This window comes from Hemibagrus wyckioides, linkage group LG18, assembly GCF_019097595.1.
Source record: "Hemibagrus wyckioides isolate EC202008001 linkage group LG18, SWU_Hwy_1.0, whole genome shotgun sequence".
Classification (NCBI taxonomy): Eukaryota; Metazoa; Chordata; class Actinopteri; order Siluriformes; family Bagridae; genus Hemibagrus; species Hemibagrus wyckioides.
The window spans coordinates 8,860,029-8,990,713 of record NC_080727.1 but is presented as its reverse complement, the minus strand read 5'-3'; the positions used below and the strand labels follow the sequence as shown (position 1 = coordinate 8,990,713).

At 40.3% G+C, this 130,685-nt stretch overlaps 6 protein-coding genes across 20 annotated transcripts in view; 2 read left to right on the top strand and 4 right to left on the bottom strand.

Annotated features, from left to right (window-relative positions):
• The window catches only part of camsap1a (calmodulin regulated spectrin-associated protein 1a), a 25,810-nt gene extending 24,441 nt beyond the window's left edge, over positions 1 to 1,369 (top strand). For all 3 annotated transcript variants that reach the window (XM_058416475.1, XM_058416474.1, XM_058416476.1), the window contains 2 exons: positions 270 to 388; positions 1,079 to 1,369. In XM_058416475.1, the coding sequence (XP_058272458.1) occupies positions 270 to 388; positions 1,079 to 1,369 (410 nt within the window). The remainder of the gene's footprint in view (positions 1 to 269; positions 389 to 1,078) is intronic.
• Positions 1,370 to 5,273: 3,904 nt separating this feature from the next.
• cdk5rap2 (CDK5 regulatory subunit associated protein 2) lies at positions 5,274 to 49,539 on the top strand. Of its 8 annotated transcripts, none has more exons than XM_058414963.1 (50): positions 5,274 to 5,468; positions 11,628 to 11,689; positions 11,776 to 11,840; positions 13,364 to 13,474; positions 13,630 to 13,706; positions 13,864 to 13,981; positions 14,128 to 14,309; positions 15,809 to 15,947; positions 16,112 to 16,165; positions 20,180 to 20,314; positions 20,659 to 20,778; positions 20,860 to 20,952; positions 21,148 to 21,366; positions 21,651 to 21,821; positions 22,604 to 22,714; positions 22,843 to 22,980; positions 23,208 to 23,387; positions 23,555 to 23,749; positions 23,954 to 24,100; positions 24,440 to 24,572; positions 24,809 to 24,951; positions 25,063 to 25,179; positions 25,339 to 25,482; positions 25,592 to 25,704; positions 26,233 to 26,372; positions 28,641 to 28,772; positions 29,686 to 29,795; positions 30,009 to 30,140; positions 30,592 to 30,660; positions 31,329 to 31,501; positions 31,682 to 32,126; positions 32,245 to 33,910; positions 34,319 to 34,432; positions 35,050 to 35,413; positions 35,645 to 35,865; positions 36,171 to 36,222; positions 38,336 to 38,526; positions 39,919 to 40,269; positions 40,396 to 40,521; positions 40,653 to 40,769; positions 40,975 to 41,101; positions 41,376 to 41,497; positions 41,616 to 41,810; positions 42,617 to 42,682; positions 42,814 to 42,998; positions 43,616 to 43,744; positions 44,359 to 44,497; positions 44,590 to 44,636; positions 48,804 to 48,849; positions 49,137 to 49,539. In XM_058414963.1, the coding sequence occupies exons 1-50, from the start codon at positions 5,416 to 5,418 to the stop codon at positions 49,187 to 49,189; spliced, it is 8,532 nt and encodes a 2,843-aa protein (XP_058270946.1). In that variant the 5' UTR covers positions 5,274 to 5,415; the 3' UTR covers positions 49,190 to 49,539. The 8 variants fall into 8 exon arrangements, with proteins under 8 accessions (XP_058270946.1, XP_058270948.1, XP_058270945.1 ...); XM_058414965.1 differs by having other exon boundaries at positions 25,589 to 25,704; positions 40,656 to 40,769; XM_058414962.1 differs by having other exon boundaries at positions 25,589 to 25,704.
• Positions 49,540 to 52,273: 2,734 nt separating this feature from the next.
• gcnt4b.2 (glucosaminyl (N-acetyl) transferase 4b, tandem duplicate 2) lies at positions 52,274 to 55,677 on the bottom strand. Of its 2 annotated transcripts, XM_058414971.1 has the most exons (3): positions 55,437 to 55,677; positions 54,710 to 54,881; positions 52,274 to 54,485 (listed from the first exon to the last, which is right to left on the bottom strand). In XM_058414971.1, exons 2-3 carry the CDS (start codon positions 54,715 to 54,717, stop codon positions 53,198 to 53,200), a joined length of 1,296 nt encoding a protein of 431 aa, XP_058270954.1. In that variant the 5' UTR covers positions 54,718 to 54,881; positions 55,437 to 55,677; the 3' UTR covers positions 52,274 to 53,197. The 2 variants fall into 2 exon arrangements, with proteins under 2 accessions (XP_058270954.1, XP_058270955.1); XM_058414972.1 differs by lacking the exon at positions 54,710 to 54,881 and having other exon boundaries at positions 55,437 to 55,676.
• Positions 55,678 to 59,811: 4,134 nt separating this feature from the next.
• On the bottom strand, positions 59,812 to 61,735 carry gnrh2 (gonadotropin-releasing hormone 2). Its single transcript, XM_058415908.1, has 3 exons — positions 61,598 to 61,735; positions 60,345 to 60,428; positions 59,812 to 59,932 (listed from the first exon to the last, which is right to left on the bottom strand). Exons 1-3 carry the CDS (start codon positions 61,733 to 61,735, stop codon positions 59,894 to 59,896), a joined length of 261 nt encoding a protein of 86 aa, XP_058271891.1. The 3' UTR covers positions 59,812 to 59,893.
• A 6,045-nt stretch (positions 61,736 to 67,780) lies between these two features.
• On the bottom strand, positions 67,781 to 115,332 carry ptpra (protein tyrosine phosphatase receptor type A). 4 transcript variants are annotated; one of them, XM_058415175.1, is made up of 24 exons: positions 114,976 to 115,332; positions 93,144 to 93,190; positions 90,208 to 90,303; positions 89,516 to 89,594; positions 87,770 to 88,225; positions 87,587 to 87,601; positions 85,784 to 85,865; positions 85,402 to 85,475; positions 83,697 to 83,833; positions 82,977 to 83,067; positions 81,410 to 81,486; positions 81,291 to 81,327; positions 81,042 to 81,139; positions 80,309 to 80,428; positions 79,020 to 79,186; positions 78,072 to 78,207; positions 76,817 to 76,966; positions 75,729 to 75,822; positions 75,463 to 75,539; positions 74,604 to 74,738; positions 74,240 to 74,365; positions 73,068 to 73,219; positions 72,394 to 72,529; positions 67,781 to 69,809 (listed from the first exon to the last, which is right to left on the bottom strand). In XM_058415175.1, exons 4-24 carry the CDS (start codon positions 89,586 to 89,588, stop codon positions 69,735 to 69,737), a joined length of 2,508 nt encoding a protein of 835 aa, XP_058271158.1. In that variant the 5' UTR covers positions 89,589 to 89,594; positions 90,208 to 90,303; positions 93,144 to 93,190; positions 114,976 to 115,332; the 3' UTR covers positions 67,781 to 69,734. The 4 variants fall into 4 exon arrangements, with proteins under 4 accessions (XP_058271158.1, XP_058271155.1, XP_058271157.1 ...); XM_058415172.1 differs by lacking the exon at positions 90,208 to 90,303; XM_058415174.1 differs by lacking the exons at positions 87,587 to 87,601; positions 90,208 to 90,303.
• A 1,014-nt stretch (positions 115,333 to 116,346) lies between these two features.
• On the bottom strand, positions 116,347 to 128,779 carry idh3b (isocitrate dehydrogenase (NAD(+)) 3 non-catalytic subunit beta). 2 transcript variants are annotated; one of them, XM_058415836.1, is made up of 11 exons: positions 128,623 to 128,779; positions 127,303 to 127,476; positions 126,803 to 126,923; positions 126,494 to 126,554; positions 125,852 to 125,984; positions 125,437 to 125,570; positions 124,591 to 124,693; positions 124,313 to 124,459; positions 124,091 to 124,185; positions 122,816 to 122,876; positions 116,347 to 117,013 (listed from the first exon to the last, which is right to left on the bottom strand). In XM_058415836.1, the coding sequence occupies exons 1-11, from the start codon at positions 128,665 to 128,667 to the stop codon at positions 116,936 to 116,938; spliced, it is 1,152 nt and encodes a 383-aa protein (XP_058271819.1). In that variant the 5' UTR covers positions 128,668 to 128,779; the 3' UTR covers positions 116,347 to 116,935. The 2 variants fall into 2 exon arrangements, with proteins under 2 accessions (XP_058271819.1, XP_058271818.1); XM_058415835.1 differs by lacking the exon at positions 116,347 to 117,013 and adding an exon at positions 118,324 to 119,231.
• Positions 128,780 to 130,685: the final 1,906 nt, after the last annotated feature.

Below are 130,685 nucleotides of genomic sequence, written 5' to 3'. Positions count from 1 at the left end.
CACACAGACATACACACATGCATAGGGATAATTAATGGTATGCTATTTAATTATTTGCTAATTAATTAATTTATTTATTTATTTATCAATACCGACATTTACCCTGAATAACCAAAAGGAACCATGTAGGATTTTTTTAAAAGTATTTTAAATAAAAGCTGCAGTTTTCCTTGTTAGGATCAGCCAAATATCCCCCTGTCATATATATTCCAATTCCTCTTGTGAAGAGTGGACACTTTTTTAATATGCTTGCTGTGTGCTTGTTTCAGGCCTGAGGTTGTTTAAGGAGCCCAGCGCTAAGTCCAATAAGCTGATCATCCAGAATGCCATTGCTCACTGCTGTCTGGCTGGCAAGGTCAATGAAGCCCAGAAGAATGCTGTGTTAGAGGTAATGCATCTAAGTTTAACTGGAGTAGCACACACACAAAGACACACACACACATTGCATAAATATCCCAACTGTCTGTCTAAAGCTATAAAGAAAGCAGAACATGGGGCTCGGCCAATTGGCACAACAGAAAAATGTTCCCCCAATCCAAATCCCCATGATGCCACATCATGACTGAGAGACCAAAAGAGCTAAATTAAACTGTGCTTTCATGGAGGGAGGAATAAAATACTACCCTGTGATGCTGTATGCGCAGCAGTTGGCTTCAGATGTCTCAGAGGAAGCATGATATAGTTTTCACCCTCCCAATTTGGTAGCTTTTGTATGCTAGGGTATGGTGGGTGGGAATTAGCCAGGACTAAAATAGATAGAAAATCAGTATTAATAGTGATGTAAGAGGATGTTGTACTGATAGCTTCTCAACTATTAGACAAGCTGAATGGTGGGAAAGTGAAATGAATGACTACATGGGAATGTTTACAATAAAAAGGTCTGATTTTAAATTACAGTAACAATTTCAGCAGTACATTTAAAATGAGGCAGGGACCAATTTAGTGTTTTGACTAAAGAATCACAGGAAAACATCACAGTTCTTACCCATGGTGATTACATACATGCAAAAGATTAGGGATGAGTTTGAAATAACACAAAAAATATGCCTTTGACGAGTTTGTGTGTTGTTTACTTTAGGAAATCGAGCGCTGTGAGGCCAATCACCTGATGATCCTGTTCCGTGATGGCGGCTGTCAGTTCCGGGCACTTTACTCGTTCATGCCTGACACCGAGGAGCTGACGAAGCTGTCGGGGAATGGCCCACGTGCCATAACTCGCAAAATGATCGACACGCTGTTCAAATACAGCTCGGACCGCAAGCAGTTTACCATCATCCCGGCCAAGACGGTCTCAGCCAGTGTGGATGCCATCACCATTCACAACCACCTGTGGCAGCTGAAAAGACACAGCTCATCCAAGAGGAAATGAAAAAACCTTTCTTTTTTCTTGCAATCCTATTGGCTTCTGAATTAAGCTTCCTTATCTCCTATAAGCTCCAGGGTCAGTGTAGCTCCACTCTTAATGGCCCACCAGCTGCATCATCATCATCCATAACAACGTATTGCAGCTCAGGAGGTCCAGCAACTCCAAGAGGAAGTGACCACGCTCGCTTCTTGCGCACCTGTTAACTCCGGAATTGTGCTTCCTTATTGGCTGTGTCCTATTAGCTACTGCTCCACTCTTTGCTTACATTCTGACCGCAGGTGATAAACTAGGTGTGCATGAAGGGCGTGTCTGTGCAGGTGAGCATCACCGTCAAGCCAAGATTTATTAAATAGAGCTGCGGAACCATGATATCACCGCGCTGCCTTGATTTGCATAGGGAACCCTTAACGTCGCCCTCACTGCTCACATGACCCTCAAAATATGAGCACACCTGGCACTGAAGGGGTGGGGCATGTGTTTGACAGAGAGTGTTACAACATACTATGATGGATGTGTTTTATTTTGTTCGATGTTTTTTTTTTTTACAGCAGGTATTTCTGCATGTGGCACTTTTTCAGTTCGGAAAGAGATGGGTTCATTTCTACTGTAGTATTATTTCACTTTGAACACACACACACACTCACTCACACACATTCTCTTGAGTTAACACACGGAAAAGTGTGTGTTTGTGTGTGTTGGGTTTCGTTACCTCTATGCTGCTGATTTTTTTTTGTTCACTAATAATGCTCACTATAGCAATGCACTATGACCAGCGCTATGTGCAAAACTGCAAACTGCAAAAGCACATGAAAAAGTGTGTGTGTGTGTGTGTGTGTGTGCGTTTTAGAGTAGTTAGTGCGACTGGATGCCGAAGTGAAGTCTGTACTGGCCTTTATGGATTACTTTAATCACAGTATAAAGCTTTTATCATGGGACAGGAATGTATTTGTGTTTGCGGTCTGATTCGTCCTCCACTTCACTCCCTCCTCTATTCAGTGTTTTCTGGTCTTTTTCCGTGGCCACTGACAGTATTGATGTACTTCTGCAGTTCTTCACTGAGCAACATGATTGTCATGGAAACACTCTGGTTCTGTTGAGTGTGTGTGTGTGTGTGTGTGTGTGCGGGTGTGTGCAGTTATTCGTTAATGTAAATGTATAGACTGTAAAGACCTTTGCTTTACTTTGTTCTTTTATTATTTTTTTCAAATATTTATTTAAAGAGGAGCCGGGAAAATTAATAAATTATTCAAGCAAAGAGAGTTTTGGATAAATACTGTTCTATCTATCTATCTATCTATCTATCTATCTATCTATCTATCTATCTATCTATCTATCTATCTATCTATCTATCTATCTATCTATCTATCTATCTATCTATCTATCTATCTATCTATCTATCTATCTATCTATCTATCTATAATCCATTGTAGCCTTGTAAACAAATGGGTTTCTTATTGGATTTTCATACCAGCTTGTACCTGTAGATGGCGCCATTAGGAGCACCAGCGTTGTTCCTCTCTCAGCTGTTCTCATTATGGTGGGATCACATGATCTGATCCGCCTATTTGATTGGGTACACTTTTTACAACAGCTGCTCTTCTTGATGCAACCCTCCCAGGTTTGGGACCGGCACTGAGAGTGTACTGGTTAGTGTAGCCCCCAGTGGATGGGCTGGTTCCTGCCCAGGAATTAAACTGGCCACATTGGTGAGAGCATGGAGTCATTTACCACGAGACTACCCTGGGACACCCATTCAATGCGTACTAATACAAATATCAGTATATACTAATGTCACATATATGTTGCTCATTCCTAAAACATCTGGAATATATATATACACACATATATGTAATGTCTTGTAGAAATATTCAGTATGGAAACATTTATTTGTAGGATTTGTGGGCAATTATTTTTCCAAAAGGGCCACAACTTAGCACATGCTTCACGATCTCCCTTTGAAAAGTCTTTGAATTGAATGTTCATCTCTTTACACACTCTTGCCTCCTATGATTTCTTCCACACTTCATCTCGAACAGTCCGCATCGCAAACTGGATGATCACAGGTCTTGGTAACTTGTTAGTTGTGGCGTCATTTCTCTTTCTTTTACGATGCACTGTATCCACCGACTGTATCTGGCATGCTCCAAACACTGCTGTCTCAGTGAGATGTTTTCTTTTCTCAGGTCAGCTATTTCCTTTTTCAGTTCGCTGACGTCTTCTTAACTATAGCAGTAACAGCCCTCGACACAGAATTATAAAAACTGCAGCAATAAAACTACTGCAATGGGCAGAAACAGAAGTGCATACATGCAACAATATGCAAAAAACCCTGTATTTTACAAATCAAACAAGTACATCATCTGGTATCAACAAGAACAGTACTGTAATGGCAGCCCTGAACATTCATCCATCCATCGTCTGTACGCGCTTATTCCTAATTAGGGTCACGGGGGTCTGCTGGAGCCTGTCCCAGTGCACATAGGGCAAAAGGCAGGGGTACACCCTGGACAGGTTGCCAGTCCATTGCAGGGCCACATATAGACAGACAACCACACACGCAATTTAGAATTACCAATCAACCTGATGTACATGTTTTTAGACTGTGAGTCTGGAAACCGGAGTACCCAGAGTAAACCCATGCAGGCACAGGAAAAACATGCAAACTGCACACAGAAAGGCCCCTGCCTGTTCGAACCCGGGACTCAAACCCAGGACGTTCTTGCTGTGAGGCAACAATGCTAACCACTAAGCCACCATGCTGCCCCCCTGAACAGTCAGACTAAAACTATTCTCTTTCCTGGTTTCAGGAAGCAGTGTTCATTCCTCTTTTTCCACAGGCAGTCTGCCTCCTGAAAATATCGGGGAAAGAGTTAAAAATGTCATAAAAAGTGATGCAGCAGACTTTCATATACTCATATAAAACTGCAGATCTATCTTTTATTAAGGGTCATCTTTAAAGCATTGCACAGGGAATCTATGCTTCATTATACCACCAGCATGTCCTGATCAGTGAGTGCATGCGTTCGTCTCTGATCCTGCTGACCCTGACCCTGTATCTGACTGACCTGAGCCTGTGGACTCAGTGATACAGGACTCTGATTAAGAGTCTGGGTTAATACAGAGATAAGAAACCACCTTGAAATATTCTGTCTATTAAACACAAACTGAATTACATTACTTTAAAGGTATGATGCTAATTATGGTATAATGATACACTTGACCAGTTCATTAAAATACTCTTTAGCATAATAACAAGAGGTTATTAGGACATAATACAATAGCCAAACATTTAAGAAGCTTTAAGCACATTACTTAAAACTTCTCACTTGCAGGTTCACACACTAACGACAGTGACGTCACTTTACTGATTGGCTAGAGATGGACAGTAGGTTGAGAAGCAGTGGACCAATGGGGACTTTTATCCCGCCCCCTAATCTGCATAAAACTCTACTTGTGATTTGTGGAAGAACAAACTAGCATCCTGGAAAGAAGACAGAAAAGTGAACCGTGAATAAAGAGAAAATTAAATAAACGAGCAAAAAAAGCAGAAAGCACAAGTATCCGAGTAAATTAAGCACGGAAAAATAAAAGTATGTTTTTAATTCCTAGTATTTCGAGATCTTTTTTTTTTCTTTGCTTGTTTTATTTTTTTAATTCTTGTATTTAATTCTATGATTTGCATGACACCATACAAACTTGATGTGATCATATACGATGGAAATGCGTGTTTAGAATGTTGATATTTACTGAACTAGTCTCAACACACTTCTTTGAGACTCTGTAAATGATTGACAGACTCCACAGACTAGAAGAACTAGAGTGTAGAATTCGTTTGGTCCAATCACGGAAGAGCAATGTTCCGCGTGGCCCCGCCCCCTGAGGTCCTTGCTGTGGCTGGCGGGCAGTGACGTCACTGGTTCTAAAATGGCGGTACCGACCCTGCTTTGAATATTTTCCTTGCTGCTCGTTTTTTATAATAAACAAAAACACATAATGTTCATTTTTTTACTCTGGATTTGCGGATAAATAGGAGTATTAATTAAGAAAAAATGGATTCGGTGGTAGGGGAGGATCAGACGCTGCCTTTTGACATCAATGGGAGGTAGGTTAGCTCAGCTCATTTGAAAATTAACGACTTGCATGACAGAGCGGTCAGTCCGGTCAGTATTGTTTTGTATGTGTTGTGAGTAACGAGGTTAAGCATACAATACTGCAAATTATTTTTGTCGCACTTTTATTGCAAACTCGCACAGACCCTAACAAAACCTGCAAAATGCCAATGATGTCATTCAGTTGCTTTTTTATCCTCTCTGGCACAGGATCACCCTTTACTGGCTCTGACTCAAAACTAACTTCACTAAAGCACCCAGCTAACTGAGCTGTTTTATTTATTAACACAATTTCAAGCACATAGGCAAGGAAGCACATTAACAGATAAATATAAAACAATAACCGGCGTCGTAAAATCAACACTTTTTTATTCTGCTGGCAAAAGACAGAAATGATTCGGAGTCGACTCCACAAAGCGAAATGACTCGTTTGCACGTGCGTTAGATATGTTAGATAATCTGATATATTATATAATATATTTTTTCAGATAAATTTGTGGCCCTCCATTTGGCTTTTCTATCTCCGGTATTTGTTTTCGTATTGAACGAATTATTCTGTGAATTCGACTCCTTGATTCTATCCAATCGATTCCCAACAGCTGAATTCTGACTCAGAGTCGACTCCAAACTATGTGGAATCGAAGCACCTCTCTGTAGTTCTGTACATAACGACGTGGCTGTTCATATAGTTGCTCACTGATCCTGAGCATCACTATCATTAGCGTGAAGTCTGATTTAGATTCTCAGATTTATAAAAAAAATCCTTCTGTGTGAGTTTATAAAGACATCTCGAGCAAGTTTAGTAATCGAAACAGATTCGCATGCTGTTGCCTTCGATGTCTGACTTTAGTCAATGAATAAAGCCCGTTATCCTTGTATGATCATATCAGTCCATGTCTACACGTTAGATGAAGATACGCGTCATATCCGTGTTGACTTCCGCTTGCATATTACTGCGCAGTGACAGTTATTTTAGTTCCCGCGCGTGCAATCGCGTCTCGCGCTGTCATAACAAATAGCACGCACTTAGCAAGGTAGCATTGCTAGCTAGGGGTTCCCCGAAAAGAGGAAATTCGTCTTAGGTGGAGTCGAAAAGCTATCATTTTGGGTCATGTAACGGTCCCTTTCTCTTTTTATCACTATGTAAATCATCTACTAAGTAGGTAAGTTTCATATTGTAATATTAAAATTAGTAGTATTTGGTTAATATATTTAAATATATATATATATATATATATATATTGGCTGCGTCCCAAACCGCGTAGTAGCTAGGTATGTAGTATTTATATATAGTACATCATGACCTGGCTTGTTCTAATGGGTTGTCATGGCTACCTGTGGTCAATAGTTTGTAAAAGTACTACGACACTAATGTTATTTAGGCTTGCAGTTTACATTAGCACGGTAGTATGGTTTAATCTGCCTTGTCCTACTTATTAGTATGCTAGTATGCTACTTCAAACTTCAGAGAGTGGAAAATGAGCAATGAGTGAGAATGGCTTGTTTTGCGGAAGATGAGAGATCATGGATTTTTTTGGTGTAAATGACTTAAAAGAACTTGATGATATAGTAAGATGAGAGTGATCTTGGCCTCCACTGTCCTTATGGCGCTGATGAATAAGTAAATAGCGGAGTTGTGACCGTTGTTGTTATTATTATTATGAAGGCGCACGCGCAGGTGACTAACCGCCGTGTGGAAATGACCGTGCTGAAACTGTTTCTATTTCCACCTTAAACTCCGCTTTACGTTAAATGTTTACTTTAATTATTTCATGTGGATTGTTTTTGATCATTCGGTGCCGTTATGTGATGTGATGGGATACGAGGTCTTGTATTTCTTCAGAGAAGAGGAAGTAGGGTGTTAAAGTCGCTTCAAGGAAGAGACCAGAAAAGGATTCTTCTCTCTCTCCCTCTTTCACTCTTTCGCTCTCTCTGTCTCTCTCTGTCTCTCTCTCTCTCTCTCTCTCTGTCTCTCTGTCTCTCTCTCTCTTTCTCTGTCTCTCTCTCTCTGTATCACTCACTCGCGCACACACACACACACTCAAACATTATTGTGACTCTCGATCTCTCTCTCTCTCTCTCTCTCTCTCTCTCTGTCTCTCTCTCTCTTTCTCTGTCTTTCTGTCTCACTCGTGCACTCACTCGCGCACACACACACACACAAACATTATTGTGACTCTCTATCTCTCTCGATCTCTCTCTCTCTCTCTCTCTATCTCTCTCTCTCTCTCTCTCTGTATCACTCACTCACTCATGCGTGCACACACACACACACACTCACACACAAGCATTATTGTGGCCACTGTGATCTCTCTCGCTCTCTCTCTCTCTCTCTCTCTCTCTCTCTCTCTCTTTCTTTATCTCTCTCACTCTCACGCTCTCTCTCTCTCTCTCTCTCTCTCTCTCTCTCTCTCTCTGTATCACTCACTCACTCATGCGTGCACACACACACACACACTCACACACAAGCATTATTGTGGCCACTGTGATCTCTCTCTCGCTCTCTCTCTCTCTCTCTCTCTCTCTCTCTTTCTTTATCTCTCTCACGCTCTCTCTCTCTCTCTCTCTCTCTCTCTCTCTCTCTCTCTCTCTCTGTATCACTCACTCACTCATGCGCACACACACACACACACAAGCATTATTGTGGCCACTGTGATCTCTCTCTCTCTCTCTCTCTCTTTCTTTATCTCTCTCACTCTCACGCTCTCTCTATCTCTCTCTCTCTCTCTCTCTCTGTATCACTCACTCACTCATGCGCGCGCACACACACACACAAGCATTATTGTGGCCACTGTGATCTCTCTCTCTCTCTCTCTCTCTCTCTCTCTCTCTTTCTTTATCTCTCTCACTCTCATGCTCTCTCTCTCTCTCTCTGTCTTTCTGTCTTTCTTTCTCTCTCTGTATCACTCACTCACACACACTGCTCTCTCTCCTTCTGTCTGTCTCTCTCTCTGTCTCTCTCTCTCACTCTCTCTCTCGCTCTATCTCTGTCTCTTTTTCTCTGTCTCTCTCTCATGCAGTATAATGTAATTGTGTACACTGGCACCAAACTATTACTGAACTAAATGAATGAATTGAAATGCCAGCGAGAAGTGGAGAAAGAGAAGTCACTGTACAAAACTCTAATAATAAAAACACAAGTTAGGTCGTGTTCCCAGGTGTGAATCCCAAAGATTAAAATAACTCCTCAAATAGATTGCACATTCAATCAATACTGATATCTTCTTAGTAACCAGTGTCTTCTTGTTTAACCTGGGATATCCCACTTCCACTCTTTATCCACAAATGAAAGATTACAAGTCAGCATCAACTCACAACTTGGGCAATATCATGAAGTCAACACAAGAGTGCAGTGTAAAGTATTTCTTACTTTAGAGTACTTATGGGCGTATAGGAGTGTGTTCATGGGAATCTTTGACCATTCCTCTAGAAGCGCATTTGTGATGCTGGACGAGAAGACCTGGCTCACAGTCTCCACTCTAATTCATCCCAAAGGTGTTCTATTTGGTTGAAGTCAGGACTCTGTGCAGGACAGTCAAGTTCCTCCACATCAAACTCGCTCATCCATGTCTTTATGGACCTTGCTTTGTGCACTGGTGTGCAGTCATGTTGGAACAGGAAGGGGTCATCCCCAAACTGTTCCCACAAAGTTGGGAGCATGAAATTGTCCAAAATGTCTTGGTATGAAGCTGAAGCATTAAGAGTTCCTTTCACTGGAACTAAGGGGCCAAGCCCAACCCCTGAAAAACAACACCTGAATTCAATGATTTGGAAGGGTGTCCCAAAACTTTTGGCAATATTGTGTATGGTATATTCATTATCTAAACATTTTCTCGAGTGTAAGCCTTAATTCCTGCTGGTCAACAGTTTGGATATGTAACATGTCTTTGGCTAAGCAAAATGCCACCACCTCTGTCAGTTCATTCTCCTTACACAGCTTCTGGCTTTGCTCAGTGTTTTTGCTTAATGTGGTGTATGAAATTGGATGTGTTTTGGGGCTTGCCATTAATGATTGTCCGTTTGTCTGAGACGTGAATTTTTTTGCACAGGCAAGTGAAAATATTTTACTTGCTCGACCGGATAATAACTACCTAGGGTTGCATTCTTTTATAACCAAGTTCACATTCTTTTACTGGTGAAAATGATCTAGTGTATGTAGGCTACCACATGCAGAAGAAACCAGGAAAGTACAAGTTTAAACAAGCAGCTGTTTAGAAACAAGCTTGAGCACTCAGAATTCAATTCAACTTTACCTCAGGCAACAGCAGCAAACCATGTCGGTTTCTTTTTCTGAAGTGTAATGTTTCTCAAACCTCCACAATCTGTCCAAGCACCTGGTAAATCATCAAACTCAAAAAAGGGGACGCAGGTTATGAAAATAAAAGGGAGAGAACCTTTATCCATATTTATTTCAAATAAGGATTTGAGCGAGTTTGACAAAGGGCCAAATTGTGACGGCTAGACGACTGGATCAGAGCATCTCCAAAACTGCGGCTCTTGTGGGGTGTTCCCGGTCTGCAGTGGTCAGTATCTATCAAAGGTGTTCCAAGGAGGGAACAGTGGTGAACCGGCGACAGGGTCATGGACAGCCATGGCTCATTGATGCACGTGGGGAGAGAAGGCTGGCCCGTGTGATCTAACAGACGAGCTACTGTTGCTCAAATTGCTGAAGAAGTTAATGCTGGTTCTGATAGAAAGGTGTCAGAATACACAGTGCATCACAGTTTGTTGAGTACGGGGCTACAGAGCATTTAGGGTACCTATGCTGACCTCTGTGCACTGCCGAAAGACCCAACAATGGGCACCTGAGCATCAGAACTGGACCATGGAGCAATAGAAGAAGGTGTCCTGGTCTGATGAATCACATTTTCCTTTACATCATGTGGATGACCGGGAGCGTGTTACCTGGGAACACATGGCATCCGAATGCACTATGGGAAGAAGGCAAGCTGGTGGAGGCAGTGTCATGCTTTGGGCAATGTTCTGCTGGGAAACCTTGGGTTCTGCCATCCATGTGGATGTTACTTTGACAAGTACCACCTTCCATAGCATTGTTGAAGACCATGTACACCGTTTTTATGGAAACTGTATTCCCTTATGGCTGTGGCCTTTTTCAGCAGAATAATGCACCGTGCCACAAAGCAAAAATGGTTTGATGAGCACAACAACGAGTTTGAGGTGTTGACTTGTCCTAAAAAAATTTGACTTAAAAAAATGTATTAAATGTATTTGCTTTGTTCAATGACCACAATGCTCCTGTTGCCAGCAACCACGTCACTGATGTGATGCTGTTTAAAGTTGAATGGCTCAGATAAGATGTTATGAGCTGGTAGAACTCAATAGAAATCTCAATAGATTTGGTCATTTTTACTGGAATCAGCCTGATTTCTGGGTATCGAATCAGTGACAACTCACCTTCTCCATTCTCTTTATTCTTCCCCTGATGTTTTGTTAGCCTGCTAAATGCTTTCAATCTGCATGAATTATTTCATGTAAATTAGGCATGTAACCAGTATATGAGGGGTTAATTGACATGTAAATTAGAGACTAGTGGGCAAGAGCTTGTTTTTACGTGTCTGAACTAGATTTATCATTTAGATTTAAATCACTGCATCTGTTTCTATGCAATCTCTGTGTTGCAAATCTCATCATCCATAAACCTGTTTGTGGAAAGATAGGAGTCTGGCCATGTTATTCTTATAATGTGCAGTAATAGCTTCTTTTGGAACAATAGAAAAGACATTAGAGATGAATCTTTTAGGCACTGGAAATATATTTAAAAAAAAAAAAAACAAAGTGGTGAATGTAGGGTTTGTGGAATTGTATTAGCTTGTATTGCCTTAGGATCACTCCGTAAATAACATCCATCATTGAATAGTACCGTGTGTGTGTGCACTAACATATATGGAGCAGTCATTAAAAGCACCATGAAAGAGCCCCTCTACATTTAGAAGGATGTGTGTGTGTGTGTGTGTGTGTCCTGTGGTCTCTATAGATTCTAAAAGGCTCATGGAACTGCAATTGAATGGTTCATTGTGTATTTGATTTGATAAGTGAGTCTTTGTTTTTTGTTTTTTTCAGAGCTTGTGTGTGTGTGGGTATTTATGCGTGTGTTTTAAACCCCTCCTGATGTTGTGCGCTTTTTTCTGCAGCTGCAGTATATCCAGACTGCCGGACTCTCTCGGCGCAGATATCAGCATGGACAACATGACAGGTAACACACCAGAACACACACACTGTTATTTCCATGTGATCCAGCTCTTTCATTATCCTGTACTCTCTGTGTTCTCTGTTCTTCAGCTCCCTTGTTCCCTGGGCAGAAGATGTCACCAACCAAAGCCATGACAATGAAGGACTACGAGAATGTGAGCAGTACTTACACCACAAATTGTAATGCTAGTGTATCTAACATAAATAAAGACACGATTTTTTTCCTTTAATCAGAGATTGAATTATTATTTTTTTGTACTTTTTGTGAGCTACATGTTCCTACCTCGTCCATCAGTCTTTTTCAAACTTGACCCTGCCTTATTGTCCACTCACCTTATTCAACCCATCAGCTAATTAGCAATCCTCATCTAGGTTCATTTAGGACAGTTACAGGAAGGAAAACAACCAAATATCAGGGTGACGGTAATTCCTTGGCACAAAGAACTACTTTTTCTCGCATAGTTTTTTTTTTTTTTTTTATGAATGAACTTTTATCATGCTTTAGAACTGTGTATCTTTCAGAGTGATTAAAAATTAATGAATCTACTTGCTAAGTCAGTGTTTTTCTATTGAGAGAGAGATTTTGTATTTGACTTCAATAAGCCTGTTGGAATAAATGTAAGCAAATATGTAGCCTGCCGGCTGATGAAAATGGCTTTATAATGACTGCTACAGGTTTGACTAAAGCTTGTAAATTGCTGTCCTTTAACTAGAAACAAACTGTTCAACTGTACGATTCAGTATACATGTCCAGTTTAACTCAGCAACCAAGACAAACTGCTGTATAAGGAGCTCTGGGTATACAGGCATGGAAGATGCAGGGCAAAAATACTCCACTGTTTGCAATAAGCTATATAGCCATAGCATTCTGATCTTGAAGAGTTTGTCGTTAAGTACTAAAGTATGTTAACAGTGCTAGTATTTGCTCTCTTTTAGCGTATTTTCTCTAAAACCCATGAAAGCTAGAGGTTTCTAGAATGTTACTTTATTTCTCTGGATTAATAACAGAACGGAGCCTAGTTTCTTGTAAAGAGTATAAGGGACTGTGCTTGTTCATTTAAGGTACTGTCAAAAGAGAACTGGGGTGGAAAGAGGGGAAAGGGGTGTTTTTTTTTTTAACTGTGAAGTCTGATGTGATTAGATCAGAGCTGTCTTTCCATTATATTTGTAAAAGTCTAGTTTACAAAGCTTGATAATTATTAAAAGTATGAATATGTCATTGAACAGTTTTTATACAATTTTTATTTTTGTTTAGAACATTTTCCTTGTACCACCTTTATCTTTATTTTTTTTTATTAATCTCTGTTTTATGTGTATTATTTTGTTTCTGATCCTCTCTTCTTCTTCTTTTTTTATTTTTATTGTTTCTCCACCCCCCCCCTTTGACCCAGATGTTGGCATAAAGTTGTGCAGACTACTACCCCCATCCACTCCACACATACGCACACACAGGGGCTGGTAGACTGTCAAATCATCCCTTTTTTCTGTGTCGTCTAATTATACCCTCATTAGTCATGTTACTTCTTGTGTGGTTAGTCCTGGAAAAGATCAAATACACGAACCAAGAAAAAGAATTGATGTTAATAAGGAATAATATGAAATACATTAAGCAAAATAAATGAAAATAAATTATTGTGCCTGTATGACAGAACATGTTTGTTTTTTTTTTGCCTCATAGCAAATTACAGCTCTGAAAAAAGAGAACTTTAACCTGAAGCTGAGGATCTACTTCCTGGAGGAGCGTGTGCAGCAAAAATGTGACGATTCTACCGAAGAAATTTACAAAACGGTGACTAGCACACACTGGCGCGCACATGCACAAGAAACAATAGTCATTGTTCTGTCTACCAGACCGCAACCAAGTAAATAATTAATGCTTTAATAATCCTTGTGTGTCTGTGTTTGACTGTGTGTGTGCGCCTTGGTTTTTGTGTTTGTGTGTAGAACATTGAGTTAAAGGTGGAGGTGGAATCTATGAAGAGAGACCTTGCTGAGAAACAGGAGCTGCTTGTGTCTGCATCGTAAGTCCCGCTCCCTAGAACCTGTCAATCAAAGCAGCTGTCCATTAAGGAAATGAATAACAATGCTATATTACATCAATGTCATTTACAGCTGTTGAATTGGGGTGGGATGTACATGCACATCTGTTTTAAATAATCGGTGTGTGTCGGTGTGCAGGAAAGCGCTAGAGAGTTTAGCAAACAGAGATTCAGGGGAAGGCCTGAGAGAGCGCTCTCAGAGAGAGATGGATGCACTCAGAGAAGCATTCAATGCCAGAATCAGAGATCTGGAGGAGGTATACACACACATGGAGAAATATTAATACTTTCCTGTCTTTCTTCATAATACAATATAATAAAGAAATGCATGGCAACAGTGTTTAAAGTTTACTACTTTGTTGTAAACCAATAAAAGACGACTACGCTCTTTCGTTCTTTCTAGTCTCTACGCTGTGCTGAGGAGGAAGTGGAGAAGATGGCTTCCATTGCTGAGCAAGAGAAGCTGAGGAGTCTAGGTTTGGAGAAAGAACTTGAAGCTGTCTGTCAGCCAGGACAATTGCACGATGCTGGCTCTGCCCGTGGGCCGGACCACAAACTCCAGCAGGCTCTGCAGGAGAAAGAACGGTGAGCAAAATCACAAACCCATGTCTTCGGGGTTTTACACATAGTGACTTAATTAACACAAATGGCATAAGGGTAGGTAGGCTGTATGTTTTCAAAACTAATGATCTAGTTAAAGATCATTGTGATTAGGTATAGAGAACATTCTCAGAGAAAAGTAGAGCGAGTTAATTTTATACACTGACCAGGCATAACATTATGACCACCTGCCTAATATTGTGTCAGTCCCTTTTTTGTTGCCAAAACAGCCCTGACCCGTCATACACTGTGTATTCTGACACCTTTCTATCAGAACCAGCATTAACTTCTTCAGCAATTTGAGCAACAGTAGCTCGTCTGTTGGATCGGATCACACGGGTCAGCCCTCTCTCCCCACGTGAATCAGTGAGCCTTGGCTGCCCATGACCCTGTGCCCGGTTCACCACTGTTCCTTCCTTGGACCACTTTTGATAGATACTGACCACTGCAGACCGGGAACACCCCACAAGAGCTGCAGTTTTGGAGATGCTCTGATCCAGTCGTCTAGCCATCACAATCTGGCCCTCGCTTAAATCCTTACTCATGCCCATTTTTCCTGCTTCTAACACATCAACTTTGAGGACAAAATGTTCACTTGCTGCCTAATATATCCCACCCACTAACAGGTGCCATGATGAGGAGATCATCAGTCTTATTCACTTCACCTCTCACTGCTCATAATGTTATGCCTGATCGGTGTATAGTACAGTTTCAGTAGGTAGATTATAATAAGAAAATGATTGTTTATTGGTTAGGGTTTCTGCAGGGTGTGTAGAAGTGGGAGAAATAAAAAATTAGTACACTTGTGAGTTTAGATTATTCCCTTGCACTTTACCACTTTTGTTAAAAAAGAAATAGAAATATTGGGGAAACAAAGCTTTCCTCATAGCTTCTCTCTCTACAAGTGAAATTTCAACATTCTAGTTTGTTACTACACTTATAGATGAACATACATTCATATTCACATTCAAATACTAGCAGGTCAGTGTATATATAACAAAAAAGCACACTTTTTATGCGATATTAATGGTGCTAAATAGTGGTTGTTTAACAATTATCCGAGAGCAGCTAAAACACATTGTGGATATGGTTGAGATGGTTTCTATTGGTTGCTGCTCTGTGCATTTTGCTGTGTCTTGTGAAAAATAAGTGGGAGACCAGCGTCTTGCAAACAGCATCATTACCGCTTTAAACTGCTTTCAGCTCTACTAATGTTGCTAACAGAGTTTATGCAAAACATCTGTGTTTTGCAGGGTTCTATTACAAGCTCTAAAATGAAGCTTTTTTCATATTACCAAATGTCTCAAGATAAAGTTTCTTTTTTTGTCCTCTGATTTTATATGTATATGCAGCTACAAATCTTTTAAGAAGCAATATTAAATTAAATTAAATGGGGTTGGTTGAATGCATTGTTCTTGATTTGGTGTTAAATTTTTTTTGTTGCAACAATCTGTTTAATACCATACTATTTCCATTTTCTGTAGAGTGATTGAGCACCTTCAGGAATCCATCAAAAAACAGGATGCTCTGATTGGAGAACTTTGGGAGAAGGACAAGGAGCCAATCGCAGAGCAGATAGTCCAGCTCAAGACCCTTATTGGCCAAAAGGATGCAGAAGTACAGGTCAGTTATTTGTCACTGATGGCTTTAAATTTATTTAATATGCATTCATTTTATATACAGTGCTGGGGTATAAAAAAGAAGGTAGTCTCATACGCTTGTGCACACACACACACACACACGTACACATAAACACTGTGGTAATGTTTTGCTCTTTTCTCCTGCAGGGTCTGAAAGAAGACTTGGAGCGGGAGAGAGATAAAGCAGCAAAGGAAAACAAGGTGGGAGAAATGTTGTGTGTGCAGTCACTTTAAATTGGAAATGAGTTTATTATGAGGATGCTATAAAAAATACAACCCTCTAAGCTACATTTGAGTAAAGTAAAGTTTACACTCCTGTTAAAATGGGAGGTTTTCATGATAAACCATGATTAATCATACCAGAACTTTTCTACACTCACTATAAAAATATAAAAGTATATAAATTAAATGAAGAATCAGAAATATTTTAGGGAAGAGGGCAAAATTAAAAAAAAAAAAACTTACCATAACTTAGTTTCATAAGTTTGCACACCCCTAAAGAAATATTTTGTTTTGAAGCACTTTTTGATTTTATTTAATTAGTCAGTGTTTTTGAGTAAATCTACTAGTGTTGCACGTGTTGACTTGGCAGTATTTGTTTTCCAGTCACATTCTTGATCCATCATGTTGTAAGGGTATCTCCTGTGCACAGCCTGCTTCAGGTCACCCCACAGATTTTTAGTATTAGGTGAGGTCTTGGCTCTTGCTAGGTCTTTCAGAAATCATCTGGATCATCTCTAGGTTAAGCTGTTTCTTTGTTAATTTGGATCTATGCTTTGGATCATTGTCATGTTGAAACCATGTCGACTTCCCTTAAATCTTCATCAAGTTTTTCGCTAAAATCGACTAGTACTTGTAGCTACTGATGATGCCTTCCATAAGGCTTGATGTTGCCACAATTGGTATCGTTCTTTCAGCTGCTCCTTGTTTGGGGTCGCATATCCGCACATTTCGATTTGGCTTTAGATTAGGTTTTATGCCGGATGCCCTTCCTGACGCAACCCTCCCATTTAACCTGGGCTTGGTACCAGCACTGAGAGTTAACTCCTCAGTGGCTGGGTTAGCGCCCTGCCTGGGAATCGAACCCGGGCCGCGGTGATGAGAGTGTGGGATTGTGCCACCGGACCACCAGCAGGCCCTGGAATTATGGAATCATTGTACTTTTTGTTATTGCTCTCATCAGACCATAGCAGATTTCACCACATGGTGAATTAATTGAGCTTGGATTGAGCATACGAGATTAGATTTTACATAAGAGTAAAGTCATACATATACGAGTCACATGCAGAATGTTGCTTTAATGTTGCTGTAGGTTTCTTGGCTTGGTTTTTGTCTTATTCTTTTAGAAAGTTTTGGATGGACGTCCTGTTCTCGATGAGGTCACTGTGGTGCTCCATTTTCTCTGTTTGTTCTTGATGGCCTTTATAGTGTTCCATGTTTTTGAAATTCGTTTATAAACCTTTCCTAAGACCTTTTCAGCAAGAATCAAGGGGAAGGTGTACAAGGCAGTGGTGAGACAGGCCATGCTGTATGGTTTAGAGGCAGTGTCACTGAGGAAGAGACAGGAGTCAGAGCTGGAGGCATCAGAGCTGAAGAGGTTCTCTTTGGGAGTGACAAGGTTGGACAGGATTAGGAACGAGTACATCAGAGGGACGGCTCATGTTGGACGTTTGGGGGACAAAGTTAGGGAGGCCAGATTAAGATGGTTTGGACATGTTCAGAGGAGGGAGAGTGAGTATATCGGTAGGAGAATGTTGGACATGGAGTTGCCAGAAAGGAGGCAAAGAGGAAGGCCAAAGAGGAGGTATATGGATGTAATAAATGAGGATATGAAGATAGTGGGTGCGAGTGTTGAGGATGCAGAAGATAGGGATAGGTGGAGAGAGATGATTCGCTGTGGTGACCCCTGAAGGGAAAAGCTGAAGAAGAAGTTTATAAACCTTTCCCCATTGATAAATTTTAAGAAGTGATATGCTATGCATGCATTGTAGACCATGGCTTCAGCATCTGGGTAAAACCTAGAAGAAGGTTTATTTAATATTTTAGGATGTCCATTTAATATTTTCTTTCAGTATGTAGCTATTATAAATGTCTGTTTTGTGCTTGGGCAGACATGGTTTACAGGGTGTGTATGCACATGTGTGTGGTTGTCAATAAGTTAGTGTGGACACTTAATCTCCCACTGCAATCAGATTTGCGGCTGGTTGAAAGTAAAAAAAAGAATTACACAGAGACTCAACAGTTTTTTTCTGTTTAAAAGATATATGGCTGCACAAAATCCATATACAGTGGGGTCCAACAATCTGTAGCATTTTATTTCTTGTTTATTACAATTTCTTTCAGTACATATAATATTATCATCAGCTATTTGAGCGTAAAGTAGAATACTAATGAATGTTGGTATGAACATTGTGATAAAGCTTAAGGCTTAGTTAAACTTGGTTAATGGATGCTCTGATGCTCTAAGCTTTTATTCAGATTTGTTTAACAGAACAGATTTCTCGCTTGTGCTTTAAGAAAGCTAAGTTTTCACTATTTATTTTTGTAAATCAGAATATTGCCCCATGGATTGTGTGTGTTTGCTCCTCTCCCCTGGACACTTGGGTTAGATGGCAGAGACTGGATTTGTGTGTGTCTGTGTGTGTGCTCACTCATGAGTGTGTTATTAGCTGTGCCCTGATTGGATTTTGTGTGTGTGTGTGTGTGTGTTTGGATTAGAGGATTTATTCCACTGTGCAGTGGCAGCTTTAGCATGCTTCATTTAGCTCAGAACTGAACAGATAGCAGAGGTTAAACCGTGAAAGAGCGAAACGGCAAGAGAAATTAAACACGAATGATCCTATTATATCTTCTGCAATCCGTATTTGAGCTGCGTGAAGTAGTTTAGACTACACCATCTGGTTTGCTTTGTTGCAGTGATTTGTCTGTGTTGTCATGTGGGAACCGTGTCGTGTATGCGGTGGTGGTGTGCTCGGTGCACAGAGCGGGAGGTTATTTGCTAAATGTGGACAATTACGACCTGCCGTCGTTCTGGCCCATGTTTTGGGGTGCAGTCTTCATCGAGGCGGGAGCAGTGAACTCCTTTGTGGCAAGTGCATGCTCCTGCTGGAGTGTGTGGGGCGGTGCGACATCGCCATTGAAGAGCTTCAGAAAACACACACTGCACAGTTGCAACTGCTGCAGCGTGAGAGATCTAGACTGAGTGTGCTCATAACGCAAAAATACTGGCGAAATAACTCGCAGGAACTAGATTGGTGTGAAAAGCATAAAACAACAAACCAGGAGTTTCAGCACCTGTCAGCACGTGGCCATGGCGTTGTACAGCTACAAAAGGAAAGGCATAAGAAAAGTGTGTTGAAACAGCGGCAAAATGAAGTTAAGCACCTTGAGAAGCCAAAACACCAGCAGAATAAATTGGAGCGATGCTTCACTGGAGGGACTACAGGGACTACACATCCTAGATCAAAAATCACCATTTCAAAGGAATACGGAGGTCAACATCAGCGAGCGAATCAGATCCTGCTGAGGCGCAGTGTATCACTGGGTCTTGGGCGGAGCCGTTTAGCTGAGAATTCTAGGTTTTCTATGTTTAAAGCTGACAGAATCGTGGGAGCTGGTGTTCCTAATCCAAGCCATGAGTATTCGGATCTCATCCACAGGAAGTCTGCTTTAACATCATACACCGTTTCTGTCAGCCATACTCAGGCCATTGCTACACGTCCACGTCTCAGGCAGGCACAGACGGTCAGAGGCTCGTTATTGTCTTTGGGTGATGTATTGAAGTTGCTGCGGAGCATTAGGCCCCGCCCACTGCAATGGACTGTGGGCACTAGGATTCCCATCAAATTGCAACCAAATGGTGTGTTTGAACATGACAACATGGGTAAAGCTAGACTGGTGAGGGCAGAGCAAACTGTGAGGGAGCTGGAGGAGGCGTTTAATGATGAATACCTAGCTCTTACACCACAGGTTAACATTTTGTGTGTGTTTTATGTTACGTATGTATCAGTGGCTTCCCATTTATATTGTTGCTGTCTGTTCTGTATCATACAGCTGACCTAGATATAGACAGCCTTAGTGACTTTTGTTCATGGATTTAACAAATAAATGTGATGTGGTGCATAGAGTATTCAATGTGTTTAATTCTGTAAAAATGGTTATAGTAGTCCATGGGAGACGCATAACATTGTGATCATTTGTTTGTGTGTGTTGTAGGTGTCTGTGGTGAAGCAGGATGAGCTGAACATGCTACAGCAGAGAACCAGACAGCTGACTGAAGAGCTTAACTCCACCAAGGGCAGCAGTCAAACACTAAAACAGAGACTGGAGGAGATGGACAGAGAGAACAAGGTACACATATACACATACTCAACCTTAGCCTCATCAGTCCAAAGGATATTGCTTTTGGTTTGTTCAGATGTAATTTTGCACATCTAATTCAAGCTGACTTTTTTTTTTTTTTTTTTAGAAAAAAGGGGCTTTTCTTTGCCACTCTTTCATGAAAGTCTTGCATACAATATAATAAGTTAACAAAATAAGCTGACCTCCACTGTGAATGTGAATGGCAGAGTATCCCAGCTGTTGAACCCCTAACTTTGGGAAATTTGTTGAAGTTGCTTTTAAAATCTGAGAAGTTCTTAATGGTTGTAAACTATTTCTGTCTCATACTATTTTCCTTCCTTTTTATCCCTCAGACCCTTTCTGGACAGCTAGAGGAGAGAGAGGGTGCTCTGGCTGCAGAAAAGAAAAACGCCCTGAAACGAGACAAGACCATTCAGGGCCTGAGCATCCTACTTAAAGAGAAAGAACGACAGGTCACAATTCCCATCCTGCAAGAGCAGTGAAAAGTATTAAAACCATCTGTGACATTATTTCTAATATGTTTTATCTTACAGGTGGATGAGTTGTATGGGAATCTAGAGGAGAAAGAACAAGCCTTAACCAAGGCCAGGGAAGCTCTTCACAAAGCTCAGCTACAGAAATACCAGGTCATTACCTCTGTGGTCTCTTTTCCTTCTAAAACAGTTGAAGGTTTTTTTTTTTTTAATTTCAGATACCTTGCTTAATTTTCCAATAACCACATGTCCTGAAGTGTTTTCTTTCTCATGTAACACAGCAGTTTGTCAGTGCTAACAATTTATTATTAACCAGAAACTGCATGTGTTTGTGTTTATATGTTTTAGGGTGGTGAGGAACAACAGGCCCTGTTACAGTCGCAGCATGCCGAGCTGTCTCGTCTACAGGCGGAGTGCCATTCATCACTGCTGGAGCTTCAGAGGCTACAGCGTGCACTCAGCAGCAAAGATGCACAGCTGGAACTACTGCAACAAGACAAACTGCAGCTGGAGAATGAACTGGAGCTGCTACAGCAGCATAAAAGAAAAGGAGACAAGACCATTAATGTTAGTGCACATTTCCACACACTCTTAGAAATAGAATATATGCCTGGTCAGTGATATGATATGATATGATATATGATATGATATATGATATGATATGATATGATATATGATATGATATGATATTGTAATTATACTGAATAAGTCTAAAGAAAAATATATACTATAATTTAGATGGGATGATGAATGATGTTAAATCTACTGTCTTAAATCTACTTAGTTACTTTAAGCCATGTTCTGAATGAAGCCGTGTGTGTGTGTGCACGCGTGTGTTTGCTGTGAACTAGGACCTGCAGAACCAGCTGAAAAAGCTGAGTGGAGAGCTGGCAGAGCGGGAGAACCTTCTAGAGCAGCAAAGTCAAGTGCAGCAAGAGCAAACCCGCACAATAGAACATAAAATGCAGAGCACCATACAACATTTAACAACTAGCCTTACAAAGAAAGAACAACAACTACAGGTAAGTGGGTGTGTTTGTGTGTATTACTAATGAAATGCACAAGATTAGTTAATCATGAGGAAGTGTGAGTACCTCTATAAATATCCTTTCATGGATGGGTGGGTGGGGAAAACGCCATTCTCTCTAAAAAGCATTTGACAGCTTAACCTAGGTTTGCATATTTGCACTTGAACAAACAACAATAGTTTTGGAACAATATACACTATATTGGCAAAAGTTTTGGGACGGCCGCCTTTACATGCACATGAATGTAATATGGAGTTGACCCGCCCTTTGCAGCTATAACAGCTTCAGTTCTTCTGTGAAGGCTGTCCACAAGGTTTAGGAGTGTGTCTATGAGAATTTTTCACCATTACTCTAGAAGCGCATTTGTGAGATCAGGCACTGATGTTGGATGAGAAGGCCTGGCTCACAGTCTCCGCTCTAATTCATCCCAAAGGTGTTATGTCAGGTTGAGGTCAAGTTCCTCTACACTAAACTCACTCATCCATGTCTTTATGGACCTTGCTTTGTGCACTGGTGTGCAATGTTGGAACAGATAGGGGCTATCCCCAAATGTCTTGGTATGCTGAAGCATTAAGAGTGGAACTAAGGGGCCAAGCCCAACCCTCAAAAAACAACACCTGAATTCAGTGATTTGGAGGGGTGTCCCAAAACTTTTGGCACTATAGTGTACTTCAGACTCGTAAGGCCAAGGTGAAGATGTTTGGACGTCATGTCAGGTTTTTTCATATGTGAGAATAAATGAGCATGCAGTATTTCTCTCTCTCTCTCTCTCTCAGGACTATGTCAGCATGGTGCAGGATCTGGAGCAGGATCGAGCTTCAACAGGAAGTGATGTAATGCTGGCCAAGCTCAGAGAGAAGCTAAGGGAAAGGGAGAAGGCTCTGGAGGTGCTACTATTGTTTCCTCCATTTCATCCTTAAAAATAAACACTGGTGTATAATGATGATATATCATTAATAGCCTCTAAGCTTACATTAATTACTTACACAGTTTTTGTGTTTATGCATGTGAGCAGAAAGCACTAGATGAAAAGTTTGTGGCCGTAGAGGAGAAAGAGAATGAAATTCATCTGCTGCAGCTGAGCATGAGAGAAAAGGAAAGAGATTTGGAGCGCCTCAATAACCTGCTTACACACAATGAGGAGACTGTTAATGTAAGTGCTCAACATTATAAAATTACAAAAATTGAAATTTTATTAATGAAGTTATTGTAGCAGCACACATCAAAACAAAAGCATTAGACACAATGAACAAAACAGGAAGAACAGAAACTAAAATATTTCTCTGTGTATGTTGCCCTAAATAAATTTCACCTGAATTACAACTAAGTAGTCCTTGTGTGTGTGTGTGTGTGTGTGTGTGTGTGTGTGTGTGTGTTCAGAGCTTCGATGCATTATTGAAGGAGAAAGACATGGAATTGCAGCAGCTGTTGAACTCGTTGAAAAACCTGCAGCGCTCCAAACAAGAGAGTGAAGAGAACCTGCAAAGAGCTCTGAGAGAGAAGGATTCAATCATCCAGCAGCTACAACACACACTGCAGCTCAAAACTAAAGACATGGAGGTAACAACACATACAAATAATGTTAATTATGTACCGTATATAGTGACACTACACTAAATATGATCATAATCTTATTTGATTTACTGCATCATTATAGCTCCCTGATTAAAATGTGTTCTGCCCTCACTCTTTTCTAATTTCTTCCACTTCCTTTCTTTCTCCTTTAGGACATGGCTAGTACCGTTCTTACTCATTCAGAGTCTCATGGACGTGATCTTGCAGAGCAGATGAGTCAGAGGTTAAAGGTCACAGAGGCTATGTTGGCTGAGGCAGTTAAGCACAGAGAAAGGCTGGTGTGTGAAAACCAGACAGCTGTTGAAAACCTTCTTGCCACAATCAGTAGCAAAGACCAGCTACTCAAGGTATACTGTTAGAATTACTTTGCACACAAATAAAGTCTTTCTATACTTTGTTACCAGAGCGGTTACTATGTGCTTAATTATTGCTGCATGCACCAAGGTGTTTTATTAAACTTATACTTCAGCAGTTTAAAAAAAAAAATACAATTTGACATTTATTTCTGCATCATTGTGTGTGTGTGTGTGTGTGTGTGTGTGTGTGTGTAGGAGAGCGCGGAACGACATACACAGACTCTCTCTGAACGGGCAGCAGAGTTGCAGGATCTGCGCAGACAGCTCGCAGACACCCAGCTGCAACTTAGCAATGCTCAGAACCTCAGTGCTGCACTGAACGATAAGGATATGCTCATCAATGTGAGCTTGCTTTTAATTTGCCATTTGTGCTTAAAATACAGGGATTGGAATTAGGACTTGCCAAAGACCGTTAACTTTTCCAATGACATGGTGTAGCTTCAGAGAACCAACAAGAGCTATTAGATTTACCTATTAGGTTTCCTAATGCATGCTAGCAGAATAATAACCGTGGAGAAACCCCTGTTAAACCCCTGTTTGTTTCTGTTAACATCATTTTAACATCATGTCTGTTAATCAAAATTGCATTCATAAGCACTGAAAAGTGCAGCAAAGTGACCATCATGAGATCTTCTGTGGTGCATTTCCACCTTAACAAATGATATGTTTCTGTGCGTACAGAAGCTGTTGGACCGTGCTCAGGAGAGAGATCACGGTCAGAGTGAGACAAAGGCAGGAGAGGCTCCGCCCCCTCAGGTGGTAGAGCTCAGACATACCATTAATGTGCTGCAACAGAGATTGGAGGAGAAGGAGGGTAAGGATGTGTGTGTGTTTATTATAATGTGCATATTTCATTGTTTTTGTAGCATTATTTGTGTTAACCAGTGCTTGCCATAAAGCAGCACTTTTTAGTGACTTGGCAATTTACAGTGATAAGACGTAGACCTCCTGTAGTAGTGTTTTCAATGTATCAGTTAAATATATAACCAGAAGTATACATGGTAATGTAAAGATCCTGTTGGGAATTCTAATTGGAGTTTGTCTTTGTAGTTGAACTGTCTCAGCGGTACAGTGAGGAGAACATGGAGAAATCTCATACAGTCAATAAGAAACCTGCTATAATACTGAAGAAAGAGCTTGCCCAGAAAACAGATGCACTCAACAGTGCTCTGAAGAGAGAAAATCAGCTCAAGGTGTGTGTGTGTCTGTGAGAGAGAGAGAGAAAAGTATTAAGTATATAGTATAGATTATAACCCCATTGTTACAAAATGTATTAATTATTTATATGTTTGTGCGGGCTGTAGATGTCTCTTGCTGAGCTTCAGTCCACTGTGTCAGAGCTGGAAGGCCGAATTGAGGGTCAAACAGCCAATATCGAGTCTCTCAAATCCACTATCGGTACTAAAGATGAAATTATTACTGTGAGTATGAGGCGTATTTTACATGTTTTGTGTATGCAAAAATGCTCACATTTACACCAAATGCTCTTATGCTCATTAAAGATGAGTTTACACCTGTCAAAATAGGCATCTAGTTTTTTGTGAGTTATTGTTTCATTAACAATATTCAATCCTCTATAGGCGCTGCAGCACCGTTTGGCTCAGATGGGGGTGAGGCAGTCAGCTACTACCCATGATCACCACTCGCATTATGCAGAAGAGCTCAGTTTCCGTTCTCTTCCACAAAGAGAGAGAACCATCATCGGGGGAGATAGACAGCAGCAGGTGCTTACACAAACATGGAGCAAAAAAAATGTAGCATCATAATCACCTGCATAGAACTTATGTATTTTCTGTGAATAAGCTATAAATCTTTGGCCTTTAATTGCAGCAGGAGATGTCTTCTCTAGGTGACCTGTGCTCAGAGCAGGCAGAGCTAAACCACATCCTCAGGGAAGAGCAGCAGCTCTACACCAAGCTTGTTCATGCAGTCAAAGAGCAAGACAGGTGAATCAACCCCGCTGATACAGAGCACACAGTGCATACTTCTATTAACCTTCTCTCTCTCTCCTTTGTATTTCTTTATGCTGAAAATCAACACATTTTTCGATTCTCTATCATACCTTGAGACAATTTAGTGTAGCCAATATGACTGCAGACATGTTTTTTAGAGTTGGGGAAAAAATTGGGGAACCCAGAGGAAAAACACAGACACTGGGAGAACATGCGCAACTCCACATAGACACTAATTAAAGCTCATGCTCAAGTGAGGATTCACATTAGGAGGTACTGCTGCACCACTGTACCTCCTAATGACTAATCCCCTCATTAGTAAACACAGTTATGCTTTCTTCTCTCTCTGTTGCTGTAATTAATCAAAATTTTATTTATTTTGTTTTTTGTTTAAGTGACTTCTAGACCTGACTGTTTTCAAAATTAGAAAAATTACATGTTCCTATCCAAGTGTCATATTGTTTACATGCTCTCAGGAACCTCACGTAACCCTGTGCATGGCTGTGTGTGCTTTTTCTCCAGTGCTAAGCGTCTGCAGGCACTACAACTGGAGCTGACTGCCGTGACACTCCTCAGGCAGCAGTTGGAAGATGGCGTGCGCAACAACAACGAGCTCCGAGAGCAGCTGTGCCGAGAGATCCAGAGAGTTAATCAGAGAGAAGGTGCAGTACAGAAAGTCCAAAGACAGCCGATTACAGAGTGCATCTTGAGACTAGACACCTCTGAGGACCATTCAGAATGTTAGGACAGTCCAAGGGAGAGTGCCACTGGTGCATTTAAGTTACAGTGATTTGTGCAGTTCCTGTATACAGAAAATATGTTTTTTTTTTGGAAGAATAAGAAAAGTCCATGAACCAGAACTGGTTTTGTTCCTTTAGTTTTCAGCTATTCAAATTGTGATTTTACATAATCTGTATTTAGGAGTATAGTCATTGAGTTAATGTTTGTGCCAGAAAAGTAGGATTGAGCACTTCTGAAACCACTGATCTGAAATTTTCACACACAGCAGAGAGAATGGTGTGAAAAAACAAAAATATCCATTGAGCACTAGTTCTGCATTCAGACATGTCTTGTTAAAGAGAGAGGTCAGTGGGGAATGACCAGATTTGAGCTAACAAGAACACTATGGTGTACTCTCTCTATGTAACCACTCTTTGCAACCATGGTGAGCAGAAATGCATGCACTCGGAATGCACAGCACATCGGACCTTAAGGTGGATGGGGTTCAGCAGCAAATGACCACAATTTGTTCCACTCATGTCAGGCAAAAAAAGGAAGCTGAGGCTAAAGTTGTCACAGGCTTATCAAAAGCCAGTTAAAATTTAGAGAAACATTGCCTAGGGTTTCCCCCCCCCCAGATCTCAGTTGTGTGATATTGTGTATTGCACTCCAGTCACATGGTTGGCTGACCAGTTGATTGCATGAAAGGGTGGGGTAAAGGTGTTCCTATTAAAGTGGTTTGTGAATGTAGACAAGATTTATTTTTCTAAATTAGTTATATTATATTTATCTAGTTTAGTTATATTTATAAGTTAAAGGTTAAATTGAAGTTAAATGTTCTAGTGGTCTGATGCAATATGGTCTTGATAGAGGACATAGTTGGATCGATACAGCTGTGTCTAACTGTTGTACCACTAATTTGCCTATAATTAGACAATATGTATCTACAATGTATAAACCGTGATGTTTATTACATTCAGTGTTTTAGAAAGTAGGAGAAACTATAAAGTATGTTGGTTATATTACGTGTGTTCAAGCTATTCATCGGTACTGATTAGGGCTTTTTTCTGCTATGCAATTAAAACTTTTTAATATCTCTCTTGCTTCCTCCACATCCTGGGTTTGTGTTCAGTGTTTGCATTTCATCCTCTTCCATTTGACTTTAATCCTTTTTTTGCTCATTTGCTCTTTCTTTTCTGTGTCAGTATTTCTGTCTCTCATTGTGCTTTTGCTCTGTATGCATAACACATTTTATTAACCGGCCTTTGTTTGGGTCGCTATATAGTTGACTTTATACCTGTCTGTATTTATCCATCCAATCTGTTTAACCACCTTTTCCATCTGTTCATCTTTTCATTTCTTCTCTGAAGATAAATCAGCCATTAAATAAAATGGGCTTTTTGTGTCTGCCATGTTAACACCCAGCATGCTCACCCATACTCACAGTCCAGATAATAAAGTACAGGCTGTGTGCTGTCTCATACAAACAGTTTCTATCTGCTTTCCTTGACCAGTAACTCTTGCATTTACATATTCAGAGAGTGATCCGTTTTAAATTGCTATCATAATGTTCTATGCAGCTCATTTAGATTTCAACATGAGTTGTAAATATGACACTTTATAGATATAAATGAGTTGTAAAAATAAGGCTTTTACAGATATAAAATGTATAACGGCAAGATCCGATTTCAGTGACCTAAGTTCAGTTTGCATCATGTTTTAGACAGAAAGAAGGAGTATTTAAGGAAGGAAAAGGGTGAAGAAAGAAGAAAGCCTGAATAGAGAAGTCCTGATACCTTAAATAAAAAAATGATAAATAATCCAGCCATTTAATCATAGATTCTCCGTTGATACATGTGTCATTTTGTGCGACCCCCTGTCCCTTTTAAAATGCTTAGCAAACATACGAAATGTTTGCTAAGCCCACCTGCAAGGCAAACTACAAATGCAGAGAAAACCTGAACGACCCTTTCCTTTCCCCAAGCTAACCTGGTGAAACTGGGGGTGGAGCTAATTTAATTTCTAAGGTGTGTTTTTAGAAACACTGCAAATATTTATAAAATGCGCCATTAATCCTGACTCAAAAGCATGTGTATACAGAGTTATAACATTTCTGACTCATACCAGGTACATAGCTACCTTAACTTTTTTCAGCTTACCTTTTTTTTTTATGAGTGTGTGTGTACTAAAATGTGTGTGTATATGATTAGGTGTGGACCCTGCAGAGCTGGCGAATATGCGAGATGCTCTAGAAGAAGCTCAGCGCTGGAACACGTCTCTCCAAGCCCGACTTGGTCAGATCCAGAGCAGAGGAGGAGGAGTAGGACAGGCTAATGACATGGGTATGTATATAAACACACCCAGTAGTATGTAGGCTGCACTTTTATGTGTCCTGTATTAGTCAGTGCTCATCAGTGAGAAAGCTGTTGAGTGGAATGAACCAGTGTAGGATAAGCGAGAAAAGCACGTGTTATATGACTGAGAACGTGCAAAGCCCCGCCATCCTGAAGAATGTAAAGAAGCTTTATCTGACTGTTCCAAGGCACTGACACTTATGACGACTTCCAAAGATGCTAAATAGATTTCTTCTCACATATCAAAAATGACATGTTTTATGTTGAGTGTCTCAGATAGAAGTCTCTGCGAACGATGTTAATTTAGAAACAATAATGTATTAAAACAGCTGCATTATTACCAATCTTACAGCTGCTGTCATATTGAAAAAATTCAATACCTTATGACCCAGAGTATAGAATTCATTGCCACAAAGGTGAAAGCACACAATTGTATATCTTTTGGAACTGTAGCTTTACAATTTCCTCTCACTGGAACTAATGGAACTAACAGGTTCCAGCATAACAGTGCCCCTGCATCCATAGCAAGGTCCATTAAAAGATGGTTTGCCGAGGTTGGAGCAGGAGAACTTGAATGGCTTCCACCAGAACCCTCAAACCCACTGAACACCTTTGTAATGGACTGGAACATTGCCTGCAAAACCAGGCTCTCACACCCTGTGGCTGAATGAACACAAATCCCCACAGCCATGCTCCAAGATCTAGTAAAAAGCCTTCCTAAAATAGTGCAGTTTATTATAACAGTCAAGGACAACTCTGGCATGGGATGTTCAGATGCTTGCAAAATTTTGTCATAAAGGTTATATAGCAAGAGGGAATCATGATTAGTAATGGCTTCATTTGGCATAGCATTAAATTACTGCACGTCTAGAGGATGATGTTAATCTGTTGGTCATTTCAGATGACACACTGAGTCTGATTGGCGAGCAGACATCCTATATGAGTATATGTATAGGGGAGGGGCAAGATGAGGAGCTACAGCAGCTTTCTGTGGAACAACTCAGGTTGAAGGTGAGCTTCATATTAATTAAATATCTCAATAAGCATAATATATGGTTGCACTATTCACTATGCTCCCTTCTGAATTTTTTCTGAATTACCATGCTGTCATTCTCAGTTGTAATTATATTTTCTGTTTTGTTCTCTGACCCTCTTTCTATATTTGTCTCTATATTTCTATCTGAATTTTTTTTTTTTATCCCTACATATCTTTTTCTCATCAAGGTGTCAGAGCTACAAGCAAAAAATGCAGAGCTGCAGAAAAGGTTGGCAATAGCAGAGAGAGACGTTATGGGTAACACTCCGAGAGAGTCACAGGAACAACTCAACCTTATTGGATTTTCACCCACTACCATGGTAATTTGCAATAGAAGTTCACCTTTAAAATTTGCATTCTATTTGTCAAGAAATTCTGTGTTTTTTCTAGTATTCTATATATATATATCAGAAGAGAATTTTTCACAATCATTGAGTTCATAAACCTGACACCCTGTTTGTAACATCTGTAGATTTCCTAACACTTGTCCACTTTTTAATCCTCTAACTTCTATCCTTGATGTTAGTTTGTGAATAGTTTATAAATGCATGCATTTCTCTTTATATGTGTGGGGTAGGCTTTCTGTCTAACTCTCTGTCCTTCCCTAACCCATGTTCTCTCCTTTCTCTATCTCTCTGTGGCCTGTTTTCTTGCCCATAACCACCTGCAGCCTCTCCATCCAACTGTTACTGTATGCTTTCTTTACATTATTTTCCTTCATGCCGTTTTTTGTTCTCAAGTCATGTGTTACCACCCATCCCATTACTATAGCAGCCACAGGGACTGGCCAGACCACTAGCTGTTAATGCTAACGAGGGACCATCTATCGCCAGTGTTAAGGTAAGGGGCTGCTGTCACTCTTTCCTACTTATAAATAGGACTTTTATAGCACTGATTTAGTATTTGGTCAGGAAAGAAAGTTTAAAAATAAAAGAGGCTGACTATTCTTGCAAGCTATAAAGGAAAAACTATTTCAGACATTTGGACTGATAACTTGATAATTGCATATTATAATGTAGTCCTACTAATATTCTGCCACTCATTCCTGAGATATTGCACTGGCAAGAACTGGATGCACAGACATATGACCCGTAAGCATTATGCCTCTGCCACCTAGTGACAGAAGCAAAAAATAATAATTTCCTGCACTCATTAGCTTGCCTAATCTCTGTGGAGTTGGCCCTTCTCACGTGTCATTTTCAGCCATCAGCTTATTGGTATTTCACAAATAAATGACATTAAAGAATGGTGTGCCAACCTCATAGACATCTATAGCATGCATCAGATCTTACTGTTTGCACTTTGCTTTCAGAGACTGTATTTTTTCCAAAAAATATACATTTGTAACTGGACTATTAATGAATAGCTATGTGAAAGCACTTCAGGTATTGTATTAGTTATTTCAGTGTAGTTATTTTATTAGGTATCTCTACAATGTAGGTGCACTTTATATAAAACTCCTGATTGTATCCTATTGCTTAACACATGTTTTTTTATTTATTTTCTAGGAGAGTGCTGATATTCTTGAAGCCCAAAGAAGGATGGCAAGTTCTCCTTTATCATTGTCAATAAAAGATAATGAAACCCCCCCATTTGCCCTTGGACACCAGAGTGAGATTGAGCGGGCAGAACTTGCATGCTTGCTTCGAGACTGTGGAGCAGAATCTGTTTCTCAACTCAGGTAGGCATACAGTGGTCTGAGCTATGAAATGTAATGTAAATGTAATCTTCATCAAAACTCTCTCAAGGATGAAGCTATTTGTGTCCCATAACACTTAACAGATGTCACACTGTGTCTTGATATAAAGGAGATTTTTAATAGCCGGCGTCCACGTTTTTGTTTTCACCCTTTCTCTTACAGGGAGCAGGTAAATAAGCTACGTTCAGAAATGTCAAAGCTTGCTGTGCTCCTGAAGGAAGAAAACTCAGCTGAGTCCAAGGAGAGCGCAGAAAGTTCAGGAGAGAACGACAGCCATACAAACCTACATCGGACTGTGCAGACCCTCCGCTCAGAGGCCCGGAGTCACCGAAAAGTTGTTCGCCTACTGAAGGAACAGTTACAGCGCAATGCAAAAGCAAAAGCAGATGGTGGGTCAGGAACTGATCCACAACTGATCGACAGCATGGCTCGCAAGATGGAGCGTCTGAGGGAGGAGCATGAGGCCACTCTGAGACATGCTGCTAGCCTGGAGGACAGGCTAATAGAGATTCAAAGCAGGGAAAGAAACGAGGGCCGAGAACAAGAAGCAGAGAAAGAAAGAAAAAAGAAAGGCAGACAAGACCAAAGCAAGAAGTTGAAGCATGCAGTAAGTTAATGCTTTGTGTATGCCTTATGTTTTTACTGTAGTGCAATAAACAAATACTTTTTTGTATCTAAACACACTTCAAGGTACAACATACCTAACCTAATGTTTTGCTTTACAGGCACACACAAAATCACGGTTGCCAGTAGCAGTGAGACCTTCAAAGCAAAGGGACAGGCAGGGACGGACTTATCACGACACAGAGGAAAGTACTGAGCAACTTAGTACAACAGATTCTGAGCAGCACAGCCAAAGGAACAGAGGCCTCAGTGGGGCCGCTAATCAAAGTTCTCCAGGTAGCAGTTTCGAGGCTCTTTGGGATTCTGAGTCCAGGCGAAACACATACCCTGAGAGTAAACACAATGGTGAAGCCAGGCAAAATTCAAAGAATATATCTGACTTTCCACAGCCAGAACTCTTATCCCAACTGGAGTTACTGAACCAAGAATGCCAGGAAAAGGAAGAGCTCATCTCCAAGCTTCAGTTTCAGATGCAGAATTGGGAAGAGCTCCAGGCTGAGCTTCAAGAGAAGGAGCAATTGAATGGTCAATACCTGGAAGCCTTGCATGCTGCCGAGTCCACAATTGCATACCTTACAGCTTGTAACCTGGATTCTGAAAGTGGCCTGGGCCAGCCCAGTTTGGGATCTGATTCAACACTGCAACAGCAGTGCACTGAGCTTCAACGAGTTGTGCAGGAAAAAGATCGACTCAACATTCAGCTGCTAGAGTGCTTAAACACAGCCGAGGCTGCCATTGCATCTCTGACCTCATCTGATCAGCCTGAAAGCTCTTTCTCTGGTCAGAATGACCCACAAGCCTTGTGTGAGAGGCTTGAGTTCCTGCTCAACCAGATCAAGGCCTTGCAGGAGCAGAAAAATGCTTCCACAGGCACTCCTAAGGAGTCCATCTGCCCAGATGGAGGTTCAACGTCGGACCTGCAACGCCAAGCCGAAACCCTTCAGGAATCACTGTTGCAGCAGTGCAGGCTGAATGCAGAGTTGCAGGAAAAGCTCAGGACTGCAGAAGAAACTATTACAAAACTGTATGCTCAACAAAACAGCACTGCCAATGGCCAGGATTTGACTTGCAGCCACAAGTGCACAAGTCCACATGAGGATATGATAAATGAATATGAAGAGGGGCAACATAGACTGGCTGCGTGTCTTTCTGAGTGTTTATTTGCAGCAGAACAAGCAGTAGGGTCTCTTGCAGATTATAATTCAAAGACTGATCAGCTTTTGCATGGTCCTGAAATCTTGACCAACACAGAGCTTGAACAGAACTTGGACAGGCTTCAGAAGGCACTCCTGGAAAGAGATAGGTTTGTGAGCTCTGGCTGTACAGATATAAGCCACAGCACTATTGTGGGTCCATTTCAGCACAAACCAGTACAGCACACCTTACAGATTTCAGGTGCTGCACAGCAAAAGACAAGCACCCCAATTTCACAAGGACAGCAGAAACAGGATCAACAGAAAATATCAGAAACCTGGGATCCTGATCAATCAGGAAGTCCACACCTGAACCTCCACAAAAATCTAACAATGATTGTCCAGATCTTTAAACAGCATGCTCTGAAGATTTGGGAGCTTGAGGAGGCACTTAAAGTTAAAGGAGACAGTGGCTTAAAGCATGATGATGTTGTCCAGTTGGAGAGCTTGCAGAAGGCCTTAAAGGAGAAGCAGAAAATGTGTCAGAAGCTGGAGGAGAAACTGGCTTCTGCTCAGTCCATCATTGCTCTGCAGAACTCGTCCAAGAAGGATAAACAATCTGAGCGACGCAAAAGTAAGCAAAGCCTCACTATTTGATATTCATGCACTTTATATGAAAGGTCAACCGAACATAGCAAACATTGTGTCAATAGTCATGAAACAAATAACGTCTAAATGACAACTGTTACTTGTCATGCATTGTTAAGCGCATTAGTCCGGTGAGTTCTACAAGTGTAAGAGAGGGGTTAGCAGCTCCTGATAAAAGTGACTAAAGTTACCTTTAAAAGCTGAAGTGTGCCAAGTTGCTGTATCCTGTAGGTGTGTTAAGCATGCACTCATGATAATGACACTAAAGGATTATAACTGTTGTTTACAACACTGTGTAAACATGTAAAATGTGTTGTTGGCACAAAGCATGTTATATACAATAACATGGAAGCTGGATCACTCACAAGCCATTGCTCATGCTCATGCATCCTAGCACCTCGTAGTGAACAGGATGATAAGGGTATTCAGGTGGATACACAGGACCTTGGCTACGAGACAAGTGGAAGGAGTGAGACGGAGGTGGAAAGAGAAGAGGGCAGTAGCACAGGTAGAAAAGAAAGAATTAGCAACACTAACTCTCTCTTTCTATTGCACTCTTTGTGTGGGGAATCTACCAAATCTAGCATTTCTTACCTGCTTACTGGACTTGTCATGCATTTTCTGTCGCTTAATTTTATTCCAGCCAATCCTAGGTATCTGTGCATGCTAAACAAAAGAGAGCAGTTAAGAAATGTGCACTGGCTTTATGTGTCCCAGAAGATGCATGCGCTATCTTTCACATTCCCAGACTGGTAGCTGTTAAGTGACCGTGGAACAGCTAGATAATGGGAAAGGAACTGGTACTGACTAAATGCTGCATGTTCTTGCCACTCTATGGTGCACATCAGAAATGTGATGAAATAATGGAAAGATTCCTGATACTAACTATTGTTTCAGCATGCTTAACATGGTCTCTTGGAGGTGAATCATACTTGGTGATGTCAAACTTTTTCAAGGACCCCATTTCCTCATTGTTGCATGGTCATGCTGTCTTCCTGTAGCACCAAGTTCAGACTAATTGGTTCCTTCGCTTCTCCCAAATTCTACATACTTGAATTTCAACTTTAATATATTAATGCATTTGTGTTGTGTGTATATGTTTGTTTTGTTCATTGTGTGTCTCAGATGTAGATGGTGTTGCGTGTTTGGACCCTGCTCTGTCCGAATTCACCTCAGCCGACAATTTAGATACGACAGCATCCAGCCCGTCTTATCCAAGCTCACCTGATCTCAGCTCTCCCCGTCAACATGACCCCAAATCTGACCCCACCCATGAGCTCTTGCAACTCAGGTCACAGGTCAAAAGTCAGCAAAAGGTTATTGCCCAACTTCAGCGACTGCTGCCCAAGAAGTGCCTGACTGCCAAGGTTCTCACCTGTGAGGAAGAGGAGGAAAGTGCAGCAATGAAGGCACAGATTTCCCAGCTTACCATTGAACTGGAGAGAGAGCGTACAATCAACAGGAGTAATGAGTCTGCTTCTCCATCCCGGTTAGTTTAACAAAACCCACCTCCAAATGCAATATGGTGAACATTTATGACTGCATCTTTACATTCTGGGAACTTTTACTTCACTGTGACCGCTATGATAAAACTATTGCTATTGTAATGTGTTTACTTATTGATTGTTTACTTGTTTGTCAGGTGTCTTGCATTATAGCTTTTAGGTTCTTGATAGATTTTAAGTGACATGTTTAAGCTATTGAATATTTTTTTCTGCAGGATGGAGTCTCTGGTGCAGTCTCAGGCACGAGAGTTGTGTGAATTACGTGAGCAAATAAGAGTTTCACGAACGCTTGGTGCTGAACAGCGCAAGCAGCTGCTGGAGCTTCGGGGGGCACTAGAGGAACTGATGCAACCTAACGATGGGCAGAGTGCCCTAAATACAACACTTCAAAAACACCTGGACCGGAGTCTCAGCCTGCTGGACAAACTGGAGCAAGGTGAGTAAAGCAGTTCTTGACTTGAATCGCTTTTGAGTTGCATAACTTGTCACAGACTTAAAATTGACTGAATTAATATTTCATAAAGCTTAGTTTTAAATGTGATATGACTTGTTCTTGGAAAGCTAAAAGTGTATTTGTCTTGGTTAAAAATATATTATTTATATTTATATATATTATTTAATTAGAAATATTTATGTAAAATTTTGTATTAGTGTTTGGCTTTGGCTTCTTATTATGTGCATACCCTCACATATGTCTCAGCATAGTACTATTTACCTAATCACATCATTTTTATTACTCAGCAGATCCTCATGTGGAAAACGTTGAGTTGCCGGGACTAGAGCCGTTTCAGAGGTGGGTCTCTATGCATATGCACACATACGTCATACATGAGGAAAAACGTGATATCATAATAGTGTTCTAACACATGTAGGACTAACCACTTGGCATGCACTTTGTAAATTCTAGGAAAATAATGTTATATAACTCACAAACAAAGGAATAATCAGTTTAGTTCTGGCCTGTCACCCCGCAGTGCACTTTTATGCAGGCATTTTAAAAATGCCTTTTATTCACATGCCTGCAAAATGTATGTCCCAAATTTGACTGCTACTTTTTGTAGTGGAAAGATACACTGATCAGCCATAACTTTAGAACGTTGAAAGGTGAAAATAGCGTTAATTATCTCATAACAATGGTATCTGTTAAGGGGTGGGATATATTAGGCAGCAAGTAAACAGTCAGAAACAGGGAAAATCAGCAAGGGTAAGGATCTGAGAGACTTGTGGGCCAGATTGGGATGGCTGGGTCAGAACATCTCCAGAACAGCAAAAATGACCCAAGTAAGGACAACCGGTGAACTGGCGACATGTTCATGGGTGCCCAAGGCTCAGTGATGCATGAAGCCCAGGAAGAGCTACTGTTGCACAAATTGCTGAAACAGTTAATGTTATGATAGAGAGATATTAGAACAGACAGTGAATCACAGCTTGCTGCATATAGAAATTGTATCTGCAGACCAGTCAGAGTGCCCATGCTGACTCCTTTTTACTACTGAAAGTGTCTACAGGGGGCATATGAGCATCAGAACAGATCCAGGTGCTTTGGTCTGATGAATCATGTTTTCTTTTACATCATGTGGAGGGCTGGATGCGTGTGCATCACTTACCAGGGAAAGATATGGCTCCAGGATGCTCTTTGGGAAGAAGGCAAGATGACGGAGGCAATGTGATGCTCTGAGCGATGTCCTGCTGGAAAACTTATGGTCCTGATATTCATTTGCCCCCTTGACACATTCAACCCACCTAAACATTTTGCAGACCAAGACCAGCCATGGTATTCCCTAATGGCAGTGGCTGCTTTTAGCAAAATAAAGTGCCCTGCCACACTGCAAAAATTATTCAGTAATAGTTGACAAAGATGTTTGCTTACCTCATCTTTGTGCCAGATACCACACAACACCTTCAGAGTTCTATGTGGAGTCCATGCCTCAATGAGAAGTTTCTGTTTCATAAGGAGGACCTACACAATATTAGGCAGCTGGTTTAATGTTGTGGCTGATAGGTGTATAATTCATCACTAGAAGCCTTTCACTTCACAGCAGTAACGGTACAGCTGCTAATTTAAGCATGTCAATACTTGTGCTATGCACCATTGCTGTATCAGGAAGCTTGTGTGGCTGCTGGAGGAACTGCAGTGGCTGCGCAGTCGGCTAGAACGTGACAGAGAGCAGCACCGGTTGCAGATTGCCTATTTGTGTAGGCAGAACCAGAACCTTGCTTTGGCAACGAAACAGCATGTACACCTGTGAGTGGGGCTACCTGGACCCTGAGTGCAGTGTGTGTGTGTGTGTGTGCTAGGAGCTCACTTTGAGTCTTCTTCTCTTTTTCTTTTTAACATATCTGAAATTAATCTTTAATTGCATTGTCTTTAATGACCTTGAGTGTGAAGAATGAACTTCTGATTTTGTTACAGTATCTCTCCAGATTTTCTTTAGTGCATGTATTTGTTTGAGCTGAGCTTATTACACTGTGTGAATTATTGATAAGGTTTACCTTGGTTGGCTATGCCTGTTGCCTCTGTCTTTTTGCTCAGCAATGCTTTTCTTCTTTTTCTCAGTAGTTAAGATTACTTTTTTAAAGTGATATGCTCTAGTTTGAGCATCTTTCTTAAACAGCACCATATTATTCCTTCACATTTAATTGTTTCTTGCAGATTTGGCTTTATTCTTCTGAGTGAACTTCATTATTTAAGAAATAAAACATAACAGGATGTGCTGTTATTAAAAGAATAAGCAATGACAGGGTGGTGTGATGTGTCAACGCTGCTCTTATACAAACATTTTAATAAACCTTTGTCCAGTCAGAATCGAGAATAAGTTGGGTTCATTAATGTGTGTTTGTACCCAGCTACATGTAGCTGGTAGCTGCTCAGATGCCTGTTAATCAGCCGTTTGTGTCTGTGTCAGATTTACAGCCGAGCTCCAGGAGAAGGAGAAGCTCATTCAGCAGCTGAAGGCTCAGCTGCTTGGCAAAGTTCCTGGTATTCACCAGGAGTTAGAGTCTGAGATGAGTGACAGAGTCTCTAACGACAGTACTGTTTCTGTACACGACAGTCTGCACGACCTTCACACACTCACCGACAGGGGAGCAACTGAAGGTATCACTCACCACCACACACAGCCATAACTGACCTGAAAGAGAAATCCCATTCCACGTCTTTTTTTAATCCCACTATTATTGTCATGGATTCCCTTTTGAATGGTCTGGTTTCTCTCAAGGTTTCTTCTTTATATCGTCTCAGGGAGTTTATCCTTACCACCATTGCCCCAGGCTTGTTCATTAGGGATAAATATAAATCTAAATTTAAAATTTTGTCACTTTTATTCTGTAATTACTTAAAATTTTTTATGAAAAGTATATTTTACTAATTTCTAATTTCTGTAACGCTGCTTTCAGACAGTGTATATTGTTAATAATGCTATACAAATAAAATTGAATCAAAATGAATTGAAAATAGTGTAGCACAGAGGTCTCTAAAGGTTGTTTGGTTTCACATAGTCATATATTAGATATTTTTTAATGCTCTATTCTGGTCAGTCACTTTTATACAAGTGTATTGTTCTGAAAGTCAGAAAGTTACACATTTTTTGTTTAAATAATAATCACTGCACAATAATAATCACAATAATCAGTGCACTTATGGTGAATTATTCAGGTTATGAAGTTATATTTTTCTACAGTTAATTAAAAATATATATCCCAGTTTTGTCCAAGTTAAGCTCTAAATCAGTGCACCAGTTTGTGTAATTGCACTTGTTTTCCTATCAATTCACAGTCTTAAAATTGTGGTATAGTCGACCGAATGATGTGAACAGTGTCCAGTTGCAGTCCTTGAAAATATATTATTTACCAGGCCTATCAGGTTTAACCTCTTATTCCAGAGGGCTTTTGTGTGTGAGTGTGAGAGGATCTAAACACCCTTCCTAAGCGTACATTCTTGCTGAAACCTTGGCTGTGTCAGGTAAATGATGAGAATTTTTGTACTTCAAGAGCTGTGTACTGCTGAGGCTTTCGTTCTCTGAGGAGCTAACTTGCTTATCTTAATACTTTGTCAGGTAGACGTTAGTTATAGCTACTCTTAGCAAGTTCAGGTTTCTCAGAGCTCCAAAGATTACATATAGAGTCAGTTATCAGAACGGTACATGAGTGGTTCTAACTTGTGGATATACTCAGGCACAACAGGATAAGGCTAGCTTCCAGCTATTTCAGTCTTTTAGGAAGATGCTATTTAACTGACATCACACATGACTGACTAAAGTCTGATAGGTTCTGCATGGAAGGATAAGCAATTGTAAAATGAATTTTAACAATCCACCAGGACCCATGATGTGGCTGAGAGGAAATTAGAGTCAGGATGCTGTGAATATTTTTTAATTTATGGATTGTCTTCGGCAAGTTCTCTTTCCGTGTGTGTGTGTGATTATATGTAGGTATATTTATAGGTGTCAAACAGTCAAGACTATATGTGCTGTTTGGTTTTGGTCAACAGGTATGAAGTCGAGCGGTGGCAAGAGTGTTCCTGACTCTGAGCTTCATCCTTCATCAGTTTGTGTGGCTGGTGAATTGAATAGATCTCCGGGTGAAGAGGGACGTGTTTATACTCTACAGAAGGATAACAGCCGTCTGCAAGAACAGCTGAGAAAGAGTGAAGAGCTTAATGCCACACTGAGGAGCGAACTCGACCTCACTCACTCCATCCTTACACACACACACAATCAGGACATCACACTGACCACACACACTCAAAGCAGCTCATCAGTCACGCACACACACTCCCAGAGCCAAACCACAGACACCCAGCAGACTCAGAATGAGTCAGTGCACACAAGTATCAGCTCAGGTAGAGATTCTGTAGTTTCTTTTTTTTTTTTTTTTAATCTTTTCTAATACTGTCCCATATTGTTTTATTTTTTAACGTCACCCCCACCCCCTCTTTATGTCTCTCTCTGTCTTTATTTCTGTCTAGATTTGTTAATGGAGCACCTGCAGGAGGTCCGAGCTCTACGTCAGCGCTTGGAGGAAACAATCCGCACCAATGAGAGACTACGAGAGCAGCTGGAGAGAAAACTTAAGCAGGCTGAGAGAGACCCAGGTACACCCACACGCATACCCTCACACAAATACACAGTGGTCCTCTAGATGCATAAACTTTCGAGGAGTGTGCTGCTGCAAGATTTACAGGATTGTGAAAAAGATATGCAAGGTATTTTATTTATATTACAGCAGATACTCGCATCTTTATTGCTGGCTCAGAAGATCCAAGTATGCTTAACAGTGATATCCATTACCTTTGGGCTCAGAACCACACACTTAAAGAACAACTTAACCTGGCAGCAAGAGGTATACACACAGACACATATTTAACTTCAAATTCAATGAATAATATAATAATAATTAAATGAAAAATAATATTAATATTATATTAATAATTAATATAATAATATTATTTTAATAAGTAATTAATATATATAATATTAATATGAAAAGTCGAAAGTGATTTGAATATCTTTTTTATTTTTACTGAACAAATTTTGTGTCTATACAGATAAACAGAAGGAGAATGACTGTCTGAGAGAGACTTTGTCCAGACGCACGGCCAAACTTGAGCTTAGCAGAAAAGAGTGTGAAATGCTGCGTGAGGAACGCACACAATTGCAGAACAGCCTGTACAGGTAACACACACACACCACAAACAGGATAACAATAAAAATATAGATAACAGCCATAACACAAGTATTCACAATACAGCTAGTAGATCTACTCACATGCTAATAAAAATGAAGTGAAGTATGAATTTTTTTCTGGAAATACATCTGAAGGTCCTGTGTTCCTGAAAAGGGACATGTATGTTTAGGCTGCAGTCTGGAACTAAACTACTAAGACAGGAATTTCTGTTAAATATTGTCTGTGTGTATGGGTGTGTAAAGTAATTGTGTGTGTTTGTAGGCTGCAGTGTGATCAAAATCTCCAAAAGCAGCAGTTGGCAGACACTCAGCAACTTCTACAATCAGTGCAGGTTGAACTCCAGGTTCATGAACAGATCAGGAACTCAGTAAACACCCACTCAGGTACAATCTGTACATATGTACATACATACATACATACATACATACATACATATATATACACACACACAGAAAAAAAAATGGTTTGCAGTAGTTATATGTATTGTGTTCGTGTGTGTAGAAGAGGAGCGTGGTGGTTCTGAGTCTTCTGAAGTGGATCTGAAGGAGTTGTTGAATGAAGTACGGCGTCTCCGTTTACAGCTTGAGAGAAGTATCCAGACCAACACCGCACTGAGACAAAAACTGGAACAACAGCTACTGACCCAAACTGATCCTCCATCTACCATCAACATCAACTATCTCCTCCCACAAGCAGGTATACAAACACAAATACATATCTGCTATTAGATTTAAAATTCACATTAAAATAAGTTTAGGTAAATGGAGTCGATATGTAAGCCAGTTAAATTTAACTCTGGGAACAACTGAGAGTTATTTGGTATTAATAACCCCAATATTAGTATTAGTGACATTAGTTATCCCAATGATTTTAGATTAAAAAAATACTGACCACAATACTGTCCTTCAATCTGTTAGCAGCAACATTTCTGTTTCAGTCCACTAGATGGCAGTTTTACTCATCAGAAGTAGTATTACAACTCATAGTACATAATACGTGCAACAGAGTTATTTTAGAATTTCTCATCATTATAGACAGAAATAAAGGCGAGGATCCTATAATGCAACCCCTTGTAATTATATTAGATCATATTGAGACTCACCTAAGCTCTTTCTGGTTTATGTGAGAGATATAAATTCTGCTGTCATACATCTATCTCTTTCTACTTCTTGCCTCATACCACATATACACCTTATTCAGCTATTCAGTTAGCAGCTTGATACTATGGTTGGAGCTGCAATAGCTTTTAGTTGCTTTTCACTACATCTTGATCTGGCAAATTTTTCCACTTTGAGTTACCTCTGGAGTATTCCACATCTCCCACCATGTCCCAGCTGGGGCTACAAAATTGACACCAGCTATCACCTCCTAACCAATTATATGCCTGACTGTAAATTGTTTACTGTTTGGTAACATTTGTTCTGTATCATGGTAACATTTTTTGTCATATATTAGCAGCAATATACAGTTATATTCTCTCTCTCTCTCTCTGTCTGTTTCAGATGAAGGAGGTAAATCAGAGATGCTACACCAGCACTCACACACTGACCCCTCCAGCGCTGCATACGGTACATTGTTCTGTTTTGCGGATTTGCATGTTCGATTGCATAAACATCTGGTTCCTGTGAAGATGTGAATAACCTGCATACAAAAAGATTTCACCGTGCGTGCGTGTGTGTGTGTGTGTGTGTGTGTGCAGACAGCTCTAGCTCTGTGCGAGATGGTTCTCCGGCTTTGTCCCGACTGGTTCCAGGTCACAGGCTGTGGGCAGATCGATATGGGCGTCATGTTCTGGGCCTCATAGAGGATTACAGCGCTCTAAGCAAACAGATCAGAGAGGCCAAAAGAATCACTGCAGCCATGGATAAACAACTACAGGACAGGGTCAGAAGACGCACACAAACACGTGAACACACTAACTTCAACCATGTACACACAACAACTAGATTACACTTCAGGATTAAAGTAGACACACACTCATATTGCAGGATAAAATATTTTTTGTTATAAGATGTGCTGGGAAAATTCATTAAAAATAAATACATGTCTGGCATGGACTCTCAGACAACATGCATCATACATGAGTCTGTTTGGCTCAAAGAAGGACCTGAACGTCTAAGCCATGTAGCTAGCTATTCTGAAACACTGTAATAAAATTTTCCTCTAAATAAGCTGTCGTTTAACTTTTTTTTTTTATGATGACAGAGAATTAGCTTTATCTGTCAAGTTGAATGCTAGATAAAATGACTCAGGTTTTAATCTAAAAACAGGACTAGGATGAAGACCATCCTAAATTACATGGTTTGATGACTAAATCCATGGATGAATGTTAATTTCAACTTTCCTGACATCATTATTCACCTATTTATTTATTAATTTACATATTTCCCTACATCATCTCACACACACACACACACTAATTACAGTCAAGCACATACTACTACCGTGCATAGTATTTGTATTATTTCCTATTAATTATTATTTGTGTGTGTATGTGTCAGTTCGTGGAGTCTGCCGGTTTTTCGAGCAGTGTGAGCACCATGCAGCAGGTCCTAGAGGAAGCTGGGCGACTGCTAAAGCTGCTCTGGAGAGTAACGCTGCCCGCAGGAGACCTCACACACACTCAGCAGGTAATACACCTGTATCCACACAAAAACACACACACACCTCCCTACAGGGTAGCACAATGATTCAACACCTTTCTTTTTGTTGGTGCAGATAATGGTTTACCATAAAGCTGTTAAAGCTCTAAAGAAAATATTGCAGGTAATAGTTGAAAATAGTTTATTTGCAAATAAAATATGCCATTTGAGAAACTAACAACAACTAGCTTTGCCATTACTGATCAAACAAATGCAAAGATGGTTTATCTTTTGTTTTATTCATTCATATTCAGTAATACGGTTCATTTTGTGGGGTTAGTGGGATCATTATGTTGGTTTAGTACACACCATATTTAGGAGACATACCTTCACACTGTTCAATCCTCAGTTTGGTGTTTCAGCTCTGTGAGCCATTCCTGGAGTTTTTGTGGACATGATTAAAAAAGTAAATCCTCTGTGCCACAGATGAGTGCTGAATTTGAGAGAGATGAATTTAATGGTTATTGGCATTTATCGATATGTGCATTTGAATAATAGAACAGTTTTAGTTCTGTTTGTCCTACAAGTACATTTTTACACACAGTTTTACTAAAAGATTGTGTTTAGCTTAACCCCTTTTTACATTTTATCTACTGGTACAGAGTGAAGTGCTGAGGAGTGAGATCACTCAGCTGAAAAGCAGACTGTCTCAGCAGGAGCGAATGCTGACCAGCACTGTCAAACGCCTGAGATCTACCAATCAGCTCAAAGAAGGCATGGAGCGGATCATCATCGAGCAGTGTAAGACATACACACATCACAAAACAGACTTAGGTGTAACTCCTGTACAGTACTTAACTTTTATCTTTAACTACTACTGTTTATCTTTCTAGTGTCACTGACACACAGAGTGTTAAAGAAAGCACGAGGAAACCTTGAGGTGAGTTAGCACAGTCGTCCTCATTTATTTTTTCACTGCTAATTCAGGAAGACTGAAATGGTCACAGTGACTAACGAAAAAAACCGCAACACAATAACTCTCCACTAAACAGTAACACCACTGATGTTTGGTTAAGTAGATTATATCTTATAAATAAATAACTAATTGATAATTATAATAACACAAAGACAAAATGTATGGCATTAAAAAAATTTCATTTCAAGCGGATAACGAAAATGTAATGAATCAAAAACAAATGTTGCTTTTAAAGGTACTGACATCATCAAATAATATGTGTATTCAATAAATAATTACATAAAAATTCTTTGTGTGTCTAGTATAGAACGTACTATGATACCATATTTACACCGATCAGGCATAACATTATGAGCACTGAGAGGTGAAGTGAACAACACTGATGATCTCCTCATCATGGCACCTGTTAGTGGGTGGGATATATTTGGCAGCAAGTGAACATTTTGTCCTCAAAGTTGATGTTAGAAGCAGGAAAAATGGACAAGCATAAGGATTGAGCAAGTTTGACAAGGGACAAATTGTGATGGCTAGACCACTGGATCAGAGCATCTCCAAAACTGCAGCTCTTGTGGGGTGTTCCCGGTCTGCAGTGGTCAGTATCTATCAAAAGTGGTCCAAGGAAGGAACAGTGGTGAACCGGCGACAGGGTCATGGGTGGTCAAGGCTCATTGATGCACGTTGGGAGTGAAGGCTGGCCCGTGTGATCCGATCCAACAGACGAGCTACTGTTGCTGAAATTGCTGAAGAAGTTAATGCTGGTTCTGATAGAAAGGTTCAAAATTCAAGATTCAAGAAGCTTTATTGTCATTTCAACCACATATAGCTGACGCAGTACATAGTGAAATGAAACAATGTTTCTCCAGGACCTGGTGCTACATAAACATACAACAACAAAGTTCAACAAAAAAAACACCACCACAGAGCTAGGACAGAAGTTTGTCTTAGCCACGTAAAGTGCACAGTGTGCAGCTGGGTGCAAACTGAGCATAGACAAGACAGTGCAAAGAAAAAAAAAAAAAAATACAAGAAAGACAACACAAAAAACACAGGACACTTAGCGCCGAAAAAGAAAGAAAAGACCAAGTGTAATGGAATGTAAGTGAAATAAAATAAGATAAAATGAAATGATGTAAAAAAATATTGTGCAAAAATACAAAAGCAGCGGTTGAGGTAGTGCAGATAGAAATAAATATAAATATAACTATAGCAGCAGATGACAGGTTGAGGTAGTGCAATAAGTAATGAACAATATAAATTGTGTGTGTGTGTGTGTGTGTGTGTGCGCGTCCACGCAGGCGAGAGAGAGAGTTTGTGTGTGTGTATATGTGTGAGAGAGACAGAGAGTTGTATACAGTTCAGTCCTGAGTGTGTGTGTGTGTGTGTGTGTGTGTGTGTGAGAGAGAGAGAGTGTTCAGTCCAGGGTGTTGAGGAGCCTGATGGCTTGAGGAAAGAAACTGTTACACAGTCTGGTTGTGAGGGCCCGAATGCTGCGGTACCTCTTTCCAGATGGCAGGAGGGTGAAGAGTGTGTGTGAGGGGTGTGTGGGGTCAGCCACAATGCTGTTGGCTTTGCGGATGCAGCGTCCGGTGTGAATGTCCATGATAGAGGGAAGAGAGACTCCGATGATCTTCTCAGCTGTCCTCACTATCCGCTGAAGGGTCTTGCGATCTGAGATGATGCAGTTCCCAAACCAGGCAGTGATGCAGCTGCTCAGGATGCTCTTGATGGTCCCTCTGTAGAACACAGTCAGGATGGGGGAAGTGAGATGGGCTTTCCTCAGCCTCCTCAGGAAGTAGAGGCGCTGAAGTAGGAAGTAGATCCACCGAGGATCCGTCGATGAACAGCAGAGAATCTGAGAGAATCTGCAGAGAAAGCAGAGACTCTGTGCTCTCCTGAAGTCAACAACTATCTCTTTAGTCTTGTCGACATTCAGGGAGAGGTTGTTGGCTCTGCACCAGGCTGTTAGATGTTGCACCTCCTCTCTGTATGCTGACTCGTCGTTCTTGCTGATGAGACCCACCACGGTCGTGTCATCGGCAAACTTGACGATGTGGTTGGAGCTGTGCATTGCTGCACAGTCATGAGTCAGCAGAGTGAACAGCAATGGACTGAGCACACACCAATGGAGGAGCTCCAGTGCTCAGTGTGGTGGTGCTGGAGATACTGCTCCCGATCTGGACTGACTGAGGTCTCCCAGTCAGGAAATCCAGGATCCAGTTGCAGAGAGAGGTGTTCAGGCCCAGCAGGCTCAGCTTCTCAATCAGCTGCTGAGGGATGATTGTGTTGAATGCTGAACTGAAATCTATGAACAGCATTCGACGTAGGAGTCCTTACAGTCCAGGTGTGTGAGGGCCAGATGGAGGGTTGTGGTGATGGCATCGTCCATGGAGCACTTAGGACGATACGCAAACTGCAAGGGGTCCAGTGAGGGTAGTAGCTGTGACTTGATGTGCCTCATGACGAGCCTCTCGAAGCATTTCATCGCGATTGGTGTGAGTGCGACGGGACTATAATCATTGAGGCAGGAAACCGTAGATTCAGCAGAGGGACGATGGTCGTTGTCTTGAGGCTGGATGATGGAGCTGCTCAGCGAGATGTTGAACATATCAGTAAAGACATCTGCTAACTGTTCTGCACTCCCTGAGCACTCTGCCAGGAATGTTGTCTGGTCCAGCAGACTTCGCTGGGTTAACTCTGCATAGAGTTCTCTTCATTTACATTTACATTTCTGGCATTTGGCAGACGCTCTTATCCAGAGCGGAATACAAAAGTGCTTTAAGTCACTATCATTGAAAACATTAACACTGGTTCAATAGGTTACAGACTTAGGATACCATTCGCCTAAAATTGGATTTTTTTTTTTTTTTTTTTTTTTTTTTTTTTTTTTTTAAATAAACCAAGTTGGTGATTGCTTGGATGCCCTGCCACATGCGCCAGGAGTCTCTGCTGTCCTGGAAGTGTCCGTGGATTCTCTGGGCGTGGGCGTGCGCGTGCTTCGTGCCTCTGATGGCTCGGGACAGTTAGGTCCTTGCTGTTTTTAAGGCCGCCCTGTCCCCTGCTCTGAAGGCGGAGTCTCTCGACTTCAGGAGAGCACGCACTTTCGCAGTCATCCATGGCTTCTGGTTGGAGCGTGTGGTGATGGTCTTGGAGACAGTCACGCCATCGATACATTTCCCGATGTACCCGGTCACTGATTGCTGTGTATTCCTCCAAGTCAACAGAGTCGCCGATGGTTGCAGCCTCCCTAAACATGTCCCAGTCAGTGCACTCAGAACAGTCCTGAAGAGCAGAGATGGCTCCTGCTGGCCAGGTTTTAACCTGTTTCAGAACCGGTTTGGTTCGTCTAACGAGTGGTCTGTATGCTGGAGTCAACATAACAGAGATGTGGTCTGATTAGCCGAAGTGGGGTCGGGGCCCCGCACGATACGCGCCGGGAATGTTGGTGTAAACAAGGTCCAGTGTGTTCGCCCCTCTCGTAGTGAAGTCCACATGCTGTGTTAGAATACACAGTGCATGATGGGTCAGGGCTGTTTTAGCAGCAAAAAGGGGACTAACACAATATTAGGCAGGTGGTCATAATGTTAACCAGTAAGCAAAAAACACCCATGATTACCTTTTTTTTGCCACTGCTGTGCAATAGAGCAAGGCCCTTAACCCTTAATTGCTCAGTTGTATAAAATGAGATAAAATGCAAGTCGCTCTGGATAAGGGTGTCTGCCAAAATGCAACAGAAAAAAAAATCATAGAGCTGAAACTTTGACTTCAGGTTTAATCTTTAAATATTATGTAGTGTATTAATAATTTAAAATGTTGTCATAGGTGTATTTATATTCTTTATATAGTCTAAATGGTAACAAGATGTCTCAGCACAGGTGTAACAGCACAGGTAGTTTCCACCTGTAACCTAATCAACAGGTTGATTTTAATGCACCTATTCTAATACGTTATAGTTTCTGTAGTAACAGCTCACACACAGACTTTTACACAGACACTATAATAACTAGATAAAACGTGTAGGCTCCTACTGCACCTTTTATAAAATGACTCGGTTATGGAGAGTATCTAGCACACTGGTACTAATCTCTCTCTGTCTCTCTTTTCTCACCCTGTTCTGTAACCTCTCTGTTACAGTCTAAGTATTTCAATGTTTTGGGGATAAAAGACCCAGAGATGGAAGGTTAGTTTTAGTGATGATGTATATGTTGAGAGGATTTTGTATGTTTGCATTAAACTTTCACAATTTGCATGTTGTGCAGAAATAAAAATCTAGCATGTCTCCAGACTCTTGTTTTCTTGGCAGTGTTCTGAATTGTGTGTGTGTGTGTGTGTGTGTGTGTGCATGAAATTGCCATCCATACTGCTCATTTAGGCCAAACTTTCTTCCTTGTTTTATTACATGACTTAAAGTTTCAAATTTAGTGATTATACTCTGGCATTTAATGACTAATTTTGCTTTTGTTTCAGGAAGTCCCACTGAATGCCCAGTGACCAGTCAGCAGACAGACATCCCTCCCTAACCCTACTCCGTCAATCATGTCTGATGTCTGAAGCACAAATTAGACGCCTTTACAGGGATTTCTTCCTTAAGAGTATATTAATGTGTTTGTATTTAGATTTGGCGACACCAAATGTAATGCACATTATACAGAGACTTATCTCTAGTAAATACTGAATGTCTTTTAGTTTTGTATTTAATGCATTTTTAAAGTGCTACTTTCATAGATCCTGCTCTTTGTCTACTGCCTGTTTGATGTAATGTCAGATTTTATACTGTATTCATTGGATAAGCACAGTTATAGCTCACCTAAGAGGTTGTGGTACAGATGCATTAAAACTCCTCAGCACTGATTCAGTGTCAAGTCTTTCTTTTGAATAAATGGATTTTCTGTACTGGATGGCTGAAATGTTAACGGTGTAGATTTAAGAGTTACTGATGATGACCAATGATGTTTAGGTTAAGTTTGAAATATAATTATTCTCAACCTAAAAATTAAAGGATAGTTTAAAAAGAGAATGCCAAACATTTTACTCTATATTCTCATTTGAAGTCCGGTTGTATTGTTCTGTGAGCTGTTTGTTTCAGAGGTACAGGGTTTATTTTGTATCCATTGTCCATGTAGGCTTTCTCTGGGATTTCCTGTAATTAGAATAACAGGAAATCCCAGAGAAGGCCTACATGGACGATGGAAGGTATGAACCAGGTCATGGTATAATCATGGTATAATTGGGTCAAGATTAAGTACATAAAGTGGACTGGAATACAATTCTGTAAGGAAGATCAGATGTTGATTACATTAGCTTGACAGATCGTAAGCAAGGAAGATTTTATTATTATTATGAATTATTCTAAGCACAATCATTGCGTTTGGTGCATTTAATGTGCTCAGATCATATCAATATCAACGCCCTGAAATATTTGATAATGTTTTAGTGAATTTTTTTTTTTTTTTTTTAAAGAAAAGAAACAGTGACAAATGTGACTTTTTAGCAGACATTACTGACTGTACTACACTCATTATTGATCTCAAACTCACTTCTTAGCTGCTGGTCAACACATCAATTTCCTACCAATGTGTAAAGCCTGTGGTATGCTTGCCTAGCCTGACTATCATTCATTGTCACACCCACACATTTTTTTGTTGTTTGTTTTAAACTCCTTTCGGCTATATTTTTAAGTAATAAAACTTGGTATTCCAAGTCTTCTGGAACATGCATCAGCAACTTATCCTGGCAACACTGTGGGAGAGGGAAGGAGATTGTTTACATGTGTACATCATTTTACGCATGCACTGTGGAGAGCATCCTGATTGGCTGCATCACCACCATGGGAAAAGCATCGCCCTTGACCAAGAGAGAGTGGTATGGACAGCCCAGAACGTGGGTGAAGGTGAGCAGCTTTCCCTCCAGGACATCTCCACCAGGGGGTGTGTGAGCAAAGCACACACCTTGTGTTCTTCCACTTGTCCTGGCACCCTGGATTATCTAGAGACTCCAGCCACCCACGCCATGGACTGCTCTCGCCGCTATCATCAGACAGAAGGTATCAAGGCATCAGATATCACACCTCTTTGTCTTAAAGGCCTTCAGACTGCTGAACTCTAACCTGATAAAACACACTATCTACCATGCACTGCACTTTATCATGATTCTGATTGGGAAACAACGCAGTGTGAATAAGATAAAGGTGATGTGGTCATATCTTCTAGTTCTAGTAAGAAAAAAAAACTTTTCTGCATGGATTTCTTATGTTAACAATATTTCAGAGATGGAAGAAGGCTATGCTAATAATATCTACATGAGCTTCAAATGAGAGACTAGAGTCAAAAAATTACACCAGTGTCTTTTGCTGCTGCACATGATGAAGCAGAAAAGCCATCCAGCTATACTATGACATCTTATTTCTAGCTGAATGTGGCCTTTTATATATTTATATATATATATTGCCCACAGTAGTAAGAAGCAGTTTGACACTTCAGTCTTGTGTCACTTTTGTCTTCATACAATCTTCCTTACTCATGTAATGCATTTTGATGTACAAACTGTACTTCATACTGAACAAGAGTCTCATCCTCAGCACAAAAAATGTTATGACAGTCTGTAGTGGAAGTAAGAAAAAGGTCACGATACACACTGATTCAGCAACTCTTATTCAGTATGAACACATGCTGCTGATTTCCTTCCTCCTTCGCTTAATTCCTAAGATCCTAAAGTAGCATGATAAGCTGCAACAAAAAAAAAGACTATTACTGCCAAGTCTAAAACTGTTGCTCAATACAAAAAGTCTAAAACTGTTGCTCAATACAAATACCGTTTCTCCTGTATTGAGGGTACACTCGTAAATGTGGACAATAGCAGGAAAAACTTTAATCACAACAGACACCCTGCTGTGATCCTCATCTGCCTGATCATCAGCAGAAAAGGGGATCATCTGACCAGACAAGTTTTTCCAGACCTCCAGCGTTTCAGTTTCAGGTTGCATGTGTAGGCAAAATAAAGAGGAAGTATTGCTTATATCACACACAAATCTAGCAGAGAGAAATTTCAAACATTAAAGGTGTGACATTATTGTTTAACGGAGTTAAGAGACCATACATACACTACAGTTATATAATATTTGGATGTGTTAACCTCCCAGCTATGTCCTGGTCAATTATCTGACATATGGAAGAAAGAATTGCAATTTGTTAACTCTTGTGTTCCATGGGAGCAAAAAAGTAAGGGGCAAACAAGGGTTAACAAATTGCAATTCTTCTTTATGTACGATAATCACTGACATGACATCACACTGGGAAAAAAGTGGCACTGCCCAGTACTGAATAACGTCCAACTATGACCAAGTGTTTCTACAGACCTACGAAGAGGGCCTCCTGAAAAATTTAATGTGAAGCCCAGAAACCAATGCCAGATACGTCAGCATCCACTAAACGGTTTATGAACAGAAATGCTAGCCAGAAAAAGAAAGGCTACATCCAAGACCACAGCATTGAAAATGAGCTCTGCAAAATCCCTACTGCTATATAAAACAGCTCATACATAAATCACAAAATTCATACAGTCATATAAACAAGTATAATCATACCGAAAAGTTTAAGATCAGCCAAGAAGAGCTTATATTCTTCAAGCACGGTTCTTTTATTTAGCACTAATTGAAGTCAAACACAGTGTTCTGAGAAAAGGACTAGAAGCTGAAAATGAATCAAATAAAATCAATATTCAGATTTATACATTTGCTAAAAGAAAGTGTAATCACCCTAATAATAATTTAGTCATAAATATTATAAGCTGACTTTAGGCATTTGGACCTTCAGGGAGCCTTTTTGGATAAATGTCATCTCTGGGTTACTTATTAAGTATAGATTCTAAATAAAGTTGTTAGGATGGATACTATAGCAGCTGGACATAAACTGTGGTGGAAAAACTATTTCTTCACTTTCAGTGAGGATTTCACTCAAACCTTTGGAGCATACTGTATGAGCCAGCTCTACAGAGTAATGGGTAATTCATTTTAAATGAACACTGATGGAGCTAACTATACAAAACCAATATTAAAAAAAAAACAAATTGGCAAAAATTCAGAATCATGTTAGCGTTTTCCAGCTCTGGGTGGACGCTATAAATCTTTATACTCTGACTTGTCATGGACAAAATGACCACAAGGCTCCCACCTTCATGCATCATAGTTTTGATGCTTAACCCACACCCTTAAATGTGGCACCATCCGAGAGGTTTAATACTTAAACTGTGTATAATATGTATAAAAATAAACAACTGCCAGAAAACAGTCCAAACAACTGCAGTGTGCATTACAATAAAATCATATCAAAATCAGATCATAAAAATACATAAAAATCATTGCAGTTTCATAAAAAAATATTAGACGCTAATATAAGTTAATTAGATAAACCTCCAAACAAACATCCACCTTAAAGCCAATCAGAAATATTAGCACATTCAAAGGATGTTCAATTTTTTTCCAGCAGAATCAGTTAGCACAGGAGCCACTACAAAGTCACAGTAAAAATTAGTCAGTTACTGTGTTGTAACTCTCTCTGTCTCTCCATCAAGTTCCATTCAAGACATTCAATGACCACTGGGTCTACCTTCAGATCAAACTTATTGGCAAACCAGTGTCCATCATTGAGGAGCCACTGGAGCTCGGCAGCACCATAAATACACACGCTGTGTACATGTTCCCCCGTGCATGCTGGGTAAAGCTTCCCCTCCAGGTACTGCCATTTCACCAGACGTGTTCTGCTCATCAAGTCTGAAATGTCTGGGTCCGACCTTTTGATCTCACCAGGTACTCCAGGGATGCGAATCAAGGTGGCCCAGAAATGTTCATCAGGTGAATACGTGTCATCAGACCAAGCTAGAAAGTCTTTTACCTGAGGACTCCAGTGCACAAAGTTCACAAACTCTCGGGAGAGAACGAAGTAAGCACTGCCCACAAAGATCTCTATGTCATGAGGTGGAGGCTGTTTCTTCTCAGACGTTTTGACTGGAAAAGCAAGATACTGTGATTGCGCATCTTTGAGCTTAAAGCGGTTCGTGAAGCGCTGCTGTTTGTATGCGCTGGGACGGATTGTCTCGAGCATGCTCATACCTTTTAGGGCCTTGAGCTCTGACACAAGTTCAGCATTGGAACGGAGAGGAAAATCCTGGCCACATAGGTTGATGGCATATCTCCAGCGGATGTTGGAGTTTATGAGATCAGAGAGGCAGTTGAGGTCAGCACGGAGGCGTGAGATGCCCCCATACTGCACCGCCTCTAACTGTGAAGCCACAAAAACATTGGGAAGGCAGCGTGCCAGACCACGCATCGCTTCTGTGAAAGCGGATGATGATTTCAGGTCATAGTGGATGCAGTAGACGTTGTGTGGTGCATAAATGGCACGCAGGAGCCTCTCCACCATGTGTGCATCTTTGTGCACCACCAGAGAGAAAGCGAGTGGAAAAGCGAGTTCCTGTTCTGATATCTGGACTTTACTGTACCCCCTTGATGCCAAGAATTGTCCACAGTTCAATGTTACATTCACAACGCTCTGGTCACTTGGAGTGGGTGGGACTTTCCTTCTGAGTTCCAAAGACTTGCCCAAGGCAACAGGGTCCATTTCATAAATATCCAAACAGTTGATTCCATGTTGTTCAGTGACACGCCACCGAGTATCTGCTGGGCTTCTGGCTTGGTTATATTTGATGGCGGTATTATCACTGGTAATTTTTGCATATCTGATTAGACCGCAAAATACCAATATTGACAATACGAGGAAAAGCAACTGCCTTCCCTGGATGCGGTGTTTGATGCAGATCATTCTGAAGGATAAAAATACAAAAACAAAGCATGATCATGATCAACAGTTTTCTTTCCCAATCTCTTTCATTCCAGACTAAACAGGATACGTATCTTAACAGAGCACAAGTTTTTAGTTGAACTCAAATAAAGCAAAACACATACCACAGACACCAGTTATTCATCATGCGAAACATTCAAAAGTGCAAAAGACTTCAAGAGCTCAGATGGTTGAAATTATACTTACCTCACCATGTCCCTTTTCTTCTACAATCTTGACCTTAGACCAAAGACCTTAAAGGTTCTGCTAAATCCTGTATAGCCTCAAAATATTTTCATGGCGTCATTACACTTAGGAATATACATTTCCCTCCGAACGGATTGGAACAGCCGGCCATGTTCTTTTTAGACATTTAGGTCTGGGATTAAAAGATGAATATGACACGATAGATCAGAATTTCCTTATATTTACATGTTTTATACCCACCCATTTTTTTCCAAGTGATCAAAATATTTGAATATGTGATTAAAGATAAATTTACTTGGCAAAAAAAAAAAAAAGTTTTAAACCTAAGGAAGCTATATTTAAAAAATGTTTTTACAGCAAAGTGTGAAAAGTACAGAGTTGTAAAGAGGGTAATACTGAGGGTGTGCCCTCTGATTAGTAACAGTGTTTGTGTATCTTAACAGATAACAGAGTATAATAATTAAATGTTTGAAATACCCCCGTGAACTCTGGGTCTGTTCAGAAATGAGCAGAATGCATTTAATCCAATTAGATGTGGATTCTGTGTGATTCAATCCAATCAGTCAGAGAAGTCTGGACAATTCATTAAGAGTGAAAACTATTCAGTAATTATAGGACAACTGATATAGTCAGAAAGGATATGCTGCAACATGTAAATCTTAAAAGTCGTTTGCAGGAAGTTTGCTTGTAACCTTTAGGACAGAAAGGCAAACAGAAATGGACTTACAGTTACTGAGTAAACCGCAGCGGCTCTAAACTCGCGCCGAAAAAGTCAGCAAACTTCAGCTTTTTCTTCTGGAGCTTAAAAACCGGACCGAAAACCAACACCGTGTCCGAAAATTTGATAATAATACAAGTAGAATTTGCTGACCGCTGCTTCATGTTTCCCTGTTACTTTATAGTGAGTGGCGCATGTGGTCGCGCACTTTCTCTCTCTCTCTCTCTCTTTCCTCTGCTTCTCTCTCTCTCTCTCTCTCTCTCTCTCTCTCTCTCTCTCTCTCTCCTCAGCTTGTCTCGGGTTTCTTTCTAGCTCATCTGGGCTGAGTTTTCAGCTGGCACCGACACCAAACTAGGAGCTACTAATAAAAGCAAAACCGAATAAAGACGTCAAAAACTTTCACTCTACTGGAAAGCAGACCTGCTGAAAACGAAACTCCTGAAACTGCAGTATAACCTTGTGTGTAGTTTTATTCTCATTTTTGTATGTGTTTTGTATAATTTAGTTTTACATTGTGTAAACCACGCTATTGACACAACTAACCTGAAATAATGAGCTTAATAAGTAGGTTAAGTGACAATACTGAAATGAAGCCTGTGGTGTTCAAGTGATGATCGCTAGGAATTAATTAATTAACTTTTCCCACATCATTACACCACGTTCACCAGACTGGACTGTTAACACAAGACAGGTTGTGTCCAGGGATTCATGCAGCGGTTTGGAGATGACCCTTTCCTGTTCCAACATGACCGCACACCAGTGCACAAAGCAAGGTCCATAAAGACATGGATGAGCGAGTTTGGTGTGGAGGAACTTGACTGTCCTGCACAGAGTCCTGACCTCAACCAAATAGAACACCTTTGGGATGAATTAGAGCCAAGACTGTGAGCCAGACCTTCATGTCCAACATCAGTGCCTGACCTCACAAATGTGCTTCTAGAGGAGTGGTCAAAAATTCCCATGAACACACTCCTAAACCTTGTGGAAAGCCTTCCTAGAAGAGTTGAAGCTGTTATAGCTGCAAAGGGCGGGTCAACTCCATATTACATTCATGTGAATGTAAAGGCAGACTTTCCAGTTTTGGCCTCGCTCACAGTCTCCGATCTAATTCATCCCAAAGGTGTTTTATCAGGTTGAGGTCAGAACTCCATGAAGTTCCTCCACACCAACCTCACTCATCCATGTCTTTATGGACCTTGCTTTGTGCACTGGGTTTAAATTTTAAAAAGAATAATCTAAAATATTAAAGTATATGTTACATTGGGTTTATGGGCTACATGTGCTGTGATGACAGCAACTAGTCAGAGTGATCAAAAAATGCGGCAGGTTGTAAGAAGATGAAGGCAATTTGTTTAAAAAAAACAACACTATATTTGAAAGAATGTAAGTCTATACCTGTTTTTGTCTTTTGTGTTAATGGAACATAATACATGAAAGTAGAAAGACCAGATTGGTTCAAGCTAACAGGAAGGCTATGTCAACTCAACTAACTGCTCTTTACAAAGGTGGTGAGAAGGAAAGCGTCTCAGAATGCACAACATACCAAATTTTGGGATCAGGTTCCACTCCAGTTAGACAAGAACAAGAATCTGAGGCTACAATGAGCACAGGGTCGCCGAGTTCAAGATTGGATGTTTTTTCCAGTCATCAAATGTCAGTGAATGTATATCCATAACAATGTGGGGAGGATGAGAGGTGAGTCCCAGGACTGGGCAAGAGCAAGTTCAAGGAGCTAACACACTAACAGCATGGGGAGTCATTTCTAATAATGCTAGCAAAAGTAATCTCAAGCACTGCATCCTCCATGAATGTTCATTTTATTACATCATTTTTGCTTATGTTCAGAAAGTGTTCTTTAAAAAAAAAAAAGACTAAAGTATACTATACTATAAGATTAAATATTTGAACACACTGTCACACCGGCTTATTACTTCTAACTGGCTGCATATTGTTGTTTTGCTAACTAAAGGATTATGAGGGATTCTAACCAATAATAATAGAATAATAACTGTACAATTAGTGTCTAATTTATTAGGAACAACTATACACCTACACATTCATGCAGAGATCTAAATCATTCGCTCATTAGGCCGCAGAACAGTGCATAAAATCATGCAGAGCTTCAGAATAAAGATAAAGTTTGATCTCGGCGAGTGTGATTGTGGCTGAAGGACTGGTTTGAGTAAGTCTTAATAACTTCAATTCAGAGGTCAAAACTATCAGATATTTTTATCATCGGGTCACAGACATGCGCATACATGCACACACACACACACACACACACACACACACATAAATGTTTGCCAATTTTCCACTGGTTTTGGTTAGCGACCCTTTTATGCCTCAAACACAAAGGAGTTTCACTCTAGTCATGACACGCTGTTTTTCCCAGCTGCAAAATTGTCTTTCCCACACACACACCCTGAATCACTGTACATATCGACAGAAGAACTACAACCCTGAGTGACCCTGTGCTGTCGGGAATAGTTACTGGTCAGAGAACTAACGTTTTAGTCAGAAGTATTGTTTTTGTTCAGCTGTGGCGGCCGGTGTTAACTTTACACATACTGAGCACACTCGTACTGGATATGGGGGAAAAAAAACAAGTAAACAATTAGGATGTGTGGAGTGTGTGTGCTATTACAGGAGATGAGTCATGTGTGTATGTTTAGATAGGTGGGTGAGTGTGTGCGAGTGGCAGAAGGGGCAATAGATATGGGGAAAATAGCTTTGATTTTCCTCTGAGATCGTTCTATGAACGCTTCACATGACTGAGCTGGTTAAACGAAATGTTATGAGCATGTTTGTGTTCACATTAGCATTTGCATTGTGAGGTAGTTTTTTTTACTGTGGTCAATGTGATTTTGCAATTCAGCTCTCTTTTTTGTTTACATATAAACTTTTCAAAGAGTCCAGTTTCTGCTGGTTACTCTTTCTGTTCCTGTAACACTGACAACAATAAAATCTTATACTTAGATGAATCATTTTTACTATCATCTTAATATATATATCTTTTTAAATATTTCTTTTTGTAACCTGTTTTTTTTTTTGTATTCTTGTTCTTGTGCAATTATTAGAATGTTGTCACTGGGACATATCCTGTGCAAAAATAACCTTAACCCTATTTAATTATAGTCTTTTACTGTAACTCTTTGGGGAATTTCGTCCTCCAGAAAGTGGAATTGAAACATGTGCCACAGAAGAAAAAGAGATGGAACCACTCTGTTTCTCCTGCTAGATGGGAAGTGTGTGTAAGAGCTACCGGTCAGTCAGGAGTGTGCTCCTCGTCATCTCTGAACTGCCATTGCCTTAGTCAGCTTTCAGCAGGAAGGAATTAGTGCCATGAACTCAGAAACTACACTGAGCTATTAGTCCCTCAAAAGCATAATTCTTCAACTTATCAACATTTACATCATTTACTGTCTAGTGTCACCCAAAGGACAAGGTTCACTTCTGAGTCTGGTTCCTCTCAAGATTTCTCTTAGGGGGTTTTTCCTTACCACCATTTCCTCAGGCTTGCTCATTAGGGGTAAATGTAAGGTAACTTTAAACTCACAAAAGGAAATTCTGCACAAAGAGAAGAAAACCTAACCTCTTTGAGTGAACATTATGTGTGGACCAGGAATTGTTGCCAGCTGTTTAACTGCAAGAAGATTGATTACAATTATCTGTACACTTAAACATATGTGTTATCTCTGTGGCTCCAAACCACCCTGCATCCTGTAACAGAGGAACCCACTATCTGAACACACTTCCTGGAATGGTCTGACATTTACGACAGAACTTGTTTTTTTTTTCTTCTCACAGAAGCAAGGACACAATCTAGAGATATCATAACACTGTCCAATACTGAAATTGTGTGCATCATTATTTATCCCTCAGTTGTACCTGTGAACTACTGAATGCAAGTGTAGCTGATTTACATGATGTACAATTTTGTTTCAGGACAAGCTACGCAAGTACACTAAAAGTATTTGGACATCTGACCACTGAACACCTTACTGAAAACCATGGGCATGAATATGGAGTCGGTCTCCCTTATAGTTATAATAACCTCCACTCTTCTAAGAAGGTTTTTTTGGAGCAAGAAAGTGGAGATCTGCCAATTCAGCCACAGATGCATTACTAAGGAGACATTGCTAAATAAGTTATAAGTTAATAATGAAATAAGTTCATTCAAGCCTTTGACACACACAATTAAAATGTATTCTGCAAATTAAGAAATTCACCATATACTTCGTTAGAAAGAGACAGAATACCAAAATAAAATTTTTTATTGAATGATCACATGATGCATTTCACAGAGCTGCTTCATACGCAGATGACAGAAAGCTTGATGCTAAAACCAAATAAACGTAACACACACACACACACATGCTCACCCCACAGATTAGCAGAGGCATTTGTCCAGATCAGTGGGATGAGCTAAGAAAGAGGCTATGATGCTGTGGTATGATTTGGCAAGGTCACTTCCTCTTTTGAAATTCCCTTGCAAGGGCGTCGATCTATATTGTTAGTTGTAAAAGGAAATAAGAAAGGTACATTCAGGTGTAAAGAAAGTGACTCGACAGTGAGACTTGACTAAAAACGAACTGGTTTTAAATCCAGCTTAAGGCCAGAACATGATGCATAAACATATGACAAATACTAGTTAACACTTTACAAGCTTATACCTCTGAAATAATATTCAATTCTTCTTTATTAATATATATATATAAAAATACAACTGAAAGCTGTGAAGATGAACTGAATGTGTATGTGTATCATTTAGCAATGAAGCAAGTAGCACTGTTTTGCAGTTTGGAAACATATATATATTATAGCAGTAATGGAATATTCAGGTATATTTTAAGTTCACAGTTAGACCTGTTCTTAACAGATAAATAAAAAGTAAAAGGATGCAGACTGAGTTCTCACCAGGATGCTCTTCAGGATGTTGGTTCTCAGTGGCTTCAGATAGCTGCATTCTCCTGCTTCACACAGTTTAATCTCTCCAGATATCTGTCCAAGCAGTGTGAAACAGCAGGACAGGAAGATGTCAAACACTGAGAGGGAATGTGCATATTATTACCCTGATCCTTCACTCCACTGCTTTACTTTACTGAAATATTTTGCTGCATTTTATTTGTAACACACTTAATTTGACTTTATTTGTCACAAATAAATTACATTACAGCACAGTAAAATTCTTTCTTCGCATATCCCATCCTTGGAGGTTGGGGTCAGAGAGAAGGGTCAGCCATGATACAGCACCCCTGGAGCAGGGTGGGATAAGGGCATTGCTCAATGGTCCCAGCAGTGGCAGCTTGGCAGTGCTGGGGCTTGAACCCCCGATCAACAACCCAGAACCTTTATCACTTGAGCCACCACTGCCAAATCAATTCGATTTGAATTGTGTAGCACTTTTAACAACAGACATTTGTCAAAAAGCAGCTTTACAGAAATATATAAAATTCAGGATAGAAATCTGAAATCTATAAAGAGGCAACAGCAGCAGGAAAAACTACCTGGGACGATATTAAGAAGGAATTTTGAGAGAGTGAAAAGGGAACTTATTCTCATCTGTGTGAAACCTGAGAGTGTGATTATAAATAATATTCTTTCTATAACTGTGTACTATATGATCAAAAAGTGCAATTCATTCTAGTAATAACATGAAGCCCATATATATATATATATATACATACATGTGTTAGTTGTAAACTGTTCATGTGAGTGAGAATGAGAGTGGGTGAGAGACAGACAGACAGACAGAGAGAGTGAGAAAGAGAGACAGAGACAGACAGAGAGAGACATACAGACAGAGAGAGAGTGAGAAAAAGAGAGAGAGAAACAGAGAGACAGAGAGAGAGAGTGAGAAAGAGACAGAGAGTGAGAGTGAGAGAGAGAGAGAGAGAGAGAGAGAGACAGACAGACAGACAGACAGACAGACAGAGAGTGAGTGAGAAAGAGAGAGACAGACAGAGAGAGTGAGAAAGAGACAGAGTGAGAGCGAGAGAGAGAGAGAGACAGACAGACAGAGAGTGAGAAAGAGAGAGACAGACAGAGAGAGAGAGTGAGAAAGAGAGAGCGAGAGACAGAGAGATGGACAGACAGACAGAGAGCGAGAGACAGAGAGATGGACAGACAGACAGAGTGAGTGAGAAAAAGAGAGAGAGAGAGAGAGAGACCTCTGGAGAGCTGTAAGAGTCGATCTCTCTCTTTCCTCCAGGGTACCAGCCATGAGACCAGTGCTGAGAGACAGACAGCTGTGCATGTAAACACAGCAGCAAGGCAGCAAACAGCAACAGCCTGCACACACTGACCATCACTCTACACACACACACACACACACAGTAAAGTAAGTCAGTAACTAAGTAATCTGCTGTCATGCATTTGATATATAACATATTTATTAGTTTTTTTTTTTTACACTTATTTTTCATTGACACTTTAAAAAAGTTTGCACTTAACAGATTAAAAAGAGATTTAAAGTGGAAACAGACAAAATAACCCAAAACACAAGTAGGAAATAATGTGGTGGAGAAGAGTAGCACAGAGGAGATGCATGCTATTAAAATGTTCTAAATCACATCAAAATTTAAGACAATGATAAAATCGTAATGCTAAAAGTTTTTACCTTGTACGATGTGTTTTATTCAGAATTAAATCTTCTGAGATGTGCAAGTCTGAGGAGCTCTTGTCTTGGAGTATCAATGCTTGAAACCATCTTCATACTCCTCCTCTCTATTTATACCCCAAAACACACACACACACACACACACACCTGGTCAGGTCTGAGGGGTTCCGCTGGGACACATAACGTCGGCTCGATTCCAATTATCATCTTCAAACACCCCTGACCCCCTGAGGGATGCTGCCCAAATACATACACACACACACACATAGACAATGAATGACGTGCGAATGAATGAGGATTTCCATAGGCATGAGTCACTTTGCAGATATAGGCTTACTAACTATTTCAAATGGGGATTAGTTTTAAGCCTGTGCCATGAATATAGTTTATGATTCAGAAAATAAAGAATTTTTAGGTGAAGAACAAATTTTTTATATAGAAAAGTAAATAATTATATATAGTATGTATAGTAAATAGCATTTCTGGACATGCATGATAAACTATGACATGTAGATAAAGGGATTTTTGTCATAATTATTATAATCCCCACTGAGAAGGCTAGGATTCCTATCAGTTATTTCATTAGTTTTAAAAATCATCCTGTCCACTGTGTATCATTAATGTTTCATAAGTGTGGCTGCCCTCTTCTGGTTACCCATAAGACAACTCATTTCCTCTCTGCTGTCCAAGGTGAACTCAGCAGGACGACCTCTGAACTTGTGACCAGTTGACAGGTGACCCTGATAAGACCCGAATCTGAAAACAGTCCTGTGCGCTATTACAGGGCTGATTAATTCGTCCAGGCGAGACACTGATTGAGTTCCTGTCCCTCAAGCGGTGTTTAAACACACTCAAGCCTTCTGATTGCTCTAATCCTCTCAGAGGGGCAGTTTGACACACACTCACAAAGTCATGAGGTCACAATGATTCACACTTTCAAATCGCTCTCTATAATCAGATTAAAATCGACACGAAACGTGTTAAACCTGCCCAAAAATGTATAAAAGCTGACAAGAAATTCTTCATATTCAATTCATGTTTATTTGTATAGCGCAATGGATGTCTCAAAGCAGCTTTGGAGAAATATAAAAATTCTGAATAAAAGTTTAAAATTTCATTTATATTCATCTCTAAGTGGCAAGCGAAAGGCAACAGTAGCAAGAAAAGAAACTACCTGAGACGATATGAGGAAGAAACCTTGAGAGGAACCAGACTTGGAGAAATTTAACCCACTTACACTTTACACAACAATGAGAGCAGGACAAATTCATACTCATATTATTACTAATCCTATAAGTAAATCTCCAGCACCTGCTTTAACCTGAACACAACACTCTATTATGTTTCAGTCTAATGCACCCTGGTCGCACACGGTTCACTTTATGTAGCTAGGACAAACTTCTGCCCCTAGCTCTGTGTTGTTGTTTCTGTTCCGTAGCTATATATTGTATGTAGTCTATGTAACACAAGGGTCCTGGAGAAACCTTGTCTTATTTCACTATGTACTGCTTCAGCTATATGTGGTTGAAATGACAATAAATCTTCTTGACTTGACGTGATCTCGACACCTCCTACAGTGTAGCTCACACAGACAAGACGCTTGACATGTTTAGCCACTATACATCTCATGCTAAATACAATATGATATATGAAATACTGTATGATAAGGTGGTGTGTTGTGGCTTGATGTAAAGCAGCAGCACTTCATAACAGTGCATTAATCCACAGCACTTTTCTAAAGGTATATTTAATGACATTTAACGTTCATGAGACAAGTTAGATCCTGTTATCACTTACCTGCTCCCTTCTCAGATCTGAGATACCAACTATTTATAAATCTAACTGCCTTTGCGGCTATCAGAAACTTAATAACTCTCCCTTAGAAGATAAAATTTTTACAAAAAAATGTTGAAACATTTCTTTAGACACCGATATTTTTCACTCAGAGATGTCAGACTATGTTTCTAAATGAAAGTTATTTAAAGTGAAATCTAGCGTTTGGGGCTATTAAACAGTAAGGAAATAAAGAAGTTTAGAGATCATGTAGAAACAGAATTATTTCACAATATTGATTATCTATGGAAAATTCAGACTTTCTATCAAATCTATCTGACTTTAATTATGACATGTGAAAGTTGTCATGACATTCATGATTTTATTTTGTTGATTAGTAATGACTTCTAAGACCTCTGTGACTGACCCTAAGAAGGTGGAATTACAATTAGCTCTCAGATATATTACAGAAGGGTTAAAATTCTGGGTCCAGGTGAACTCCTGTCTGAATTTGTCCAACATTTCTGGAAGGTATTAAATGAATCCATTTTAGACCGATCAGGCATAACATTATGAGCAGTGACAGGTGAAGTGAGTGACACTGATGATCTCCTCATCATGGCACCTGTTAGTGGGTGGGATATATTAGGCAGCAAGTGAACATTTTGTCCTCAGAGTTGATGTTAGAAGCAGGAAAAATGGACAAGTGTAAGGATTTGAGCGAGTTTGATGAAGGGCCAAATTGTGATGGCTAGACGACTGGATCAGAGCATCTCCAAAACTGCAGCTCTTGTGGGGTGTTTCCAGGCAGCAGTGGTCAGTATCTATCAAAAGTGGTCCAAGGAGGGAACAGTGGTGAACTAGAGACAGGGTCATGGGCGGCCAAGACTCATTGATGCACGTGGGAAGCGAAGGCTAGTAGGTGTGATCCGATCCAACAGACGAGCTACTGTTGCTCAAATTGCTAAGGAAGTTAATGGTGGTTCTGATAGAAAGGTGTCAGAATACACTGAGCATCAGTTTGTTGCGTATGGGGCCGCATAGCTGCAGACCAGTCAGGGTGCCCATGCACCGCCGAAAGCACCAACAATGGGCATGTTAGCATCAGACTTACCCAGGGGAACACATGGCACTAGGATGCACTAATTCAAAAAAGGCAAGCCAACAGAGGCAGTGTCATGCTTTGGGCAATGTTCTGCTGGGAAACTTTGGGTTCTGCCATCCATGTGCTATGGTAGGTGGTACTTTGACAAGTACCACCTACCATTGCATTGTTGTAGACCATGTACAGCCTTAATGGAAACGGTATTCCCTGATGGCTGTGGCCTCTTTCAGCAGGATAATGCGCTGTGCCATAAAGCAGAAATGGTTCAGGAATGATTTGATAAGCACAACGAGTTTGAGGTGTTGACTTGGCCTCCAAATTCCCCAGATCTCAATCCAATCCAGCATCTGTGGGATGTTCTAGACAAACAAGTCCAATCCATGGAGGCCCCACCTCACAACTTACAGGACTTAAAGGATCTGCTGCTAACATCTTGGTCCCAGATACCACAGCACACCTTCAGGGATCTAGTGGAGTCCATGCCTCGATGGATCAGAGCTGTTTTGGCAGCAAAAGGGGGACCAACACAATATTAGGCAAGTGGTCATAATATTATGGATGATCAGTGTATTTAATTAATTAATTTAAAAAAAAAAAAAAAAAAAAAAGCAATTGGCTACAACTTAATATCGTTTTAGAAAAACGGCTTAATATCCCACATCCCTAAACCAGATAACGATCCTTAAATACAGACTACTCACTGATTATTTCAGTATATGTTGGAATATTATAATCTAAGTTTAATTGTTCATAAATCTTAAACAGGCATAACATTTGCTTAATATCTGACCCTCTAGATTATTCTGATCAGATCAAGCTCTTATTTTGTTTAATACAAACACATACATACACAAATACAAACATCCGTCCTTTCATCCATACATACGTTCAAACGTGTACAGATCCCTTCAGTTATTGAGGCTTGTATTAAACCCAGACACAGGCTGCTACCCAAAAAACCATAATGAGTATTATAACGTTAAGAAGGGTATAAGGGTAGGAGGAATTTTCAGCAACAAAAAAGACCCCCTGTGGTTCCATTTGAGGTTTTCTTTTTTGTGAATTATGTACTTAAACCATGAGTGATACAGAATTTGAATGTTTAATAAACCTTAGACAAATTTCTCTCTCAGTACAGAGAAACATCTGGTCTGTGGTAATTGAACACTACAGATATTGCAGATGGAAAAACGCTAGGCTCCTGCTTTAATTATTCATAAAACTCTGTACACTGCTGACACTTATGAGAATAAAACAGTTGACACAGCATCTGTATATAATTTGGAAAAATGTTGAGAATCCGTAATCTTTTCCATTTGGCTAATATGCTATCATTATTTCCTCATTAGGGTATAATGTGCAAAATGATTAATAATAATAATCAACCAAATAGCTTGATATCAGCCAAAGATTTGCTTCATTAAAAAGCATCACTGCGTCCTCATTATGGTGGCAGCAGCTGCAGATTCCTCCTGACATGTCTTAATCAGGTGGGGATTAGTCTCCTGAAACAGTGACAAGCCAGATCTCACAAAAAATGAGACCAAATCAATAATCTGTCTTTTCCTTAAAACCTGAGATTATGAACACCACAATCCTGTTAAAGTAGAATCTACTTTGTGGGTGGGGATAAACCCTTATAAGTGGACAATAAATGAATTACTGACTCATTAGACCAAAATAATCTTTCGATTAAAATGATAAACTTACACAATAACAGAAGATCAGTCCACTCAGACTCACACCGGTGATAAAATCAAGCATTTTTATTAAGTTGGAACAGTTCCTGGCTTAGAAAGTCCATTTAGCATTATATAATTATATATAATTTTTTTTTATTTTATATATATATATATATATATATATAATTATATACACATTCAAAATTTTGAATAACACTATAAAAAACAGATGCAAATTAAAAATAGGTTTTTAAGACAATTATAATAATACCAAACTTAAAAAATGGGAAAAAATTCTAATACTTTCAAAAAAAAAAAATGGTCCCAGTACAGTATATTATACAAATGTATGAGAATAATAATAATAATAATAAAAAAAGCCAGGCGGCGGAAAAGGAATGAAATATAAATAACGTTATGTACAGATGGGAACATTTAGGATGAAGAAAGTGAAAGACAAGGTGGGTGGGAGGGGGAGGGTCTCAAGTTGAAATAGGGGTCGAATTTACAACCTGACCCAATCGACGGAGACGGAAGGAGAAAAGGGTGGAGGGGTGAAGGCGTGTAGGAATGGATGAAGAGCATCACGTGAACAGCAAGGACAAAAAAAAAGACGAGTGTAAGAGGGATTTTTTTTCTCATTTTCGCTTCCGTCCTGCGTTGGTTTCACTTCCTGCAGAGTTTTTCTCCTCTTCCACACAACGACTCAACATTCAGAACCGAATATGAACAAGATGCTGCTTTCTGAAAGTACTGGAATATTCCACAGTGAGTTCTCACGGACGCCGAGAGACGCCCAGCTAAAAGTAGCTAGAATTTGAAAATCGGTATTGTTTGGTGGCGTGGACGTAGTTTAACAGCCGACTGGTTAAGAAATTATTTCTGATCTTATGTGGGGTCTCTGACTAAAGCAGGACACCAAAAAGAGATTCAAAATTTAAAAAAAAAAGTTAAGTCCAAAATTTCACCAACTGAGAAGTTATAAAAAACCAGTAAAGGCTGAACTCGTTCAGCATGTAGCAAACACGCACATATAGCAGTGAAAGTTATTACATAGGCACTTGCTCAGTGATCCACACCTCCAGGAAGGTGGGACTAAAGGGGGTGGAGCTTGCTGAAAAGCAGGAGGGGTGTATAGAAGGTATGGGTGGAGTTACTTTACTCAGAGTGTGTATTGGCACAGTGTTTCATTAAGAAAAAAAAAAAGAAAAATACTCCAGCGTTGTTGTTTTTTGTTTGTTTTTAATTTATCTAATCACCATTCGCCTTATCTGTAGTAAATAGGTTAGTTTCATAGTTTAACATCTTATTTAACTGCCATTAGACCATATTAAAATTAATACAGGAATGAACAGGTTCTGCAAGGGAAATATCTTGGTATCAGGCATACACTACGGATGAAGAGATTAACCTGGAATTAGAAAATAAAATGCCAGAATTCCTTTACGTAAGGAAATCTGATCTAACCCTGTATTTTTTTTTAAAAGTTACTAAAAAAATAAAAATAAAAAATCAGATTGATGTAAACCAAGACGAGTCTGATATCCTCAGGGCTCACTTCCTCATCAGCAGTGTGCAGGCTCTGACTCGGACGACCATGGAGTTTAGATACAGCGCTAATTTCAAACATTCACCAGCAGACAGAAGCGAGCTGAACATTCACACTTTGCTGTGTAAGTGTTCTGTTAGTCGAGGAGCAATTTACACGCGCTCGTTGGTCAAGAAAGTTTGGGGGTTTATCGGTTTATTCACAGCTGCTCAACAGTGGCCTTTGACCCCTTGCAAAGAGGAAACATTTTGCTGTAACTGGGTGACGTTGAACAGTTTCGTTTCTCTTGATCAAGGCAGCACTTTCCAATTGCACCTCAAAAGCAATGTAAACAAGTGAAGTGATTAGTGAAGACAGAAAGACAGAAAGACAGAAAGAAAGAAAGAAAGAAAGGTTCTTGGTAGTTATCCGGTTGACTGGCTCAGTGGAGTGTTAAAGGACTGCTTCACACAAAAGTGCTCATAATGAAATAAAGTAAGAAGGGCCAGACAGAAGGATGCAAACAGAACCATGCCACATTCTGTCATGATAATCAGTAACAACTAGCTTTTCTTATTATTTTTTCTTCACCCTCACTAGTTGCACTCTTGCTCATGAGGAGAAATGTCCAAGTCTCTTGGTACACATATGACAACGTATTAAACTCGTAAACACCTCAAGACTGACTGAACTACCAGTCAGGGTTAAAAAATTTATTTTTAAGGTTTGGTCTGAGAAGTAAAAAAGGCCAAGATATTTTATTCACACATTCTTTCTGATGACCGTTTGTCTGACAGCAGAGTCATTTCAGCAAAGATTTTGTATTGGTATGAAAAGAAGCACCTGTTCAGACATTTTTGAGAAGCCTCTCTCTCGGAACCCAAACATATTTATAAGAACTGACACTCAATTGTGCTGAAGGAAAAATGGTGCCCAAATGCTTTAACAGTGTCCAAAACAGTTTTTCCTAAGACTTAAATAACGTGTTTCGAACTGGTCCTCCGTGAGGAACTGGGACTGTATAGTACCTCATCCGATACACTGCTGCTTATGTAGAAGGAGGAACAACTCACTCTGGGTTCTCCGGCACAGACGTGGTCAATGCACTGTAGATTTTTAAGAAAACACAAAGGAATATAGGTTGTGTTGTGTTACTTGTGTAAGTGAGCCAAAAAAAATACGGCTGCAAGCAAAAGTGTAACAGGTTCGAGTGGTCAAGTCTCCAACACTCAAAACGAGGGGCAAAAAAGGATGGTCCAGCTGTTCAACTCAAAACCAATTCAGAGTCATAAAACTATGTTTATATTCATATTCCTGTAAACTACATCAGGAAAAAAGGTCACTCTAAAACTTGCATCTAAAAACAAATAAATGATGGGGGAAGTGTATTTACACTGGCAAAAAAAAAAAAAGACAATACACAAAATTACAAAATACTCAAGAAGGCATTTTTTTTTTGTCCTCTTCTGAAAAAAATTGCCATCCCTCTCATCCTCCTCTGTCCTTGTTCCCTTTTCTGCGATTGCAGCCAGTCCAGTGCTGAGCTTGCGTGTGTAACTGTGTGTGAGAGGCTGTGGACGTCACTCACTCAGTAGGGACCCTACTTAAAGTTGGCATAGTCGGAAAAGGCATCGATGTATTCCTGGACCACTTTGTAGCAAAATTCATACTGCTCCTGTGTAGAGACAGACGGAGAAGAAATCAGTCAACCTGCTTCACGTGTGTGTGTACAAATCAACTATATGGACAAGAAGATATCATGCTTTTTACTTATAGTTGCCTTTCGGACAATATTACAATCGTAATGAACAATAAGTAAAATGAATAGAAATCGAAAAACAGGTTCTGGCAACTAAAAATCTGCTCTGATTTATAATTACAAAGATCAGCCTCCTGTTATAAATATTACACTATTTGTTAAAGAAATTGCCAAGCACAAATGGGAAGTAGTTATTATGGGAAAGGAACTATCTGTTAGTCACAGCTTTAAACATATCAACTAAGATACATAAAAAGAGGAAGTGGTCCTGAGAGAGAGAGAGAGAGAGAGAGAGAGAGAGAGAGGGAGAGAGAGAGAGAGAGAGAGAGAGAGACAGAGAGAGTGAGTGAGTGTGTTTGTGAATGTGGTGTGTGTGTGTGTGGGTGAGTGAGTGAGTGTGTGTCTGTGTGTGTATGTGTGCGAGTGTGTGCGCCAGTGGCGGACCATCAGGGCCAGCAAGACCTTCTCTGCTGGCCTAAACAGCAGTGATCTGAATCACTGACTTGCATTTTAATATATTTAATGTTTTTCCATGAATGTGTATTAAATTATTCCCAATAGTCTATTCTCTACATTTCATAGCTTTTCTCTCGGTTGCGCTGCTTCCAGTAGTGTATATTTATGATAAGAGTATTTATCCAATCATATTTCAGTGTGTTGCCAGGTTGAAAGAAATCTGCCTTAAGTCCTTCAGAATCAATAGTGCAGGCGCCCGTAGCTTAAAATAAGTGGCAATGAAACTGTTCCATTAACCAATCAGATTTCGAGTTGGCATCACTGGGGCCATCTAGCAGGCATACGATTACGTCAACAATTTCCTGTCCTTTGTTTGGATAATTGGAGTAGTCAGAGGCAGCGAACCGCACATACTAAATAAAATATATATATTTTAACTCACAATGGCTGACAGAGGAGAAGAAATCATTTTGTTCGGGGACATCCTTACAAATGCATTTTCAAGGCGGACTTTTCAAGAAAATCTTTTTGATTCTGTAAAATAAGCTTTTTCAAGAACCATTTATGCTTTTGGGTTTTCTTTTTTTTTCTGGGTTTTCAGTTTGCCTTCATTCCAGATCCCCGGGTTGGACTGTGTGGTGGTGTTTTTTGTAACTGCAGTGAAAGGAAACTTGAGACTGAATTGTGTTCATGTGTTTTTTTGCTGTATGTAATGTCATTTTATTCATGTTCGCTACAAGAGCCTATGAACAACGCCCTGTTATACAGTGTTTCTATATTCACTGCGTCTCATTTCGGATGCTGCGTCCTCCGGAGATTGCAGTTTGCTGCATACAGCATCAAGAATGTCTTTTTGAGAAAAGTAACCGTAATAAAATGGACTATTCCTTCTTTTTTACTTTGTTATTTAACGGTTGATTAGTATCTGTAGCCGTGGCTTCATAATGATGCTATAGAGGTGGATTAATTCAGGAAGGACACCAGTGAAGGCCTAGGTGTGAAATTCACAGCCCGCCACTGATGTGAGGGAGTGTGTGTGTGTGTGTGTGTGAGTGTGTGTGTGTGAGAGTGAGTTTGTGTGTGTGAATGAGTGAGTGTGTGAGAGTAAGTGTGTGTGTGTGTGTGTGTGTGTGTGAGTGAGAGTGAGTTTGTGTGTGTGTGAGAGTATGTGTGTGTGTGTGAGTGAGAGTGAGTTTGTGTGTGAGAGAGAGTAAGTGTGTGTGTGAGTGAGTTTGTGTGAGTGAGTTTGTGTGAGTGAGTGAGTGAGTGAGTGAGTGTGAGTGAGTGAGTTTGTGTGTGTGTGATTTTGTGTGTGAGTGAGTGTGGGTGAGTGAGTGTGTGAGTGTAAGTGAGTGAGTGAGTGTGAGTGTGTGAGAGTAAGTGTGTGTGTGTGTGTGAGTGAGTTTGTGTGTGTGTGAGAGTGAGTATGTGTGTGTGTGTGAGTGAGAGTGAGTTTGTGTGTGAGAGAGAGTAAGTGTGTGTGTGTGAGTGAGTTTGTGTGAGTGAGTTTGTGTGAGTGAGTGAGTGAGTGAGTGTGAGTGAGTGAGTTTGTGTGTGTGTGATTTTGTGTGTGAGTGAGTGTGGGTGAGTGAGTGTGTGAGAGTAAGTGTGTGTGTGTGTGTGAGTGAGTTTGTGTGTGTGTGTGAGTGAGAGTGAGTTTGTGTGTGAGAGAGAGTAAGTGTGTGTGTGTGAGTGAGTTTGTGTGAGTGAGTTTGTGTGAGTGAGTGAGTGAGTGAGTGTGAGTGAGTGAGTTTGTGTGTGTGTGATTTTGTGTGTGAGTGAGTGTGGGTGAGTGAGTGTGTGAGTGTAAGTGAGTGAGTGTAAGTGAGTGTGTGAGAGTAAGTGTGTGTGTGTGTGTGTGAGTGAGTTTGTGTGTGAGTGAGTGTAAGTGAGTGTGTGAGAGTAAGTGTGTGTGTGTGTGTGTGTGAGTGAGTTTGTGTGTGTGTGAGTGTAAGTGAGTGTGTGAGAGTAAGTGTGTGTGTGTGAGTGTGTGAGAGTGTAAGTGTGTGTAAGTGAGTGTGTGTGTGTGTGTGTGAGTGCTCACCAGTGTCTGCACCATGTGTGGTCTCTGCAGTCGCAGGCTCTTCACTGTCTGAAAGACGTCTAGAATGCCCTCTGCCTTCACACGCTCCAGAACAGTGCTCAAAGCGCAAAATGTGCCCGTACGACCTGCGCCGGCGCTAAAAAACACACACACGTATATAATAACTTTGTTTACATTTACTAGTACCAAATAGTCATGTACATGAAGTTACCAGTTTATTAGCTACATCCACCATACGCGCATCTACACTCACTGTCCAATTTTTATTTCTATCACAGATGTGGAATCAGTGACTATTATAGAAAAAAGAAATATATCTTATGACCACCAATGGCCAGATGTAATGTGGTTGATGGGACAGCACAGACATGAAACTGATAAGGAAATGGTGAGAGACTTGGGTTCAGCAAAATCATTCTGTGTTCAAAAACTGTCAGTGAAACGGGAAAAAGTCACAGAACACAAACTGTGAGTGGAAAAATTCTCATAATCTCTAAACTGTGCATCATTCCAGAGATGGGTGGGAGAGAAGCAGAGCTGCAGTAACATGTACATAATCAGTTAGTGCAGCTCAATTAGAACATTGTTTTTGTTTGTGTGTGTGTCTGTGTGTGTATTAAGCTCGAGCTCCTCCATGGCCTGCTGACTGGTGGAGTATAGAGGACTTAGTTCACCTGCAGTGCACTGTGATTGGGTGGTTTCCAGACTGCTGCTGCTGTTTCTGCACAGCGGCAATGATGTTGATCATGCCTTTACCGTCGGCTGGGATCCCCACCTCAGGCCAGCCGTGAAAGTGGAACTGACGCACAGCACGAGATTTATTCTCCTGCATAGAGAGAGAGAGAGAGAGAGAGAGAGACTCTGTCACATTCAACTATAAGGGTTTATCGCAGGACATTGTGTTGCTAATCTGAATCTAAGAACTTAAACCAGCCTGATGTGTTTATTGTCACAAAATAGCATCTATCCTAGTATGCCTGCTGAGAATGCCAATCATATAATATAATATTTCATTATTTTAACAAGTAATCAGTCAGTACCACGTGGGCAAAATCTAACACCAGACGGCTACTACAAATGCTTCAAATTTTTTTAAAGATTGATATTACCAGCAATACCCTGAGTGAAAAATAGAAAGATTTATTCACATGAAATTTCATCATTTCTTAGTAATACGTATGCTCCACATTCACGTTAATGACTTGAGCTAGTTTGTGTAAAACCTCACAATCCATGTTAGATTAAATCCACCAGCACACAGGCTTCAATGGAAGAGATAAAAATTGACTGTTTCAGACGTAACTCATGGTTATCACTTAATAGTGACCTAGAAAAAAAGTGGAACACTGAATACTGAAGATTTGATTAACTTTTTAGTTTCAAGTGAAATTAAAAAGCCCAAATTTGCGACATTGGGCTGAAGAATAATTCAGACTTTTTAAACAGTGTACACTGAATGGGGCATTAGGCAGCGGTTCAGAAATGTCACATCATCCAGCTGGTAGAAATGTGTTTGGAAGTAGCCTGAAAAAGGATGCCACACCCTACCCTTCTTTCCTGTATGGTTAAAACAGAAACTAAAACATGTAAATGTTCATATTCTGTTTGTGAACTGATGGGTGGAGGCATACTGGAACATATTTTGTCTGTCAGTGCAATTTGTTTTCCCTATTGTATTTTTTTTTTTATATATCATACAAACGTTACGCAAAAGTAGCCAACACTACTGCTTACAATGACGGTGACGTTGAGTTGAATGGAAAAGTGATGTTATGCAATGTTTAAATAGTAGTGGCTGTAGAAGGAGGGGTTCTGAAGTTGAATGTGTGTGTGTGTGGACACTCACTCTGGTGTTGGTGACGAGTAGATCTCGGACAGTGTAACTCTCACATTCCTCCTCTCTCTTCATTTCAATGGACATATCACCACACACCATCACTCCATCAGTGGGCCAGTACTGAGCACACTTCTCCTGCAGAGGGAGACAGAGACAAGTATGAGACTAGAACACCACACAGCATGAGGGTCACTGCTTAGTCCTCTTATAGCAATCTGATCCTCTCACACCTGCCTCTCTCTCATCTTTGACAATTTCTTCATAAGTACATCGGTCTCCTAAAATCATTTCTTTTACCTGCCGATTTTTAAGCCTATCTATCCTCAAATTTTCCACTCCTCCCTGTTTCTACCCATCCTCCCTCTCTCTCTACCTGTCCTCTCTCCTCCAGTTCAGTGAGCATCACAATAGAGCAGCTCCTCCACTCCCAGATCATCCTCCAGAAGTCCTCGATGGTGTGCTGCAGTGGGCCCTGACTCGCCATGTACGAGTCCTTTTGCCTGTAGCCCTGCACACACACACACACACATTATTGTCAGAAATATGTTTCATATTAAAGTACTGGTGGATTTTCCAGGTTAGACTTATTGATATCTGATCATTAGGCAAATACATTTTTCTGTGTTTTAAAAACCCCACCTTCCCATGTAAAACTAGTACATATTAAAAGCAACACAATTATTAATGAATAGATAACCAACCCCTTTGGTTAACAAGTTATCTTTATTATATTAGATTAATTTTTATTATATTAATTCTTGATTGGAAGGTCTATTATGTCTAGCAAAGCATTATCCTTCATTTTGCTGACAATACCATAAGAACGCCTGCAGATCTGAATGAGTGTGTAAATACAGACATCATCTATGTGTGTGTGTGTGTGTGTGTACCCTACCAGTTGATGTTAAAAACCTAAGTGAGCGAGTGTCAAAGTTGAATACAGTAAAACTGGTAAACTAATACACAGAATGTGGGATTGGAGAGCAGACGCCAAATACACAAAGAGTAATGGCCAGAAAAAAAAAACAGAAAAGAAAAAAACAAACAAAAAACACACACACAAATGGGCCAAAACACACACACACACACAAACAGAAGACATACTTTAGACAAATCAATCCTTTCCCTTACACACAAATGTCTTCATAATCTTATTCTGCCACTGACTTAATAGATCAGAAACTGCATTAGCACTGAAAGCTGCACTTGGTGTGTGAGAGGAAGACACTCACGTCAATGAAGGAGGCATTGACATAGTCTGTGTTCTCCTCACCGCGCTTTACAGGAACGATCACTCGATTAAACTCGTCTGAAAGAGTGGAAGAAAGAGAGAAAATGAGAGAGGCAACTTTACGTGGAATTTATATCATGAGCGTTCATAGGCATTTATTTCAAAGCTTCTTCATTTCAAACACTTACACCCACACATTCCTACAGCCACACCCACACTCCTACAGCCACACCCACACATTCCTACAGACACAGCTACAGCGCTTACATGGAATGATCTGCAGCACACGGTTCTTCTTCATGTTGGCGGGAAGGTTCCCTGTTCTCATTTTATCATTCTGGATCTTTATAGAGGTCAGCTTCTGCAGAGAGACAAAAATGTTCAGATATACACAGAGCCATATGAATTAATCAAATAAATACGAAAGACAGAAAGAAAGAAAGAAAGAAAGAAAGAAAGAAAGAAAGAAAGAAAGAAAGAAAACGAAAGAAAGAAAGAAAGAAAGAAAGAAAGAAAGAAAGAAAGAAAGAAAGAAAGAAAGAAAGAAAGAAAAGAAAGAAAGAAAGAAAGAAAGAAAGAAATACGAAAGAAAGAAATAAATACGAAAGAAATACGAAAGAAATACGAAAGAAAGAAAGAAAGAAAGAAAGAAAGAAAGAAAGAAATACGAAAGAAAGAAAGAAATACGAAAGAAAGAAAGAAATACGAAAGAAAGAAATACGAAAGAAAGAAATACGAAAGAAAGAAATAAATACGAAAGAAAGAAAGAAATACGAAAGAAAGAAAGAAAGAAAGAAAAAGAAATACGAAAGAAAGAAAGAAAGAAAGAAAGAAAGAAAGAAAGAAAGAAAGAAAACGAAAGAAAGAAAGAAAACGAAAGAAAGAAAGAAATACGAAAGAAAGAAATAAATACGAAAGAAATACGAAAGAAATAAAGAAATACGAAAGAAAGAAAGAAATACGAAAGAAAGAAATAAATACGAAAGAAAGAAATAAATACGAAAGAAAGAAATAAAGAAATACGAAAGAAAGAAAGAAAGAAATACGAAAGAAAGAAAGAAAGAAATACGAAAGAAAGAAATAAATACGAAAGAAAGAAAGAAATACGAAAGAAAGAAATACGAAAGAAAGAAAGAAAGAAAGAAAGAAAGAAAGAAAGAAATACGAAAGAAAGAAAGAAAGAAATACGAAAGAAAGAAAGAAAGAAAGAAAGAAAGAAAGAAAGAAAGAAAGAAAGAAAGAAAGAAAGAAAGAAAGAAAGAAAGAAAGAAAGAAAGAAAGAAGTTGCTGTGGTGTGTTTGGTTCCTCGTATGAACGGCATCACAAACTTTTGCCCCTTGTTGGGTCACACCAACCTTAAACTCTGCCTCCAGTCCACCACAACCAGCTCCTGGTAAAGGAGTGTAGAGTTTGGCCAGGTGAGACTCTAGAGAGGTAACCTCCAGCTCTGTGTCTCCATACAGGTAGTGTTCCAACAGAGCCTGGAAAATAAATACGTACTGCATCTGCGGAAGAGAGACAGAACAAAAGAGAACATATGGTTAAAGCTTTCAGATATTCTTGTGTGAAAGCTTGGGCTTATAATAATGCCACTGTAACGACCTAGAGCTACATTTAAAAGAGTGTTAGGAACAGGTTGGCCTTTAAAAGTGAAACAGCTGAATTTATTAGCAATGAACCTCTTACTACCCTGACTCACAGTGTTGGTATAGGATTTATCTTCATGGTCTTCATTTGTGTTCAAAAAGCATTTAAGTATTAGTATGAGTAACTGGGAAATACCACAAACCCATAAGAGTTGCAAGCCAGTGGTGAAGATGTGTAACTACTGCTCAGAAGGTTGTGTTTAAATCCCACCACAGCCAGACTGCTACCCCTGGGCCCCTGAACATGTCCCTTAACTGCTCAGTTGGATCAATAAGATGTAGGCAAGTTGCTCTGGATGCAAATATCTTTATATCCAAAATTTATATTAAAACTTTATACAGTCTCAAGAAATACATTCAAACAGATGTATTGTGTTATCAGTGATGAGGATGGCACTTTGCACACACACAGCAACATTAGTCTCTTTATAATATGAAAACACAGATCAAAAATTTGCATTTAAGAGGTTTTGACTCTTACATACATGATTCTGAGACCTGTATGATTTCATAGATTTATGCCTGTACACTGTAAGGCCACTGTGCTAAAATGCCAATATTACAAACTACAGTCAGCGTGAATAATTATTCATTTGGGACAGATCTGTGATTAAAGTGTACTGGATCACTCATTTATGCAGGAGGTTTTTGGAATAGTGCAGGGTTAAAGCTGGAATGCTTAAAGCATGATTCAAAATCAGATATCTATACAAATAAAAGTCAGTGAGACAGGTGGACTGAGCTTAAAGTATTAGGGTGAGGTAGACAGAACGCGCCATATGACAATTTAAATAGTCTTTGTTATAAGGAATATCTACTCAGCATCCATGATACAAAAAAAAAAACCCTCCAAGTGTATATATATAAACACTTGGAGTGGTAGTACATAAAGTATTACAGTGGTAGTACAAAGATGTTAGTGTGTGGGAGGTGAACACTGTTAGAGTGTGTGAACTTGACTAACATCGGTCTGGACCATCTGGCACCGCTGGGCTCGGATCCTTGTGACGAAGCCGAACACATCCACCTTCCTCTCGGCAGCCATCATGTCCAACATCGCATCGATTACGATGAAGGTCCCCGTCCTCCCGACACCCGCGCTAAGAGAGACGGACAGAATAATAATAGAACTTACTGCAAATGAAATGACTAACAATGATGATAAATGTATGAACAGACTTATTAGAACACTACAAGTGAATAGGGGACAAGAGGATGCATGTCAATGCAACAACAAATGTAGATTTCTGAATGTGTTAGTATTTAAGCTTCAGCGACCGTGTTTATGTGTAAACACTGTAATAGCCCTGAATAAATTCAATCCATTTAGAAGGAACTGTCTGTCATGCAGCATAACCTCTGCAGTCCACTGTGCTTACATGCAGATTACAAGGAATCCAATTTACAATGAAGAATAGCATGTTGCAACCTTTTGGTACTGATAAGCTCTTAGACATCTTAACATGTCCATAAGGCAGAGAGCAACATGTTTTTTTAAATAGCTTAAATGTTCAACATTGTTTTAAATGTAGAACTGTATTTTCTGCACATTTCATACAAACAAATTCCAGTTGCAAGAATAATTAATAGATAAATAGATTAAACATGATTTAATGTATGATTGAGGATAAACAATCTTGTTGCTTCAGATTGGACTGGACTCGGTTTAAGTGAGCCTCGGTCAATTTAATATTAATATTGTTACTGCAGCTGACCTTTTGTAATAGACTTTTGAACATATTCAAGGTCCAGAGTTTTTCAGGTGTCTCTCTCACAAGAGAACTTGAATTTACTATACCTTCATTAATATATCACATACTAATGTTAATCTGATGTTTCACTGCCGAGTGACAAAAAAACACATGGGATATGTGGGATACTAAAGAGAGAGAGAGAAAAAAGAAAAAAGCACCTGCAGTGCACCACTATGGGCCCAGCATACTGTGGGTTGCACGCTTTAACCTTTTTAAGGAACTTAAGCATTCCAATGGGGGTAAAGGGCACACCAAAATCTGGCCAGCTGGTGAAATGGAACTGAGTCACCAGCCTCTGGGGCTTCTTCCCTGATACATCCCCCACCTACAGACACAGAAACGTGAGAGGAGAAAGGTTTTGGATTAACGGCATGTATGCTGTGTCAGAAACTGCACATGACTAACTCTCCGCACTACAGAGCCAGGTTCAAGAAGTTTAAATCAGTTAAAAACATGGCCACTATTCCGAGACATTTTCACGACTGAGCTTGTGTGCTTTACAGGAACCATAACTAGACCTCCACACAAAAACAGATGAAAGAAATACTAATTATTTGACTACATTTACTGAAGATACCACCTCATGTCGCACCAGCTATACTGTATAAAGGGGGAAATACGGATCACAGAGTTATAATAAACTACCTGGAATAGAGGGATAGACATTCCCCTCCGAAATGAATGGAAAGACAAGGCCAGTTCTTTGTTTTTGCATTACACTGAAGACATTAAAGTCTGGGATTAAAGGTGACTATGAGAATATTTCAGAAAGAATTTCCTTTTCTTGTAATTACATCTAGCTATGTTAAGCATCATAGCAGTACAACAGTTTGAAATGTCTGGAAAAGGAAACTGCTAACAAGAAGGCACTGGACAGGTCGGCCAGGGAAAACAATAGCAGCTGATAACAGAAATATTGTGAGAGCTGTATTTCTATCCAAATACAAGTCTGTGACATCACAGGAAGGTTTTAGACTGGCCAAGTCAATCACCAGGCCTTAACCCAACTGAGAAGCATTTCATCTCCTGAAGAGGAGACTGAAGAGAGAAACCCCTCAAAACAAACACATGCTGAAAGAAGCTGCAGTACAAGCCTGGAAAAGCATCACAGAGGGAGAGTGCAGTCAGTAGGTCAAGCGAGTTGATGCAGTTACTGCATGCAACAAAATGAGTTATTCAGAATTGGCTTTGCCTTTCCATTACTTTCAGAGGGGACTGTAAATGGTGAAAAGTTCATTTGCATCAAGTTGGAATCATGGGTTAGTTTAATCTTTTTATTTCCAGGAAGTAGAAAGATAGGACTTTAACTACAAAGGCAACACCCTGTTTCACTGGACTATCTAAATGGCCTGGTTGACATCTACAAAACAATAAAGGAAGCGTTTAGTCTTCTGCTGTATGGAAACATGTTTGAACCAGTAAGGATTGAGTTATTCAGGTCCAATACCTGCTGAATGCAGAACTTGCGTATGGTGTAGTCCACCAGCACGGTCATGTCCTCCACAGAAACACGGATGTTCCCATACGTCCAGCAGCCCTGATCCGGCCAGTACTGAGCACACTTACACTGAAACGCACCAGACACAGCCATTAGTGTTGTTCTCAGAATCATCATTTTAATTATCATTATTATAATCATGTAATTATCATCATTTATCAGTACTTGACTCTAATTACAATAATTCACAACTCTAAACTGTTTCCATAACAATGTCTGACATGAGTTTTCTAAATTGCCTAAATAATTACCACATTAACACAGTCTCTCTTTTTACTTTAAAGACATTTGATTAATTTGATTAATTAAACTGTCAGTGTGCAGCAATGCTAATGCTTTAATATGCAAATATGATTTGAATTAACTTTGCCCTTTCATCATGGAAGAGTAAATGGACTGTTTCAGTAATTTAAGGTGAGTAATTCTTCAAGGCTTGTTGTTGATCTTTCGGCTGCTCCCTACGTGTGTGAGGGTCCGCACAACAACCTGGCACGGGAACCCTTCATTTGTATTTTTTCTGACTTAGATCATTAGAATAAATGCAAGCTTTTAAAATGATTTTCAACAAAGAAAACTACCTGTAGACACACATATAGATGGGAATTAAATACCCATACTTGCTATTTTTATTTACTTTTTATTTTATTTATTGCCTATGGCTGTATTCAGATAGTCAGTGTACCTCCTTCCTCTCCTTCAGGTTGGTCACCATGACGATGGTGGCAGTGTTCTGCTCCCAGATCATTCTCCAGAAGTCGTTCACCGTCTCCTCTTTCGGCCCTTACACACGCACACACATACATTTCACAATACACCCAAGAGCTCCAGCTGACTGTACCTCACTGTTAAAAATAATAGTAAAGATAGTCCTGATCTTTTCAATAAAAATTTGTTCCTCGCAAATTTTTTTTTTTGATTCATTTGTATTTACCTTGGGCAGCTATAAATTTGTTCTTCTCCTGATAGCCCTGTACAGACAGAGAAAAAGAGAATGCATTAGTTTTCTCTCATTAGACACATTTAGAGTGAAACCTGGTGCTTCAAACTCACATTAATGTAAGAAGCGTTGATGAAATCTGAGTCTGGGACGCCCTCTAGAGGGGAGAGATGGACCCTGGAGTGATCATCTGAAAGGAAAGAACGAGAGCGAGAGCGAGAGAGAGAGAATATGATGTTCAGAAGAGCATAATAACAGTGGAAATAATAGCAACTATAGCATTGTTGTTACAGAGTCAGCATTTTCTATGCTTTCGCAAAACACTACTTTATAAAATGTTGCATTTTTAACTCGCTTCCCTGCACAGAGATAAGCAGAGAAGTCTTGCTTGCTGGAAACTCACTTACAATAGAAGTCTAATCACAATTGTCTGCTGACCGATGTGTGTTTATATGTAACATTTCCGTAACACCTACTTGGATTTTTCAGACAAAAGTATGACAAGTTGAGCTCTAAATCTGTAATTTGCCCTTTCAGGGATAAGGACAATGGCTGATGTCAGGGAAATGTGTAAGTAATTCTGGTTCCTGCTTACTGTATTGTTCCAGCAGTGAATAAAAACTTTCTTATATCTCTTATCCAAAGAGACGTATTGTTCAAGTGTAAACGTTTTTGGAATTTGCATTAGAAATTTAAAACATTAAGAGTTTTTTAGTGTAATTTACCATCTGCCCATAGACTCTCTATTACAAATGAGTTTAGAGTAATAAGGTTTTCTGTTCTTTCAAAGTACAGGTTATACTAAATAACTACAGCTGTGAATATACACAGGAAAACGGTTAAAACAACACCGAAGTGTTTAATACATATAAATACAGTTATAGAAATAAATCTATGAGCTGAATGGAAAGAAAACTCCACAGATCCTATATAATGGATATAAAAAAGCTTTCTGTAAGGTAAAAAAAATTTGTTGAGAATAATCAGTACGTCATATTCCTGCACCTTCTTTACTGTCCTTTAGCTACCTTCCTGGTAAGTTTCCGTCTGTTGTCCTATTATAAATTTTGGAGGGACATCCTGCTCTGTGGTGCTCCATTTTCTCTAGGTGTTGTTGATGGCCTTTCCAGTGTTCCATGGTACATTTAATGATTTGGAAATTCTCTTATACGCCTCTCCTCATCGATTTCAACAAGTGAGATGCCATGCATGCTTTGTAAGCTCTGTCGACCATGGCATCAGGAATCGGATGAAACTCTTACAAAAACAGCTGATCTTTATTTGGAGATAGTCTGAATCATTTCATTGATGACAGCTATATGATATCACCAGGGTCCTACAGGAATATTGTTCCAGTTCACTGTGTGTACTGCATCAGCTTTATAGAGTCAAAACCACAATAAAAGCCTCTTGACTTGACAATTACTTATAAACATGACATTGAATATGATTGGTTCATCCTGAACACAAGGGTGTGCACTTTTATGCAACCAGGCTATTGTAACCTAGAATGTTACAGAAGGGTGGAGAAACTTCTGATATGATTTATCTTGCTTTTCCGTTTTTACATCACAAAAACCTGCCATTTTTACAGAGGCGCATTAGACCAAGTACTGTATCTACAGGGAACTTTTGCATCCTCTCATATGACTGCGTTTCAGGTAGCTCATGCTAACTCACAGGGTAGAATGTTGACGTAGCGGTTCTTTTCCTTGTTCTCCTCTTTGGAGGCGGCATCACATGAGGCCTGGATTGGGCAAACTGGCAACGCCTGCAGGGAAGAAGCACAGCAAACCAGTCAGATGTCATGGATGGAATGGGCTAAGAACCAATCTGCGATCCAGCACTTTAACTACCAGAAAGTGAATTTGCAGAAATGCATTATCTAACAAATAAACTATACGTAATAATGCAAAAAAGAATACAGCATCTGCACTTGTTTATGAGACAAAAGGTCAGTGTATGAAATGGACACCTGCATGACATTGAACTGAGGTTTCTACATTTAAACTTTCCTCCAAGAAAACCTGAATGGAAACACTAAAGGCTAAAAGCCTACCGTAATAAAAGTGACTGTATAAATATTCATTGTGATTATAGAGTGAGTGACTAATGAAATTATTGGCTGCAATGTATCAAGGGTATGTTTAGGGCTCTGTGACTGACTGTGTTGGTTTGATGACACCATGTTGTTGCTCATAGCAGACTGATTCATGCCAACATTTGGCAACTTTTAAGATGTCTCACTAACAGATATATAACCAGTTACCCATCATACATCCTGCTCTACACGGAAATGTTTCAATATGCTAGAAATATTCCAGATAATGAAAGCAAAGGCACAATGACTCATCTTATAGCACAACAGCACCTGTTAGACAGTGCATTACACATATTTACATTGAATTCCTCCCGGAAGAGTTTATTGTCATCGGCCATGCGACGGTTCATTTCCTCCTCGAGCTTGTCCACTGGAAGTGGCGGATACTTCCTGTTTGTGCTGGGCGAGCGGGCCAATAGTGGCACGCTCTGAAGCTCTGCGAGATCGGACAGGAAGGAAAAGGAAAGGAAGAGGAGTGAAAGAAACAGGAAAAGAGAAATATATAATTATCTCTAGACATCTTCAGGAAACAATGAGTGTAAATCAGCTACACAGCACATTAATTAACATACACTAATGCACATGTACTAAATTAACACATAAATCACTGCCTTCGTAAATCTTGTAATCACAGTTAACAAACTGTCCAGTAGTGGGCACTAGAGTACAATTAAAAAAGGCACACATCTCTCTCTCTTACACACACAGTCATCAACACCTAAGGGCAATTTAGCCTTGCCAGTCCACCCGCCTGTTTCTGGAAGGTGTGAGGACACCAGAGAACCCGGAAGAAACTCGGGAGTATACTGAGAACACAGGGAACAATATGCAAATCACCACAGAGGCAGTAACCTAAACTGAGTCTAAAACCGGGACCCTGGGGATATGAGGCTGCAATGCTACCTGCTGTGCTCCACCATGCCTGCATATAGACACATTCATCTATTTTAAACATACTTTCACACTTCTCTTTATAACGCTTTACATGTTATTTTTGGAACATTAATCTTTGATCTCATCATATGCATCAAAATGATGCCTATATTCATCCAGATAACATTTCTAATTTACATAAAACAGAAACAGCCCCAGAGGTTCATTCTGGTCAGGTTCTCACCAATCATGTGTTTATTTCCCAGTGAAACTCTGGTATGAGAATTACTCCAAGAAATGTTTATTTGATCTCTGCTGAAAGTAGCAGTGCATGAGAATAACACAGTGCTAAGTACAGAGATTATATACTGGGAACATCAGACAAACCACTGCATGAAAGCAGTCCAGTGAATTTATTAGAGTCAGATGAGCTGTCAGTTTGTAAACGATGAACCGAATTCACCCTGATTCTTCACGTGGTTTAGGAATCTCACGGATTTTCCCCATCATGAATAACTGGACACCTGATAGTTTTTTTCCTTGCTAATATGTCTAAGCGTTAGGGTCCTTGACCTCTCAGAGAGTCTATAGCTGTAAAAGTAACAACGGATAACCAAAATGTCACCCAAATGAGGATGGGTTCCCTTTCTGAGTCTGGTTCCTCTAAAGGTTTCTTCCTCATATCGTCTCAGGGAGTTTTTCCTTGCTACCTTTGCCTCAGGCTTGCTCATTAGGGATAAAATAGTAACTTTAATTTAAACTTTATGGGTTTTTCTATGTTTTTATACTGGTAAATATTATTCAGTGGTAAATAAGGGCATTTTTATCCTTTTCAGCTTTTTAAAAGTCTAACCCTGACTGTAAAGGAAAAACCAGTTACACAATAACGGCCTGGAACAGGTGATAAGTAAGCAATTTGAGACAACACTAATTTGTTTAGCGGAGATAGATGGACGAGGAAACGCGTCCGTTTGGTCACTGATACACTGGTGCTGTGTGTCAGGACAGAGAAAGTAATAACTCTTCATTTAAAACTATGCTTGATTAAATGTGACAACCAAACTTCCAAATGTGACTTCCTTAGAAAACAGCCATGTAAAATCTCTCACACACACACAGACAGAGACACACCTGTGTCATCCGTCCTGCCATTGGTCAGTCTGAAGGAGTTCGAGTGGCTTCCTGCCTGCTTGTACTTCTTAAACCTGTTACAACACAGTCATAGAAATAAAAATATGATTCACAATTGAGCTTTAACTCAGCATGTGCCCAAGAGAAAAGAAAAGAATGCAGAGGAGCTGGAATGATAGAGGTAATCGTTGGTAATGGCCGGAAGGTTGTGAGAGCTTAAAAGTGATGACTGACTGCCAGAAAAAACACTGCTGCAGGATCCTTAACCATTAACTGCACAAACATCCGTAGACATAATGCTTCAAGAGCACCTGGCAGATGAGCACATATAAATTTATTTCATACATTGTTGGTGTGTGTGTGTCTATGTCTATCGCCTGACCTGAGCATGTAGAGGACGATGATGATGAAGATGATGACCAGCAGAGACGATAAGGCCACCGTCACAGCAATGATTGCTGTATCTTGATTTGAGGAGGATTAAGTGATAAACAGGTTCAAGAAGAACAGAAAAAAAGACAAGTTAACTGGATTGTTTACATCACAGAGTATGTTTTATAAGCAAGCAATATATACTACACCGATCAGGCATAACATTATGAGCACTGAGAGGTGACGTGAATAACACTGATGATCTCCTCATCATGGCACCTGTTAGTGGGTGGGATATATTAGGCAGTAAGTGAACATTTTGTCCTCAAAGTTGATGTGTTAGAAGCAGGAAAAATGGACAAGTGTAAGGATTTGAACGAGTTTGACAAGAGGATTTGAACGAGTTTGATTGTGATGGCTAGACGACTGGATCAGAGCATCTCCAAAACTGCAGCACTTGTGGGGTGTTCCCGGTGTGCAGTGGTCAGTATCTATCAAAAGTATCCTTTAAGTCCTGTACGTTGAGAGGTGGGGCCTTATAGGATTTAAAGGATCTGTTGCTAACATCTTGGTGCCAGATACCACAGCACACCTTAAGGGATCTAGTTGAGTCCATGCCTCATTGGGTCAGGGCTGTTTTGGGCAGCAAAATGGGGACCAACACAATATTAGGCAGGTGGTCATAATGTTATGTTTGATCGGTGTATATACATCTATACATATACAGAGGTGCTTAAAGTTTGAGAACCATTAAGAACTTTATATTTTTCTGCATTAATATGACCTAAAACATCTGAAGTTCTAAAATTAGACAAAAAGAACCCAATTATATGTGTTATAAAACAAGACAAAATATTATACTTGGCTATATATTCATTGAAGAATATAATCAAATATTGCACATCTGCCTTTGAGGCCAAAGTGTGAGATTCTCCAGGATTAGCAGTTAATTTAAAGGTGAAATTCAGGTGTTTTAAATCAATGAGATTAGGTGTGGAACCAACCAAGTGTGGAATATTTCACACTTCATGCACTCAACCCTCACAACTACGCTTACGTAGAGTAAAAGAGGGCGAAGCTACCGTGCACAGACACCGAATTAGGAAAGTCTTCAAGATGGCCGACAGCACTCTGACGGACGCAGCGTCTTACAAATGTCTTTTAAAATAGCTGTGTGGTTTATTTTTCAGCATTTTTATAACTCCCTGTACCGTATTCAGCACGATGACATCATTTGCATCATCTAGAAAATGGCTTATACATCTGAATTAATAAAAATATGACTAAGACTGGACTAATAATAACTATACGACCCTTCATACCACATATTGTGATGATATTAAAGTACATATTGTACGTGCCTAGTGTATAGTTTCTCATATGGGACACAATTAAATTCACATCTGGTGTTTGTGTTAGTGCATCATGGCGAAAACAAAGATGTCGTCTAAAGATTTCATAGAAAATTCAAAAGGGTTCTTTTTGGTTTAATCGGCCGATTTGTCTTTTCACCAAAGAAGGCAAGTAGCATGATGACTTTGATGAGTCATGAGAAATGAGATAAGAAATGCTGGGTCAGTGGCGGTCACTACAGAGATCTGTGGACGTCCACTGCCACTTGATGAAGAGAAAAGCAGGTACTGAGAAACGTTTTAATCAATCCCTAAACTCATGAATCTAAATGAATCATGAAGTGGGAGAAGATCATGCTATATACTTTTGGATCATGCGATTATCAATACAAACATCTCTGTATCTCTGTATTAAAGTGTATTTTTTTTTAAAAATAATAAGGCACTTAGAGGGATTTTACCTTCACCACCTCCACCTGTGGAAAAACAATTGTAAGATTGACTCTTATTTACAAACAGAAATCAGAAACATTGATTAGAAATAATTAGATACTTAAATCAGGGTAACTAGGATGATATGTATTGTGCTATAAACTCCAATACTGTATCTGAACTGTAACTCAAAACTAACCATAACCACACACCTGGAGGAATGCTGGTGAACTGTGTTGTGCTGATTTCAGGCAGCTTAGTGGTCATACTGGGTTTAACAGTAGGAGAAAGACTCGCATTTGGGGTCGTGTTACTATAAGAACCAGGATTGGTGGAGAGGGCGGTAGGAGAAGGGGCCTTAGTTGTAGAAGGAACGGGCGTGGTTGGGGGAGGTAAAGTTATGCTTTTGTTCTCCGTCACTCCTCCTCCAACGGTGGTAGGCGCAGGGATCGGATCACTGGTATGATTGGTGTCGGGAGGCAGAATATTGGTAGAAGAGGGCCCCGAGACCCCTAGATCTGGCATCTTTCCTGGTACTTTCGCGGTTGAAATAACAACAGGTTGCTTGGTTTGCGGGGTTGTGGCTGAAGGGGCGGGGTCATGAGTGAGGTTGTGTGCTGTGGGAGGAGGAATTATTAGAGGTGTGGGCGTCACATTCTGACTCTGATCTGAGAGAGCGAGAGATAGAGAGCAAAAGTGAGTCATCCTCAAAATATATACTGATATTTAGAAATCATTATGTTTTTATTGTACTTGCAGAATTATTATTGTAATTAATTGGATTCAATCCGGTTCAAAAAATTTCAAACTTGCTATTTTAACTGAATAAACACAGACAGCACTTCACAGATCGACTGGTACTGGAGGAACCATACTAGGACCTGCACCTTCCAGTACATTTCGATTTACGGCATTTGGCAGATGCCCTCCTCAGAAGTGCTTTGAAACCTCTATTAATAAATACATCCTGATACTGATCCAATAGGTCATAGATTAATCAGTCTCTGAGGTAATGGAGCAAGAAAAGCATATAGACAACACGATTTTTCTTTCAGTAGACTGTAACAGTAGTCCAAGTAGGAAAAGATCCATGGCAGGAATAAACCAGACAGATCAAAATGCTTGCTTTAATGACACCAAGGTAACACAATGACAACTATTACATAACTTCTAAAATGATATTACATCTCTAATAACTCATGTTCTGCCTTATACAAGAAGGCATGCTAATGGATGTTTTGTGGTATGAATGCTAAAGAATTATATTTCTAAAGCATCATATAGGTAGGGTTTTTTTTTTTTTAAGTGTATACATCCTTTTGCTTCTGACAATACACTTCAACTTGGGGATGTCTCCTATGACTCAAAAGACTCCCAAAACTTTGAAGGTTTTCATGCGGTTCCTCGGACCGTCTTGATCCTACACCATTTTTTTATCTGGATGTAGAAACTTGAGGGAATAGATTCTGGCATCACGCTGTTTCAAGAAGGTAGAACAGACTGTCTGGAGAGTAAGTGAAGCTGTGGAAGTAGTTTAACTACTGATAATTTACATTATTTTACTGCTTTTGGGCCCCTGTGACATTTTTGTAAACAAACTATGCTGGCTAAAAGCTTCAGAAACTGTAAGCTTGAGATCTGATCTTGTTTTTTGCATTTCTGTATACCACTTTCAGAAAACTGTGACACAAATAAACATTTCAGAGCTAATAACGTTCACACAGCTGCTTCCTGAAGTTCAGATCTAAACTTTTACTGCCAGAAGTTCTGAAAAGTTTTGACTTGAGTGAAGAAATGAATGGATTTACTGCTGAAGGTTAAACTATAGAGAAACTAAAGTTACAAGAATACTAGTGTGTTAATGTAACACTGACGCTATAAAAAGCAAGGCCTATCTTGTGTTGTCTTCATTAATTAAAACCCTTCCATGATGAGGTAGATATCATAAACAATCTTACCTGAGACCTCGGGGGGTTGCTGGGCCCAACCAGAGGCCAAGGCAAACAACAGGAGCAGGGGACACAGAGCCATACTGCCCTGAGAGAGAGAGAGAGAGAGAGAGAGAGAGAGAGAGGACAAAAAAAAGATAAAGAGAAATGGAGAGAAAGAGAGAGCAAGACAGACAGAAAGAGACAGAAATAATGAGAAAAGAGAGACAGAAGTGGTAAGAGAAAGAGACCGAAGAAGAGAGAGAGAGAGAGAGAGAGCACAAAAAAGAAATAAAAAGAGAGAGCAAGACAGACAAAGAGACAGATAGGCAGAGATAGACAGAGAGAAGAGAGAGAGAGAGAGAGAGAGAGAGAGAGAGAGAGAGACAGCAAAAAAGATAGCCAAAGAGAAAGAGAGAATCCGAGATTAAGGGAAGAGGGAGAGAGAGACAGAGACAGAGAGAGACACAGCAAAAAAAGATAGCCAAAGAGAAAGAGAGAACAAGACAGACAGAGAGACAGAAAGGCAGAGAGACAGACAGAGAGACAGACAGACAGAGAGAGAGAGAGAGAGAGAGAGAGAGAGGTTTCTTAATATGCTTTTGCAGTCTTTTCGTTCTGCATCATTCACCTCCACTAAAGTTCAAGTTCAGTTCTCAAGAAGACACACAAAATCACCCAGAAGAGATGTTCTTATTATCAAAGCTGCATCCTACACAGACCTGACTGCTTTAACTTCGGATTTTTAATGACGAGCATCCAATCAGCAGCCTCCACACCTTTTTCTCCTAATATGAAGCATTTTTTCCTCCGTGCTACTGATAACAGAAGACACATGCACATTAAACTTTGGTTGAGTCTTAGATTCTGAATATAAAAGTGGTCCACATATCAGCATTAATTTTATTGCAACAGGAAACAGGAAAAGGGTGTCTGGTTAGATTTTGGCTAGATTAACCAAGGCTGAAATGGAAGACCTTTCAGATTAGTGAAACTTGTAAAAGGTGATATTTATGAAAAATAAAAAGAAATAAAATAAGCAATAAAAAGAATATTCTATTCTACTGAATTCTGCTAGGCTACTATTACTGCTGCTAGGGCTGCTAGGTGACACTAGGTGATAGCAGGTTATGTTAAAACATGAATGAAGCACATGGCTGCACTGATTGGTTAGGGGAGGATACAGCGAGTCTTACACTTTAGTGGTTTGTAGTGTTCGAGCTCCAAACCACTGCACAACTCTGTGTGAAGGCATGAGGTTTAAAACCCACTGCACTCTGCTAGAAGCCTATTATTTAGCAACCAGACAAGCAACACTGATTGCTGTAATTGCTATTGCCTTAACCGCTGTGGTAACAGGCTACCGTAAGCTAGGCTAACTGGCTAGCTATCTGGGTCCAGCCCTTATCTAACACAGCTGATCTGGTTAGCCGAGCAGTGTGCTGCATTACAATGCCACAGTACAATAGATTCTGTGTGTGTGTGTGTGTGTGTGTGTGTGTGAGAGACAGAGTTTGTTAGAGAAGAGAAAGAGCTGAAAATGACTAGCCACTATCATGGCTTACATTCAGCATGTGCTCCGTGCAGCATTTGGTAAGCAGATCAACACACTGCTTTAAACACGTTAAACAAGACAAGTTTTTAAAATTAAGGGGACATCCTAAAGTTAGTTCTAAACACAGCTTAATAGTAAAAGTGAGGTACCAGGACACCAAGTGAGACATGAGCCCTACATGAACATTCTGAGCATGTAATCACAAGAATCGTCCCAAATCACATGTAGATGAAACTGAGGGCATGAAGACTTTATTATCGCCACACATATATTACAGCACAGTGGAATGCTTTTCTTCGCATATCCCAGCTAACGAAGCTGGGGTCAGAGTGCAGGAGCAGCTATGATACAGCGCCCCTGGAGCAGAGAGGGTTCAAGGGCCTTGCTCAATTGCCCAACAGTGGAGCGGAGGGTTGAATCAACCACGATCAACGATCAACAACCAACAGCCTTAACCACTAGAGCCACCACTGCCCCATGCATGCACTATTCTATGCCATTTTATTGTTCACACCAAAAATTTCAACATGAAGAAGTGTAATTTAAATACCTGGATGATGCACTTATTCAACTAAATGTGGAATGTTGGACACTTACAGTGGAAGAGGGGCGGGGCTACCAGATGCTAACGGTGGACAAAAAAAAAAAATTTCAAAATGGCTGACGACAATATGGTAGACAAGACTTCTAACAAATGGCCCACTTTGTGCGATTGTTTTCAACATTTTCAAAAATTCACTGTGTTCCACTAAAGCTAGAGTCGTCGCATTACATGCATCGTACGTCATCAGTCTTCTTCCCGGGAAATGGCTTCTACTTCCTGTTAGTTGGAAAAAAAGCCCTTAATGCTCTATTTGAGACGAGGCTGAGACTGAGACTACACATCATAATCCACACACTAGACAGTAGTGTATATAGTGTGTATTATGTGATTTGGGACACAGCCAGAACATTTTACTGCTGTAGTGGGAGGACTGGAGGGGTCCAGCGCACATTTCCTAGGTGTTACGCTTCACAGTTTACACACAACCTCATAATTATTATGTATATTTTTCTACTGAAACCAAATGAGCACACAAACTGACATGATTGAAAAAATGACTTGTTTAAGAAAGTTCCTCTACAAGGCCGTGGTGCAATGATGCTGTCGGCTCATCTGCAGCAGTCTGGTGTACTTTAATAACCCCTTTGAATAAGAAACTGATCTGATGCTTGCTTTATTTGGCACTTTGTTCCGCTTTAGTCCATTTGCTTACTTCTTTAAGGACGTTTGTTGCCTTATCAACCCTAAGCAAGCACATGTGACTGAGACTGCAAGGACGCTGTGATATACTATACGATCCCTAGTTCTGATTAGAGACAGTTGTATTTGTTTGGTTAAGGAGACTTCATTAAAGTTCATTAAAGTCAGGCTTGTGTGATATTTATTTTTCCCTGCTTGAAAAAAAAAATGCAATAAATCAATTGTACATAACTAGTGGAGGATGACTTGCAATAAAAGGCGCATTTCTACCAGTCTGGGTCTAAGGAGAGTACAGGTACAGGAATAATAACACAAAATGTGCTATCACCAAAACTCATCCAGAAACTCTTTATTTTTAAGTGATTCTAATGCTCTGTAATGCTCTGTAAAAATAACATTTTGCTATAATTCTGTTACAAACAAGTTGTTTCATGTCTTCATGGTCAACACTGTTTATTTATCCTAACATGTAAATGATGCGTCAGCCAGATGAGGACGAGGTTCCCGTTTGAGTCTGGTTCCTCTCAAGATTTCTTCCTCATATCGTTTTTTTCTTGGCACCGTTGTATCTGGCTTGCTCATTAGAGATGAATATGGATTTAAATTTTGACCGTAAGCGTTTTTATTCTGAATTTTCATATTCCTGTAAAGCCGCAATGTCCACTGTTAAAAGCTCTATACAAATAAAACTGAACTGAATGTTCACTATATATTTGTTTAGTGTTATTTAAGGCAACGATAGACTGATAGATTTTATTTTATATTAACGAACTGAAAATGATCGCCGTGACAGAAAGCGAGTTTTCTTTATTCATTAGCCAGGTTAGTGCATGTTTGGCGCAAAAGCTCTGCCCACTTACCTGCAAAAAAGTGCTCTGCATCACTCACTCATTCGCACCGTGACTGCCTGGAGACGGAGAGAGAGAGAGAGAGAGAGAGAGAGAGAGAGAGAGAATGTGAATATTATGAAACTGCTAGGAAACAGATTCTCTCATTAGCTTAAGGCATGTCATGCTAAAACAGACATATTTTCCAGCGTGGTTGGCGTGTGTCAGCTTGTCGGCTCTACAAACTCTAAAGGAAACGTAAACGGTGAAATTTTTGCTGCACACAGTTTATTTCCACTGACCTCCTTTTGAGCAAATCCTGATTTTATTTTTTTTAAAAAAGAAAAGCACCATGATTCCTCAAAATGATTTCCTCTCGATTGATGTGCGACACGGAGTTTACAGAAAGAGAGGTGATGGAGATGAAGGGAGATGGAAAAGGAAATTAAAGAAGGACCGATGATGTAGCAATGATTTCATAGCGTTTCGGTACGGTTCATGACTGCGAGTTTGGCTCACGCTGTGTTGTTGAGGTCATCTTATCATTTGTGTTCAGGACATTCAGTAAGACAGAGGCGCACTGCAACACAAAGTCGATTCTAATACTCGCGCTGACTCAGAAGTCAGCAGTCTACCGAGTGTCAGAAACATTCACATTTACTGTATGATTTTTAGAATTAATGTTAGTGACGGCCTCTCAAAAAGGTAGCTAAAATAAAAGTAAACACAATATCTAACACAAAATGGTAGCTAACACAATAATGTACGATGAGGTAGTTAGCTAGTCACGTAAATTAACACACGCTACGTGAAATAAACCAGCGTATCAATTCCAGGAGTGGACGACTCCATGTAGCTATCCTCTTTATCCTCATACGCCGACTGCCAACGTGAAACTGATTCTGATTTAAAATACGTTCATTCAGCAGTCTCGTTCTGCTGCTCGAAAAATGTGTTGCGTGACTCCGGTAAATCAGTTTATTAGTAATTGAATGAGGAGCTCCATGCGCACAGAAACATGCCAAGGGACGACAGAAAAGGTCACGTTACTGCATGTGAAGCAGCGATATTGTGTTGGAGGGCAGGGTCAGGGTGGTGGTGGTGATGGTTGGTCAGAGTCTGGTGCTTCACTGTACATGCAAAGTGTGTGGAAATGAGACAAAATGGTAGCTAACACAATAATGTATGATGAGGTAGTTAGCTAGTCACGTAAATTAACACACGCTACGTGAAATAAACCAGCGTATCAGTTCCAGGAGTGGACGACTCCATGTAGCTATCCTCTTTTATATCAGTGTTTGCTGTAGCAATGTGTTGTGTTCATATAGTCAGAAAAAAATTAAATAAAATAAAAAATAAATAAATAGAAACAAATAAATAAACAAATAAAAAAAAATTGTTCTGAGAAAGATAATAAGGAAAAACTTACATGTCCAACAAATAAAATAAAATAAATAAATAAATAAAACGTAAAAAAAAATTTCTCTTCTATAAATAATAATAATCAGCAGCAGCAGCAGCAGCAGCCAAGAATGCTAGGGTTTATGCAAATAAAATGAAAAAACAGTGAGTTCTTCAACACTGGCGAATGAACACGACTCCAAAAGAATCATGAACTAAAGCAGGAGATATCTACTGATAGTGAAGATGATCTTAATGTCAGCAGAGATAACATTCTTGCCGTCCTTGTGAAGAACATACTGAATGTGTTTAGTCAGTGTGTGAATCCAGCCACTTTATTAGGAACATCATGCAGTTTTCTAATCGGCTGATCATGTGGCAGCAGCCCTGTGCAGATCATCATACAACTACAAGTCAAGAGCTTTAGTTAACGTTCACGTCAAAGAGCAGAATGAAGGAAATAAAAACTCTTTGTGACTCTGAATGTGAAGGGTTAGGTGCCAGATGTACTGGTTTGAGAAACTGCTGATGATTTGAAATGTCCAAACGTACACAGAATGGTGCGAAAACATTCAGTGAGGGGCATTACTGAGGACGTTGATGATGAGAGAGAGCATGCAGACTGCGTCCAGAAGGCTACAGTAAATCAATAAGCACTCTTTATGACTGTGGTGAGCAGAAAAGCATTTCAGAACCCTCAACACAACACACACCACACCAGGATCCACTCCTCAATCGTGAGCGCTTTGTTATGACACAGACAGCAGGTAAGTGGTGGATTGAGTGAGTCGGTTTCACTGAATGAAAATACAATACACCAGTGATAATATCATAAACACATCCAATCGTCAGCGCTGACATCACCTTCCTGCGTCAGCCGGTAGATCTAGATGCCTGCGTGCACACACACAGGCGGCATTTCCTGGATGATTCAATCCGGGGATAAAGAAATCATCACAAGTTCATATTCGGTAGTGGAGGAAAAGCACAGTGCTTCAGACACACCCTCTTGGGTCACGGTTCATTTTATTACGCTCCATCACACATATACGCTGGTAAGAGACTAAATGGATCCACGAAGATTTAATGATTGTACTTTTATAAGGTGGAGTGTTTAATCATCTGAAGAGTCACATATTGAGGCAGTGGTTATTTCTGCTGTATTGAAAACATGTTGCATACAGACAGAGCTTACATTTTGTATATCACCCCCCCACTAATATAAAAGAATAACAATCAAAAAACGTATACCTGACGTATGGGATAGCGGCTCTTGTCGGTCTTAAAGAGTAAAGTGTTTTAAGTTAGAACGAGTCGAGGCGAGACGAGGAAAAGTGTCCAAAGCGAGCTGGTCAGACAGTTAGAATATCTGAATGAGAAGCTTGTGTTTTAATGTAGCACCAAAATGTAACTTGAGCCAAGTTCAGCAATTCCTCGAGCAATGTTTTACCAGAAAAATCCGAACTCTGTGATTAAAACCGTTCATTCTGGAGAGCAAAGATAAAACGTTGCTTCCTCTACACATGATTCAGCAACAACTCACAGCACATGACTAAGTATCATGCTATCATCACACCCACACACACACACACACACACACACACACGTGTATTGTCAGTGTGGTCATGGTTTTTTTTTGAGCTTCCTCCAGGCAGGATTAGATTGTGGCTTTTTTTCTGCCAGCTTAATCACTTACATTTACATACACGTGTGTGAGAGCACAGCTGGACCATCTTTAATCAAAGCCACAAACACTAATGTTTTTTAAGTAAGTCATTTGGGATTGAGAGCAAAAGAGGTCCTCTTTGTCCTTAAAGTTGATGTGTTAGAAGCAGGAAAAATGGGGATTTGGGCGAGTTTGACAAAGGGCCAAATTGTGATGGCTAGACGACTGGATCAGAGCATCTCTAAAACTGCAGCTGTTGTGGGGTGTTGTGGGGTCTGAAGCGATCAGTATCTATCAAAAGTATCTTTTAAAGTCCTGTAAATATCCTTTAAGTCTTATATGAGCCCCCCTCACAACTTACAGGTCTTAAAGGATCTGCTGCTAACATCTTGGTGCCAGATACCACAGCACTCCTTCAGGGATCTAGTGAAGTCCATGCCTCGATGGGTCAGGGCTGTTTACCAGCAAAAGGGGGAACAGCACTTTATTAGGTAGGTGGTCATAATGTTATGCCTGATCGATGCAAATAAATTCATTAATCAATAAATGAATAAAGCAAATTCTCGCAAACCAGACGTCTCAGTAAATTTTCAACAAATGCATCACTGCATCGTTTTAGATTTCAGTAATGAATTATATAACATTTAAAGACATGATGCCACGAATTCGTACAGTCAATCAAGTGAGTCTGAAAGCAGAGCGACGCTGTAGGCCACTGGCAACCATCACACTCGGATTCAGACGTCGGCAAACGAGCTTTTAGTCCAAACCTCAGTCTTAGTCCTGTGTTCTCCACCCAAGTGAAGTACGAAGTATGAAGACCCGGCTCTCTAAAAGTGCCATTCAAAGCTTCTTCCTCAAGCATCTGCCTGTACTAGCATAGAAAACAGCCAGAAAATAAATAAATAAATAAGTAAAAAATATTATTTAAACTTATTCAAACTGTACATGATGCTGCCTCATTTGGCTGTACATTCTGAACAGAAATACTTGTAGAATAAATACTAGCGGCGGTTTTCGGTAGAATCGATTGACATTATTAACACTGCATCTCTTTCTCTCTCAAACACACACACACACACACACACACACACACACACTTCCCATCCTCTGCCTGGAGCCAAAGCTAATCAGGGTGAAATCAGCTAGCAGTCACAGGACCGCTGCTTTTCCTCTGCTGCATTGTGCATTGTGGATGAACACAATAGACATTACAGCTATTCAGAGTCAATTATCAACCTGTCTGGCTTTACACAGGTGTGGGCTTCACACACTAAATACATATCTCAAGAATCTGTTTGCATCAACATTCATGGCATTTTCCGTTTAACCGCCTTCTCCTTATCACGATTAACCGTCAACTGTCGCAAATTCTGCAAGAGACTTACGACATGTTTTCTTTCTTCTGGCAAATAATCAAGTCTATAGAAAGTTCAGTCATGATACAAATGAGATACAGAAAACTTTTTATTTTCTATTATTATTTTTGTTATTTCTAAATGTAATATGTAATATTTACTTGGACAAAAAAAAAACCCTGACAGAGGCTCATACTAAATATCTGGAGCGCTAGCAAGTCACAAACAGTCTGAGGCAACGGAAAACTGTCCTCATACGCCGACTGCCAACGTGAAACTGATTCTGATTTAAAATACGTTCATTCAGCTGCTCGAAAAATGTGTTGCGTGACTCCGGTAAATCAGTTTATTAGTAATTGAATGAGGAGCTCCATGCGCACAGAAACATGCCAAGGGACGACAGAAAAGGTCACGTTACTGCATGTGAAGCAGCGATATTGTGTTGGAGGGCAGGGTCAGGGTGGTGGTGGTGATGGTTGGTCAGAGTCTGGTGCTTCACTGTACATGCAAAGTGTGTGGAAATGAGAGCGCATGAATATCTGGAACTCCTCTGATAGAGTTTAGATGAAATGCTGGATGAGTCGGAACCTCAGCTAGGTAGGATATAGTGAGATAGTGACAAAAAAAAAAAGTTGGATTTATTATGTGAGATGGACAACTAGTTACCAACACATACACCGATTAGGCAGCAAGTGAACATTCTGTCCTCAAAGTTAATTTGTTAGAAGCAGGAAAAATGGGCAAGTGTAAGGATTTGAGCGAGTTTGACAAGGGCCAAATTGTGATGGCTAGACCACTGGATTAGTTATCTTGTGGGGTGTTCCTGGTCTGCAGTGGTCAGTATCTATCAAAAGTGTGGTCCAAGGACGGAACAGTTGTGAACCGGAGACAGGGTCATGGGCGGACAAGTCTTACTGATGCATGTGGGGAGCGAAGGCTGGCCCGTCCAACAGATGAGCTACTGTTGCTCAAATTGCTGAATGCTGGTTCTGATAGAAAGGTGTCAGCATGATGGGTCAGCAAAAGGGGAGGTGGTCATAATGTTATGCCTGGTCGGTGTATGTGCCTGAACATCCCATTCAGTTTATTTAATCCTCCATTAGCTGTTACAATAATCTCCACTCTTCAGAAAAGCTTTCCACTAGATGTTCGAGTGTTTCTGGGGGGATTTGTGATCATTCATACAGCCACTAGAGCATTAGCAAATCCAGACACTAGTGTTAGTTGAGTAATTCTGGGGTGCAGTCAGTGTTCCAGTTCAGCCCTAAGGTGTTTAACATGGTTAAGGTCAGGACACTCCTTTTCTATCAGTCCAGACTTAACGCACCATGTCTTCATGGAGCTCGCTTTGTGCACCGGGGCATTGTCATGATGGAACATGTTTGAGGCTGAACACTACAGCACACAGTAGTGTGTTTGTTTGTTGAGGAAATGCATACGAGTCTGATGGTTAGATGTCAGGTGGTCATCTGACCATCTGATGGAATATGATGTGGTCAGATGTTTCTGGCTGCTCTGTTCTGTTCTATTCAGCAAAGATATTTCTCTTTTATTCCTTTAACTGTTAGAGAATGAACAGAATTTAACTATCATACCTTTCAGATCAGCTTCTATTCTATTCTAATCGTATCTGTTCTAATATATTCTATCATGCGAGTAGTTTAATTGTATTTTGTTCCATATTATCCTATTTGACTTTAAATGTAATGTGCACATCAGCTGACAGGACAATATGTTTCTGTTCTATTCTATTCAATTCTATTCTAGCCGATTCTATTCTTGTGTTGTCTGTTCTATACTAGTCTATTTTATTTCTATCCCATTCTATTCTAGTCTATTGTAGTCTGTTCTATTCTACTGCAATCTATTCTAGTCTATTTTATTCTATTCTAGTCTGTTCTATCCTAATCTCTTCTATCCTAGTCTATTCTATTCTAGTCTATTCGGATGTAGTCTATACTAGTCTAGTCTGTTCTACCCTAGTCTAGTCTATCCCATTTTATTCTAGTCAATTCTAGTCAAGTCTGTTCTCTTCTAGTCTGTTCTATTCTAGACTATTTTATTTCAAGCCTATTCTAGTCCAGTCTATTCTTTGTATTTTGTTCTAATTTATTCCATTTTAATCCAACTTGATTGATGTTTACATGCAAATCTGCCAACAGGACATGTTCTATTCTATGGCCATTTCTGCTTTCTTCCATTGACTCAAAGATTTCTATTTCACGTTCACTATGGTGAGTAAGTCTCCGACAGGACAACACGCTTCGTTCTTTGTTCTTCTTTTCTGTTCAATTTTCTGTTATTTTACACTGATTTTGTCTTATAATTGCTTGAGCTGTAATATCATGTAATTAAACATAATACGTTTCAAGGTGCTCTCCCCACTTACTGCGCTACAGAACCGTCTACAGAACTATTTTACTCCAGGCTGGATAATCATCTTGCACTGATGACCGATAATGATCTCAGAATCAACACCAGGTATGTGGAAACACGGGCCAAACCGAGGGAACGTCCTGGTGTAAGAAACATCACATTGTGTTTAATCATGTTGAGAAAATTAAGACGCTGTCCATAACGCAAAGGTCATTATGCAGCAGTGCATTTTGGGAAATCAAAACTTGAAGGCGGTGTTAAATATAAACAGCCTAGACCCTCGTCACTGTGGAGTGCACTTGAGCGTGGACAAAACAGCTCAGAGTAGATGGCGTCTTACACAGAGACCATTCTTATCTCAAGTGCGTTTTATATGCCCTGTTGATTCTAATTATCAAATTAGCATCTATTTAAAGTTAGCTGGAATGTTTGGTCAGTTTCTGGGTTAGAACCATGTTTGCATTTTTGTTCCAAAATAGAGCAAATCTACTAAACTGTACACAACGATCATCTATTCTAAAACTCGTAACATGCACACGACAATTCCATGATCACGATTTTATCGTCTAAGCGCCCGCTTCACCATGATGGCACTCTTCGTCCCAGACCTAGTAAACAACTAGCACTTGGACGTATTTTTTAAAACTCACTATGGTGCAAATGCTTTTTTTCAAAGCATTGCAAAATCTTAAATAGTAATTTCTTTTGCTACCAGTTTAGTTACTTCTGCATTGTAACTCTTGCGTAAGCTCCACGTTTCCTGTTGCTGTTTGTATGAAAAAAATGTGTTGTGTATTAAACCACATGGCCGCATCATGTGCTGTTTTATAACCTGCAATGACTAATGTGGGTGGAACCGGTGTTGTTAAATTACAACATTTGTAGTGACTGTGTGATTAACGTGATCATCGCACCTAGACTTTTAGACTATCGTACAAGTTAAAGTGATAACTATTTTTAAATTGTCACAACCGAGAAAACAGAAAACACATACAGTGAAGGATGAAGTAAAGAAAGTGACCTGAAAACTGCAGGAGGAAAAATCTGAGAGGTATGAACTTCACAAGTTTCCATCCACAAATTCGACACCGAATACCAAGACTTTCTCTGCCAACCAGGCATAACATTATGACCACCTGACTAATATTATGTTGGTCCCCCATTTGCTGCCAAAACAGCACTGACCCATCATATCAGAACCAGCATTAACTTCTTCAGCAATTTGAGCAGCAGTAGCTCGTCTGTTGGATCAGATCACACGGTTCAGCCTTCACTTCCCACGTGCATCAATGAGCCTTGGCCGCCCATGACCCTGTCGCCGGTTCACCACTGTTCCATCCTTGTACCACTTTTGATAGATACTGACCACTGCAGACCGGGAACACCCCACAAGAGCTGCAGTTTTGGGGATGCTCTGATCCAGTCGTCTAACCATCATAATCTGGCCCTTGTCAAACTCACTCAAATCCTTACACTTGCCCATTTTTCCTGCTTCTAACACATCAACTTTGAGGACAAAATGTTCACTTGCTGCCTAATATATCCCACCCACTAACAGGTGCCATGATGAGGAGAGAATCATTGCAATTTAAACATGAATAAACCTCTATCTATCCCCAACTCCGCATAGATACAACATATACCAAATTACATACTAATAAAAAGATAGTAATAGACAATTAAAAACACATCTTAAATATCTAAAATTGTTGACTGCTGAATAAACCACACCATGACCAGTCTAATAGCTGTTCACAAAGCCACACAAAAACAAAACATTTACATCATCTTGGAGCAATACTCTAATAAAGCAAGCCAAAAAAGATAAAAAAAAAAAAACCAAACAAAAAACCAAAAACAAACAAACGTTAACATGAAAAACAAATGGATGGAAATCAAACACTGGAATTTTGTTTCAAATGAAACATGAACTCAATGTATAGGAGTAGAGTCTAACTTGGAAGCGAGACAAGGCCCAAACCGTGAGCCAGATGCCAAAGATATGACAACGATAGTTACAGGAAGTCCATGTCTGCAGCGAATGGGCTGAGGTCAGAAGTTTAAACGTAGCGAAGCATTTTAACTCCGGAAACGATTGAGAAAAGCCTACACCGTGATCTGGGAAGCTGATAGCGAGTAGCCCTTTTCACGTTATTCAGAATTATGCAACTCAAAACTACATCCATAATTACAACAAAGAGCAACACATGGGTATTAAAACAAATACACCTCAGGACAGACAAACACATAGTCCATGGTGTCATACCAACACAAGCGTTAACACACTCTTCAGATGATTACACTACAGGGTTTTTGCCCATCCCTGGGTTACATCACTACGAACAATTGCCCAACAACCTCGAACACACACAACACAAACACATCTCACCACAAGAAGCTTAGAAACTGGTCAGCCTTACTGTACAGCATGTTTAGGGTCAGGGGCCATGATTTCAGCATTACATCATCATCTAAATAATACCACAGTATGAATTTACATGTGTAACACAATGCCACTAGGCCTTTAGGTATCTTTATTCAGATTTCAGTCAGAAGAAACTGGAAATAACCCCCAGGTAGGAACTCTAACACGGTCAGAACATAAACTGGTCACACAAAGTGGTCTTTGTCCCATGAGCTTCACATCGGAGCTCTCGCTCTCTCACCTGAAAACATAAAAAATAAAAGCCCAGACGCACACGTTTATGCTGCGTCCCAATTCACATCCTCTTCTAAACACCTACCAGTGAAGCCATGTATCTAATTATTCTCTATGATAGCTATACTCAGCTATACTGTTCGACATGTTCGTGAATGGAAAAGGGCTTTGACTGAAGGCATGTTGCGATGTCACGTGAATCGTCTCGAACAAATCTGCAGAAAAATGCAAGCTTCTCTGCGTCTGAGTTAATTTCTGCATTCGGCTAAAATCGGCAAATCCCGGAGGGACTGAAAACTGACACGTCATGTAACAGAAGCGAACGCTGTTGTCTAGTTTCGCACGCTGTCACTGTAAACAACCTCCTCGCTTCGTTTCATTAACCATTCCATTGTTTCACTTTTCCACATTTCAGCCATGTTGGCTATTTGAATTTAGTGAAGCGAACAGTCACAAAACTCTCCTAGGAAGATTGAAATCTTTTTCATTTTGTAAAAAATATATATATAATAAAAACTGCACCTTTTATATATAATATATATAATAAAAAATGTTCATATCTATCTTTGTATCTATGGACAACTCATATATAATTCAGATCAAATCCCCTTTGAGAATAAAATATTTACACTGTCAGTATTCGTCATCATCGGCTATAGAGAAAGGTGAAGCTCTGAGCAAACAAACAAGAAGTGATCTCATAGAAAAGTGCAAGTCACAAAGAACAAAACCAACAGACAATGGGGTCACATTTTAGCTCCTAGAGTTAGATTGTAAAATGTCTGCTGAGTCTACCAAATAAAGACACACACACGCACACACACACGAGTTGGAAAACGCCTTCCAGGACAGAACAGGGTGTTTTCTCCAGATGCCAGACTGCGCCGTGCGTGTTTGGTAACCTCCAGGGAGGGCGAGCGCAGACATGAAGAGCCGATCGAGCAGAAGCGGAAGACAATCGAGAAAACACCCAGACCAGAGCAATCTAGAAGCTGAACCCCATCAATCGTTTCTAGTCAGTAAAACAAAGCCTGTGATCAGTTTTAATTCAGACAAGGCGTGGGCTCAGGCTCATGCCAGATTCCAGGAAACAAATGGGAGCGAGAATGGAAATCGGTCCCCGTCGTTCTGCGGTGCCCTAATTTTTCGAGACAACCTTGTCACTTTTGGGAAATGTTGTGTTGGAAGGTTAATTGCTCGGTGCGCTCCAGCGCGGCTCGCTGAATTTGAAAACGGAGCACAGCGAAGCGCTTATGAGAGAGACAAGCCGAAGACATGATCCAGCAGGCACATTCGCATACAAAGCACATTCAAGAAAGACCTACATTTCATCATTTGGGCTCGGCTAAATCACATCTGCGCCCGTTAAAGCGGAATACGAACGAGGAACAAGAGCTCTGGGATTCGGGGGGGAAAAAGCCATTTTTACATATTGCTTGAACAGAAAGTAGGCCACGTTTTATCCTGAAGGAAAAGAGCTGAGCCTATTTTCAGCATGCTGATATTCTTTTTTGTCTTACAACCTTTTTAGTTACAGCACCTTAAAAATCTACTGTCTTTTTAATCTGCTTAAATCTCAGATGCCGCAGTTTGTTGCTTGCTTTTATTCCAGGCAAAGAAGACGAAGCAGCATTTACAATTTAGTTCCTTTAATGGAAAGCCATTAAGATTGAGAACTTTTTTAATCAGCATTATTCAAGTATTTGAGCATCTGAGCAAAAAAATATTCAGAAATGACGACACTGCACGTTCAGCATTCTTTGATTTCATCTGACCCTGATGTTTGAGGTGGTTTTCGACACATTTGCTGAAGTGTGAATTTGAGCGTGATTGTTCCCGGCTCCCCTGCAGCGCTGATCTGATTTCCGACTCACTTGATTCTATTGATCCCCGTTTATCTTACGTCATCACAAACGCACGTCACCACACAACACCACACATTTTTGTGGTGCTATTATGTGCAATAAGGCATCTCACCTCATCTGTGTCCTACAACGTACCCTGGCCTTCAAGCTACACGCGTGTTGTAGAAATAATGATATCTTCATCATCTAAAACACTTCCTGATCAACTGTGAACCTTAGTATGAGCTGCGTTCCCATTCACAGGAACCGCAGCACAATTCCAGTGCAACTAAACTCGAACCATCTTCTAGACGAAGTCTCAGGTTCAGTATTGCAGTGCACTTGCAGGTCCACATGACACCTTTCACATTATCAACTTATCTTGAGAACGATGTTCTGTTTCTGGCTAATCGGCCAGCGTGAAATCCTTCGTATAAATGGACAGAAGGGCCAACATCATTCCAAAGACTAGCTTGTGGAAAATGCAATACAAAAAGACAACAGCTACATAAACAGCATAGAGGGACAAATGAGCAGTTTGGGACAGTTTTATATTCTCTGATGCTCCACAGACAAGAAGCTCCTCTGTTTTGATCTTCACAAAACTACAAAGATGTTGATGATGAAGAAGAAAAAGAAGACGCCTCCATTTGTCCTATATACTTTATAGCGCTGTGAATTTTTTCCCTCGCATATTCCAGTCTAGGAAATTGGGGTCAGATCGCAGGGTCAGTCATGATACAGTTAAGTTAAGAGCCTTGCTCGAGGCAGCCTGGTTCAGACCTCTGCACTGACCTGTTTTTCAGTAACCCAAAACCTAAAACCACTAAGCCATCACTGCCCTCCACGCTGTAATTATCAAAGTTCATCCAAGCCCCACCACCTGCCACACTACACACATCAGCTGAGGCGAGTGAGGTCTGGGTCCCACAAAATAAAAAAATTCAGCACAAAGCTGTTATATGACTTATATGTCTTGCTAGCACAGCCCTCACACCCGTCACCTCACACTTCAACATACTGAGACATAATAAAGACCAGGCTTGAATTGGATATTTCGTTTTCATGTGTGATGCATAAAACATCTGCATAAAAGTGCAACATTAGAAATGTGGTTAGAAGAAGATAATACTAATATGCATATTCAGTAGTCTGTATGAATGCAAGTAACGTTAACAAGCCGGAGTAAAGTAAGTCATGGGCTTCTGTGAGCTCCTGTAACAGAGACGACTGCTTAAAAAGATGCACTTGGCCGCTTCGCATGTCTCGGACGGATCAGATGATCACTTTCTCTTTCCCGGGTGTGAAGATGGTAGCTTATGATATGTTCTGCCATCTAGCAAGTTAGAACTGGTGTCCCAAACAAATATGCACTTACAATATGCACCATATACCTAACTGTATGGACTGCTTTAAAAGGGTTGAATCAAATGAAACAATGTTTTGCACTAATAGGAAGAATAGGCGTTTTCCAGACGATGGGAAACGACGTCGAACCCAGAATATAGTGAATGGTGGCGAAGATGAATTTTTTAACACGTTGAAAACTAAAATAAATCAAAATTACACAAAGGGAAGAAATGTGTAAGATGTTTTCCTCATCCGGCATCAGTGCCTGGTAGCTCTGCCCCTTTTTCCATCTGTAAGCGCTGAGTGTCCAATATTCAACACCTATAGCGTTTTCGGTTGAATAAGTGCATCGTGTGGTGTAGAATATGGTGTAGAATAGCCAATCCTGGCTACGGTGACCGAACAAGCTGGCATAGAGAGGAGGTTCTTTCCCCATATATAGCATTGTTTACAAATTGGGACACACCATAAGACTAAATTGGGGAGAAAACCCATAATGTAAAAAAAAAAAAAAAAAATATCAGAGCTTTTACTTGCCTTTGGGTTTCCTAATAAACATACGATCATTCAGCTTGACACACTTGTTAAGGTGTGAAGTGATTTTAGAAATAATTAGCATCCAGTGCAACTAAAAGGAAAAATCCTGGCTACTGTGACCGAACAAGCTGGCATAGAGAGGAGTTTTTTCCCCATATATAGCACTGTTTACACGGCAGCATGTTGGGTAGATTGTGAGACACAATGTTAGTTAAAAAGTCTTGAGAGATTTCTCTGTTTTATGCTGCATGTGTACATTAAAACACACATTATTCAGGTCAGGACTGAGGCCGAGTTGCTGCTTCGCTACCAAGCCGCCTAGTCAAAATACACACTTAAATATAGACCACATGATGCCGGCCTTATTTAACGGCGAGTTAATATAAACGAGAAGTTCCTATATCTGGATATTCAAATAACACTCCATCCCTAATATCCTCCCCTTGTGCAATACCAACAAGATATCCAGACCATTTTGTTATATAGAGCGATAGTGTTAAAAAAAAACAAAAAAAAACAACTAAATTCTTGTTGAAGCAGCTGCTGTCATTTCTGCCAAATGTGCATCTTTCATTTGTCACAGGTTTAGTTACTAATACATCAATTACCGAATGATGAATAACTGACCAACACAAGCTACCTGACCAGCCTAGTGCTAATGTGGCCTACAGGAAACTACAGCAGCCCTACATTAGATTTATTCAACACACACACATAGTGAAGATTTATTTTCAGTAGTAAAATCTCTGACAGGAGTTCCAGCTGAAACATTAATATTATTTCTCTCGCTCTTCGTGTTTTTGTTTCTGTAGTAACAGCTTGCACAGGGTTTTGAGCAACGCTCCACAGATTAAACACCGTGTGTAAGTGTTGATATGGTGAGATACTCTGTGAAAATATTTGCTTAATGTTTGTGGATGGAGCCTCTGGTGTCAGCACTGTAACAGTAAGGGGTACAGCTGGATGTTTTCTCGTACGGATAGACTTCACTGATGTAAAGCCTGTTTTATTGATGTTCCACAGCAGGACTTTTGCACATTTGTAATAGTTATTAATACTAGAGTCAGGTATTAATGTCCCCCTCACTATTCCGTGGTGTATAGTATTTTGCCGGCTGACAATACCGAGCTGTTTTGATCTGTCCTGGTTTTCATGCGATATATATATATATATATATATATAGGCACATGCTTTTCAATTTCTGATTGGTTGTCTGTTGTTAGGCATCTAGCCATAACGTTCTCACACAGCATCACAACACACTGTACATGTTGAGTGCTGCGATGCGAGGCTGACCCTGATTCATAACCCTGGGTAGAAATTCAGCACTAATCCTGCTTCTAAATTATCAGTGTGAAACAGTCCTCTATCTGGGGTTAAAGGTGAGGTTTAGAATGACCATAAGCAGGGTCAAGTGCACTGTGAAAAGCCCTAGCGTATGCCATAATTACAGTGAAACAAAATGCATAATTTTTATTCTGTGATGAACAAAAACAACTTGTAAGCGATGCCAAATTACTGTGGGATAAGATGCAAGTGTAAGTGTGTAGAATATGAATTTGCATGTGAAGAGAATGCGAGTGTGTAGAGTGTGAGTAGAATGCGAGTGTATAAGATGTGTGTGTGTAGAGTGTGAGTAGAATGCGAGTGTATAAGATGTGTGAGTGTGTAGAGTGTGAGTAGAATGCGAGTGTATAAGATGTGTGTGTGTAGAGTGTGAGTAGAATGCGAGTGTATAAGATGTGTGTGTAGAGTGTGAGTAGAATGCGAGTGTATAAGGTGTGTGTGTAGAGTGTGAGTAGAATGCGAGTGTATAAGGTGTGTGTAGAGTGTGAGTAGAATGCGAGTGTATAAGATGTGTGTGTAGAATGTGAGTAGAATGCGAGTGTATAAGATGTGTGTGTAGAGTGTGAGTAGAATGCGAGTGTATAAGATGTGTGTGTAGAGTGTGAGTAGAATGCAAGTGTATAAGATGTGTGTGTAGTGTGAGTAGAATGCGAGTGTATAAGATGTGTGTGTAGAGTGTGAGTAGAATGCGAGTGTATAAGATGTGTGTAGAGTGTGAGTAGAATGCGAGTGTATAAGATGTGTGTGTAGAGTGTGAATAGAATGCGAGTGTATAAGATGTGTGTGTAGAGTGTGAGTAGAATGCGAGTGTATAAGATGTGTGTGTAGAGTGTGAGTAGAATGCGAGTGTATAAGATGTGAGTGTAGAGTGTGAGTAGAATGCGAGTGTATAAGATGTGAGTGTGTAGAATGCGAGTGTATATGATGTGTGTGTAGAATGTGAGTAGAATGTGAGTGTATAAGGTGTGTGTGTAGAGTGGGAGTAGAATGCGAGTGTATATGATGAGTGTGTAGAATGTGAGTAGAATGTAAGTGTGTATAATCTGCAAAGAATGCGAGTGTGTAAGAAGTGTGAATGTGTAAAATGTAAGTAGAATGCGAGTGTATAAAATGTGTGTGTAGAATGTGAGTAGAATGCGAGCGTATAAGATGTGTGTGTAGAATGTGAGTAGAATCCGAGCGTGTAAGACGTGCGAGTATGTAGAATGTGAGTAGAATGCGAATGTGTGAGACGTGTGTGTGTAGAATGTGAGTGTGTAAGAGGTAAAGGTGCAGAATGTGACTTTGTTACCGTGTAGAATGAAGCCGAGTTAACGAGAATGAGTGTAGAATCTGCAGAATGTGAGCACATAGAATGGAAGTGTGTAGAATGGACAGTGTAGAATACTGTGTGAGTCTATATACTGGAGGTATGTAGAATATGAGTGTGTACGAGCTGAGTGCAGAGAATGGAAGTGTGTAGAATATGAGTGTGTACAAGCTGAGTGCAGAGAATGGAAGTGTGTAGAATATGAGTGTGTAAGAGCTGAGTGCAGAGAATAGAAGTGTATAGAATATGAGTGTGTACAAGCTGAGTGCAGAGAATGGAAGTGTGTAGAAAATGACAGAGCTGAGTGCAGAGAATAGAAGTGTATAGAACGTGTGTATGTAGAATACGAGTGTGTGTAGAATCTGTGTAAAATATGAGTCTATAGAACAGAACTGTGTAGAATACGTGTATGTAGAATACAAGTGTGTGTGGAATCTGTGCATGTTGTTAGTATACACTGGAGGTGTGTAGAATACGAGTGTGTACGAGCTGAGTGCAGAGAATGGAAGTGTGTGGAATACAAGAGTTTGTGTGGAATCTGTGGGTGATGCGAGTCTATACACTTGGGGTATGTAGAATATGAGAGTGTAGAATACAAGAGTGTGTGTGAAATCAGCGCATGTTAGTATACACTGAAGGTGTGTAGAATACGAGTGTGTACGAGCTGAGTGCAGAGAATGGAAGTGTGTAGAATACGTGTATGTAGAATACAAGTGTGTGGGGAATCTGTGCATGATGTTAGTATACACTGGAGGTGTGTAGAATATGAGTGTGTATGAGCTGAGTGCAGAGAATAGAAGTGTGTAGAATATGAGTGTGTACAAGCTGAGTGCAGAGAATGGAAGTGTGTAGAATACGTGTATGTAGAATGTGTGTGTGTGGGGAATCTGTGCATGATGTTAGTATACACTGAAGGTGTGTAGAATATGAGTGTGCAAGAGCTGAGTGCACAGAATGGAAGTGTGTAGAATGTGTGTATGTAGAATATGAGTGTGTGTAGAATCTGTGTAAAATGTGAGTCTATAGAACAGAACTGTGTAGAAGTGTGTATGAGTGTGTACAGTATGACTGTGCAAGAGGTGAGAGCACTGAATGGAAGTGTGTACAATCTAAGTGTCTAAGATGTGCGAGTGTGTATAGAATAAAAATGTGTAGAATATAACGCCAAGGGGTGAGCGTGTGCAGAACTGAGTACGGGTGAATAGAGTGTTTCGAATAGAAGCTGTAATATGAGAGCGTGTAAAGCGTGTGCGCAAAATATACCTGCAGAATATGAGTGTGTAGAATATAAGATGTAGAATATATACATGTGAAGAATATGAGTGTGTAGAATATAAGATGTAGAATATATACATGTGAAGAATATGAGTGTGTAGAATATATACGTGTGAAGAATATGAGTGTGTAGAATATATACGTGTGAAGAATATGAGTGTGTAGAATATAAGATGTAGAATATATACGTGTGAAGAATATGAGTGTGTAGAATATAAGATGTAGAATATATACGTGTGAAGAATACGAGTGTGTAGAATATATACGTGTGAAGAATATGAGTGTGTAGAATATAAGATGTAGAATATATACGTGTGAAGAATATGAGTGTGTAGAATATAAGATGTAGAATATATACGTGTGAAGAATATGAGTGTGTAGAATATATACGTGTGAAGAATATGAGTGTGTAGAATATAAGATGTAGAATATATACGTGTGAAGAATATGAGTGTGTAGAATATAAGATGTAGAATATATACGTGTGAAGAATATGAGTGTGTAGAATATATACGTGTGAAGAATATGAGTGTGTAGAATATAAGATGTAGAATATATACGTGTGAAGAATATGAGTGTGTAGAATATAAGATGTAGAATATATACGTGTGAAGAATATGAGTGTGTAGAATATAAGATGTAGAATATATACGTGTGAAGAATACGAGTGTGTAGGACATGAGTGCGTAGAATCTAAGTAGAATGTGAGATGATGCGCGAGTGTGTAGAAACCATGTAGAATGTGTGTAAGATGAGCGAGTGTGTAGAAACAGTAGAATGTGAGTGTGCAAGATGTGCGAGTGTGTAGAATCTGAGAGGAATGAGAGTGAGTAAGAGGTGAGTGTGTAGAATCTGAGTAGAGTGTGAGGATGTAAGGGTGTGTAGAATGTGAATGGTCCGTGTGAGTATTGAGATCGTGTAACATTTGAGTGTGTAGAATGTGAGTAGAATGCAAAAGCATGTAACGTGTGTGTGTGTAGAATGTCAGTAGAATGTAATCGTGTGAGATTTGAGTGTGTAGAATGTAAAAACATGTAACGTGTGAATGGGTAGAATGTGAGTAATTGTGTGAGTGTGTAGAATGAGAATTGAATGCGAGAGTGTAAGATGTGCGAGTGTGTAGCATGCAAGTGTAATTGTGATTGTTTAAGTTGTGTGTGTGTGTGGAATGGAAGTGTGTGTGTGTGTGTGTGGAATGGAAGTGTGTGTGTGTGTGTGTGGAATGGAAGTGTGTGTGTGTGAGTGTGAGTGTGTGTGGAATGGAAGTGTGTGTGTGTGAGTGTGAGTGTGTGTGGAATGGAAGTGTGTGTGTGTGAGTGTGTGTGTGTGGAATGGAAGTGTGTGTGTGAGTGTGTGTGTGTGTGTGGAATGGAAGTGTGTGTGTGAGTGTGTGTGTGTGTGGAATGGAAGTGTGTGTGTGAGTGTGAGTGTGTGTGGAATGGAAGTGTGTGTGTGAGTGTGAGTGTGTGTGGAATGGAAGTGTGTGTGTGAGTGTGTGTGTGTGTGGAATGGAAGTGTGTGTGTGAGTGTGAGTGTGTGTGGAATGGAAGTGTGTGTGTGAGTGTGAGTGTGTGTGGAATGGAAGTGTGTGTGTGTGTGTGTGTGAGTGTGTGTGGAATGGAAGTGTGTGTGTGAGTGTGAGTGGAATGGAAGTGTGTGTGTGAGTGTGAGTGTGTGTGGAATGGAAGTGTGTGTGTGAGTGTGAGTGTGTGTGGAATGGAAGTGTGTGTGTGAGTGTGAGTGTGTGTGGAATGGAAGTGTGTGTGTGAGTGTGAGTGTGTGTGGAATGGAAGTGTGTGTGTGAGTGTGAGTGTGTGTGGAATGGAAGTGTGTGTGTGAGTGTGTGTGGAATGGAAGTGTGTGTGTGAGTGTGAGTGGAATGGAAGTGTGTGTGTGAGTGTGAGTGGAATGGAAGTGTGTGTGTGAGTGTGAGTGGAATGGAAGTGTGTGTGTGAGTGTGTGTGGAATGGAAGTGTGTGTGTGAGTGTGTGTGGAATGGAAGTGTGTGTGTGAGTGTGTGTGGAATGGAAGTGTGTGTGTGAGTGTGTGTGGAATGGAAGTGTGTGTGTGTGTGTGTGTGAGTGTGTGTGGAATGGAAGTGTGTGTGTGTGTGTGTGTGAGTGTGTGTGGAATGGAAGTGTGTGTGTGTGTGTGAGTGTGTGTGGAATGGAAGTGTGTGTGTGAGTGTGAGTGTGTGTGGAATGGAAGTGTGTGTGTGAGTGTGAGTGTGTGTGGAATGGAAGTGTGTGTGTGAGTGTGAGTGTGTGTGGAATGGAAGTGTGTGTGTGAGTGTGTGTGGAATGGAAGTGTGTGTGTGAGTGTGTGTGGAATGGAAGTGTGAGTGTGAGTGTGTGTGGAATGGAAGTGTGAGTGTGAGTGTGTGTGGAATGGAAGTGTGTGTGTGAGTGTGAGTGTGTGTGGAATGGAAGTGTGTGTGTGAGTGTGAGTGTGTGTGGAATGGAAGTGTGTGTGTGAGTGTGAGTGTGTGTGGAATGGAAGTGTGTGTGTGAGTGTGAGTGTGTGTGGAATGGAAGTGTGTGTGTGAGTGTGAGTGTGTGTGGAATGGAAGTGTGTGTGTGAGTGTGAGTGTGTGTGGAATGGAAGTGTGTGTGTGAGTGTGAGTGTGTGTGGAATGGAAGTGTGTGTGTGAGTGTGAGTGTGTGTGGAATGGAAGTGTGTGTGTGAGTGTGAGTGTGTGTGGAATGGAAGTGTGTGTGTGAGTGTGAGTGTGTGTGGAATGGAAGTGTGTGTGTGAGTGTGAGTGTGTGTGGAATGGAAGTGTGTGTGTGAGTGTGAGTGTGTGTGGAATGGAAGTGTGTGTGTGAGTGTGAGTGTGTGTGGAATGGAAGTGTGTGTGTGAGTGTGAGTGTGTGTGGAATGGAAGTGTGTGTGTGAGTGTGAGTGTGTGTGGAATGGAAGTGTGTGTGTGAGTGTGAGTGTGTGTGGAATGGAAGTGTGTGTGTGAGTGTGAGTGTGTGTGGAATGGAAGTGTGTGTGTGTGAGTGTGTGTGGAATGGAAGTGTGTGTGTGAGTGTGAGTGTGTGTGGAATGGAAGTGTGTGTGTGTGAGTGTGTGTGGAATGGAAGTGTGTGTGTGTGAGTGTGTGTGGAATGGAAGTGTGTGTGTGTGAGTGTGTGTGGAATGGAAGTGTGTGTGTGTGAGTGTGTGTGGAATGGAAGTGTGTGTGTGAGTGTGAGTGTGTGTGGAATGGAAGTGTGTGTGTGAGTGTGAGTGTGTGTGGAATGGAAGTGTGTGTGTGAGTGTGAGTGTGTGTGGAATGGAAGTGTGTGTGTGTGAGTGTGTGTGGAATGGAAGTGTGTGTGTGAGTGTGAGTGTGTGTGGAATGGAAGTGTGTGTGTGTGAGTGTGTGTGGAATGGAAGTGTGTGTGTGTGAGTGTGTGTGGAATGGAAGTGTGTGTGTGAGTGTGAGTGTGTGTGGAATGGAAGTGTGTGTGTGAGTGTGAGTGTGTGTGGAATGGAAGTGTGTGTGTGTGAGTGTGTGTGGAATGGAAGTGTGTGTGTGTGAGTGTGTGTGGAATGGAAGTGTGTGTGTGTGAGTGTGTGTGGAATGGAAGTGTGTGTGTGTGAGTGTGTGTGGAATGGAAGTGTGTGTGTGTGAGTGTGTGTGGAATGGAAGTGTGTGTGTGTGAGTGTGTGTGGAATGGAAGTGTGTGTGTGTGAGTGTGTGTGGAATGGAAGTGTGTGTGTGTGAGTGTGTGTGGAATGGAAGTGTGTGTGTGTGAGTGTGTGTGGAATGGAAGTGTGTGTGTGTGAGTGTGTGTGGAATGGAAGTGTGTGTGTGAGTGTGAGTGTGTGTGGAATGGAAGTGTGTGTGTGTGAGTGTGTGTGGAATGGAAGTGTGTGTGTGTGAGTGTGTGTGGAATGGAAGTGTGTGTGAGTGTGTGTAGAATGGAAGTGTGTGTGTGAGTGTGAGTGGAATGGAAGTGTGTGTGTGAGTGTGAGTGTGTGTGGAATGGAAGTGTGTGTGTGAGTGTGTGTGGAATGGAAGTGTGTGTGTGAGTGTGTGTGTGTGTGTGTAGAATGGAAGTGTGTGTGTGAGTGTGTGTGGAATGGAAGTGTGTGTGTGAGTGTGTGTAGAATGGAAGTGTGTGTGTGAGTGTGTGTGGAATGGAAGTGTGTGTGTGAGTGTGTGTAGAATGGAAGTGTGTGTGTGAGTGTGAGTGTGTGTAGAATGGAAGTGTGTGTGTGTGTGTGTGTGTGTGTGTGTAGAATGGAAGTGTGTGTGTGTGTGTGTGTGTGTAGAATGGAAGTGTGTGTGTGTGTGTGTGTGTGTGTGTGTGTGTGTAGAATGGAAGTGTGTGTGTGTGTGTGTGTAGAATGGAAGTGTGTGTGTGTGTGTGTGTAGAATGGAAGTGTGTGTGTGTGTGTGTGTGTGTAGAATGGAAGTGTGTGTGTGTGTGTGTGTGTAGAATGGAAGTGTGTGTGTGTGTGTGTGTAGAATGGAAGTGTGTGTGTGTGTGTGTGTGTAGAATGGAAGTGTGTGTGTGTGTGTGTGTGTAGAATGGAAGTGTGTGTGTGTGTGTGTGTGTGTAGAATGGAAGTGTGTGTGTGTGTGTGTGTAGAATGGAAGTGTGTGCGCTGTGGCCCCGCCCTCCATTAAAAGCGACGCTGTGTCTTTCTCCCTAGCAGCGCGCTTTATTATTCCCTTCACACTGAACACATTTTCAGCATTACTGTATTAATATCAGCCTAATATATTTGAGCAAGCCGTGTGTAACTCACCTCAGCGCCCGTTTCCACACACTGTACACCGGTATAATCTGCACTGAAGAGCGGGGGTTTGTGAAGTTGGTATCCAGCACTCGATGTCCCGGCCCCGGACTCCTCCTCACCCCGAGTGCCGAGGTTGCGCTGTACACGGCCCGCTCGGAACCTGGCGCAAAATTACATGTCCAAACAATTCATAAAGTGTCCTGTTTTTCGTCCTTCTCCCTCTTCTTTTCCACGAAGATCCGTTTTTGTGCTCAGTGCAGCGCCGGGTGCCTGTATCCCGCGTTTTACTCTCTGTATCCGGGCGCTGTCGTGCCGCCTCTCCTAGTCCGCCATGTTGCGCCTTGCCGATTGGAATGGGAAAGCAGCGGATTTTCCCAGTGGCAAACTCCGCCTCCTTCCCCGTACAGGCCACGCCCACGGGTGCCCATTCTTTTTTGGGGCTCGTCCCTGCGCTTACATCAAACCACGCCCCCATATCGTCCACGGGTGTGTCACGCCCTCTTGCGGCGACACTGCGCGTTGCATTAAATATACACATGTGTATCATAAAACAAACCGTCAGGTCAAAATATTTGGGCAGTGACAAAGTTACTGTTATTTCAGCTGTCCACAGCAGTATAGTGGAGCTGAGAGGGGTAAAAAGCATTCCAACACTGTTCGATTTGGATATAAATAACCTCAAATTTAAGATGAAAATCTATTCAATTTCAACTCCAACATACTCTACTACACAATCCACTGATATCACCTTCAGCCACTAACCCATAGACAACCATAGACAATGAACTGTCCTTTTCCTCTCATATTTCTATTCTGACACGCTCATGTTGATTTCCCTTTCATAAAATCAAAAGAATTCATCCATTTCTGTCCATTCAGGCCACTAGGTGTTTATTGAGTCCTCCCACACCACCCCATGACTACATTCCCTCCACTGGCTTTCTGATGAACACTGATGATTGCCTACAAGGCCATAAACAGACCACCACCCACTTTTATCACACCCTGTACTGCACCACACTCCCTCTGATCCTCCACCACGGCTCAACCGATCCCACCATCTCTCAGGGTTCAGGGAAGGCATGAACCAAGACTCTGATCCGTTCTGGCATCTGGGTGATGGAATAAACTTCCCTGAAATGTCAGAACCTAGAATCATTGTCAGTTGTCACCCTATGAAATGTAAAATAAAGAGCTTTTCTTACTATTTTATATTACTATATCAACACAGAGTTTTGGACTGAAAGGTTTCTTAGTCTGTAACTTATTGTACCAGTTTTAGGATGTATTTTTTGATGGAAACTTCTGTCATTTCTAAATGTTCATCTTACAAATGCTATAAATAAATAATAATAATAATAATAATAACAATAATAACAATTCTGAGTTGCAGCATTTACATTTATTTATCACTGATGAATAAATAGCAGTTAACAAGCAAATAAATAAAACAAATTTCAAGTTCAAACATGCAATTCAGTCTCTGAGACAACAAGAAATAAGTGCGTCAGCAATTGACCTGATCCAAACGAGACACGCCGCTTTTATCAGGACTGAGAAATAAAGACAAACGAATACAAGAACTGTTCATCAGGACAATAGAGCTGTGACGAGGAGACGAGAACAGCCGATTGGTTAATACCGAAGTGGTGACGTCAAGCTGGTGCTGGATGTACACTGTTTTATAGTTTTATGTCATGTTTTTCACTTATTGTAGCCCTCCTCACTAGGTAATACATTTGCTTCATCTGTCATCTCAGCTGGCTAAAAAGTTCAGAACCCCAAACACATTCCAGAAACCTTTACACCATAACATTTTCTTTTATACTGTATACATCTAATTCATAGCTGAATCCAGGAATATTTTAGTTCATGTCAATGTAGAAAGCTTGCAGTTCAGATCTCATTGTGATATGACAAGCATCACCAGCATTTACGCAGCCACATCAGTAATGATGCTGATGCACGCTCATGCAGAAAGGTTGGAAATGACCGCCCGTGTGAACTCGTCGCTCGACGCGTAGCCTCCCAGATCTGCCGTGCGTACCTGTGCCAAAGAAATAGACCATTACTTTACAAACACACAGACACAATTAGAGAGGAAGCTTTTTCAAATAATATTTCAGTTTTCCATGTCCAGCTTGTCCCATGTTCTTGTGTTGTCTCAGGTTTCCTCCCAAAAACATGGCATTAGGTGGCTCGGCTGTGCTAAAATACCTCCAGGTGTGTATAAGTGTTATGAAGCCCTGAAAAGGACTCATGTACTCTTGCCTTGTTCCCAGTGGATCCTCTATGACTACAAACACGACTAAAGCTGACTGGTTAAAACTGAAATGGCGACGTCAAGCCGGTGCTGGATGTAAACTAATTTACAGCTTTTTTACAGAATTTTATGTCATGATGTTTCTCTTACTGTAGCTTGTAGGTCTTCTCACTAGGCAATAGCATCTTAGCTAGCAAAAAAGTTCAGAACCTCAGCGTTTCTACTCCAATCACATTTCAAGAGCTCGTCGCTTATGTACTCATGTACTTTTGCTTTGCTCCCAGTGGATCCTCCATGACCACAACCACAGCTAAAGCCAAATGAATAAATGAAGAAATGTCCAGAATACACAAGCAGGACAATTTAAGGGTCTGAGAAAATGCAAACCTCGATACAAACAGGAGCCTGAGCTCACGACCAGTATTTTGGCTATGAATGCAGAATTAACACCCTCACCTCAGTAGAAGACTCTATTTTGCTTCAAAGTCAGCAAAGCAAACACTTATTACATACTATAACTGTAATTGTAGCAGCACCATACAACATTATACACGGAACGTATTCGATCTTCAGCTGGCAGCTATAAATTAATATGACGACAGCGCCTCTTGAACTGTTTCACTTAGCCAGTGCAAATGCATGGTGGTATAAATTGGATACTAAGAATTATGAGATCCTGGGCATTGAAAACTAGTTTAAAGCCAATTTTAAAGCAACTAGCACAATCTTTCCAGTGCAGCAAAATTGCATTGCTGAATTTCAAAACAATATCCTTCAACTGTCATGGCCCAGTCCTCAATCAACTCAACAACAACTCTGTTATTGAGGTGTAAACACAGAAGGGTCAAAATGGTTCATTTGCCATTACACAATATAGAAATGTTTGATAAAAAGTGAGATGGGTTTTTGGTTTATAAATCAGTTATAAGGCAATGGGAAGTGCTGAATGACAGTTTTTCCCCTCCTCACACTTGGTGTAAGGCATAACTGATCATTCACAGCTAGGTGGACAGGGGCATAGGAAATGTACAGGATGGTGAATTGTATCAGGAATCAATTAAGAAGATGATTCTCTATAAAAACAGCCACATGACCATATTTTTATAGAAGTGTCTTTATTTTGGCCTGTTTTTTTTTTTTTTTTTAACCTTAAGTTATTTGAAAAACAAGCTGTTCGATCATAAATAGTGGATTTTTGTGGTATATGAAACACTTTCTCCTCAACTAGTTCACATTATTTAAAAAGAAAGAAAGAAAAAAAGCTGATGAAATGATGAAATGTTGAGAACAACTTCTTAATCCTTTACAAATACTGTTGAAAATCAGCAGATAAAAAAAATGTGTTGGGTTTCTGCAGAAATTTTAAAACCTGAATGATCTCCACTGAACTCTTAACCTACTCCAGTGATTTGCTCATACACAGGAAACAAGCACACGATATTTTATGAAATGCTAAACACTAGCAGCCACTGATCAAGTGAGAAGTACAGAGATATAACAGGTCAGTATCTTATGTCACTTAGGATGAACGTATAAGAAGAAAGAAATACGGCCGATGTTACATGGCCGACATGGAGAGGTCAGGTTAAGACGACTCGTGTCAAAGGAAATAGTGTGAATGAGATTTTCTAGTGTGAATAATGTGAACAAGCAGTAACCCTGGTGCTTTGAATTTGGTGGTGAATATTGGGTTATGGCACAAGTTCTGAAAGAAAAACAGAAAAGGACAAAAGTAAATAGAAAAAAAAAAAGCAAAATAAGACATTACAGCAGACAAAATGACCAAAACTATACACCAGTGATATAGGCAATAAAGTCTTAAACACAAACAGCAGCAGAAGTGATGGAAACAATAAGGGCAAAAGGGGTAAAAAGCAGGGGGCAGTGGTCTACTGGGGAATGTCAAGAGTCCTTAAGACACAGGCCGGTGACGAAGGTTGGCCACGACGGCACGGACAAAATCACCCGTAGTGCTGTAACCGCCGAGGTCTCGCGTCCGCACCTGAGACACACACACACACACACAAGCGTGAGAAAGGGGTTTGGATCCTGAATACACTGCATAGACAATGAAGAAGCGTGGACGATTCTGAAGCAAGCGCATATGCAGATTCCAACTGCTCCAGTACAAAACCATGAACATGCAAAAGAAATTACAAAGTCATTCGATTAGTAGTTAGTAGTACAAGCCCAGTTACTTCTCCTGCAGCTGACATGGGTGATGTATCCAAATCGGCTCAGCTTCTCAAAACACCAAAAACTAACAAATGTGATTGACTCCCTGCATTCAGGGTCATGACGCACTAATGTTTTGAAGTAGTGAGACTCTCAGATTTCCGGCAGCATTGTTTACTTTTGTCAGAGAAGCAAGACAGCGACTTGTCCTTCAGGTTTCTATAATGCCACAAAACAATTAGAGTCTGCCGAAGGGCATTTAAGACGAACAGTGCGTGCAACGTCTTCCACATTTAACAGCTCTTTAATCTATTCAATCCAGATGGATGTCAGATGACCACTGGACTAAAATGTTATTATTCAATCAGTAAACATACTAAAACTTTGACCTGCTTATAAGTCAGTGGCTAACATTATACATACTATGATCGGATTCAGTTCATTTTCAGTGAGAGAAGGCGACTTCCAGTGACATGGGCTATAACGACCACTGACAAGATGCTGGTGTGTCCAGCGTCACAAAATAAGTCAAGAAATGTTTAAGTATGGAGTGACTAGCAATAGGACTGAAGACAGTAGAGTGCAAGTGATCTGTGGCAAAGAGTGCACACTGCTTCTACTTCTTCTCAAATATGATGCAAATATACACTGCTGAAAAACATTACTACTATGACAACCAGTAACAGGAACAACTTACACTATATTGCCAAAAGTATTCACTCACCTGCCTTGACTCTCATATGAACTTAAGTGACATCCCATTCCTAATCCATAGGGTTCAATATGACGTCGGTCCACCCTTTGCAGCTATAACAGCTTCAACTCTTCTGGGAAGGCTGTCCACAAGGTTTAGGAGTGCATTTATGGGAATTTTTGACCATTCTTCCAGAAGCGCATTTGTGAGGTCACACACTGATGTTGGACAAGAAGGCCTGGCTCTCAGTCTCCGCTCTAATTCATCCCAAAGGTGTTCTATCGGGTTGAGGTCAGGACTCTGTGCAGGCCAGTCAAGTTCATCCACACCAGACTCTGTCATCCATGTCTTTATGGACCTTGCTTTGTGCACTGGTGCACAGTCATGTTGGAAGAGGAAGGGGCCAGCTCCAAACTGTTCCCACAAAGTTGGGAGCATGGAATTGTCCAAAATGTCTTGGTATGCTGAAGCATTCAGAGTTCCTTTCACTGGAACTAAGGGGCCAAGCCCAGCTCCTGAAAAACAACCCCACACCATAATCCCCCCTCCACCAAACTTTACACTTGTCACAATGCAGTCAGACAAGTACCGTTCTCCTGGCAACCGCCAAACCCAGACTCGTCCATCAGATTGCCAGATGGAGAAGCGCGATTCGTCACTCCAGAGAACGTGTCTCCACTGCTCTAGAGTCCAGTGGCGGTGTGCTTTACACCACTGCATCCGACGCTTTGCATTGCACTTGGTGATGCATGGCTTGGATGCAGCTGCTCGGCCATGGAAACCCATTCCATGAAGCTCTCTGCGCACTGATCTTGAGCTAATCTGAAGGCCACATGAAGTTTGGAGGTCTGTAGCGATTGACTCTGCAGAAAGTTGGCGACCTCTTCGCACTATGCGCCTCAGCATCCGCTGACCCCGCTCCGTCAGTTTATGTGGCCTACCACTTCGTGGCTGAGTTGCTGTCGTTCCCAAACACTTCCACGTTCTTATAATACAGCTGACAGTTGACTGTGGAATATTTAGGAGCGAGGAAATTTCACGACTGGATTTGTTGCACAGGTGGCATCCTATCACAGTTCCACGCTGAAATTCACTGAGCTCCTGAGAGCGACCCATTCTTTCACAAATGTTTGTAAAAACAGTCTGCATGCCTAGGTGCTTGATTTTATACACCTGTGGCCATGGAAGTGATTGGAACACCTGATTCTTATTATTTGGATGGGTGAGCGAATACTTTTGGCAATATAGTGTATTAAAAATAAATAAGTAAATAAAAGAAACTAAAGAGAGACAGACTGATGTAATAACTTCATGTATGTTTAGAAATCAATATTATGTGTGGTATCACTATTAGCAGCAGCACAGTTGCAGCTGTGTGGGCTGACATCAGATCTTGGGAGTCCTGTCTGTTGATGAATGTTTGCGTATCTTTGCAATAGTTTATGCATGACAAAACAGACTTCATCGAAACTTTTCTCTAGTTTTGAGGAAGGGGCTTTGCAGGTGTTCGCTCTTGCAGACACTGACTGTGTCCCCATTGCAGTGAGAAAAGCAGAACTATATTAATAAATGTGTGAAATGTATTTTTCCTTATACGATGGAGCAGTGCTACAGTATCCAGTCCTTTTCTTCACATAAAACTTCTGTTCTTGTTCTCCACATGCTAGCTTTTCCACCCAAGACCCATCACAGCAACCACAGCAATACAAGAGGCACAAGGCAACACCAGACTGTTGACAGGATGATGATGATCTCATTCAGATTACAGCCATACGCTTAGTAGAATACAATCTCTCAATTATGACTTGATGCTGACCTACAACACTGGACGCAAGGATGGAATACATACAACCAGGGAGGAGTGCTAGTCCACTGTAGAGAAACTGCTGTGTGTGCGCGCGTGTGTGTGTGTCAGTTGGTCCACCTACTGGCATGTTTTTGGAGTTTGAGTAAACCAAAGAACCCAGAGGACACCCACACACACGATAACATGTGAAACAGACAGTAACCTGAGTTCAGCACTGAAGCCAAGTATCCCATGCACCACTGTACAACCCATTCACATTCTCATTCACATTCATGTACGAGTTATGAAACCAGAGAAAAGTCCAGCCACATGAAGCCCTTGTGTTAGTTCATTAAGCTGAATCTGGGGTAATCAGGTAGGTAGAGGTAATCATCGTCTTATCACATGCATGCATACACACACTCCACTTTCACACCCCCAAAACCCACCTTCACACACACAACATACATTAATACATTTCACGTGTTGGTCCACTTCCAAGAACTGTTTCATTTAGCTCAATTTAAACATTTTTTTAAAATATTTTCTCAAACATAGATTTAAACAAATAAAGGACTATACTAAAAGAGTCAGGTTTTAATGGTTGAGAGACCAGAACAAGCAACACTGTGTGAGGAGAGTATATGCAAATGCTGTATTTAAGGTAGAAGTGTGCACAGGATTGATTTACTCCCATTCCCACCCAGTGCCAAAGGAATTCTGACCAGGAATGTGTTTGGTCATGAAAGCTTCATTCATGAGATTCCAGTCCTGAAGCACACCTCACCATTATTACACAGTTCTGCCTCATAACTACCAACTGAGCAAAAGGTTTTATTCATTTAGTTAAAAACAGATCTTGGTTTTGGACTTTTTAGACTCAATACATGTGTACACACACACACACAAACAAATACTAAATGCTTCTTACCTTGCCCTGTTTAATAACCTTTTTAACAGCTTCAGACACCATGTTAGAATGATATTCCAGACTGAAACAAAGAGGTCATGAAATTTGTAATAAGTTTCATGTATTTTATAAGACAAAACACCACCACACTGTCAAAACACAAGCCAATTGAACCCATGTATTTATTTGCATAGTACACACCCAAGCATTTCAACCTGGCCTGTACATTTCAGAGCTTGCCATTGTATCGGTTTCATTGACCAAAGCGTCTGCATGTATAGGTGATCGCTGACTGCTCAGGAACTTGAACTCAAATGAACTCAAAGCCTGATAACATCCACAGCTATCACAGCAAAAGACGCAAGGCTATAACATTACCCATAGTTTGAACTTAAGCATGTTTACGGAGTTAATTTAGACCTATTTGATGATAAAATATTACTTAAATAAATTAAAGCCATTGAGAAGAAAACAAATGCCTGCACTGATTTAAGTGTACTCCACCACTGTAATACAACCACACATTGTATTCCATGGATAGGTGGTCTTCATGTTCCAGTAGAGCCATAATTTGGGGACAATCAGGGTTTAATTTTACAACACGACTGGAGCACACCTTAACCAAATTAACTAACACATGCTTCCTCTGAGATGTCAAGTGCACCTTTCCAAACTGCTGCACATGCTGGCTCACAGCACCATGGAACGCAAACAGAGGAGAAAAGTGTTACTGTTATCTGCTCTCTTCAACATAACATGTACTTACAGATGACCTCACTCAGTTAGGTCACTTTAACAGGGAGGAGAGTGTGTACACCGTCCCTTTCACTCAGAGAGCATGGTCAATTTTGTAACCTTGTCTCCCAACCCTAGATAGCTGTGCCATAATCAGGATTTACCTTTCTTTCATTTCTGACAGTACTCTAGTTCGTGGTGGTGATGATTTCATGTCAGAACACACACTGACTAGTTTAACACTTGGTATGACTTCAACAAACAAATCAGCAAGTGATGTTCACTAGATCATTCACTAATAGAACAAAAGCCAAGCACACGGCACAATACCTACAGTGCTACAAGAACACTATAGCTATTAAATAATTCAAGTGTGTTTGAATGACCTGCTTGTACAATGTTATTATCAAGCGCCAGCCTTATTAAAAGAATCTCATATTAGCTGTTTAAAAATCTACAAGCAGTCACATGTTGAATAGGGTGTGGACCATAGACAGAAACACATCAGTACACAGGGGTGTATATGGTGTTGGCTGTGATACACGGTAGTGGTGAACTTACTTGAGATGCCGCAGCATGTTAGCAGCACTGAGCAGCATAGCGGTAGGATTAGCAATGTTCCTCCCAACAGCCTGAGCAAAAGGGTGTCTTGCCCCCTGATGGACAGAGACAATGAAAAAAGAAAAAGGCAAGTTGAAACAAACATTTCATCAATTTTATAAGCCACAGTGAAATGCAACATAAACACAATATTAGATTTCCGAGACGATCTAAAACACTGACCGTCTCAAACACAGCATATTCAGCACTGTAGCTCTCCCCTGGCACCACACCAGCTCCGCCCACCAATCCCGCTGCCAGGTTATCGATGATGTTTCCGTAGAGGTTAGGCATCACCAGGACATCGAACTGGTAAGGGTTCTGAACCAGCTAAACAGCAAAGCACAGCACGCAGCTTGCACATGATAACATTCTTTACTTGATGTTATATTTTAGTACAATAACGTACAAAGTTTAAAACTTGTGGTGTAACAAAGGATGGGTTTGGTTAGGTCCAGTACCTGCATGCAGCAGTTGTCAATGATGACGTTCTCGTATTTGATCTTGGGATACAGCTCAGCCACCTCAGCACAGCTTTGCAGGAAGAGCCCATCACCCAACTTCCTGTTCGGAACAGTGGGGAAAAAAGTTCTTACTCACACAAGTCTTATTAATGTGAAGACTTTCCACTGATAGAATTACTAAAGCAGCTGCTCAATACTATGTTTACAACATGATCTAACCCTAACCTTAAAATTATTAATAAAAGCTGTTTTCTTTCACCTGGTCCCCACAAGGTTAAAATTGTCAGATGTTCATATCCTCATGGACATTTGGCTTCCCCCAAAGACATAAAATCCCCCCACAACACACACAAACAGACAGACTAAACACTGACATCTATTTTAGCCTGAAACCCCAAAAGGGAAAACAGATCTCAGGAAGCTCAAAGCTCTTTTGTATCTCAGAGTAAGACACCTTTTTTTCAAAGGCTGGACCTAATCTGTATCCAGGAACAAGTGGTTATAAGTTAAAGCTATTTTCTAGACCAGAATATGCAGCAGGTGTAAGCCAGACCTCTGGCATGACATAACTGCAAGGCATAGTTTGTCTTTAAAACTGCACATCTTAGACTGAACCTAAACCATTAGACCGTTCTTTTCTGAAAACATTAATTAAAAATTACGAAAGGTTTTTAAAATGACATGATTTTCTTAATGATTATGTGATCTTAATGAACCTTTTAAGCCCTAACCTAAAATGTTGGTAAGAAAGAATAATCACTTTCCAAGCAACATGTGATGAAGTGAGAAAGCCTCATTAAAGGACTGTTAACACCAGGTCCTATACTGTACATTATGGCTTACATGATGTTGGCCTTGTGCACAGCGGTCACTTTGCTCCTGCCCTTTTTAGTAGCGTAGTCAAAGGCAAACTTGGCAATGCGGCGTGATTTCTCTCTTGTGATGATCTTCAGACACTCCACCACTCCGGACACACTCTGTAGCACACAATACAATTATAAATACCTTTCAAGATTGATTTGAAAGAGAAGCAGGGCATAAGCCACTAGTTGTATCACACAAACACTCTTTAATCCTATGGCAAACAATACAAATAATAGATGTCCAATATAATATGTGGACTAAAGCATATTTACACTCTGTCCTGTTCAAGCACTTAATACCAATCAACATATTAACATTTCTGGCATTTGACAGATGCTCTTATCCAGAGCGACTGGAGTGTGTGTGTATGTGTGTGTGTGCAAGAGAGACCGACCTCATGTTCCAGCGAACTGTATTCACCCTCAGTCTGCTCACGGATGATCACCAGGTCCAGGTTGTTGTGGCGTGTGCTGTAACCTGGCAGACTGTTCACGTGAACCACGTTAGCAAACAGATCCAGCTTCCTCCTGTCATTAGAAACACAAAAACACACACTCACTCAGGATCCAAAAAAAAAAAAAAAATCAATGCAAAGCAACCAGACATCTTTTCTAATGTCCCTCATAGAACCCCTCATTCCATGTGGCCAACTATCGATCAGCTGCTGCAATGCTTCAGTGTAAAAATTTTTAATTTAATTTTCTATTAATTTTAATTAATAGAAATTAATTCATTTTTAAATTTTATTATTTTTTGTTTGGTCAAAATTTTGACTTCAGCTAAAGAGATATCAGTGGTGCAACACTAATAAATATATTTGTGTGTAAATATATATGTCTATATTTAGCCAAGCCGAACATGTACTTTAATAATAAATAATGTACTTTAAAAGTTGATTTTTATTACAGAGAATCTAAAACAAAATGATGTCTTTTTTCCCCCTCTTTAGACAACCAAATAACCCTTTTTTTAACTTCCTGCTATTAATCTGTAGTAGTGCTACACTTTTTAACATGTGTTGTGTATGAACTAGGACCTTAGTCTCATCTCATAGGAAGCCAGCTCTCCTTTGTACTCCATCGGTGTATGGATCTTCCCTATGTCCAGAAAACAAACACAGACACACAAAGCACATGTTATTCCTTATTATCCATGATTAGTGAAATTACTCAGCTATGATGAATAATATATATTTCAGTGCAGCTTGTCTTAAAACTCTTCTCTTTGTCTTAAAATGATAAAGGAGAAGTCTGGCACATGTTTCTAGACTGTAATGCATTGCTATTCAATTCATTTGACATAACTGCCAGTGTTTTAATGATACATGTATAACATTTAGCTTTACCTTTGATGGCCACTTTGTTGCTCTTCATGGAGGTCAGCACCTGGTCCAGCTTCTCCTCACTCGCCATGTTCTGCACCTCACTGAGGTGAAATTCCTCAAACTCCACAGGTACATCAGCACCCTGCAGGGAAAAGGGGATGGAAACAGTGCCTTAATAAAACAGTCAATAGTGTACAAAGGCAATCAGATGTCAAGGACACTCAAGTGAGTCATAGTGGAAAATTTCATGTGTTAAATATAGCCCACGGCAGAACAGATAAACAACAGAACAAAGAAAATAATTGCATCATTCTTAGCCTTCAGTATTCAGATCACTTCAGAAACACAAATTTCCCTACCTATGCATTGGAAGAGCATACTATCAACACTAACTTCTTCATATTTCCTTCTCACAGGCCATCTCACCCAGACTAGACATGTGTTTCAGATACTGCAACTGTTTTTAATCAAAAGCTTCTTTAATGTACGTCAGTGCTCCTGCAGAAATGTTGTATATCTACCTTGAACACTTCTTTGACAGCCATCATGAGTTCAGGCCCTACTCCATCTCCTGGCAACATCGTGACCTTGAAAGTGCTGTCGGCCCGTGCTGGTGGAGTCTCTGAAGCATTCTGATTGGTTGTGAGGCTCAGTGAGCGCACACACACTGGCTTTATGGCAGCGCTGGTCAGGCCCTGTGGATGAGTCAAATACAAAACAGTCAGCAGTGGTCAAAAGGTCACTTAACCATCTATGCTCTCTGATGTATGTGGACCAGTCTTACTTCTCTGGGAAAAATAGTTTTGTTAGTTAATGAGCAGGTTAATGTAGAGGTTAATCTATTGCTGTACTATGTATTTACACCATATTGGCAAAAGTTTTGGGACACCCCTCCAAATCATTAAAATCGTGATTAAAATTTTTCACAGGTTGGGCTTGGCCCCTTAGTTCCAATGAAAGGAACTCTTAATGCTTCAGCATACCAAGACATTATGGACAATTTCATGCTCCCAACTTTGTGGGAACAGTCTGGGGATGACCCCTTCCTCTTCCAACATGACTGCACACCAGTGCACAAAGCAAGGTCCATAAAGACATGGATGAGTGAGTTTGGTGTGGAGTTCTGACCACAACATGATAGAACACCTTTGGGATGAATTAGAGCGGAGACTGCGAGCCAGACCAAAATCACCGACTGACCTCACAAATGCGCTTCTAGAGGAATGGTCAAAAATTCCCATAAACACAGTGCCAAACCTTGTGGAAAGCCTTCTCAGAAGAGTTGGAGCAGGGTGGGTTGGGGGCCTTGCTCAAGGGCCCAAAGGTGTTAGTTTGGCAGTGCTGGGGCTCAAACTCTGATCTTCAATCCAGAGCCTTAACCACTCGAGCTACCACTGCCCATTATAAGCCTAAAAGCACCTTAATCCCAATATAATGCTCTACACAGGGTATGAAATAATCCCTCAGTTCACTGACAAGGGAATAATAATGGAAGAGATGCCCTTAGCAAGACTAACATTAGCTAGTAAAGCTGCAGGCAAGGAGAAAACCTTTAGAGTAAACAAATAATGTCTAACTTGACAAGCTATAGGATATTAAATCAATATTCTCTTAATGCAAAGCAGCAACTCCATCAACAATGTTTAACAGAATAACTGAAGAAATTTAGCCCGAGTTAGCTAACATTATCTAGCACGTTGCTAGCTGCTAAAGAACCGTTAGTTTGAACTCAAACACTGCAGTGAACTGACATGGGCATCTTTTATATCGAATTTATTTCAACCTCCTGACTTAAAGGACATTTTTGACTTTACTATAAAATTAGCGGCTTGGTCACTCACCTTGGCCAATGATACAAGGCTTCCCCTCAAGGCGGCGGCCATCATGAAGTAAAAAGGGCCGGATGCTGTGTGGCAGTCATGCAAAAAACCTGTTGTTTTCACACCCGTTTTAGAGAATAGCCACGCCTACAAATAGGAGCACTGACCAATGAGAGCGCATCGAAGTGCGGTCTCTCTGTGCCTGTCTCTGTGTGTGTGTGCGCGCGTGCGTGCGTGTGTGTGTGTGTGTGTTACATGCATTGAAGAAACGTCGCACCTCCTCTTCCTCGGCTTTTCAAACTAAAGCATGTAGGGGTCTCTGCCGCCACCGCACGGAATAAAGAGCCATGACAATATACGCATGTACACTATATTGCAAAAAGTTTTGGGACCCCCTTTCAAATCATTGAATTCAGGTGTTGTTTTTCAGGGGTTTTCGGAGACTGTGAGCCAGATCTTCTCGTCCAGCATCAGTGCCTGACCTCACAAATGAGCTTCTAGTGGAATGGTCAAAAATTCCCATGAACACACTCCTAAACCTTGTGGAAAGCCTTCCCAGAGTTGAAGCTGTTATAGCTGTAAAGGACGGGTCAACTCCATATTACATTCATGTGCATGTAAAGGCAGATGTCCCAGTTTTGGCCTGGCTCGCAGTCTCCACTCTAATTCATCCCAAAGGTGTTCTATCAGGTTGAGGTCAGGACTCAAGTTCCTCCACACCAAACTCTGTCATCCATGTTTTTGTGCACTGGTGTACAGTCATGTTGGAACAGGAAGGGGTCATCCCCAAACTGTTCCCACAAAGTTGGGAGCATGAAATTGTCCAAAAATGTCTTGGTATGAAGCTGAAGCATTAAGAGTTCCTTTCACTGGAACTAAGGGGCCAAGTCTAACCCCTGAAAAACAACACCTGAATTCAATGATTTGGAAGGGTGTCCCAAAACATTTGGCAATATAGCATACTTTGTGTAAACTAAATCCGTGCCTTTGTGAGTAGAGGTGCGTCTCAATCAGCTCCTTAGCCCTCTTAGCTCCCTGGTTGGTGAATCAGTATATATTGTGTGCACATGTCACAGTAGCATTTTTTTGTTTAATGAACATGGATTCCCTCTTTTTGATGTAGGTCAAGTCAATTCCTGCTGCGACTGGGAACGTTATATCTCATCAGTATTCAACAACACTTCCAGTGCATTAAATTAAGCGTGCTTGGTCTGGTTTTCTGGCAGCACTGTTAGCTTTCCTCAATATAAAGATCCTTAAAATCATAAATACAGGGCTTCTTGTTTTACTTGTTTTTTTTTTTTTCCCCCCACACACATTTTTCTAAGAACCTTTAGTCCAGGGGTGTCCAATCTTATCCAGAAAAGGTCAGTGTGGTTTTTCATTCCAACTATACCTCATAGTATTTCCACAAACTGCATTGCTCTGCATTAAGAAAGTGCAGAACACCTACAGTACCATACAAAGTCTGCATTGCACCGCTCTCATGTCACCTGATATTGTTCATGAAACACAATCAACAAAAGATTTCTTTTATAAAATGAAGTGCTGTATTTGTGTCAGATGTAAATATATAAGCGATTCAAGTTGCTGCATTGCATTGAAGTTTGAAATTTTGTTAGACGGTGACAAAAAAACCCTGAAACACGCAAATGTTATTGCTTTTCATTAGCATCACGTGAGAAACGTTGCACACTGTAACGTAAAACCTTCATCGTGCTATACTACTGTTGCTGTATCTTCTCTTAACAAGCAGCAGTATGAACAGAATTCCCTGTTGCCCTGCATTCCTTTTCACTGTCATCACAGCCCTAGTCCATTCTTGTCAGATAGGCTGTAATAAGAGAGTGGCTTTTACTTTAGGATGTCTTACCCATGATGGTTCACTCCATCGTCTATTGACCGGTTGCGCATTAAGTAAAGGAAGCGATACTTGATCACAGGTCAACAGACGCCTTCTTCTTTCATTAGGTGTCTCTGACTGACTCTGCGAGCAGTTTCACTTTCAGACTTTTGCAAAGTGGCAGCATGGAGCCCACCATCTGCCTTGTAAAGATTTTACGAATCTAATTTTCCATAAAGAA

Bases quoted from the DNA above. Each gene is read 5' to 3' on its own strand.
- gnrh2 (XM_058415908.1), bottom strand. From the start codon at position 61,735: ATGGTCAGTGTGTGCAGGCTGTTGCTGTTTGCTGCCTTGCTGCTGTGT. The intron at 60,429-61,597 runs GTCTCTCTCTCT...CTGCTTGGACAG, and splicing joins ACTCTTACAGCTCTCCAGAG to ATATCTGGAGAGATTAAACT. The intron at 59,933-60,344 runs GTGAGAACTCAG...CTAACAATATAG, and splicing joins ACATCCTGAAGAGCATCCTG to ATCGACGCCCTTGCAAGGGA.
- ptpra (XM_058415172.1), bottom strand. From the start codon at position 93,164: ATGCAGAGCACTTTTTTGCAG. The intron at 81,487-82,976 runs GTGAGTTAGCAT...CTTTCCTTTCAG, and splicing joins CTACGTCAACATTCTACCCT to ATGATCACTCCAGGGTCCAT. The intron at 79,187-80,308 runs GTATTGGACCTG...CTGTGTCTGTAG, and splicing joins GCAAGTTCTGCATTCAGCAG to GTGGGGGATGTATCAGGGAA.
- idh3b (XM_058415835.1), bottom strand. From the start codon at position 128,667: ATGATGGCCGCCGCCTTGAGGGGAAGCCTTGTATCATTGGCCAAG. The intron at 124,460-124,590 runs GTACTGGACCTA...TTTGCTGTTTAG, and splicing joins TTGACAACTGCTGCATGCAG to CTGGTTCAGAACCCTTACCA. The intron at 124,186-124,312 runs GTCAGTGTTTTA...TCTGTCCATCAG, and splicing joins AATATGCTGTGTTTGAGACG to GGGGCAAGACACCCTTTTGC.
- cdk5rap2 (XM_058414962.1), top strand. From the start codon at position 5,416: ATGGATTCGGTGGTAGGGGAGGATCAGACGCTGCCTTTTGACATCAAT. The intron at 22,981-23,207 runs GTAAGTGCTCAA...GTGTGTGTTCAG, and splicing joins ACAATGAGGAGACTGTTAAT to AGCTTCGATGCATTATTGAA. The intron at 48,850-49,136 runs GTTAGTTTTAGT...CTTTTGTTTCAG, and splicing joins AAAAGACCCAGAGATGGAAG to GAAGTCCCACTGAATGCCCA.